The 121,896-nt window shown below is 38.7% G+C and overlaps 4 protein-coding genes across 9 annotated transcripts; 2 read left to right on the forward strand and 2 right to left on the reverse strand.

The window, feature by feature from the left end:
- The first annotated feature begins 4,208 nt into the window (after positions 1-4,208).
- CITED2 (Cbp/p300 interacting transactivator with ED-rich tail 2) lies at positions 4,209-7,643 on the forward strand. 6 transcript variants are annotated; one of them, XM_026666190.2, is made up of 2 exons: positions 4,209-5,062; positions 5,694-7,643. In XM_026666190.2, exon 2 carries the CDS (start codon positions 5,701-5,703, stop codon positions 6,415-6,417), a length of 717 nt encoding a protein of 238 aa, XP_026521975.1. In that variant the 5' UTR covers positions 4,209-5,062; positions 5,694-5,700; the 3' UTR covers positions 6,418-7,643. The 6 variants fall into 6 exon arrangements, with proteins under 6 accessions (XP_026521975.1, XP_026521974.1, XP_087826867.1 ...); XM_026666189.2 differs by having other exon boundaries at positions 4,701-5,171; XM_087970741.1 differs by lacking the exon at positions 4,209-5,062 and adding an exon at positions 5,096-5,118.
- Positions 7,644-22,908: 15,265 nt separating this feature from the next.
- TXLNB (taxilin beta) lies at positions 22,909-51,483 on the forward strand. Its single transcript, XM_026666188.2, has 10 exons — positions 22,909-22,978; positions 31,483-31,921; positions 32,542-32,633; positions 36,401-36,571; positions 38,037-38,231; positions 39,519-39,638; positions 43,713-43,787; positions 45,188-45,280; positions 48,435-48,530; positions 49,315-51,483. Exons 2-10 carry the CDS (start codon positions 31,492-31,494, stop codon positions 49,852-49,854), a joined length of 1,812 nt encoding a protein of 603 aa, XP_026521973.1. The 5' UTR covers positions 22,909-22,978; positions 31,483-31,491; the 3' UTR covers positions 49,855-51,483.
- A 9,912-nt stretch (positions 51,484-61,395) lies between these two features.
- HECA (HECA ribonucleoprotein granule regulator) lies at positions 61,396-97,964 on the reverse strand. The gene is made up of 4 exons (XM_026666187.2): positions 97,416-97,964; positions 77,488-78,528; positions 65,435-65,589; positions 61,396-64,332 (listed from the first exon to the last, which is right to left on the reverse strand). Exons 1-4 carry the CDS (start codon positions 97,645-97,647, stop codon positions 64,168-64,170), a joined length of 1,593 nt encoding a protein of 530 aa, XP_026521972.1. The 5' UTR covers positions 97,648-97,964; the 3' UTR covers positions 61,396-64,167.
- A 14,051-nt stretch (positions 97,965-112,015) lies between these two features.
- ABRACL (ABRA C-terminal like) lies at positions 112,016-118,976 on the reverse strand. The gene is made up of 3 exons (XM_026666185.2): positions 118,801-118,976; positions 115,707-115,773; positions 112,016-113,883 (listed from the first exon to the last, which is right to left on the reverse strand). The coding sequence occupies exons 2-3, from the start codon at positions 115,765-115,767 to the stop codon at positions 113,699-113,701; spliced, it is 246 nt and encodes an 81-aa protein (XP_026521970.1). The 5' UTR covers positions 115,768-115,773; positions 118,801-118,976; the 3' UTR covers positions 112,016-113,698.
- Positions 118,977-121,896: the final 2,920 nt, after the last annotated feature.

The raw sequence follows: 121,896 nt of genomic DNA on the forward strand, positions 1-121,896 counted from the left end.
TATTATATCAGATCAATTGAGCTGTCTTAATGAAAGCTAAAATTTTGCTATTGCAGCCCAAAGTGCTAGAAGCAGTTCTGAGCCTATTGGTAGATTTTTAGATTTATACTACAAGTATAGTAGTACAAGGCACATAATAATACATTTGGTAATTTGATAAACAGAAAGTACAAATTGATTGAAATGCTCACCCTCATCCCCATAAGTACTTTTCTATTTATTATTAATAACAAGTTTGCTTAGTAAATAGATTGAATCCACCTTTCTATGTCAATAAATGAATAAAATCTTTAAGTAATGATCATAAAAGTACATAACCATAACAACATTGGCCAAACTGAAGAAAAATAATAATTCCTGAAGTCGTGACTTCTATTTTTCTTAAATTTATTCAATAGAAAAGATGGAAATCTGCCTCACAGTTTCTTCAAAGTGTTCTTTGCTGTCAAAGAGGCTTCTGTTCTTCTCAGTTCTCCTTGGCAACCTTAAGGATTTATTTCGCTGTGTTTTTTTTGGTGGTGTCTTAGAACTTACTTTACTGTTGAAGGCAGTGGAGCAGGGCATTTGCAAGAGAGAAGGTCAAAAAAGTCAAGATGGCAGCTGGGACTACACAAAGCCCTGTGCTTTTTTAAAGTGTCTCACTTGTGAGGCACAGATTAAAAGGGTCAGTGTTTCCATTGAACATTCCTAGCCATCTTTTTGACATTTCTGATCCAAACCATGGATGCTTTTGAGGTGGAAGTGGTATTGCTGTTGTTTTCTGTCACACGACATTTCATCACTTTTTCTGAAGGTCCACCTTTTCCAACCTGCAAAAGCTCAGTTGGAAGAGTCCTTGTGACATCACAGTCTATCCATGAAAGTCTCACTAAAATTGTCTCTTTCTTCAAAAGAAGTTCCAAAAATAATTTTTCTTGAATGGCAACTGACAGGAAAAAAATATATGCAGGTATTTTTCTGCACTGCATTAAAACAAAATCTTTAAAATTATGGCATACAGACTCTTTCTTGACATATCTTGCTGAAGTTTATCTTCTCCACAAAAATCAAACTATGATTCAAATCCAAAGAACAAGTACTTCCTATTGCCCAAGGAAGTGAAGAAATAAGATATTTTTACAATGGCAAACCTGAATCAGAACCAGCATTAAATTCTTTAAAACTGTGCATTTAATTATAGTCTACCTTCCCCCTTTTCATATGAAACTACTCTCAGAATGATTTGCTTTAGAATATAAGAATTCTTTAAGAAAACAACTACAGTATCATGCAACTGATAAGATAATAATACACTTCAAAATAATAAGTGAAGATTTCATTTTGTGAATTCTCCTAACTCAAAATTACTCCACTGGCTTGAAGTGAGCAGATATAGTATGACAGAAATATAAGATTTATTGCACCATTGAAACTCTAGCCTGCATCTCTACTCCACATGCTTCATTGCAAAATTTTTGTTTGGTTGCATTGCAACCAGCTCTGCATCATCTTATGAGTTTTATTGGGTGTTTGGGAGCGATTCTGTTAGCCACCCAAATCATCCCTAAATTAAAGAAACTGATCAAGGCATTGACAACACCAAAAGTTGTATTAATAGAAAACTCCCCTAGAGAAATGAGAAAATTGTTTTGGCTATCCAGAGGCTGCTGGCACACCAGCCTAATTATCTATCTGTCCATAGATTAGCCATCATAACCAAATCTAATAAAGTACTGTTCTGTCAGTATCAAGACAGGCATATTTTTTCTTCCAGATAATTGTCATCATAACCAAAACAAATTAACAATTGACATTAATCCATATGGAACCAAATATCAAAAAAGAGTAGAAACATTTGCCATAAGCCATGAAGTGATGAGATACACCAGGTAATAAGTGTATCAATACTACCAAGTCCATTTACAGTATGAGAGCCAGTTTGGTCTAGTGGTTAATGCACCAAACTACAAAGTATAAGACTATAAGTTCAAGACCTGCTTTATCCTCGAAAGTCAGCTGGATAATCTTAGGCCAGTTACTTTTTTTCAGCCCAAGTCACAACAGGTGTTGTTGTGAGGAAAATAGGACGAGAAAGGTATGTTGGGTATGTTCGCCACTTTGAGTTAGCAGTATTTGTAAAAATAATAAAGGCTGGTAATAAACAAATAAATGTAGTCCATTTCCTCACTATAATGTATTGTGTCTTCTGGCATCACCAACCATCAAGCACTGTGGTAATATAAAGTCTGTTTTCATCACTTTAGTACAGCAATGGTTGAACAACGTTACAAAATACAATAAGCTATTATGAAGTAGTGACCTCAGTTACCTGAAGATTAGCATCAATATCACTCCATAAAATCAAGGAATTTGAAAGCCAGAAGTTTCAGGATGACTGCCCTCCTTTATAGCAGTAAAATACACTAAATAAATATTTGGCATCTTTTCATGCTCACTAATAATTCTCACCAACTTTATCTCAATTATTGTCAATTCCTCCAAATGAAAAACCTTGTCATCTTGTTTCTCTAATTCTATTTGAAGCTCCATTCTTAAACCAGCACATTTTAACCATGCTCTTCCACTGTCTCTTCTTAACTCAGTGCTCCATGTGACTTAGAAATAGGCCTCCCCAAATTCTGGGGAATTTCCATTTTCTGTTCTATGTGGGGTCCTGCTCAACTCACAGTTCCTATTTAACCAGTCACTATCAAAAGAGCTTTCAGTTGTGCCCTTTCCTGAATCAGGAGCCTTTGCTCACTGTTGTGAGGCAAAGTAATCAGAGCCTGTGTTGGACCCTGTGAATTAATTTTGTTGAAATATTTGTATTGGGCCCATATTGATTTCTTTTTTAAAAAAAATCTTGTGATGCTGATTGTCTATTTATTTTGTACTTTTGTTCTCTTTTTTTTCTTTGCTTTTTTTGAATTGCTGTTAGCTGTTCAGAATCACTTATTTGAAACCAGCGGCCATATAAATTGAATGAATGAATAAATAAATCTAAGCGAAGAGTATTTGCAGAGCTATTATGGGAATGGTTGTACATTCTGAAATTGTACTTATATAAATATTAACAGCAGCAGCTGTCCTTCAATATATCTGTAACTACCAGTTGGGAGAAGACAGCAGCAGTTACCTCTTATAGCTTATAGATCCTGTATTAAGCAAGAAGTTGGACTAGATAACCTCCAACATACCCTCCAGTGCTCAGCTCTGATCCGAGTTCCAGAGGTGGTATTCAGCAGGTTCTGACCAGTTCTGGAGAACTGATAGCGGAAATTTTGAGTAGGAACTGGCAAATACCACCTCTGACTGGCCCCACACCCATCTATTTTCTGCTTCCCGAGTCCCAGCTGATTGGCTGGGTCCTTTTTTGTTGCCCTGAAAAGGAGAACGGAGCTGGAAAGCAGGTTAGTGGGGTGGGGAAGGGAATGGGATTTTGCCGTATCCTTCCCCTGCCACGCCCACAGAACCGGTAGTAAAAAAAAAAATGAATCCTACTACTGCCTAATTCCCACAGTTGTTGTCCCTGATGGTGGGAGAGCCATACTGAAGTTACCCCGTCCATCTGGGAACCGTAGCAATGCTGTCTAATCCCGATTCTCTGAGACGCCATGAATTCCTCAGTTTTGCTGTTTAGGATGATGGGAGCTGATATCCAAGCAGGATAACCGGGTGTATAACTGTGCACCTCCTGTGATCGGGGGTCCCTAGGAAAAGTTCCATAAGGGGTCTGCTAACACCACCCTGCCTTCCCCGCCATTTGCGAGGCTACCCCGGGGACGGGCAGCTCTGTCATCCCGGCACTACCGGCTGTTTATGGACTCCGTTAGCAAGCCTCCAAGAGGGCGCGCGGATGAAGGAGACCCGTAGGAGAGGGACGCGCTTTATTTACAGAGCCATTATTGCCTTGCCTGCTTTCCCAGCAGTAGCAACTTGCTTGCTGACTATAGTAGCAAGACGCTGGCTTAAACCCGGGGCCACCCACCCCGAGCCGAGGCAAGTGGATTGTGCAGACGGTTTATGAAAAGGAATGGCGGGGGGGGAGTGTCAGGCAGGCAAGGCAGCAAGGACCCCCGTCCGTCGACCGCGGCGTTTATTTTGCGGAGCAGAGACGCCTGCGTGTGAACGCCAAAGCCACCAGGAGAGGTTAAAAAAAACCAACAACAAAAAAAAAAAAACCCTGCAAAATGTCCACGGCAAAGCCACTTCGAAAGCGGCAAATGTCACTTCGAAAGCGCGGATCGGATCCTGCGTGCCCCGGCGGGACACGCGCCTCCACCAAGGCTAGAGCCCAGCCGAAGAGTCCGAAGCGAAGTTGGGGCTCTTCGGGCAAGGGGACCCGGCCTTTGGGGGGTCCCCTCATGGCACCCCAGGAGCTTCCAAGGAGCCTCGCCAAGTCTGGAGAAAGAAGGAGCAAGAGGGGAAAAGAAACAAACGGCCGTGTTGAGTAGCTGGGAGGGGGGGGGCAGGGAAGCAGCAACAGTGCCTAATGGTGAGAGATAAACGAGTGATGGGCCTGATGGCTCAATTCGAAGCAAAAAGGGCCGTTTGCCGGCTGACGGTGAAGCCCGTGTTTTCCTTGCTCGGCGCCCGATCCAGCCTCCTAAGCGCTCGGAAGCCCTTCGCGTCCGCGCGGATCTGAGGCCCTCGCCGGTGGCACACGTGGCCCGGAGCCCGCGAGAACAACGGGGAAGGGCGGGGGGGAGGCCGCTTTTGGATTCCTTCCAGTTCCGCCTGGCTTGTTTTCCTTGCTTTGCTCCAGGTTTTACTTCTGGTTGCCTGCGAGAGGCTTTTCGCTCCTCCCTTTTGAAATCCTATATTAGCTGTGGCCAAAGCAGGGTAAGGAACACAGCTCATTGTTGGCAAGGGCTGATGAGAAAGTCGCCGAGCAAGGGAAGCCGCGGCTTCGAGCCTGTATGCCCAGCAGCCAGCAGAATTAATCGCCCACCGCCGCCACCCTCCACCCGGTCAAGCACACAGGAGGAACTGGACCGTCGCCTGCTCTATGCTGGGCGCTTTCTGCTGACTGGGTCCAGCAGCGCGTTGGGAGCGAAGGAAGAAAGCGAACCGAGAGCGTGAGGTGAGCGGTGGGCTTTCCCGCGCTCCCTGCACGAAGCTCCGGACCGAGGACTGGAGGCACGGGAAGGCATGCCCGAGGCGGGGGAGGGAAGAGGCTTCCGCGGGAGCTGGTAATCCACTTGTTCTTATATAACAAGCGGTCCTGGCGGACTTTTAATTCCCAAAGTTGCAGACAAGGAGAGCGGGAAGGTCGGACAGCGCTCGCTCTCCCCCTCGGTGGTTCTTATGTAAGGTTTTTCCGCGACGACACGCGTGGATTTGTTTGCATTAGCGGTTACGTCCGTGGACAAGCTTTGGTTTGCCGACCTTTAAAAGGGGACGAGTGATAAATGGAGCGAGAGCGGGAAAAGAAAAGGGAGCCGGGGAAGCGCCTAGGTGTGCGCGAGTTGGAGCGGAGGGGAAGGGCGGCTGCTGCCAGCCGGCGATGGTGCCCAAGGCGCCTTCCCTGCTTGCCAGTGCCGGTGAATTGGGCGGAATCTTTCTGGAAGGAGAAAAGGACTGACTGGGCTGGACGGGGGGGCGGCGACTTCCTCGGCAGAGATAGTGAGGAGAGAGCGTCAGGGGCGGGCGGGCGGGCGTGCAGGCAGTATAAATGTTGATTCCCTTTCTCTGTAAATATTAACTTTCTAAAGGCTGGAAATGGCAGAGCACATGATGGCCATGAACCACGGGCGCTTCCCGGATGGAACCAGTGGGCTTCACCACCACCCGGCTCATCGCATGGGACTGGGACCCTTTCCAACCCATCACCACCAGCAGCAGCAGCCTCACGCCTTCAGTGCCTTGATGAGTGACCATCTCCATTACGGAGGAGGAAATATGAACACAAACAGTGGGATCAGGCATGCCATGGGGCCAGGGAATGTGAACGGGGGACACCCTGCTGGCAGCATGCCGCCGACAGCGAGGTTTAGCAATTCCCAGTTCATGGCACCGACGGTGGCCCCTCAGGGCGGGCCCTTAACAGCCAGCATGCAGTTGCAGAAGCTGAACAACCAGTACTTCAGTCATCATCCTTACCCTCACAACCACTACATGCCGGATTTACTTCCTGCCAACCATCAGCTTAACGGAGCAACCCAGCATTTTCGGGACTGCAACCCCAAGCACAGCAGCAGTGGGGCTGGCGGGGGCAACGGCAGCGTGCCCGCTTCTGTGCCCCACGTCCCTGCAGCAATGCTGCCTCCCAATGTCATTGACACAGACTTCATCGACGAGGAGGTCCTGATGTCCTTAGTCATAGAAATGGGCTTGGATCGCATCAAGGAGCTTCCCGAGCTTTGGCTGGGACAGAATGAATTTGATTTCATGACAGACTTCGTTTGCAAACAGCAGTCTAGCAGAGTGAGCTGTTGAGTTTCGTGCAAAACAAAGGACCTTTTTTTTCCATATGTATGAATGAAAACATTCCCTCTAGAGACAGTATTTCAAAGGCTTGTAGGAACCTGGGAAGCAGAATAAAATATAAGCTTGTATAATTTTTCTTATTTTCTGTTTGCTACCACAACTTCTTTATTTTTAAGCTTGGCCACCCATTTTTGTCCCCCTAACCTATAATAATTTTTAACTGTACCCATCTTTCATATCCGTCAGTGTTTCTCTCTTTTGTCTGTTTAATTTCTTCTCTTCCTGGCAGTTCTTTCAGTGACTAGATGCAAACATTGGCAAAATAATCTTGTGGATATTCTGTAAGTTACAGTTTCAAATGAGTAGAACTGCATTCAGATTCTGAGTTTTAAAAAAAAAAGATTTTAAAAAATGTGTTAACTTCAGGATAGATTCCTGCGCAAATACTGCCCTCTTCCTTAGTTTTGAACTATGCGTTGGAGTGATGCTAATTTTTAGTCTGCTAAACTGGAAGCTTAGCAAATGTGGGCCAAACCTTCCCTCTTCAGGAAAAATAATACTGTTACTTAAACTCTGCTGACTGTTCCTCTCCCCCATCTGTACAGACAAAAAGATAGTGTGAATGGAATGGCGGTGGGAGGGGACTTTGCTGGCTTTTATTTTCAACAACTTTTTATTTTGGTAATGTGCTTACATGGTTTATTCAATACGTAGGGGGAAAGAACTACTGTGTTGAAAGCTTTTGGGGAAATTTGACAGTATTTTTGTACATTTTTTTTTTCTGAGAACATACTTGTTAATTTATTTTAAGTTGCCAGTGTCCATAAAAAAGTTAAAGGCTTTAACTTTTTCCTAGGTATAGTTCCCACTTCTTTTTTCTAAACTTATTTTTCTTGCCTACCCCTTCAATTGCCCCCTCCAAATATTTAGTACATATGACCCTTTTTAACTTGTTGAGCTGTTGGGTTGTGTGAACATTCTGAAGGAGTATTTACTTGACACCATTGTGTGCTATATGTCATGATCAGTGCAGAAGGTAAAAGGATTTAAATCTAATTATGACATCACAGTCTCATAAGTAACATTGTAACATGCCTGTGTGATTTTATCAAAAGTGGAATTTGCCAAGAGGCAACAACTTGTGATTTGCCAACTTGCTATAAATGTAGTTGTCCAGAATTATGATGCATAAAGTATTTATTCTATTTATCTATTAAACTTTAATTTTATAAATACTCTCACAAGTATTCTCAATAAGACTTTGTTCTTCATGCACGTGTATTTCTTACTATGTTAAAGGGCTTCATAAAATAAGCATGTGGTAGCTTTTGTTCCATCTTTCTTGCATCAAGATAAAAGTGCTCTTAGCCATTTTTTGTTTGAAAAGCCTACGTTGCACTAAAATCATAAGTTTTCATTACAGAGGGACGAAAAGCAGAACACATATTGGTGAAAAATGTTTTGTTAAACAAAATTGAATGGTCTAAAGCTTGGATAAAGATACTAAAAGATTAATTTATGTATTTTCTCATGGAGATAGTAAAATATTTAAATCAGTAATATATTTTATTTCACTTTCTCTTGGTGGGAAAATGTGTTCCCTACTTGCTGTGAACAGTACAAGATAAGGCATTCAACATGTTTAACAAAGCTGCAGCAGTTAAACACTGACCTGATATCTCACTTTCAAAATTATTTTTTAGGTGTTGGGCAGGCATTTACAGATCTCCCTCTTATACTGAAACAACTTCAAAGAGCAAGTGTCAATTATCATCCTCTAATATTTCTAACCAGAATATAAGGCAGCCTGAAAGTATATCAATTGCTATATTAAATTTCACTAAATTATGTGTACACTAGGGTTTATATCAAGCTGAGATACATTATCTGGTGAAACATTTCAAACTGCTTCCCTGAATTTAGATGTATTTAGTGGATTCCCCAAAAGCAACATTTTTCATCATGCTTTCTTTATCTTCTTCCTACAATATGGACCCTGGGCTTGTCTCTTATCCAGAACAATGTTTTGTGTAATGTCACAGAAATGCTGCTTTGTACCCATTAGAATGAGATAAATTGCTCTTGGATGATGGATGACTAGCAGCAAGCTTTGAGACAGGGAACTGCATTTGACAGCATTTTCATGCCTTATATTCTTTGATGTTAATACTACAATCATTTCAAAACATTCCTATTGTGTATCAACAAAACAAGGAATATGGTGTCAAGGACAATTGAGCAAGAAAGCAGTATTTTGAGTCACATGTAGTTGGCTTTGCATTTGCTGCTAACTGCATTATTACGTTAGGATTTGTTACCTTTGTGTATAGCATATTATGTAGCATACACAGCAAAATTGGAGAAGCATTGAAATTTTGCAGTGAATTTATTTTAAGATGATATCAGTAATCTGCAGCAGTAGCTAAACCTTTACATAGGTCAGATTTGGGTTTTGGCTTATTTGTTCAGGAAAACTGCATCTCTGAAGATGTCCAAGAGATTGTAGATCTATAATTATCTGGTTAATTTATTGAACAATGTTGGAATTCAGTTAGCTTTCTAACTAGCTGAAGTACTTTTGAAATAGTACTTATGAAATAATCAGCTTTGGGATGGCATTACATATATGTTGTACAAAGTGGTTCAAAATTCTTGAGTTTAGTAATAACTTTTTTGCTAAATAAAATATTTTCATTTTAGTTGTTCCATAAATAGGAACAAAATAAGTATATTTTGGACAACAAAGGCCCCTTTTTCCATTAAATTGCACAAAATGTTCCAATCAATGGCAGATGCTACCAAGAGAAAAATACTGGTGTCAGCTTCAGGTTTCGTTGAGTTTATATTAATTTATTGAGAGTGCCCCATGTCTTCCCCACTTACTAACCCCTACAGGTGTTTAGATATGTCCTATTATCCAAAGCAATTGTTCTGTCCTAGAAAAACTTGAAATACATTCCCAGAGATTCCATTTCATAACAGTCCTCAGTCACTGTAACATCAATCATTAACTATTCTATATAAAGTTGCTAATCAACATTCTGAAATCCTCTTTGACCTACTCACTTATTTTGAATGAAATTGGAACATAATCAGACTGGCAGTCTCAAATGTCCCAACTTTTTGAAAGGGGAAAAAAGAAATCCCGATCTGACATGCTGCATCCATAACACCTGCCATAAGTGTATTCTAAAAGTTAGAAAACACTTGGCCCAAGTTAATCAGTGATAATATGAGCAGGGACTAGTTTATTAGCAATTGCCAGGCTGTTTTGCAAACAAGGCTGGGAAAAGGGTGCTGGTATTGCATTCTTTCTTAGGTTGCTTGTAGCATAGGAAACCTGACCCCTGTATTTTGGCTCTTTTTCAAAAAGTTCTAATATGGTACATGAGCTGTGCTGTTCTTTAAGCCATGACCATAAATAGACACAGTGCTTTATTTGCAATGGAGATCAGTGATAAGCCTCCCTGCGCAGAAGCCGCACAAAAGGCACTTGTTAGAAAAATAAATGCTGATTAATAAAACAACGTCACTCTCTTGCGGTTGGAGAAAAAACAACAGGCAGGAGCCATTCCTCCCCCACCCCCCCCAACCCCGCAGGCTGAGAAAGACATCACATGGCAGTGAGAGGTCTGGTTAGAACAGCTCCTCGCAGCTGTTTTATGAGGTGCTCAAGAGAGACAGACGAAGAATAAGTTGACATCTATTGTGCATTTTATACTCTGAATGTCTTTTGTAACGGCAATAGCCCGCTCTGGCGCATAAATTGATGTGGGCAGGAAAGGCCGGGTCTGTTAGAGACAAATATTTAATCCCCTAATCTGTCATGGGTGGCCGGCTCTAAAAGGTAAACACTGCTTGTGAGTGGATGTGTTAGATGCTGGTGCCATCTTGTGGAATGCAGACCGAAAAAAATGAGTGTTTCCCTCCGGTCCTTCACATATTCTTGGGAAAGAGTTTTACATGCAGGTGGGCTATAGTATATTGTAAGAAGGGCTGCTCCTATTAACCATTAAGTAAAACAGACATATGCTTAGGGCACCAAGGGTAGGGAAGCCCCATTGAGATCTTTCCTCTAGCTGTCACGCCCTTTAACTCTTTTCATTGCCGCACTTGGCTTTAATTTTCAATAAACGTTTCTATTAGCATTTTCCTTCATAATGGTTTTATTAAACGTCACATAAAAAGTGTTGAAGGTTTGCACCTTTTTGTGCCCCTACATATAAGTAAATAATATGCTTGTATTGCTTGCTGCTATTTTGTGTTAAAACAGTTTTTTTTTTAATTAAAAAAAAAAACCCCAAACCCCAATGTTTAATTTAGTAATGGAGTCCAGCTAGGGAGGTAGCTTGGGAGATAAGTAAATTTTTAATCTGTCATTTCACCTTTAGCAGTAATTGAGTCTTCGTGTATTGTCAATTAAGCAATGTAAGAGCCATTGTTGGATTGTATTTAGGGCATCAATTGGCCTTAATCTGGCCCAGGGAAGGAGGGAGGGTGATGTAACATTCTGATGAAAAAGAAGTATGATATTGATTATTATATCTAGTTGAATTCACTATTTCTAAACACTGCTTTAATTTTTTCCAAGAAAGAATCTCCATTGTGATGCCTACTCGGGAACTGCTTTTACAGAAACTTCTTCCTTCATAAATGGCAAGTCTTAATTAAAATGTGCATGTTCATAATAACACTTTGACAAATCCAAGATTTGTTAAAGTGGGCCTTCCCTCAAGAAGGAAGAGAATGGTGCTTGTGGAATACCTGTTAAAAACAACTTTGTTTCCAATAGATTTTGTAAAGGATATAAAAATGAGAAGTTCTGAATGTGTGATGCACATTATTTGGTAATATTTCGGGGGAAATTTATGTAGAAGGAAAAGAAAGAAGTGAAAGAAAATAGAGTGAAAATGGAACAAGTGCAGAGAGTATGAGCCCTGTGTCAACAAGTATTAGAGGATACATTTTTCAACAGAACAAAGATAAAGTGGACTTAAGGATAGGAGATATATAAGCTGCTTTGGTGTGTTACAGAATATCACAAAAGTAAGTGGATTTAACTAGAATGAAAGACAGAAGGATAGAATGAAGTGAAAAACCTGTGGATGAGTGAAAAAATCATATATTGGAATTATATTTGAAAACCATGAGGAGGAAAACAAATTTTATGTTTACATTTATATTTATTTATATTTATATGGCTGCCCATCACATCCTATTCCTAGAAATAGTTGCAATTAATATGTCAAAGAGAACAAGCAAGAGACGTTTGCTCTATTTTTCCCTTCCCGTCTAAGTCTGTAACCATCAGATGCTTTTCCTGACCCTTCCTTCTGTCTGAGGACAGCTTCCATTTTCATTCTGTCTTTGGATCTGGCAAAACTACCCTTGGTCAATCTTTGTCACCTCTCCCTCTTCCTGATAAGAACAGCAAAAAGGAGGGTAATCCCATTTCCTTTCCTTTTTTTATCCGCAAGATTTTTCCATAATTTCCTCAGCTGTGCAAGGGAGCCTCTTTCACGTTCTGTGGTCTTCAAAAAACTGCCACCGTATCCCTCAGAGCCAGAATTGCTGACTGGTGATTCTGACTTGGGAGGGCATCACAAATTTTATTTCATCTGCCACCTCTTAGATAGAAAACCTGTTCTCTGTCTGTCTGTCTGTCTGTCTGTCTGTCTTTATCTATCTATCTTTCCATATTTATCTATTTATCTTTCCATCTACCTATATCTATCTTCTATCATTTATCAATTATCATCTATCTTCTATCTATATCTATCTATATCTATCAATCATCTATCTTTCTATCAGTCTATCATCATGAAACCGTATCAAAGAGGGCACTGCTGAAGACATAACCCTTTTGTAAAAATACTGAGCTTTTAAAATGGCCTGCTATGTGACATAAAAGTTAAATGACAAATTCTCAGTTTCCTTATGTAGCCTGAGGAAAAAGTGATTTTTTTTTCCCCCATTGCAAAGAAGTGCCTTGAAAAAAAAGAAGGTGTGGCACCTGCAACAGCTTCAGCTCACACACAGAGCGGGAAGGCTGCAGTGGCTCACCTGAAATAAGGAATGGCTGTACTTTTCTTGTGCTGAAAAGAATGGCATTTAAAAAAAAATAAAAAGGCCTAAAGGTGCTAGCTGTCTGCCGGTCCTGTGCAGCTATTTCTTTACGTGTCAGCAAACACTGCTATTTTTTTTTCCCCCTGACCCAGTTCTAAAGAGCTCGCTGGTTAATGAAACAAAAGAAGGCTATTCTGGTAAGGAGCTCTAATGTGGCCAGAAATTTAGCCGTGGGCTTTATGCCACTCTCTTAGCATGCTGCCTCTCTGCCAATATTCTCAGCAGGTATTCCAGACACATTTCATTCCATCACAGGGTCCCTGCTAGGCAACACAGTGTCAGGGTTGTTTGACCTGATGGCAGCATTGTAGCCAAGTGCTGCTCTTTCCTTTTTTCCTGCAGGTAGGAATGGCAGCCGTTTCACCCCATATAACAGAAAGCAAAACACCTGCAAATACAGACACTGCTATGTGCACAGAATCTGCTGCTGATATCTTGTCTTTTTACTTCCACTGGTTCAATATCACTTGCTTTTTTTTTATCCTGTGGGAACATTTGGAATGTGGAGGGCCGCAGTGGCTCACGTGGTAAGACGCTGGACTTGCACACCGCTGAAGTTGGCAGCTCAGCGGTTCGATTCCCATGAGCAAATAAACCATGCAGGGACAAGAAAGGAGCCGTCCTCGAATGCCTACCAGCATTCAGGTGTCCCGCGGGTAAAGATAACACCACCCGAAAAAATTCCTTTCACAGAGGCAGCCAGCCACCTCGGTGATCCCTGGCTAACACGTGCCATACACTACATACATACATGCATGCATACACACATACATACATACATACTGTGGAGAAATATGTTTTTCAATCCCCCCCCCATTGCCAATACACACAGATATACACACCCAAACACACGTAAGAAATCAACTCAAACCCAAAGAAGCAAATGGATTAGAAACATGCTAATATCACCAAGATGCAAAGATATGGATTCAAGACACAGGTTCATAGAGTTCCTCATGACCTTTACCAAGGAATGCTGTGACAATTTTCTGCATTGTCAACATTCCATAGTTTGTCTCTACAAAATCTGATTCTCTTGACTTCATGCTGTAAAGGCCAAGGAGATTAAATTTATCTTTTCTTCCTCAAAATACAGCTCAAAACATAGTCTCAAAGGTACTTTTCCAAAAGGCAACTGGACTTTCTTAGTTTTTTCTTTGAAAACTTTTCGCTCCTCATCCAAGAACCTTCTTTAGTTCTGTTCAGCTCCTTGGATGAGAGAAGTGAGACAGTTTCAAAAAAAGTAAGAAAACCAAGAAAGTCTAGTTGCCTTTTGAAAAACCATCTTTGGACAACCATGACCTGGATGATTGAGAATCTCCATAGACAACTCAAAACATAAATTATTCTACACAATAGCTTATTTGGTCTGGTTTTCTTCTTTATTGATTAGCTCTGGAGACCTTGAGAAGAGGGCTTCAATGGGTAGCTGTTTTTATTTTCTAGCTGAATTGTTATCAAAAATATTGATTTAGATAAGAAAAAGGGTCTACGAATTAGATAAGAAAGTGGGTCTACTAACTACTAAAATCAAGAAACCTCTATGCTCAAGTATACTTCAGATATTCTTTCTATAATAAACTCTAATGATCTGAACTCAAAACCCTCCTCAAGCAGATAGAATCGATCTAGCTTAATTAAAACTGATTTTATCCATTTTATTTGGAATTATTGATGAATGATTATTTTCCAGTTGTTATTTTTCTTGTCTTGCTATTGTTCCCAAATATAATTGTTTTTGTACCTAGATGAATATATTTGTATATTTAGAGGCAGATGAAAATGGTGTGGGGGAAGGAGAGATTTGGGTACAAATATGCAAATATATCTTATATCAATATATAGTTGAATGAGGAGAGGGCAGAAAAACCCAAACCAGCCATGTCATGGCTCTGAGCATCTAGGTTAGAGTCCCAGCAAAATTTATTTTTCATATTATTATTTTTGTGTGTATATGCACGCATACATGTATATGTAAAGACAGTTACATAGCAAGCCTAAGAAAACTATTTTAAGCATACTTTAGGTGCTGTGTTTGACTCTAAGTTAGATCCAGATCCCTGGAAACAAAGATCAACTCTTCTGCACAAACAGAGTTGAAGCCACAGTTACAATTAACATGCTGAGACCTGGAACATCTGTAAATATCAGCATTTTGTGTTTAAACTGCAAGACAACCAGCTCAGGATTTATTTTGTTGCTTTTAAAGTTAAGTTTAAAATCAAACTTGATTGCAGGAAATACAACTTCAGCAACAGAGTGATCAATGTCTGGAACACTCTACCTGACTATGTGGTTTCTTCCCCAAGCCCCAAAAACTTTAACCTTAGACTGTCTACTATTGACCTCACCCCTTTCCTAAGAGGTCTGTAGGGGCCATGCATAAGCGCACCAACGTGCCTACCATCCCTGTCCTATTGTTTCTTTTATTTTTCTTATATGTATCCATTTCATGTATTCATAACTATATTTATTCTTATACCTATTATCTTGTAAGTGATTGACAAATCAAATTAAATAAATAAATAAAACAAAAGTCTTCTCATACACATTATAAATGATCAAACAGTGCTTAAATGATCATGTATACTGTTTAACAATAAGTAAACTACTTAGAATTTTTGGCATACTAAGTCCAAAATGGGTTTGGAGTTTACTTTCAGTCTGCATGGTTCAAATAAAATAGATACAATCTTGCATACTAAATTAAAAGCCATTGATGTAACTATAGAAGTGTTGCAGTAACCTACTAGCAGCCACTAGATGTAGCTGGCATTCTGGATAATTTGGATGTATAGTTATAAACTGATTTCTATTATAATCACGTAGGGTTTTTAAAAATGTTATTTGTAATCCAATTTCAGATGTGCAGTTTCGTTGACATGCATCTATGAAATGCAGTCATGCAATTTTTAATGACTCTCTTCTCAGGTTTTAAAATTGGATGGATGGCCAGAAAGATTTGCAATTGCACTTTTAACCCTAATTTCCTTTTACATTTGGGTTTTATTTTTAGGGAAGGGAGGGACTTTAAATAGCTTTAAAATTAGACATTTTTGCTGCTTTTTAAAATGTTTTAAAATTTTATTGCAAGTGTTCAGGATTCCAAGGTTGTAAAGGGAAAAAAGAGAAGCACTGTAAACAGGACAGCCGCAAAAACAGACAGCACAACAATATCAGTAGCTGTCATTATTTTATGACTGTGAATTTTCACCAAAATCTCCCTTGCTGATTCCTCAAAGGAAGATGTCTGCTGCAGGTCATCCTCATCATTTTTCACTGAAACCTCAAAGAGCTTCATAAAAGACTTACTTAGCTTGGTGAACCAAAATGAAGCCATGATGCTGACTTTAGGAGATACAATACAAAAATAGCCATGGGGATATTTTGCAAAAATAACATAAGGTACTATCATCGTTTGTCTGCAGGATTGGAGGGTTTGGTTTAATTTGGTTGAAATCTAGCTGGAGATAACCAGAGCACCAGCAGGATACAAAAGATGCCTGGGTTTATATTGTGTTGGGAAGGACATGAACTGAAAAGAGCCATCTTGAAACAGGCCAACACTCACATAGTCTGCCATTTCATCAAGTTACATTCCAGAAGTTTACCAGCTGCCTTCTACTGTTGTGCCTCAGCACCAGGCATGTTGCTGGGTTTAAAGAAGTAGTATTGAAATAATAGACATTAATATAGTGGAATTCTCTATTCATTTCCCTGGTGTCCTTTTAAACTTATTTAATATAGTAGCCATCATCACACCACAATATGTTCTACCTTTGATTTTTGTAAGGGAGGACAATATCCTTTTATTGGTCCAAAACCTCACCATTTTTAATTTTATCATGAAAGTGGAAGAAAAACTTTGCATTGTCCATATTTTACATACACATAATTGTATATATCTGTATCATATGTTTCCTTTCACTTTAAGCTAAAAAAGCCCCTAATGGTATAATTTTTCCTTTAAAATTATCACAACAGGTACCAACAGGGGTGAAATTCTACAGATTTGCACCTATTTGCTAGAACAGGTTAACATTCTAAGCAGTTTGGAGAACTGGTTGTTAGAAGAAATTACTGGCCTAATCCTGTAAAGAAGGCAGGAAGGAAACATTCTGGTGTTGCTTACAGAAACTGCCTCTCCGTTAACCCTTATTACATTCTTGGCAGGACTAGACTTCCTGCCTCAGGAACCTCTTTGGAATTTTTTTCCCTTCCTTTGCTGGTACTTTGCTTGTGTGGAATGACCATTCAAAGTTACAATGGCACTGAAAAAAGTGACTTGTGACCATTTTTCACACTAATGACTGTTGCAGCATCCCCACAGTTATGAGAGGCCAGGCGAGGAGATGCATGCCTCGATGTGAGTAATGTTGAGTTGGCCACACCCAGTCAGTCACATGACCACCAAGCCATGCCTACCAACTTAGCCATGGCCACAGAACCGGTTGTTAAAAAATTTGAATCCCATCCCTGGGTACCAACAAAATAAACATTAGATTTTGTTATATTACTTTGTAGTGTGGGGAAAGGCTTGCTTTCATAGAAAAGCTTATTAAAATGATTTATTAACTGTACAGAATCAAAACTAGTGTATGCCTAATTTTGATATGAAGGAACAGCAGGGCATCTTACATGAAAGAAGGTATAAAAGCATAAAATTGAAAAAAGGGAGAAAGGGAAAGAAGGAAAGAGAAAGAAAGAGGGAGGGAGGGAGGAAAGATGGAAGGGACTGCTTTCTTCAGTTTTAAAACCTTATAGCAAAATCACCCTAAAAATTCAAATTGCTTGTTTGTATCTGTAGGCTGGATCATAGCTATCCCACTTTTTTGAGACTATATTTTAGACTAGGCGTGGACAATTAATTTTCCCAAGAGGCCACATGAGAAATTGGGACTATTATGGAGGGCTGAACCAATAGGGCTGTGAAGATGGGTAGGCATTCATATACGCATATATGTAAACTGGGAAAAAATAAATCTTCAAAATAAAAGATTAGATAGGGACAGCCAAATATGAACCAGGAACAGAAAATGCTCAGGAATGTTTTAAATTATACCAAACAATGCTTTGGTAGAAACTCTACTGTGTTTTTTTAATTTTGTAGGCAAGAATGACATAGTAACTTTGTAAGGAATATATTACACGAAATTTTGTGGGCAAATGCTTTACAGTCAATGAACATGAATTGTACCTTCCTGTACTATTGTACTATTGAACTGTACTATTGAAGCCTGCTAAATTATTCCAATGGTCATTGTCAAAGTCAATACAATTTTCATGCTACTACTTAGTTCTGGATAATAAATTGGGCCTTGATCATACAAGGGTTAGCTATCCCTTTTACCTAACTTGGCCTTATCACTATAAAACTAAGCAAGAAGATACTTTTTGGCAGAGGATGATAGTTTACAAAGGGTGCTGTATGTAGAATGTAGAATACTTTATTGGCCAAGTGTGATTGGACGCACAAGGAATTTGTCTTGGTGTAAATACTCTCAGTATACATAAAGAAAAGGTACATTAGTTAAGAATGAAGAATCATAACATACAACACTTAATGATAGTCATAGGGTACAATCAACAACCAAATCATACTAGGAAACAGTCAATATAAATCGTAAGGATACAAGCGACAAAGTTACAGTCCTACATTCACAAGTGGGAGGGGATGGGTGATAAGGAGTGATGAGAAGATTAACAGTAATAGTAGTGTACACTTTGTAAATAGTTGAACAGTGTTGAGGGAATTATTTGTTTAGCAGAGTGACGGCTTTCAGGAAAACACTGCCATGCAGCCTAGCTTGAACCCTTGCATTCCTTTCCTATCCTTTAAGGGCAGGAAAGAAAGATTCACTTTGTAACAGTGGGCATACTTGGAATTTTAAGAGAAGCTATTGACACCCACAACAAATGGCTATCATTGGAAAGATATTTTTCTTCAATGTAGCTGCTATGGTGGGTGTAGCCAATTACAACATGTCCATCTTCCAGAAGGCTGGCCAATGAGAATATATTTTATTCTATTCTATTCTATTCTATTCTATTCTATTCTATTCTATTTATTTATTCATTCGTTCATTTGTCAAGTGATTATAAGATAACAGGTATAAGTATAAACATAGTTATGAATACATGAAATGGATACATATAAAAAAAATAAAAAGAAACAATAGGACAGGGACGGTAAGCATGTTATAGCATCCACATAGTCAACCCCCTTCCTTCCTATTTATCTGGTGGCTGCACAACCTCTAGATGGCAGCCAAGAGATACAACAAAGTTACAGATCCAATCTGGTACAACAAACTCTAACCTTTTGCTGCCATCTAGTGGTTGATAGGTCAAATAGGTTGGCCTACAGTGTCAAGAATTTTTTTTAAAAAAAGAACAAGTGGTCAGTGATACAAGAAAGGAAAAATTGTGGCATATGGTCAGAGCATTGAGCATACCAGCTGGACAAAACTTTTCACATAGTAGATGAGTTTGGGTTGGACTGGAAGTTCAGCCCAGAGAACCACCAGTCCTGGCCATTAGAATGCAGTATGTTAAAGCTGTACAGACAGTAGTATAATGTGGATCTGTTCTGAGTACATACTGGTAGTAAAGATACAATGGAGGATCAGTAAGATTTTGTACATCATATTTTGCTGCTGGCTCTGGGACAAAGGGTATTATGTTAAAGAGCTGTGTGTTGTGGCCTCAGTTTACCATAGTGTGGAGAGAGGGGATGGAGACAGACAGGCACATCAACCGAAAACTGTCCCTATCTTCAAAAAAGGTGAGGAGGAAGAACCAGCAAGCTACAGACGAGTTACTCTGACATAGACAAGTGGAAAATTCTAGAACAGATTATAAGGAACTCAATCTATAAGGGCACTGAACATAATAAAAATAATCAGATAAGTCAGCATTTGTCAAAAACAAATATTTCAGACTAATCTTATCCATTTTTGATCATGTAACTTCCTTAACAGATTTTGGAAAACCCTAGATATAACATCTTCAAACTACAGCAAACTATTTCACAAAATACCCTGTGATATCTATATAAGCTAGCTATATGGTTGGCTCTGAAGCTGTACTCAAAGAGTGCTTGCTCACAATGGTTGGTTCCTCGTTAAATTGAAGTGATGCAGCAAACATTGTGCTGCAAGAACCAGTCCTATATTCTTCAGTATGTTCATTAACATTTCAGAATGCAAGATTTAGAACAATGGACTAACGTTATAGAAAGGAAGAATTTAATTTAATGTTAGCAAAATTAAAACTCACAGTAAAAAATAATTTGACAGTGAATCAGGTTATTCAGAAAGACATCGTTCATTGGATGTGCTCAATTAGAGTTTTCGTTCTGTTACCTGGGCCCTTCCAACTCATTGAATTTATGATTAAATAAAGAGTCAGCAAACAACACTGAAGCTTATGTCACTTTAAATGTATTATGGTTTAATCTTAAATGGACCACAATGAATTTCAACTGTCAATGAAATGTGTAACAATATTTCTACGAATTCTTTTTTTCTAATGGAATTCTTTCTGAACTACATTTCCTTTGCCTAGTCTATATATCTGTCTCTAATTTATAAAACTTTAAGAAGGCATTACTCATTTCTATGGGCTTACAACAAGATCATTCTCTGTGGAAAATTTCCATACCTTTTTTTCTGTAAATATTTCAAGCCATGTGTTAGAAAAGTAACATCTCTTGTATTGCCTTATTTTTACAAATGCTTAGTGATTCTTGTCATATTCTTTTCAAGAAAACTTACAAATATTGGATACTGTTTTTATGGATAGCCTCTGAAAATACCATTTTCTGAGTGAAATATATTGCGCCTAGAATTACTTTTATTAAGTCAAATCAACGTGTGCAAGGTTTTAAGATTATAAGGACCATTTATTATAAGGGGAGGGGGAGGGGAGGAGATAAAGACTTTTAGTAGCATGCATGAATATTGGGGACACTTGGCAGAAAAGCTTGGAAGAAACAAATTTCTATTTGATAGACCAGGTATCTGTCAGTGCAGCCCAACTGATGGAAACTTGTTTTAGCAGTTGTAGAATGCATGGTAGCTTATCTTCAAAACAAACCTATGAGAGAAGTTAGCCTCTTTGCCTAAAGCAAAGGTAGACAACTATGACACTTTTATAACCTGTGGACTTCAACTCCCAACATTCCTGAGCCAGAATACTGGCTCAGGAATTCTGGGAGTTGAAGTTCACAAATCATACAGGGGCCATAGTTGTCCACCCCCGACCTAAAGATAGTCAGGGAAGTTCTTATCTGAGGAGATTTAAAAGGATCTTCTCAATTCTACTCTAATATTCTAACCACAATTATCCATCATTTTTTCCTAACAAAGTTGCAGTAACAATACATTTTATCTAATCGAGAAAAGCATTTCTGAGGGTTTGTGGCATTTCTTTGACTTGTACTTCACTTTTTGTATGTTTAATGTGATAACACCTCAGTTTAATGGGCCATTTTGGGGGAAAGAATTCATTAAATCTGAATTTAAGAAATAAATATCATTTGCATAATTGCACAGTTGACATGTTTATCTCATTTGTGTAATGGAAAAGACATTAAAAAAATCAAGTAGTAATTATGACAGAAATGGCTTAAATTATATCAAATGTCCTGACAAACTCTGTGGATGAGGTCTGAAGGCACATTTTGTCCATTAAATGGGAATCCATTAAATTGAAGTATCACAATAATGTCAGGGAGATGAAGAAACGGCTTCCAGCCTTTTTTATTGCACTGTGGCGCCATGTACACTACATCAACATATCCACTAATGGCACATTAGAAACCCGATGAACATACCAATGCACGCTTCTTTTCGAGAACATGCAAATGTAGCTGGGTTTTTTATTTTTTAAGTGAAGACAGAAGATTGACCTTAAATGATCAAGTGAATAAGAAAAGGTATTGCATCTTTTCTTGCTGTATTTAAAATGCTCACTCCAGATGGTCTTCCCTTCTTGAGCATTTATGGCATATTACAAGAATAAATGCGCTAATGGAAGTTGGGAAGGAAGAAGGTCATGGAGATTAGAAACAAGATAAGGAAACATGCAGGGTAGAACTTTTGGAATTCCTTCAATTGTTCACTAACAATAGCCATAGGAGGAGTTGGTATTTTTTTATAGTACAATGAAGTAACATATCTCTGTGTGCATTTTACTCCTAAGAACAAATGAAGATGCATGCATGTGTATTGTTCATGTGTTGTGTGAGAGGAGGGGGTAGGTATATATCAGAGGCGGTATTTAGCAGGTTCTGACCAGTTCTGGAGAACCGATAGCGGAAATTTTGAGTAGTTTGAAGAACCGGCAAACACCACCTCTGACTGGCCCTGACCCCATCTATTCTCTGCCTCCCGAGTCCCAGCTGATGGGCTGGGTCTTCTTTTGTTGCCCTGCACAGGAGAACAGAGCTGGAAAGCAGGTTAGTGGGGTGGGGAGGGAATGGAGATTTTTTTCAGGAACCTTCCCCCAGGAGTGGGGAGGGAATGGGGATTTTACAGTATCCTTCCCCTGCCACGTCCACCAAGCCATGCCCACCAAGCCATGCCATCCACCAAGCCACACCCACAGAACCAGTAGTAAAAAAAATTGAATCCTATCACTGGTATATACATGTTACTTGGATCTCTGAGGATCTATTCAGGATGGTAAAATTCATGAAGAACAGCCCATCTTCTAAGGCAGGGGTGTCAAACTGGCAGCCCATGGGCCAGATGCATCACCCACAGGCCACGCCCACCCCAGCTCTGCAGAGGGGAAAAAACATCATGATACATCACATACCAGCAACGAGACACTGAAAGTTTGAAACCCATGTTCTAAGGCATAATTCCCCATTGGTTGACTTTCCATAACACATTGAACCACAAACTAGCCAACCATATTTTAGCTGAACAGATTCTGCAATTCTGATTCTGTGTGGTCAATTTAAAGTTCATTATGTTGTGCAGACCCTGAAAATTCAATTCATTACAAACCATGATTACCATATATTAATCACAAGCAAACCTCTTGTCTGGACAACAATCTCAGTATTTCCATAAGCTGTACTATAGGAAAAGAAAAGAAAGAAAAAACAAACAAACAGGAGCCAGTTATAGACGAGAGTCTTGTCCTCAAAGTGCAAAAAAAGCTTTTTGGTTAGTAACATTTTTTTTCTGTGTAGTGTGATAAGGTGCACCTGCTGAAATTCCTCCTGCATTTTGTGCAGCTGCTGAAACCCAATTGAGCGCTCTCTTCATTTTGGCATGTGGGATTGGAAGATTGTTTTCAAACTTGGGTGTGTATTTGCTGGATGTCATTTACTCCTCTTTCTCCTCCTTCTTTCCTTCTATGTAGTCAGAGTCTTCCTCTGGGGCTTTCTCTTATCATTTTCTTCATCTTTATTTCTTGTTTTGTCCTCTAGGTAAGTTGTTTGTTTGTTTGTTTGTGGTGAGAAAAGGAGGCTATGGGATGGTCTTTTTATTACACATTAACATTTTCTATACTTTAAATACTTAGCAGATAAAAGCATGGGAGTCCATGTGAAAGTTTACCAGCCTTGATGAAATTTTCAACAAGAAAGTAAAGTTAATATTTTAGGAGAAACGAGGTTTAAAGTAGAATGCAAAGGTCATTTGTATGTAATATGAAAACCATGTTATTGACAAGGACATTTGAATCATTATCATGATTAACTTAAAGTATGAGTAGTGGTATGTTTCTGAAATGGTATTTTTACTGCAACTGAAATGTTTTGAATTTGTTATAAATATATTGTGTTCAGTGGGTGTTTTCTAACAGCTTTTGAAATAAACTATGATAGTTCAAAGAATTGATAGAAAACGGATTTTTCATGTTTGAGAACAAGCAGTAACAAAGGCTGGATCTTGTGTCTGTCTCTCCCCGCAAACACACACACAATACTCTTGGTAATGCTTCCATTTTAATTGGTACCAGCTAACTAATGTAATATACTGATTGCCTGGAGAATAAGCCCAATTTCATCTCACTTGAGTTTGCTTCTAAGTAGATACAACTTTTCAAATATTTGGTGTGTGTTTTGTAAATGTAAATAATAAAGACAGTCTCCAGCGTGATCCCTAACATCCTTTCTTGGTTAGGCTGAAAATAGCTTGTGAGTTTAGAGCAGGTGTTGTGTCTCTTTCTAAGAGATCTACTGAGTGGAAGGGAATGGAGAGCCAAGATCTAAAAATAGGCAAACTCTTAAACTGTCTCAGTGTGAAAAAGTCCTTGTGACAAGGAGAAGGACATTTTGTAAAAAAAAATATATGTCTACTATAAAGAGGAAGAAAACATATTAAGATGTTTACTTAATAAATATAAAAATGATATTAAGGCAACTTGTTGATGAGGTGTTCAGTAACTATTAACAGGAAGTATTGATGGAGTAACAATATAATAGAAAAAAGAATCACTGAACTTAGAATAACTTTTCTAAAAAGTTCTTAAACAGGAGTTGCTTTAGTAGTAAACAAAATTCAGCTGTATCACCCTGAAAAGCACACCAAGAACATGTGAATAACACTTTAGTCCAAAAGCATATAGGGTATGTTAACATCATACTAAGATCAATAAACAGATGCATGAACTAAAGCTGAACATTTTATTTTTTTTACATTTTATTTCATAGTATTATTTTCTTCCTGTTCCAGAAAGCATTTAAAAATAGTTTAAAATCACTAACTGGCTATTAACTTTGTGTTCATATTCATGACAAGACCCTGTTTAATTGGCATTGTTATATGCAATCTATATGGTGCTACTTCAGGATATTCCTTAGTACATGTACCCTGCCTTTTCTTAATAATGGTCAAACCAGGGGATGAGTTGGCTTCATACATTATGCTAAGCCATGATGTGATTTGTTTAGTGAAGTAACCATTTGATACAGTAAACCATGCATATATATGAAACAATAGTTCTTTTTGTGATTGTGATTACCTTCTGTTTTATCAAACATGAAACCATAAGGAAAACTAGGCATGGTTTCTACAATTTTCCTAACAAAAACTCACAACTGGCCTCTCTTGTGCAAAAAAAGATCTCCAACTTCCTTCCTTTGATATGCATTATCCAAAATAGAACTCTTCAGAACTCTAAAACCGATACATACAAGATCACAAAAGGTGTATCATTGCAGTTCTTTGGAAAACAATTAGATGCTTGTTCAATACAAAACCAAAATATGTGAAGAAACTCACTTCCTATTTTTAGCCATTGTACTTCATGCTGTTCAGATAACTTAAACTGGAGAACTCAGTGTACTGTAAATACAACCTGTGTTATACCTCCAATGCTCCATGAAGGTTTCTTGCCCCCAAAATCCACAATACAATAGTGGGTGGATATGTATTAAGTATATATAGACACACACATGTTGTGGCTCCAGGCTTGGATTCAGCTCCTGTTGCTGATATGAGTTCAAGTGAGGAGGACATGGCAGAAAAATATGAGCCGGCAGGGCTCAGTGATGGGAATAGTAACCAGGATGAGGAGATGGATGTGACAAAGGAAGACAGACCTGATGTATTAGAATTGTCAGGACCTTTGACCTCCTCTGGTTCCTTATCTGATCAACAGCCGGGAATGGCTGACAGGGAAGTTTTGAGAGAGTCTTCTAGTGGAGATGAGAACTTGGAAAACTTGTGGTTAAATGTAAGGAACAGAAGACGATTAAGGAGGCAAACCCAGTTAGAACGAAGGAGGAGGGTGAGTCAATAATTAAGGAAATTAGCACGTTGCCTTAATGAGTATAAAAGGACACAGCTGGGCTGGAAAAATTTGCCAGGAACAAAGTGACTTATTGCGTGAAGACAATACAGCAGAAGCTCTGAGGCTTGAGATTTTTTGCCAGGACTGGTTTGCCGAACAGAGCAAAGATTGTTACTGTGGATTGTAATTTATGACAGACGTTATCTTGTGAGACTTCTTTCTGTTTGATTTACTTTTGAAAACGGCTGCTTTCTGTTTTGCTCGCTTGAATTTTGAAGGGGAGTCATAACACACATATATACATACGTACCCATATTTCTGTACAGAAAATTGCTATTCTGTTCAATGAGTTTTCTGTCTTATTCAGACATTATATAGTTAATTCGGTGTTACTCTGGATGAGACACAACTCCAGCAATGCCTTTTTCCTAATACTCAATGCAATAGAATTCTGAAAAAGATTTCAAACCAGGGTAATTATTGCCAAGTAATTTTTTTATACTAAGCTGTAATATGTCTATATAAAAATGATAGACCAGATAATATGAGAAGTATTCATTTCATGTCCATCTTCATTTTACAACTCACACAATGGGAAATGATAACTAATTGGCCAAATCTAGTTTAGTCACTCATGTTCAATGCAGTGTCCAGAGGAAAGGGCATAAGCAGGCAATCAAACCCCTTCTTTCACCTTATCCTTCTGCTTTAATGCTGCTTCTCTGAGCTACCTGAAACCACTAGCATTCAGAGTTTCTACTGATTGGAATTTCCATTTTCACTGAACATAACCTAGGGAACTACTACTGTGGTACATATGCAGAAAAGAATTTGTTTCCCTGGAATACACAGATTTTGTAACAATTTCCCGATGGGTCATTGATTTAGTTTGAGAAAGCATGCAGACAGCAAAATTAAAATTGCCACCAGCTTCTATTTTCCTAGGCAGAGTGAAAATCTGCTGCAATTGGCTTCATCACAGAAAGTGTCAGATTAGTTCTTTATTTAAGACAGTGCAAGTTGCAACACATAATCTTTGGACCAGAATCACATTTCAAAGTCTTTACAGAATTCATTAATACAATATACACATGTTTATAATTCAAATATATTAGAGTATCCAAATTCACTTCTGTTATGAAACAGGTTTGAACTGTTTTAATTCTCTGACTACTGAAGCCCAAACCCTGACAGATTGCCTCCTAGTGAGAAATTGCTACTTTTTTAGAATAGAAAAGTAATAAAATTTATTTTAAAAAAAGAAATTGCTACTTAATAGGATGAGAAGAGATGTGATTTGCTGCAGATGCTAGACTATTATGCAATTGCCACGACCCATATAACAGATTAACAAAGTTGGAAGGGACCTTGTAGGTCATCTAGTCCAACCCCTGCCCAAACAGGAGACCTTACACCATTTCTTACAGATGGCAGTCCAGTCTCTTCTTGAAAGCTTCCAGTGGTGAAGCTCCCACAACTTCCGAAGGCAAGTTGATTCATTGATTGATTGCTCTCATTGTCAGAAAGTTTCTTCTTAGTTCCAAGTTGAATCTCTCCTTGTTCAGTTTCCATCCATTATTCCTTGTCTGGCCTTCAAGCGTTTTGGAAAATAGCTTTATCCCCTTCCTCTCTGTGGCAGCCCTCAATATTGGAAGACTGCTATCATGTCTCCCCTGGTCCTTCTCTTCTCTTCACTAGACTAGCCATGCCCAGGTCCTGCAACCATTGATTGTATGTTTTAGCCTCCAATCCCCGAACTATCCTGGTTGCTCTTCTCTGCACTCTTTCTATAGTCTCAATGTCTTTAGTATAATGTGGTGAATCTTCTGGGACATATATGGTTACAGAGAGGACACCGATCCAATGATGTACTTCAGTGCAAGGCATTTTTATTGTCAGCAATAAGAAGTACCAAAAAAAAAGGCAAAATGTACAGGTTTAAAGTAATTTTAAAGTAAAGTGTTTTAAAATCAATAACAAAAAAAGGAAAAAAGGTGGAACTGTTGTGAGACAAGAGCGGCCACGCTGGTGTTCTTTTAAAACTATGTGATTAGGACAGAGTAATCTATTTCTGATTACATTCAACAACAGGAAAGAATAATTTAAGCAATTGTATGGCAGAGTATTCTGTGCTTTCTTTAAAGACATCAGACATGCTGTTAGCTGAATTCCCACTGAGCATACCCAGCCGAGGTGCTAGGGGGCATAATATGAGAGTGTGATCTGGAATGTGTTGGAGTTAATGACTCTTGAGGAAATAAGCAGGGTTGTTAGCTTGGTCACCTGTTTGTTGCACCCAGGCTATTCTTGACTTGTTTAAGGTCATCTATCATGGGGTACAAATGATGGCCTCTTTGAGAGAGGGATGATGCTGAAGGCCTTGAAAGAGGCTGTGGTGGACTTCCGGTTTGCAAGCTTGCGGCGGCGGCAGGATTCGCGACCGCGCGATCCCTGCTGCGTTCACCATCAAGGTTCCCCCGATCCATTTGGATCTGGGGGATATAGCTTCCCGTAGAGGCAGCTGAAGACAGGGGATCCGGCAAAGGGTTTGGGTGTGCAAACCCCTCCCAGCCGGCTAAACCCCTTTTCCTGAGGCGGAGGAACGGCAGTCAGCAATGGCCGCCACAAAGAAAGCTGCAGCCGGATAAGCAGGTGCAGGAGGGAGAAAGCTGGAAGAAAAGTGAAAGTTGCTTCTAACTGGGACAAGACGGGAGAAAGTGACCTGGAACCTTGAAGGCTGCTAAGTATATTGTTCCTTGTGAGAGTTACAAGCTGCGAATACTCTAAAGGGGAAAGTTTTTTCTTTGTTCTACTCTCCTTCCTAAAGTGACAGTGGAAAAAAAAAACCTTTTTGGCTGTGAGTGGGAAGGGAGAATGAAAAAAATTAGAGCAAAATTTGAAAATAAGGAGAAGATTGCCTAGAATTGCAAAGATTTGTTAAACATTAAAAAACTTCCAAAAAATATATTTGAAAAGGATTTGTGATTACTTTAACCCCAGAAAGAGAAAGTGAAGAAGAAGAAGGTATCTAAAAGAAATAGTCTGTTTGGATTGTTTGGTGATTTTGGAACCTTTGGAAATTACTTCTGATTAAATCATCTGGGTGGTTGTTTGGAAAAACTTTTTCTCTACACAATGGCATCATCTATGGATGGATTGAAACTTATATATCAAAAATATGAAAGAGAAAAACAAGAAGGGGAAGATGGTCTTGGCACTATTTTTCAATACTTAGAAATGGCGGTTTATACTTATGTGAAGCAGAATGAGGATGATGGGGACAAAGAAGAAGAAGAAGCCATCTTTGATGAACAAATGACTTTGATTGGAGAAGGGAAAAAGCAAGAGAAAAAGGAAAAAAGGACTTTAAGATCTGGAAAAACAGCCCAAAAAGAGAAGAATAAGGTGAAAATGGGACATTATGTTAAGAAACAACAGAAAGGGGGAAAGCAGAATAAAAGGGAGGTGGAGAGACAAGGGGTTAAAGAGGACAAGGAGAAGAAGAAGCAAGAGAGAAAGGAAGGGATGAGAAGTCCTAATGGTGGGGAGCAAGATGTTAAGAAGCAAAAGTTTTTTAGAGATAATGGATAAATCTTATTGTTAAAGGGATTCTAGAAAGGTACATAAGACTGCATTTTTATACTTGTATTTAGAAGTAATCATAGAAAATTAGAAATAATATGTAACTTAAAATGTGATAAAATATTTAACATAAATTAGTGAAATTTTTGGTTAAGAAAAGGGAGTACTGTAACGAAACATGATTTAAGATTGTGATGGGGGGGGTAATAATCTTTGGAAAGCATAAGTGTTCCCACAAAGGCATGATATTTAATTGAAATGGATAAAATGTTTAAGATATAAATGATTGTTAATATTAATGATTAGAATATGGTATACTAGTGAATTTTTGTGTGAAATGAGTTTTGAAGTAGAAGGAGGAGGAACATTTTAATGAAATATTGAGCTATAATATGTGATGTGGGGGGGGGGGAATAATTATGGAAAATAGGGCTCCCATAAAAGTATGTGATTTAATTGAAAAGCAATGAGTTAAACGTTTAAGATATGAATGAATATCAATACTCATGAATAGATTTGTATTATTTTTGATAATATAGTATAATTTTAGAATGTACCAGACAGAATCCCAATGTATGTCATGTGTTCTATATTAAGTATTATAAATATAGGGGAAAGAGATAAAGGCATCATACTCCATATAGTGTACAGGAGAAGTATTTCTTCTTTTTTTAAAGAAGAAAAATAAATGGTTGGCTGGAGTAGAACAGACAAAGAATAATAAATATTATGATACGAATTGAGAGGAGATAAATAAAATAAAATAAAATTGAGAAAATTTAAAGGAGAGGAGAAGTCATATAGAAAATTGGAAATGTTAATAAGATATGAAATGGTATGTAAAATGAATATGAATTTGAATTTGTGTCTGTACCAAGAGTTTTAACCCGGTACTAAGCAACTTTCAGAAAAGAGATTTTGTATGCTTTTATGTTTTGTGTTTATGTGTATTTATGTATTGTTTGTCTTGAAAATAAAACTTGTTTAAAAAAAAGAAAAAGAAAGAGGCTGTGGTATACCCCACCCACAAAAGGTCCAATTATTCTAGATGAGTATCATCCTGTCTCCAACCTTTCCTTTTTAGGGAAGATTGTTGGCATTTTTCCAGGTGAGGCTAGAATTTCAGAGGATCCTAGAGGAAGCAGATTATCTGGATTAAGTTTAGTCAAGGCTCAGGATGGATTTTATATGATGACTTATGGCAGAGTCAAGATGAAGATGATGTATCAGCAGCTTTCAATACCACTGACCATGGTGTCCTCCTGAACCAAGTGTGAGGGTAATTTTCTTCCATATGTGGTCGTGTGGCCAGCATGGCTATATGCCAAAGATGTACAAAATGTTGTTAACTTCCCACCAAAGTGATAGCAATAGCACTTAGACTTGTATATTGCTCCATAGTGCTTTATAGCCCCATCTAAGAATAGAATCAGTCATATTGTCCCCCAAAATCTGGCTCCTCATTTTACCCACCTTGGAAGGATGGAAGGCTGAGTCAACTTTGAGCCGGTCAGAATCAAGCTGCTGGTAGTTGGCAGAATTAGCTTCCAATACTGCATTCTACCTATTGGCAACTGGCATGTATTTATGATGATTGCAGTGTCCTGAGATCATGTGATCACCTTTTGCGACCTTCTGACAAAGGTACCTATTAATCTACTCACATGTGTATGCTTTCGAACTGCTAAGTGGACAGGAGTTGAGGGAAGGAACAGGAGCTCATCCTGTTGTGCTCCCATTTCAATTATGTTCACACAATGTTCATGCTGAGTAGGAATTCAAGTGCAGCCCATGTGCAAGCTACCTAGTTAGACAAGGCTGTGATAAGATTATATCTGTTGGGATCTTGGATAAGAACATTTCATCTTTTCATTGTGATGTTATAGTTTATTACTAGCTCAATCCCCTTGCTTTGCTACGAAACTATGTGACCAGGCTTAGTTTTTTGGGGAGGAAAATAAGGGGAAAAATATTGTGTCTCTGTCTAATAGCATCCATTGGTATTCATCTGGCTAGCATCCTGTTGGTGTGTGAGAGGGTTGAGAGCTGTTTGGAAACTGAAGTAGTATGTGCTGTGTGAGCAAGAAGGAGACAGCAAGGAGCCTGGCCGTGGCTTAGCTCAACTGTTCTGTGCTAAAGCTGGCTGCTGCTGTGAAACTGAAACTCCTCTGCTTGTGTTTTGCATTTGGATTTCTTTTCAGGTGGGGAGGAGGAATAGAATTCCTTAGCATCAGAGAGTGTTAATAATAATATACGAAATGCTAATGTTCTGATGGTCATTTCAAAAAATCCTTTCTTAGTGAGTACCTAGAAGCCAAGAGGAACATAGATGCCAAATGTCAAGTTTGTAGGCTTTATGGTTCTGGAGATTTTGTGATGATGCATGAGTGGTATTTCGCTTTTATATAGAGAGAGATTTATTACTGAGATTGTACACTGCTATTACCTTAGAAGATGGAAAATACTGGAAATACCTAAATAAACCTGTATATAAATCAGTTTTCTATTGCCATCTGTGAAAAGCAAACTAAAACTGTCTACTTCTGCATCAGTTGTTTTGCCTCTTGCAATCTTCCAGGTGTTTGTTTAAAACTGAGCTCTCTTTGCTGTCAGGTATCCAGCATGGACCATGACCAAAGCACCAGTGGCCAGCCTGAACAGCAACAATCATCTTCCGCAAACAACTCTGAAGATCTGCCTTCTCAGAATGGCTTCGGGAGAGCAAGCGAGACACTGTTTCCTCAGTCCGCTGAGAACACAGCCCAGGCTCAGCCTGAAATAAATCTCTGTGATATATCTGAGGAGCTGAGCCAACAGCTGGAGGACATTATTAAAACCTATGGGTCAGCTGCCTGTTTGGTGGAGGAAGGGAATACAAAAGCAACAGATGGAGCTGAGAAAGGAGAATCGTTCAGTCCCGAAGATGGCGACTATGAGGATGGCCATGATGAGGCTGAAAAAGAACAGGTCCCTTTGGGGGATGCCTCCGGATTGAAGGAGGCCAGTATTCCGAAAGAACAAAAACTGGAAAAGAAAATCCTGAAAGGATTAGGCAAGTAGTTATTTGGGTAACTTAAATGTGAGTCATTGCTTGTATCAGGAAAAACATTACACATTTTTGATAGTTTCACAGTTGTCAAATACCATCTATACACCAATTTGTAAAAACTTTCTCTTAAAATTATTCCACAAAGTGAATTTAATGTTGATGGAATTCTATTCCAAAGAGACAAAAGGACTTTCCCCAACCCTTTCATGTAGATGTTGATCTGCATACGGAACAAGATAAAATTATATGCAACGTGATTTGTTAGTGACAAGGACATTGAATAGTAGTCCCTGCACTATCTTGTGACCAAGCCCTAATCCTAAAAGCCAGAATCGCTGCAACAGGATTGGAAAATAGAGCCCAACCCTAAGGGACATCCTGGAAATATAATATTATTAACATCTAGCTTTCTGTATTCTTTGAGCTTGTCATCTTACAAAATGTAATTATTTTAAATTGATGGGTAGGCATTTTATGCATCACCTTCCTGATCTTTTAAAATACAGAAGCAATAAAACCAAATTAGTCACAGTTTTCAGATTAAAATATATTCATACAATCTTAATTTTGTCTGATGCATTATCACTTTGATCATGGCCTCTTATCCCATTTTCCTGATTCAGGAAAAGAGGCTACCCTGCTGATACAACATCTGACCAAGCTGAATACATCAGAAGAGAAATTGGAGCTCTTATTTAAGAAGTATGCTGAACTGGTTAGTATGAGGATCCAGGGTAGAGGGGGGAAAAACTGTTTTATTTTATTTATTTTGTCAAGCAATTATAAGATAACAGGTATAAGTATAAACATAGTTATGAATATATGAAATGGATACATCTAAGAAAAATAAATAAATAAATAAAAGAAACAATAGGACAGGGACGGTAGGCACGTTGGTGTGCTTATGCACGCCCCCTATATGTTTAAAAACATGTCTTATGTAGTGCAAAATGACCAGTTTGCAACCTGGAAGCAGATACAGTATCTTTTTAAGATCCCTGATAAAGCATTGAAAGTGCCATCTTAAATCTGGGGAAGGGAAGATTCCGCCACTCATTTGCCTGCCTTACTTATACTGTATAAGACACACAAGTTTCATCAGTCATGCTATTGACAGGACAAGCAGAGGTATAGGGAGTCCACAAGAGGAGATTTAGCTATATTTCATCTGTTCATTCCATTGGAGACCCTTAAGGTACTCAATATTGGCTTTATATATGTATAATAAAGCATCTAACCAAGTATAATAAACTGGGACCTTTCTTCCCAGACATTTAATCATAGCACAAAAATGGCCTGGCAAATTCTATGCTAGTCTCATTATTGTCTTTATCCAGTGGTGGGATTCAAATAATTTAACAAGGTCAGGTTGACCCAAGGTCAGGTTGGCTGTCATAGGAGGCGTGTCCCAAATTACCCATCCCACTCCCTGCTATCAGAGTGGATCCTGGGTGCTGCGCTGTATTGCAATGGAGCAATGGGCAATGGAGCAGCAGGCACAAGGGAAGGAGGAGGAGCAGGGAGAAGAAAGAGGGAAAGCAGCCTTCTCCTTCCCTCACGCCGGCCGCTCTGTTGCTCATTTCTCCATTGCAGCACAGTGCCCAGGATCCACTTTGATGGGTGGCGGTGGTAATTTAACAACCGGTTTGCCCAAATCAATGCGAACTGGATGAATCTCACCACTGTCTTTATCTGAATCCCTGTCCATAACTGAGGAACTTTAAGTTATCCCCATGGAAGTCAAGATTTAGACTTGGCATGGGACAGAAATTGCAGCAGTAATTCTTGTAAATGGCTAGGATGAAGGAACTCCAATCATCCTTGTCCTACTGGACTTCTCAACCACCTTTGATCACAATATTCTGGATTAGCTGGAAGGAGAAGCTCTGGAGGACAACCACACTGGAATGCTCTTTCATAAGGAAGTGATTCCAATCAGTGACCTTGGGGGAAGAGAGGTCAGACCTTGAACACTACAGTATGGAGTTCCTGGGTCTTGACTTCCTCCTTCATTCTTTTAATATATCTGAATCTAGTCTGTTAAATCACACATTGCTTCATTCATTTTATTGACTGTTTCCTAGTATGATTTGATTGCTTATTGTACCCTATGACTATATTCTATATACTACATACCCTATGACTATATAACCCTATGACTATTATTTAGTGTTATACCTTATGATTCTTGATGAATATATCTTTTCTTTTTATGTACCCTGAGAGCATTTGCACCAAGACAAATTCCTTGTGTGTCCAATTCCACACGTGGCCAATAAAGAATTTTGTTCTATTCTAGAGGGAGGCATCATGAATATTTACATCAATAAGTACATATCTCCATCTGAAACAAATGGGGGTCTACTCCCAAGTATTTGAAGTCTGTCAGCATAGTCAGTGAGGGAGATGACCTTGACAGAAATATTCAAAAAATATTACTTAGGCAAAGAGAGATGAAACATTATTTAACCTTGGAGGCAAGATTATTTTTGGAAATAACTTGAGGAAAATAGCTCCATGATTCACTGGGGTATAAGAAGAACAAGTGACCTTCAAGATTCTGTTATTGTAACTTACCTCAATAAATTGTAGTTGTGGTTTTTCTACAGAGTCCATTTCCAGAGCCACCTACCTAGTGGGCTGACTAACAAGCCTGGAAGGAGAGAAACAGGCTCAGATTCAACCCAAGAAAAATAAAGTGGTTGTTAAATTAGAAGCCAAAAGATTGTATTAACTTTAATTCTAGACAAGATTATTTTTTTCTTGAAGGAACAGATCCACAGTCTAGACAGTTATTTGGAGTCATAGTTCCTACTGGAAGAGACCATGATCAAAAATATTTTTTCTCAGTTTTGGTTACTGCACTGGTTGTGGCCATTCTTGGAATGGGGGCCCTGAATACAATTACTTGTTGCCTCTCACCTCGATTACCTTAATTCATATTACATGGGGCTGCCCTTGACGAATATCCAGAATCTTCAGCTGCTACAGAATGGACTTGCCTGTGTGATAAGAGGGCAGACCCATTAGTCCCATGTTGATCTGGCAGCTCCCTGGCAGTTTGTTTTTGAGTATATTTCTAGGGTCAATCATCATCATTACCTATTTTAAGTAGAGTCTACTCATCTGATGCATGCAAGTAAAGAGTATCTTCCAAGGGGTTCCATCTATGGAGATTTCTTAAAAAAGGAGATTTGGAAGGAGGTCATCCATTCAGCTATTCCCTTCTACGGAAAGCTTGCCTTTAAAGGAAAAAGACATGCCTTCCCTTGTGATCTTCTGAAAGCTTGTTGAGCTCTATATATCTCAGAATGTTTTAGACTGCAATAATACTACCATGGCATATTCATTGTGTTGTGTCATATGCAGGGCTACAAAATTTTAGACCCAAATTTTGTTGCTCTACATATGACAGAGCCCCATGAATATGCTATGGTAGAATTACTGCAGTGTGATGCAGTCATTCTTTTTTATTATTGTTGTTACGAAAAATTGCTGGCTTGTAGACTGTTAATTAGTCAGCTTGATAAAAGTATTGGAGGAGGAGAATCATGATAGTCCATGATAATTAAAAAAACACCTCAATCTTGTGGTACCTTTTCCAACTAACAATCTTATTAAGTGCTTTTGGCATTTTTATTTCATGTATTTATTCAATTTCTATAGCCACCAATCTCAATTCGATTGACTGAGTGGCAAACAATAAGGAAAACTATAAAACATTAAAACAGTTATATTTTTATTATAAATTTCTTGTTATATATCATCTATATAAAATCCAAGCATGATTGGACACACAAATTCTTTTGATCACACTTGGCCAATAAAGAATTCAATTCTGTTCTGTTCTATCCTATCCTAAATGTTGGTTGAATATTATTATATGCTTTGCAATAAAATGTGCTAGGTGGAAAAGGTATTACCAGATTTCTGAATAAAGGAGATGTAAAAGTCTTCATAAATAAATGCATTCTCAGCCATCTATTCCGTCTCCCATCACTCAGCCAGCATTTTGAACACACCCTCTTCCAGGTACCAAACTGAATTGCACATCACTTAATTTTACTTTGAATGGAGTATATGGAAATAATAGTTTGGAAATGGAATAATTAATTGAAGCACTGATAACATTTGGTGCAGAATCAGGAATAAAATGGAGACATGAATTGGGGTGATCGTTACCCAACCCTTGCTTTCTCATTTAATTTTGGTGTGAATGAAACCAAACCAAACTTTTTGGGTATATTTTTTCTATTCACCCCGTGTCCACTGCCTTTGCAAATTAGAAAAATCTATTTTTTTAGGTTATTTGGAAGAAAAGTAGTTTTTTCCTTCTACGAAATTTAAATAAATTCCAGTTAGGATTCCAAATATTCATGTTACTTGCAGGGGGGTGGGAATCATGTCTATTAAATGCCTAAGAATGGCCTTGTCCCAAGTTCTCTTGTTTTGCTTATTTATTCTTGCCCACATACTTTTCAGCTGGAAGAACATCGTTCTGAACAAAAAAAGTTGAAGAATCTGCAGAAAAAACAGGCCCAGCTCATGAAGGAGAAAGACCAATTACAGAGTGAACACAGCAGAGCCATTCTAGCCCGGAGCAAATTGGAGAGCCTTTGTAGGGAACTCCAAAGACACAACAAAACCCTGAAGGTAATGAGAAGAGAAGATCTTTAGGAGAGGTCAGAAGGAAAAGTTAAGTTCACTTGGTATCCTTAGTTGGTTCACAATAGATTGGTAAGGATCTTTCAGTCTTAAATATTGAACATTAGTAGCAACGAAATAGTTTCCTGCTTCTGACTAGACTCTACTCTGGAAAGAATTGAAACCTGCTCCTGTATTGTGCCTAATTTAATTTTGTCTCCTGGATTCCCACTTTTATCTAAAATAACTGAAACCTGATTTACATATATATATATAACCCAGATTTATTCCATTGGTATCTCCAGTGGCAACGCATGGAAACTGGTGCTGTGTTATAATGCTTTTCTTCAATTTTATGTGTATCAGCAAAGTGTGAGGTATATGAGTGGACACGTTTGGGTGATCTCAGTACAGCTAAAACAATATCAATTCCTCAAGAAACCCATAAAATAGTCAATAATGCAACTAAAGAAATTGGTCCCTGTCTCATCTAATACATCACCACTACTGCTCCTTCCAGCTTTAAGATGCCAAAAGTAATGCAAATACATGTTCCTGGATGCAGAAACGGCCTACATCTGATGTAAGTTAATGTAAAACTAATTAAAGCAGCATCCTAAAGTCCAATGAGTATACATACCATCAGTATGACAATTCTTAATCATCCTTGGATGATCTCAAAAAACTAAGGCTGGAGCTAGCTGATATTTGGTTGGAAAGGATCCAGGAAATCATAGGATCGTAAGTTACGCAGAGAAGATTTTCCCAAAAAAAAATCTTGGAGAAAGGCAATTGCAAATAATTTCCAGAAGGACTACATAAAACTATAAAATTTCCATACTTAGCTTGAATAATACTACCTTACTTTAATCGTAGAAATCTGGTGTTTTCTTATGCAGACTTGAACCCTGCAAATCAAGGAGAGAACCAACCTAGAATTAATTTCCTGACTGTTAGAACAATTAATCAGTAGAACAACTTGAGTCCAGAAGTTGTGGGTGCTCCATCACTGGAGGTTTTTAAGAAGAGATGGACAACCATTTGTCTGAACTGATATAGAACAGTGGTTCTCAACCTGTGGTCCACGGTCCCCTGGGGGAGGGGCATGATGTCATTACAGGAGGTCCGCAAAGGCTTGAAGAAACATTATGGTTTAAATCTTGAGTTAAATCTTGGGGGGATCCATGGTCCATGGCCACAAAAGATATTTAAAGGAGGGTCTGTGGTGAAGAAAAGGTTGAGAATTACAGGTATAGAGCAGGGGGTTGGACCAGAAGACCTCCAAGTTCCCTTCCAACTCTGTTATTCTGCTATAAGAAACCAAAGGCCATTTGCTCATTACCACTGGGATAATACTATAATAGTACAATACTATTGGGATCACAGTCGGTGAAGGGGAATAGATATCTCTTTCTACTTCTTTCTGGATGAGGCTGCAATGATGGAGAAGGGTGACCCAATTGTTGCATTACAGGAGGAGACCCTTCAGCGAGCAAGAGAAGAAGAAGAAAAGAGGAAGGAGATCACGAATCATTTCCAGAGCACGCTGAACGATATCCAGGCACAGATTGAGCAGCAAAGTGAGAGGAACATGAAGTTGTGCCAGGAAAATACTGAGCTGGCTGAGAAACTGAAAAGCATCATTGATCAGTATGAAGTCAGAGAAGAGGTAAGAGCAATGTGACAAGTCATTCTTGTTTAGCAACTGCCTCGAACAGCAACTGTTTGCAGTTACATCCAGGATTTAAAAAGTAACTCTGTGACCAATTGTTGCATTTATGATCTTCAGAGGTCTGTAAAGTAAAAGAAAACTGAAGTAATATCATAAGTACAATCACATTTTCATTTAGTGACCACTTCACTGAACGACCAAGTGACTGGTTACAATTATGGTTGCTATATGAGGACTCCCTGCACTCTCTAGGAGGTTTCCCCAAAGTTGAGAGTTATACCCTAGCCTTATGGCACTGGAGTAATAACTAATCATCCTTCTGTCCCAGACTGTATATGTTACAGGAATTTTGCAAATTATGCAAAATTATTCAAAACTCATAAGGGATTTATTCCCCTTGCATTTTCTAGCTACACTAAATCTAAGCAGTCTAAGCTATACTTTGGACTTCTTGGGGTTTTGCCTATCATCTCTTTTTGTGCATTGTGCCTTGATGATGAGTTCTTGAGAGAGGTCTTGTTATTGTTTGGGGATTTTTTTTCTTCAACTCCTCCCTAAAGAATACAGCTATTATTGTAGTTTTGTGATGCGTTCCTCTCTTCACTATGGCTAACATGCCATAGAACTTGTATTCCAGTCTCAATACTCATCATTTAATCATTCCTTTTTGTCTTTATTTAAACAACTAATTATTTATTCAGCAACACTGAGGGTCAGTAATTAATTGAAGCCCATGAGGTGTTGTTTTATTGCTGATTGAATTTGCCTCCATTATAAGCTTTTGTTCTTTGATGTTTATTTTGGTATTGTGCTTTTTATATAATGTTAGTCACCTTGAATTGCTATGGTAAAATGTGCAGCCATATAAATTGAATTAATAAATATATCCAGTAAAATAAACATGTTTGGAATACTACAAATGAATTTCAGCAGCTATAAAGAAATTACTATGCATACACTAAGAAAATTATATTTACTTGATCTTGTGTAGCTTGTAATTTCACAGTTGTTTTTATAAGGGATACGTGATATCTTTAAATAATTTAAAAATCTAAATAACCTCTTTCCAACAAGCAGAAGTTGAAATAACTTTGCAACACTTCTGCTATTTTACATATGTTGTTAACAGTGCAATTATGTAATTGCCTACTCAAAAATAATTCCCAATGAGACTTATAGCATTCCCAAGTTCATAGAGAGACTGCAGTCTTAAACATGTATTCTAGCATTCCCCCCATCTCTGTATCTCTCTCTCACACACACACTCTTTTTATTTCCTTCCAGCATCTTGATAAAATATTTAAGCACAGGGAACTTCAGCAGAAACTGGTAGATGCCAAGTTGGAACAGTCACAAGAGGTCATGAAGGAAGCTGAAGACAGGCATCAGCGAGAAAAGGAATATGTATTCATTTTTTCTTTAGTTGTTTATATATAGTTCGTGTTCACCTCTGAAATGTTGCTTATTTGTTTTATATCATGCCCTTTATTGTTTACAACTCAAGTTGGGGTATATAATATTCCTGTCTTCTATTTTCTCCACAACATCAGCTTTTTGAGGTTGGACTGAGATAGAACAACTGGCCCCAAGTTGCCCAAATGCTTGAGGCCTAGAATTGATGGCCTCACACACACACACACACCCATACACCTATACTCTGATAGACAGGACTTGTCGGAAAGAATGGCAGACTGGCAGATAGGACTATTACTATGTTAACAAACTAGAACTGGAGATATGCAACTGCATCCTCATGGCAGCTCAAACAGTAACTTTTTAGCTCTTCTTGTCATCAGAGGCAGGAGTGCACCACTTTGAATCTTTAGGAGCCAGAATTACACAGGACTTCCATTCCATTCCAGGGTATATTCACCCTCCCTTTATTTTTATTTTTTAAAAAAAGGTAGAAGTATCTGCTGGTTTCAGGAAGCAATGAACTCATTTGTCATAATGACATTTGACATTTCCCCTTAGGAGCTCCAGGTGTAGCTATTGTCCGCTAATTTTCTGTCTCTGGAATACTGTGACTACTATTAGTTGAGTTAATATATGATCTATCTGGAGACTGCTTAACTTCATAACTGAGTAATAATTTGAACCCATATTCTTCCTATCCAATCTACTATTGGCTGTCCTCATTTAAGATGATCAATGACCATTTGAAGTTATGGTGCTGAACCATTATATGATACTTGTGATAGGTCCTTGTACTTAGAGCAAGTAGATCCACTGATAAAGTGCCTATTTTTAGATTAAAACATTTCAGTAGGTCATGATTCAAAAATTCATTTGAATGTTTAACAGATTTTGCAATAGTATCTACAGCATAATATATTCTTTGAGGCATACCGAATGAGGAAAAAACTGATCATTAGATTTTATATCTGACCAAAATGCTTTTGCTTTGAAATTGCTTAAACTTGCATTTTGCATTACCAGCAGAATAACCCTGCTACCTCCTGCTGGCCTTAATGTTTATTTGCTGCTTCTTGGCATGCAATCCCAACCAGCTTAATTCTCCTATAATTTAAAATAATTTTTAAAAGTATTGATCCTATTCAAAGCATATGTAATGCAATGCTCAAAATTTAAATATCCTTTAACCCAAACTTCGGTAAATATTGTTCAGTTGAAAAAATTCCTTTTCCACATTTGTTTCAAAAGTTGTTTCCTAGATCTCTCTTGCATATAAACTATTTTAATTTCTCATTGCTGTCAACTAAAAAGATACTAAAAAGATTTGTATGGGGGTGGATTTGTTGAAGTCCTGACAATTGTGATTATGTGATACACTCCAAGAAGTAGGTGAAGACAAAATAAAAAAAGAAGAAGATTCAATACAAAAATTAAATTTGATTTTATTTGCATTCATTTTATTTACATTAAATTAAGAGCATATTACTTAAATGTAGTTAATAATGAACCACTTCCATGAATATAATTTCCTTCAATTCAGATGAAAACTTACAATCTAATGTAAACTTTTTGGAGGGACTTTGGGAGAGGCAGCCAATAGTTTTAAGGCCCATAAATCAAAATGGATCAACTCGCCATAGCCAATTCGCTGCAGCCAACTTGCCACAGACAACTTGTTGCAGGACAACTTGTCATGGGGTTCACTTAGTTGCTTTTATTTTTGCTGACTACATTTTCGTCAACATTATTTTATCTCTTGTATTAAAGGAAATCATTCCCATGACTACCAGCTTTTGCAATGCTTTGATGAATAATAAAAATAACTAATCCCACGTTGAATTGTCCCGTGGCAAGTTGGCCCATGGCAAGTTGGCCATGGCAAGTTGTCCCACAGTGATTGTGGCTGTAGTTAAGTAGGGTGTTGGTGAGTCAGTCGTGGCGAGTTGGCCTAGTCATTAGATTAGTGCAATGCACTCTACATGAAGCTCCTCTTTTAAGACTATTTGGAAACCTCCGTTGATACAGAATGCAGTTGTGTGGTCAGTTGTGTGTTCTCCTAGGGCAGCACATTACACTTCTGCTCTGCAAGCTGCACCGGTTGCCAGTTTACTTCAAGGTCCAATTCAAAGTGCTTCATAGCATTAGAGCAGGTTACATGAAGGACCATCTCTGCCCATTAGATCATGGAGAAAAGGCATAGTCAGTGGTGGCTTTCAAAAAAATTTACTACCAGTTCTGTGGGCGTGGCTTGGTGGGCATGGCTTGGTGGGCGTGGCAGGGGAAGGATATTGTAAAATCTCCATTCCCTCCCCACTGCTGGGGGAAGGTTACTGCAAAATCCCATTCCCTCCCCACCCCATGAACCTGCTTTCCAGCTCCGTTCTCCTGTGCAGGGCAACAAAAGAAGACCCAGCCGATCAGCTGGGGCTCGAGAGGCAGAGAAGAGATGGGGGCGGGGGCAGTCAGAGGTAGTATTTGCCGGTGCTCTAAACTACTCAAAATCTCTGCTACTGGTTCTCCAGAACTGGTCAGAACTTGCTGAATACCACCTCTGCATACAGTGGGTATGGAACTAGGGAACTACGTTTGATCAATCCTAGGAGTCGTGCCTTCTCTGCTATAGCACCTGCTTTACAGAATATCCTTCCTCCTGAACTTAGATTGGCCCCATCCCTTTTGATTTTTTTGAACAGCCCTCCAGATTTGGTTATGCTGCCAAGCCTGGGGCTGCTAGAGAATCAACTATTTGTCTCAGTAACTACATTGTTGAGGGAGGCCACTTTTATCCTCTCTTCTACTAAACAGAATGCTATGTTTAGGTGTGGGTTTTTTTTGTATGTTATTTATTACTGTGAATTTTTTAGATTTTTATCTGCTATTATATTGGCTGTTTTGTGCTACCCAAAGTACCCTTTGGTGAGATGGGCAGCTATATAAATTTGATTAATAAATAAAAAATTAAATAATATTAACCCTTCTTTATTTCTAGAAGCAAACAAGAACAACCAACTGCATTCAGGAATTGTATATTCTTTACGAGTTTGCTTTCCCTTCCTTCATATTTTATTAATAAAAGCACCCCAGTTTCAGCAGAGAACTTTTCTGATTTGGAAGATAACTCCAGGCTAATACAACCCACCTTTAAAAATAAATGCTTATTGAAAATATTGCTTTGAACAGTTGCTTTTATTACAAGTATCTCCCAGATTTGTCTTGTAAATTAGATATGTCAAGTTGAGCTATAGAGTAGAGAGGGCAAAATAAAACTCATTAATGAGCCAGAACAGATTACACATAGAAGCAGTTTCTGCCTCATCTGTTCTATTGGGTTATGGCAGGTAAAAACTAATTCCAGTTGAAATAGGAGGCTATGCTGTTCCGGCAAAAGGTTAAGCGTTTTCAAAATGCAGATAATTTGCAGGATTAAGAATTAAGTCTGAAATTTAGACCTCAGAATAATTAGTATTTGTCACCTCACATTCACTAACAGTAGTTCATTCTGCTTTGCTATCACCATCACCACGCTACATGGATTTTATTTCAATCTTTATTTCCCACCAAAGCAAGGAGGATTTAAAAGGACAAAGTTCAGAAAACCTCATGAAAAGCCATATGAGCATTTCACTTAGATTTATAGTACTTATTTTAAAAAATGTTGCCCAGAGGTGAAGACGCTCATCTCCCACTTGGAAGGTCGAGAGTTCAATCCTAGGCAGTGACAGATGTTTATCTATCAGAACATAAAGTTTAAATATCTGATGAGAACTTGGCATAGGTGTTAGGAAGGGCATCCGGCCAGTAAACGCTTGGCTCCATTCAGTTGCCTGATAAAAAGGGATTACAGGGCCATAAAAAAAAAAAAATAAAAACTACCATACTATGTTACTAGAACAAAAAGATTTGTTTAAGAAAGTAATTTCATATGTGTTGTGGATTCCACTTGTTTCATTAGATACTTATCAAACATGCAATATTTTATAATAGCAAAGATTTGCAAAGTTTTTTTAAAATTTAAATTACTTGATCTTTCAAATGTTGTATGCATTCTTAAATCCCAAATAGCTACTCAACCAAGCTGCAGAATGGAAACTACAGGCAAAAATGCTGAAGGAACAAGAGACCGTTCTCCGGGCTCAGGTAAAATAAGGCCCTTGTTTCCATTATGTACTTTTTCCAACTGGTCGTGTTCAATATTTTAGATGTGTAAAAGTGGATAAAACATAGCTAACCTTATTTATGTTCAAACCCATCTGGGTAGTATGCATTAGAGTAAATCCTTACAAAATATTAGAAGGGACCAGTCCATACCTTTTACAGGAAACTTTCAACTAGAGTTTAGGATATTGCAGCCTAATTAACCTGGAATTGAGAAAAATTGGGGAAATTTGGCTTCTTATTTTTGTTTTTCTTCCCATCTATTCCTTTTTATTTTAAGAATATTTTCTCTTTAGAAAAGATTTAAAGCCAGTATACATTCATATCTAGAATGAATTCATGAAATTCAGCAAATGCTAGATATTTGCCATACATTTTTATTATTAAGGAATATATTAAATATATGGAATCAATAACAAATTTGATGCCAACCTATGCTAGATCAGGTACAACAGCTGAGGTCAAAGAGGAATTGAAATTATGCAATATTATAAACCATCAAGGATAGTTGGGTATTTGAAACTGGATTTTGTCCAAGGTAGGAAAAACAGTGAAAACAAAAATATTTTGTCTTTAATTACACATTATTTCCCAAACTTCATATAGCTAAATCAATGGGATTGTCTACATCTGTTTAACATTTAGGGACATCTTAAGGACTAGCAATTTGCAATTTTGAATATTAGAAATAGTGAAATTGTTAAGGAATTATTTTTTTATGCCATGTTGATCATGTAAGACAGAGGTGTCAAACTCACGGCGTCATGCTGTCACACAACTTTTTTCCCCTTTGCTAAAATGGGTGGGAGTAGCCAGCGTGTTTTGCATCTAGCTGCGGGCCGTGAGTTTGACACCCCTGATGTAAGACATCGGATTCCTTTATCCCAATTCTAGCACCCTCTCTTACCTGAGTCAGCAGGGCAGGGACAGGCAACCTATGTACTCCAGTTTATTGCTGAAGTGCAAGTAGCCTGGAGAGACATTCTAGGAGCTGAATTGTGAGGAATTCTGGGAATTAAAGTTTAGTAAATGCATCTGAAATGCCTACAAGCTGCCATAATTACCTAAGTCTTCGGAAGGGAAAACTTTCTTTAATGAATCTCCTTAATATAACTTCCTTTAAGGATCCAAGCCCAATTCTCCCACTCCTTACTTATACCCCATCCCCATTTTTCAGGAACATCTTGATTTTCCAGACGGCTTTGAATATAGCAGAGGATGGAAATTTCTTCTTCTACAAACTATTTTAAGATACCTTAAATTCCAAGCTAAAAGTTTCATCTTACTATATTTCTGCAATCTTTTGAATTGAACTGAATTGAGTGCTATTATTGTGCAATGGTGGGTGTGATTGACCACACTTTTTTCCCCTTTGAATGCAGCTGACTCTCTATTCTGAACGTTTCGAAGAATTTCAGAAAACGCTAACAAAAAGCAATGAAGTGTTTGCCAACTTCAAGCAAGAAATGGACAAGGTGGGTTACACATTGTATTTCAAGCCTAGGCTGTTCCAAGTTGCATTTCAACCCCAGGCTGTTCAATGTCTTTCAGGTTGATTTCGTTTGGTTTTCAAGACTTTCCAACATTTTTTTTATTTATAAAGCTATAATTTCTTTATTGATAATCTAAGGATCTGCTAGAACTTAGATTGCTCTATCGTGTTTCCAGATATTTATTTAGATCAGTTCATTTATTTAGCTTTTGTTGTATGAAATCTTGAGTTTTAGTTGGTTGGTTTCTTCAGTCAGTAAAGAATATAAAGTAGGGCTGGAGCTTTCAGGGTTTTAGAAACCACTAAAAAATAGATTGTTCAGTCATGTGTAGACTAGGAGTAACTATTATGTTGTTTATGGCGTTTTCCAACCCTTCCATTGATCCTTCAGAGTTCGCCAATGTCACGGCCCTGAAATACAGTGACAATTGAGGGCACAATTTTCTTCATGTTTTAGAAAGGAATGTTTATTTTTAAAAGGCCCTGTCAGGATAGAAACAAAGTTTTGTCCTAGCCATTTCTGATGATATCAGTGTAGTACAATTCTCAAAACTTGGAGTTTGCGGCATAATATGAAAATGTCCATGTTAGAGCCATAAAAGGTTCATGTTGTAAACATTAAGACTATTTGTATTGCTATGATTTATTTGCAAAACATGGGACTCTGAAATTATTAGCCATAATAAAATGAAGATCACAGCATTAGCCATAATACAAACTGTATTTATAAACACAGCTCTCTATTTTGTCCTAATGCCATCCTTTTAGCTCTCTTGCTTTGTTATCTTCTTGTAAGCATTTTCATTTAGAGAAATGGAAAGACTGTGAAGTTCTTGGTTATCATGGTTTGTGAAACTGTGATAGAAACCCTACTGCTAGGGGCCACAGACCATGTTTTTAAAAGCTCAGGAAAGAGTGATCAGATGATAGAATCATTAATTCATTTGATTACATTTATAACAATCCAGAATGTTGTTAGTGGAATTGAATGAAATGATATTAAATTGAAGAACAGATTCTTATGAAAAATGTTCCATGATGATCTCAGCCCTACAAACTATTTAATAAGCTGATAATAGGCATGCTGTCAGGATTCCAGCAGTGGCCCTAATTAAATCATAAGTTTCAAGCCAAGCTTCAAAAACTCCAGAGGATTTATTAGGAGCTGACATGTCGGTATGACCTGTGTGTAGCCGATTCTGAGACATGTAATTCATGGTCACACTTGACCCTGGTTTTCCCCCACCCCTCAGGGTGTATCATAATTCATATTCTCCAATGAAACACCTCCATAGCCAAGAGTCAAGCATGTTCTCCAATTTGAGATTTGCGCGGCAGAAACTCCAGTCGCTTAGTTATAATTTTTGCAAGATATGAATGGAATGCACTTTCGATTCCAAACTGCTGCACTGCTCTTTCAAACTCCTTCCCCACCTCCTTTCTGTTGGCAACTATAAAACAGGCATAGAAATGCTTTATGAGTTGACATGTTTTCAGTTTATTCACTGTTTGGAATTATCCACAAAATCTCCACTAAGCTGTCATTGTATTATTCATTTATTTATTTAAAAAAATGGAAAAATATATATAAACTAATGATGCTATTGCAACAGCATTCTATGAGATCACCTACTTCTGCTAGCCTAACAGGAAAAAAAAATCAAGTGTTATATCTGTATTCATATGCTTATGCTTTGTAATATTACATATAGGTTGATATTTACCCTGATGATCTCCACAAAGGGAAAAAAGAGCAAAGAGATCAACTTTATAGTACTTCGGCAACTGCATGGTCATGTGTATTTATTATGCACCTTTCATTTTCCCAATAAATATTTTTAACATGTCTAACATGGATTCATAAATCTTTGCACAACATTTGAACCATCCTATCTTCATAATGTGACAAGTGATCACAGAAGTCAAAATGAGAACGAATGTTAGGGATGGCATCAAAACTCATTCACATACTTTTTGGATATGAAAGCATAGATTTGAATCCTAAAGTACAATCCCATGAAGAAAGCAGCAAAATTCATTTGCATAGTTTTTGGATATGAAATAAAATATGAATGTGGGAAAGTGTTTCCTACCATTCCTTCTCTCATCACTGTAGAAAAAGCATTTCTGCAACATGTGAGATCTTCCTGAACAAACAGCTTAAGGTGACCCCTTTATTCAAGCTCTCATGCATTTGCTTCCAACTGTTGTAGACTGATAATTTACATTATTTTAATGAATTAGTTTTCTGGTGGTGGTTCATGTTTTGTTTTTCAGAATAAATGGTTTTGTTGTAGACCATTTTGTGACCCTTAGATGAAGTTATAGAAATGTAAAAAAATGTAATTATGATATAAGGGAATACGGGGGATGGGTGGGGAGTGCTGACCAGTTTGGGTGATTTTCCCCTTCCCTGTAGGGCAGGTTCTCCTACACCCCAGCCTATATTTTCAGGATGGGAAGTCATGCAATCTTCCTTAAAATTTGGTGCAGTGCAGGTTGCTAGATGGGATGGTCAGTTACTTCCAGGAATAGCAAGAAAATTGTTGAAAGAATTATAGATAGGAATGAGAAATCATGAAACAAGCATATAGAAGCAAGGAAAGAGAATAAAAATATGACTATTTATAGAGCTTAGCTTTTGGTGGGCAGAGTAATTTCTGAAATATTCCCCATGTCTAATATTTTTTTCAGTCCAATCACTCAAATGGGGAATATGTAATAGAATCTCAATATATCCACCAACATCTTAACATTTTTCTGTTCCCTGTTCATGGTTGATATGTCTACCTACACATGAAGTGGGTCTCTCTATTGATAAAGTAGTATCTGCCAGTAGAATGTCTAACTCCCTTTATGTGTTTCCCAGTCTTAGACAATTGGAAAATACTATATCAAACCTAAGTAGCATATGGAGAGAGAAAGGAAGCTTAGTCACATGAATAAATACAATCATATATCTTGGACTAGTCTCTTTGAGAGCAATAATTGATCTACGGATCTAGGATTCTCATGCAAAATCCATTAAATTAATATGGAGGTTGTGTGAGAGTTTAATTAGGTTATACAGCCCATTTAGAAAAAGTCAAATTTAAAGTTTCCTGCTGTGTCTAGATTTTAATTTTTTTTTTGTACAGATGACAAAGAAAATGAAAAAACTAGAAAAGGATACAGCCACATGGAAAGCAAGGTTTGAGAACTGTAACAAAGCTTTACTGGACATGATTGAAGAGGTACAAATTTTTTTAAAAAATCAGTTGCATATAAAAGCCATATAATCTTGTTCATTAAAATGTTCTTTAACAATGGAGCTGTGACGTCACTATTACTGGAAAGATTTCCAACACTGTTCATACTTACTTGTCTGCTTAGTGAGTTAATAAATGAAGTAACAGAATAGAGTTATGTAAGCTCTTGTTGCATGTGGGAAATAAAACGACAAAATTAAAGAAATGTGAAATTTGGAGTCACACTTTAATTCAGAGGCAATCTAGCTGTCAGCATGCATGGTCAGCTGGAGCACTTAGTGGCCACTGGATAACATTTGCACAATCCAATTATCCCACTTACATTTTTCACTGAGCAAGTTAGGCAGAATATTAAAAAAAAAAAAAAGACTTTTAACATGATTTAAATGCAATAGAATGACTTGGGCTGGCTTCATGCATTGCAGAAGTGAAAGGCTAACAGTAATATGCTATAATTTGTAATTTCCCAATTTCCTCTTTCACACACACCCTTTCGCATCCTGCCAGCTAAAATTAGATCTCTAAGAAGTCTTAGTTGGCTTTGTAGATTTGCATATATTGAATGTAAAATCTCGGGGCATAAAAGGTCCAGAATACCACAAAATTTGCAGAAATGGCAAGCGAATGGTAGGATTTTGGGATTACCTTTTAAGTAGTATTTGAACAAGCAAATAAAAAAGGAGAGATTTGTCTGGCCATTTAGATTCTCTTCTGTCGTCTATCAGCTTTTTCAGCCTTCAAATGTTTTGGTTTTTTTACCCTATCACAGAAAGCCATGAGGGCCAAGGAATACGAATGCTTTGTAGTGAAAATTCAAAGACTAGAAAATCTTTGCAGAGCTCTGCAGGAAGAACGGAGCGTATTGTATAAAAAGATAAAAGAAGCACAATTCCCTGAAGAGAACAAAGAAGAAGAGGCAGAAGAAGAGGAGGAAGAAGAACAGCAAGCTGGAATGGAGGATAGTCTGGAGAATACGACTACAGTTACAAGTCAGGCTACTGATGAGCCATCTGCCACCAGTGAAATTATCCCAAAAGATTTGGCTGCAGCTTTCATGGTAACTCATGTGAATATGGCTGTGATCCCAACCAATGAAGAAAAAGTAGAAGTACACAATCCCAAAGTGTGTGATCCAATTTGTCCTCCTGAGATGATATTGGCTTCTTGCAAGCCACAAAGCAACCAGGATTGCTGTATTGATCCAACATCCATGCCCAAAGCAGAGGAACCAGAGGGGGACACAGTAAAACTTGATCCAGATCATCCAGTGTTGAACCTCTCAAATACTGACATGGAAGATGTTGATTAGCATGATATGATGCATTTCCCCCCAAAATGACATTCTCCAACCCTTTTTCCGAAACATTTCTGTTTTTCATAATAAGACGGCTTTACAAGTGTTTTCAAACCTGCTTCAATTTCATAGAATACACGCTGTTGTATCCCATGATTACTGGTAGTGTTTGAATTTGCTTTATTTCTCATTCAGGTAAAGCCAAGAGCTTCTCTATCATTTAGTAGAAATTATTAAATTAAATTAAATTAAAAATTAAGAGTTGTCATTTCCACTGGATTTTTTAAAAAATGGATAAGTCCCCCTATGGAAGCCTACTCTCAAAATGCTCCAAATAAACTCAATAAATAAATAGTTGGGAAAGGGAGGAACTAAGTGTGCTTGAGACAGGAAAAGCTCGCAAGCCTTTGGGATACAATTAAAATGAATTAAAAGTAGTAAAATATAATGCCAGAGAAGCAAGCCCTAAACTACTGATTATATATGTCAGAATGATTCAGTCACTATTTCTGTTTTGTTATTTTCAAACAAATTTGCTTAGTTAAATTGAGTTTAAATCTTTGATTTCATTCCCTTTAAATTTGTCAATCTTACTTATTTGATCTGTTCAGGGAGTGGGATACCAAATAATAAATAATCTCTATCAGCAATCTATTAAGTGGTGAAGTATAAACCAAAACAATCATGTGGAATATAAACCAAAACAATCATAGGATTGCTGAGAATAGGGTTCATGTATTATGTAAATTAGTAAGGCTAGAATTTAAAGTTCAAACATTTGAGGCTTAGATCGGATATCATTAAAAAGAGATATTTTCAAATATTTGTGCTGCTAAAGCCTGAACTCCTTTTTACTACTTCTAGTACTTCAAACATAAGGCACCTTGACCTAATTACCTAACAGTAATTCGCCTTATAATTTTCTGCTACTTTCATCATAGTTCAGTCTTTGGGAATGTTCTGGATTTCTGAAAACAAATGCTTTTGTTTTAAATGTATATGCCTTAAGTTGGGTCTTGTATGAAGTGATCTGTCATAAGCTTTCTGATATAGAATGTCGGTGTTCTTAACGCTGATCCATGTCCAAGTTTAGAATAGCTGTATTTACATTTAAGATTACATCTTTAGTCATAAAATCTGACTTGAAAATTAAACTAAATTTGGAAATCTTTCAAGATCCAGTACCATAACAGGTAAGCCTCAAACCTGGGAGTGGCACTTAATTTTTGCTTTCAAAAATTAGCTGTTCCTTTTGCAATCAATTCTTTTGGTGTTATAAAATATGCAAAATTGCACACCTCTATTCCTATATTCTACCCCAACAGCCCCCTAACTTCTTGGCACCAGGCGACCGATTTCATGGAAGACAATTTTTTCATGGACTGGAGGTGGAGATGGAAATGATTTCGATTTCACTCGCTCGCCTGCCACCCACCTCCAGTTGTGCAGGCCAGTTCCTAACCAGCCATGGACAGGTACTGGTCCACGGCTCGAGGTTCTGCATTCATATTTTATATTACAAATAATGCATCTGTCTTACTTTTAAAATTGTCATTATTAAAACATGTATGACCACAATCTAGTACCTGAGTTTGTCATTCTAGCCTAACAATGCCCTGAATTAAACAATGATTCAGTATGTTAGCTAGACTATATGATTTTATGCCTATCAATTGAATTCACACATTTTTTTTAAACACTGGATCTCATCTGAGGAATTCTAGCCTAGTTTCAATATTAAGATTTTCATTTATAACCTCCTTAGTATTTTAAAAGTTGCCTTAATAGTTTCTATTTGCTTGGGTTTTTTTCCTGTTTTTTACTAGACAAAAGCTCACATTTCTACAAAAGCTGTCAGATGTGAATATTTTTATTGGGACTATAAACATAAATTTGAATTAGGCCTAATAATAATCAGATTCTTCAAAACAGTTGAGAAATATCTCAGTAATATGAAGAACCATCTGAAAAATAGTTGATAATATTTGTCTGATATCATCTAGCTATACTTTACCACCTGTATTGAAGAGATTCAAATTAGGAATGATTCCAGAACCAATTTCACAGTAGGAATCTCTCAGCATTAGACATTAGAAAATCTATTTGAAGGTCTCTATACTATTACATTGTACTGTATAATTTGTTGTGATTGCACTTTGGAGAGTGGGAGAGCAGGTTGGTCTCCAAACCAATTTAAAAATACTAGAAATGACTACAAAGGCAAAACAGAAAAAAGTGTTACATGTAAGAGCAATAACACCAGGCCTTTGATCCCATAGCCCTACCCAAACAGGCAGAGTCTGTAAGACAAGCCAATATCTTTTGAAAACCCCTAACAGATCCAAATTAATAGTTAGATGTTTCTAGAGTCTATTACAAATAGGATTCTGGCTACAAAATGATTATTTTGAAGTATCCTGCTTGAGTGGTTCACTTCATGGTTATCTCATATTATTTTCATATTATTCCTTGTGGAAACATACATACAATCAATGTACTTGAAAGCAGTGAACAGACAGAATAAGGGTTTCCACTTACTCAACTTTTCTGACTTTTTAAAGCTATAAATACTAAAAGGCTGGTGCACACATAGCTTTAATTCAGCAGCAACTCACAACTTTATCCATTGTACTTACAGATCAAAAATTTCAAGCAGCCAAAAAAAGCTTGTGCCAGAACTGGTAATCACGATTATTTCAGTTTCTACATGACATCAGCAACTAAATGAACTTTGTTGTTTTATGTAACTATAAGGGGTTGGGATGTTTAAGATATAGGTAGTACTCGACTTGCAAACGGTCACTTAGTCACCATTCAAAGTTACAACAGACCCCAAAAAGGGGTTCAAAGGGTTCTGACATCTGTCCCATCATGTGCATTTTGGACATTCAGCCCATAAATGCACCAGCCTGCATTTATGACTGTTTGCTACATCCAGTGGTCACGTGACTGCAATTTACACTTTTGGTTTAGCTTAACAATCATGTGTTTGCTTCATAATCACTATTGAAGACCACCCCAAAAGTCATAAAATCTGGTGGTCATATGGTGACCTGCTTTACAACTGAAATTTCAGGCTCAATTAGTTATAAATCAAGGACTACCTGTTAACTTGTTTATAAATGTTTTAGAAAATAATGTAAAATTTGCTATTACTATGGAAACTCTGGAAGCCTTAGGTATATGATACAAATGGGTAACAGCTGATCAAAAGGGACTGCTGGATAGTATTTTAGATTGTTATCCTAGGAAGTTGGAAAGGAATGAAAGGTGTACAGAAGAACTCTGACAACAGATTCAGCTTTCCATTTAAATCCAGACCGGTTTCCTGAATAATTTTATGCAATCAAGAGTTTCACACTCATTTCCTTCCAGCATCAGCATTCATGCTTATACGTGCAGTTTTCTTTTAAAAATGGCCCAATATTAATGTAGAATCAGGGGTGGGATTCTACCAGTTCGCACCTATTTGCTAGAACTGGTTGTTAACATTCTAAGCAGTTCGGAGAACCAGTTGTTTGAAGAAATTACTGGCCTAATCCTGTAAGGAAGGCAGGAAGGAAACATTCTGGTGTTCCTTACAGAAACTGCCTCTCTGTTAACCCTTACTATATTCTTGGCAGGACTAGACTTCCTGTCACAGGAACTTTTCTGGAGTTTTTTTTCCTTCCTTTGCTGGTACTTTGCTTGTGTGGAGTGACCATTCAAAGTTACAATGGCACTGAAAAACGTGACTTATGATCATTTTTCACACAACTGTTGCAGCATCCCCACATTCATGAGGCCAGGCAAGGAGATGTGTGCCTCGATGTGAGTGATATTGAGTTGGCCACGCCCAGTCAACATGACCACCAAGCCATGTCCACCTAGTCACATGACCAAGCCACACCCACCAACTAAGCCACATCCACAGAATCAGTTGTTAAAAAATTTGAATCCCACCTTTGTGTAGAATGCCTCTTTATACAGACGTGTCTGTATTTATTTTGAATCCCTGATATAGAAATCAACGAAGATTATTCCTCCATATTGCTATTACCTTGCTTTCAGGAACTAGTGGCCCAAATGTCTGCTCTCACACCAAAACAGTGAACCCTATTTCAAGAAGGAAGCAACTTTCACAGTCTTGTAATCTGAATCTCGGAAGCCAAGTGATGTCTCATTTGTTTTTTGAGGGGGTGAGGAGTTCAGCAAAAAATTAAGTGGTACATTCAAACCCTAATGTCAGTCTTTCTCTGTAAGAGCCTGTTCTCAATTTTGGGACAATACATTCTTCACTGCTTCATGTTCACATTTAGATATAGTGACAGAGATCAGAATGGATTTCACTGAAATGCTCCTAACAGATGTATCTAGATGGTATATTATCCTTTAGTGCAGAAAGGGATCCAAAACAGTCTCACTGAACAGAAATATATCCTGGGATTAATACCATGCATTAAAGACATTCTACCAAATGAGACTTTGGCATAGACATCAGATTTAATTTTTAATGTGAAACTGATATGGACGACCAGATTGCAGATATCTATCAGTAAACCCTTTATATTATTGGTGACTAAAATGGGCTCCCCAGACATACAGACTGGCATCCATGGTCAGCACTAACCTGTCCGGTTCCTTGAACAAGAGCCCCATGGAAAACACCTCAGATGACCCCCATCAAAAAGATTTAAGGACCAATGGAGTTAATCTGACCTGAAAGAGGAACAACTCCTACCTGTCTTCTGATAAGGTAGAAGAAACCATTGGAGCGACCTGGCATGGAATCTAACCCATGGCACTATATTAATGCATGATATCATTTTCCCCAGGAGCTTGGAAAGCGTAGCCAGGGGCACTCTAGGGTTAGATTTTATATAGCCAGTTAACTGATACTCTCCTGACATTCCTGGGACAAGGACACCTTGGAGGAAAAAGTATCTAATACAGCTCCCAGATGGAGTAAGGAATTGGTGGGAGTAAAGTGGCTTTTTTGGCCTCTTTGACAGAGAAGCCGTGCTCTTGGAGAACTTGAATGGTGATATCCATATCTTCTGCTGCCCTAGATGGGGAAGATGACTGGACCAGTATATCATCTAGGTAACACTGGACTCTTACTGGGATTGCCCTAATAACAGCTGGCAAGGTTGCCACCAGCTTAGTAAATGATCTGGGGGCTGAAGAAAGGTCAAGGGGCAAGGTCCTGTATTGGAAGTGTCCCCCATTATAACAGAATCCGAGGAGCTGCTGATGGGTATAGAATAGAATCTCTAGAATAGAATGTAGCATCTGCATTTTAAGGCGCCTGAATGGGATAAACGCATTCAGAAATGTTAGGTTGAGAATAGCTTGCCAACCCCCCCCCCCCCAGGCCTTGGGGACAACAAAAAGCCAAGAATAAAACCCACATCCCTGTTGTTCAGAGACTGGTTGAATGGTCGTTATATCAACTAGGTGTTGAATGCCCGATTCCATAAGGGCCCTTTTTTTAATTGTCCCACGAGATGGGGCACAGCAGGAAATTTCCTGGGGATGATGACAGAAATTCTAGTTGTAACCCTGACCTTACTGTATTGAGTACCCAGGCGTCCGTCGTTGACTCCTCCCAATTGGATGAGAAGAAGGCCAAATGACCTCTGATGGGAAGAACGAGGGATTATTTAGAGCGATGGAATGACCCCTTCCCCCACGAAAGGGCCATTTACCCGCAGTTTGTTGTTGTCTGCCTGGTATGTCAGGGCGTTGCTCTTGGCACTGGGAATACACTCTCTGCGGCCTGGAGAAGTAATTTTGGGCCTAAATGGAGGTGGCAGGTAAGGGGCAGGATGGAAGTCTGCCCTCCAGCCTGGCGAGGTAGGAACTTTTCCTTTGACTCTCGTTTTGACAATGAATGGATCGAGAGCATCATCAAACAGCTTCTCACTGGTGCTGGGGCCTGAAGCCAGCTTCCACTTGCGTGAGGCTTTGTTGCCAAATTCGTAACCATAGCAGTCACCTTCCTGCCACAGACAAAGCCATGGCCCTGGAGGAGAACTGGTGAAAGTTAGGGTGGTGTCCCCATGAATTCCGCTGCTGCTATAATCTTATTGACATCTTGATGCGATCTCAAATCTGATGGAGATATGCAGTCTTGTAGCTGGTGCAGCCAACAGATAGAGGACCTGTGAAAAATGATGCAACAGTCGAGGCCCGGAGAGCTGAAGCAGAGGCCTGGTGGTTACATTTTAATGTCTGCTCGGCACGTTTGTCCCCTGCCTAAAGTACATCCTCGGGCTCAGTTGGAGTGCCCAAGGAGAAGGAAGCCATGACTGGAGCGTCTACAGAAGGAACTGTAAGAGCAGCAGCGAGGGAAGGGCCCACATTGTAGAACTGCCCGTCATATGAAGATGGGTAGGGGCTTGCGGCAGGAAAGGCGAATTAATTCCGATCAGATCCAGAAAAAACTGGGTGATGGAAGGACCTTTCAGTGGACTGTGTTTCTGAGAAAGAGGGAATCCCTGGACCCCTACTATACCACCTGAGGTTCGGGAGCAGCCTTCTCTGGGGACACTGGGCAGTAACCAATGCCTTGTGGAGGAGAGGCTTGGATAAAGCCGGTTTGTGGCTGACGGGGGCTGATCGGGTAGCAGATCTTCCACTTTCTCAGAGGTTGGGGTCCCAGATTTCTCCCTCCTCCCGTTCAGGAGAGTGGCTACGTTCCAGTGGTTCTGTATAGTCTCCCTGCTCTAGCGACCCCCCATCCTGATTGAGCAGAAGGGGCTTTGTGGGTGAAGCAGTTCCCTCTGGGGGATCTGGCTTGTAGTAGACCAGCAAAGGGGGTCTGGGCCCTGTTTGAGGGTCAAAAAATTCATAGCAGCCCTTCTGCTAGGCCCTGTCTGATGGCAATGGACACTACATCTTGGATGTGGTTGGGTCTGCCACCAAGTGATGGATCTGAGGGGCGAAGGCCTGCAGCGGGGGAGAAGGAAACCTCGAGTTTAGGTTGAGAACACCTTGGGCCATGGAGGGCCAAGCTGAAGAGAGGTCCCAAGAGGCTTGTTTAAATATTGGGTCCTGATCTGCTTAACAACTAGAGGATTGGCTGGTTGGGAAGCCTGTTGTAGTTGACCCCTCATTTGCTCAATAGTTTCATTGAACTGCCTTTCTAAGGCTGCATGCCTTTGTTTCTCTGCCTTTAATTCGGCCTGGGATGTTTTCTTAGGGCCCAAAGCTTTGGCCCTAATATTGGCCGCCACCTCCCTTTGAACAGACTGGGAGCGTTGTCTCCTTCTCTTTCTTTTGCCAGCTTGGCGGCCTTGAGAGATCAGGCCTGAAGGCTCTGTGTGGGCCTTGTCTTTATCCATAATATGCATAAACAGACACAAAGGTGCTGGAAGCGATCCTCACTATGTGTTGTCTATGCAATAGCCTGAATAGGAGCTTAAGAATAGTGGAAGCTGGCCTTTGTGGGATGATGCCACCTAAAATGACTGCTCGCTACTTTCTTTAGAAGAAGCAGCTTTCAAAATGGCCACTCACCACATGCAGTTGAAGAAGAAGCTTCCAAATTGGCCACTCGCAAGAGCTACAGGCTATGCAGTGGTTAAATTGCTCCTTAGGCTGTAAACAGCCCTGAATGGTGAAATTGGCAATAAAGTGAAAATTTACGATCAGCTGAGAGGCATGCCAGATGCAATCTTGATCTTTACAATTGTGGAGGCCTAAATCGCTGAGGGAAGACTGTGGGGGAGGATCAAGGGTTACTCCCTATTTACAGTCTCCCTCAGTTGAAGAAAATGTTGAATCCTCGTTGCAGGAGAGTTGATGCCAATGTTGAAGATAGCTTTCGTTTTTGCGAACTAAACTGCTTTCAGAGACACCAGCCTATGGTCATTGAAAGAAGCTGAGTCAACACTGGGGGGAAACTCCCACAGGCAGTCCTTTTTATACAAGACAGTCTCAGCTTGATGATGTCATCAGAAGGAGTCTAACCCATCCTGGGCTCTCGCAGCAGCATTTAGGAGAAAGGATCATAAGCTCTCCCTGAAAAGGACAAACCCATTCTACAAATTAATGCATATGCAGATATGGTGTCAGAAACAACACAGCAATCTATGGTTGCATCCTAGAAAGTCACAAAGATGTAATCTGGTGAAGCAAACCTTGATTCCTTTAATTTTGGTGTGCACACTTTTAAGAATTTGTCATTAAATCTCAACCACGTTTTGCGGTGACTATAAGAGCTTTCTTATTGCTGTTGCCAGAAGCATATATATTCATTTTATTGGCTATGTGCTTCAGAATTAGCCACAGCATCAACCGCAGAAATCATGAAAGATTGTTTTATTCATGAGATGGAGTGCCTGAAACAATCAAGACTCTTGAATCTTGTCACATCAGAGAATCAGAATCAAAAGTAGCCATTCAGTTCAACCCTGTTCAATGCAAAAATGCAAATTAAAGCATACACCCAAGATACAATGCTGCCACTTGAATACATTCGGCCCACCCCTTTTCAGGGTTCTATTGTTAAATTTTCCTTCTATCACTCTGAAAAAACTGGGGGGGGGGAGACCTAGCCTCTTTTGGGTGAAACATTAACCAGTTATTTAAAAAGTGATGAATGCTTTCAAATGCTTCTTTTTCTTTCACAAGGCTAAATATATTCAGCTCTTTCAGTTGTTCTTCAGAGATCAGAGATGAGCCAGAGCTCCATTAGCAAAGGATGATAGAAGGACTGGGCAAGACCTGTTGTGAGACTTATTTCATACCTATTGTCTTGGCTGATTGGCTTACTGAATGACCAGGTGGTAATTTCAGATGTTGTATAATTCATTGCTCGAGTTCTTGTGTGACTTAAACTAAGTTTGCTGGCTGGGGAATTCTGGGAGTTGAACTCCACAAGTCTTCAAAAGTTGCCACGGTTGGACATTTCTGCTCTAAAGCCTACCATTGTTCTGAAACTCACCAACACTGCAAAGGTCTCTCAGGCCTTCTGACATAATGTGAATTTGGGCTGACAAAGCCACTCTGGATTCTACTTGGTGCTGAATCTTATCTTAAAGTAAAAACAGGGCCCTGCATTTTCATGATGACAACAGACACTGAAATGACCCTCATGTTATTTCTGTTATGATCTTACTTTAAAAATACTTCTGCAGGATGCTTTGTACAGGCCTCCTACACACAACGGTGTGAACCTTTATCTGGACTACTTTAAAACAGCCACAAACATAATCCACCACAATTTATTATTTTAATACAGATAAATCACAACCCCAAACTTAACACCACAAAAATGGCATCATAAACAATTGTTTTAAAGTTTATCAACATTCATTTGCTATGTACATATTTCCCCCCTGCAAAAGTGCAATCCAAAACTTTTTTTTTCCTTTTGAGGAAAAAAGGCTTTTACTGACAAATGCAAATAGGGCAAGCTGGATACCTCACAACAATTTGCCCTTGCATACCTCGTACAATTAAATCAGAAGAAAATAAAATTTGCTACATGTCTTCCTATCAAAAGAGCACACTGACAGAATCACCTGTTGCCTCAAAATCTGGTTTTTAGTAATTCACTCACTTAAAATGATCAAATAAGCACCATAGTCGTATTAGTCTCAGGTGCACTTAATGTTTTTAAATGGAGTTAAAATATATGTTAGTTTGTGATCAAAGACACTATTCTGCTGGTTTTTTAGGAACACGTTTTCCTTTCTCTTCACGAAGGGCGGGAAAATGCAGAATTAACATTTAATATCTTCATTTTGTTATTTGTATGTGGAGGTGTGGTTACCCATATTGGAACAATTTTCTGCCACAATGTTAGCATCGTGTTATCAAATACAAACGCCACGGTGAATAAAAAGTTTTATAAAGTTTGGAAAAGATGATGTGAACACAGCAAAAGAATTTAACATGGTCTTCCAATGTTTAAGAAGAAAAACAGTTTAGAGATATAATACAGACATTATGGTGGTGACTGCGGAAAGAAATTTCTGCCAGATGCATTACAGGATATATCTCTTGTTGCACACCTTGGCAAAGTGAAATGGCTATATATGACTATTGTATCTTTTCTTTTATGTACGCTGAGTGCATATGCAGCAAGACAACTTCCTTGTGTGTCCAATCACCCTTGGCCAGTAAAGAATTCTATTCTATTCTATTCTACACATGGAGATGATAAATGGCAGTTTCTAAAACAACTGTGGAAACTTAGAAAAAAGATGCAGCTGTGCAACTGCTTTAACATTTCAAAGAAAGCTGCCCTGTTTACTGTCTAGTACACTGTGAAGCTCTACTTTCAACTGATTTGTCAGCCCCAATTTATGTGATACAGCATTATATGCAATCATCAAGAAGGTCAAATTAATTCAAATTCATATATATCAAGAACCGTTATTTTGGGGAGGTACTGATGATGCTAACCCACAATAGATAATCTATACACTATAGATATCAATCTTATATCAGGTTGGTTTTAGGAAATTTTTAATATGCTTTTTTTAATTAAAAAAAGAAATGCATTTATTTTTAAGATTCATATTAGCATGTAAACAGCCCAGAAATGATTTTCGCTAATGAAAGTATCCTTTTTTGTGCAATTCATCCAATTTACTTCCTACTCTCTCAATGTCTTGATCCTGTATTATTTAAGATTAATTGCAATTCTGCAAATTCCCTTTTTAAATGGCCAGACCCACAACATGCATTTGTGGAGACATAATTTGAGCAGATGCTAAAATATAACCAACACATCCCATAGAACTCAATTTTCATACTGCCAGCTTCAATGAATACATGAAGCCCCCTAGGAGCAATTTTCCTCAATACTGAAGGATGCCAAATATCTGCAGGGGGAGCGTGCATAAGAAAGCACACTCCCTCTCTCCCTCCCTCCTTTTTCTAAACTGCAAACATAGTATTTATTTGCCTGATATTTTTCTTGATATCTGTGATTTTGGATTTTGATTACTATGCTGCTAGTCTGCTTAAATTTTGAATGAGCAAGTTGATGAATACTACCTTTGAAGCTAAAAAAACTTGATGGCTATGGATATGAGGTTTCCTGGGCAATTCACACTGAGTGAAGTAGAGAGGAGTAGTGATAGCCCCTATGAAACTTGTTACCGAGTAATGCCTGACATATTTAACATTGTGTTCTATGCATGCAGGTTGTGGGTAATGCATGCACATAAATATGAGTTCACGGCCTCTATCATTCCTGTATAATTTAATGTCAATCAAATATATCAATTAGGAAGGAACTCTATGCCTCAGGCAGTGACAAATATACAACTGCCAATGTTCAAATCTTTACATGGTGATGAGAAAGAGGAACATGATTTATAATCCAAATCAAATGCTAAATTGTACACGGCATGCAAATTAGAAAATAAACACTATCAGAAAGACCTCAATAGAAAAATCCAATTGAATTGAAAAGTAAAATACCTCACTACTATTCCCCTGTCTTGAATAAGTACAATAATGTTAACAATGAATGCTTTTGGAAATTAGAATCCAAATATTTCAAACAGTTTGACAGTCTTGCAGGGCTGAAAGAAACATAGTTCATCAGACCACGTATTATTGGATATCCATTTTATTATACTTTTGAAGCATGTGTGTCTTTTCATTCATGCCTGCCATGATCCCAATGCAGCATTTTCCTTTCAATAGATTATTGTTGCTATACAATGTTTATTATCCAGTACAAAATTTGGAGTGATTAGATCCACCAAAACTCTACAGAGCTTACACACACTAGAATAATCATCCCACAAATAACACTCTTCAGTTGGTCTGAAACTAGTATTCCCAAATCTGCGAGTTACAGACCCAACAATTGAAACAAAACAGAGAAAACTGCACTTTAAAAAATGTAATTATTTCTCTGTACATCTTTTTTTTCAGGGCTACTTGATGGAGCTTGCATCATGTTGAACAACTGCTAATCTTCCCCTCCCCCCCATCTAAATTACTTCTTCCCCCAGAGCTGTTTTGAGCTAAGTAGCCTAGAAAGATCATCCAAATTATAACTGAATGTTACTGTTGCTACATTTCACAACTCTGGAAAAGGAAATAAGTTTATACTGCCCACTGCCCACACTGACCCATCACATCATTGCAATAGACTCCAAATTATCACATGCAATATTCATAAAAACCTAAAATAAAATTATATTGCAAAATCTTATTACAAATTTCTGATGTGACAGCTCATTTGCTCCTTAGTGCTGATCTACATTAATTACATTTACCTGCTCATCTTTGGAAATAATGTTATAATTATAGTTCAATAAAACATTCCATTTTCAAGTAGATCATTTGTTTCTAATGTTGAACAATTTGTGCTGAAAAACCAAATAATACTACCAAATTTCAAAAGACTGAGCATTCACTTTTAACAAAAAATTTGCACATGTACAGACAAAGTAATTACAATACTGATAAAAGAACAACAAAATAATTATTTTGTTCTTAAATTTCTTAGGTTTTGTTTTTGTATCTCTGAGGAGTACAAAAAAGAATCATTTCAATTATTTCACTTTTAATTTATCATAAATTAAAAGTTTTAAAAATTAAGTAAAAGTGCCATTTCAAAATAGGTTCCAAAAAGTGGGTTTATCCTGTTTTAATACAACTTAATTCAAGCTAGGATTCAAAAGACATAAAGTGAATTCCACAAGTCATGGGGCACAAAGCACCTCACATGATAACATGTATCCAAAACAGCAGGGAGGTTCAAAATATTGAGGTCTATTGTTCAACAAGATAGCGTAAGCTACTACTTTAGCAGCTGTTTTGTACCTGAACCCTTTGTATGAACCTTAAATATGCTAAAGTCTTTTAATTGATTCCTTGTCTGTTTATACAGACAGACAACATAATCTGCACACATAATCTTGGAAGTATTTCTGCAGATATGTTTCCAGATGATATGTGAACAACTAATAAAAACTGTTCTATAAACACTATTCAGTTTTAGAGAACACTTTTGAAATACTGTAAAGAAATTATTAAATATTTCAACCTATATGAAAATTAATTCACAGGAAGGCACACTAATCTATCATCCTTCATTTAGTTTGAACATTGTTTACTATAACTGTATCAAGAGACAAGGGTTAATCACAATGAAAAAAATCTGCAACGTAAACTGCAGATACCTCTTGATAACAGATTTTGTAATGAATTTTGCAGTACTACCAAACACTCTAAGGTGACTTTAAAAATGCTTGAAAAAAGCTGAAATAAAACAACTTATTAAAATTGCAAGCTTGTTAGCTTGTTGGGGTTTTTTGTAGAAATTTCCCTGACTGTTTGAATTACAGTGTGAAACAGTATGATCTGTCAGTGAGAGTAACTATGATTATCAAATATATATCCCAGGAAGACACTATGCAAAAATAAAACAGTTTTAAACAGTGCATTTTCTGACATAGTATTACATTCATTTGTCAATGGTTAAGTTTACCTCAACAGAGTCTCAAACTGTATTAACCAGCACTACTAATATTATCAAGTCATGATTTTGCTCCCAAGAATGATGAAAATTCAACAAAGGAACAAAATACAAAGATAATCATTGAACAGAGGTACGTACACACAAGGAAAATGTCTTTGAAAAGCTGGCTGTACAACAACCAAGCATCCTTTCTTAGTTTATCTAGTACAGATAGGATCTGCATACAAACGTGAAGTCTGTGGATTAACATTAAGCAATGGAAAGGTTATGACAATTTGTGATCCTGTGGCACACCTCCCCTCCCTCTTCCATATGTTATATTAGGCCTTGAAATATATTAGAGTGCATGGGAAAAGGCAATAGTAATGGGAGTGCTGCTTAGCATGGAACCACTTTCACCCTTCATCTGGGCAGACTTAGAATTTACTTTCTTCTACACGTTTATGAAATTCTGTTCATCTCTCCAACCTACAACTTCTCCATATCTTGGAGTCACTGTTTTCATTTAATAAAGGGAACAAATAGAATGGAATTTTCTCTCCAACCTGGGTGAATATAGACAACTTCCCAGATGTGTTGGAACATCTTTTTTTGAATACCCAGGCATTGTGATCCCAACACATCTGGAAAAGAATTAGAATAATATGATAGAGAGAGAAAAAAGATGGCGCTGTATCTCCAGCCTTCACTGAAATCATGGCAACAGGACCTCTGTCTGAATGACACACATCTACACAGGAACACATGTACACAATCACGCAAAGCTGCTGTACTTTCATTTCAATTAGAAAAAAAGCCCCCCTCCTCTTCACAGAGCAGATCTTATAAAAGATATGTAAAATAAATGGAACAATACTCATAAAATAGCTATTACTATGGCAAAGCTTTTGTCAATAAGCCTCCAGAACTTTAAATGAGGAAAATGGCTTCACAAAATGATAGTCCAAATTTCCACAGTGTGGACACTGCTGAACGTTGCTGTATTCTGAGAAATACTGCATCCCAATACGTACATCTATAACAGGTTTCCCACAGTGTTTACAGTTCAGCCGAGCCTGTAATAGAGAGAGAGAGACAGAGAAAAAGAGAACAGAATTTCAAAAATCTCATAATTGGCTGCCACTGTCCACCAAACTCTATCATGTGTCTGTTTTATTCTTACTGAATACGCCTTGTGATTATAGCCTGATGGGCTAATTCCTACTATAGCTTGTACTTGGGAAAGCTTGCCTGAATAATAAAATGCATAACATCAATCTCTTGTGTCTGTAGAATCAGCTATTAATGTGTTTTCATAGATTAAAAAAAATGAATCAGTTACCTAGAGAGGATTGCATTTTACAATGCCTACATTGTATGAATAGATTTCTCTAGGTGTATCAGACAATAATGGAAGGCAAGGATTAAATCTAGGAGGATTTGATTCTTTTGATTCATTTTATCTTAACACCCGGCCAATATGACCCCGAAGTATTGATATTGTTCCTCTAGGAGGGCATTTTCAGGAGATGAAACAGCATTGAACCACCAGGCTTCATCTTGATCTCAATGCACATTGAGATAATTACAGCGCTATCTTCTCTATGTGTACATGCAATTCCACACTACATGTTCTTTAATGAAGATGCACAGGACAGAGACAACGAACACATAAATTCTGCAGTGCTCCGATAGACACGTGGGCCTCTCATTATTATCATTGTGACTGGGAACCAGTACTGAAAGAAGGGTATTGTTGGAAAACGTTCAGCCAGGGTAGGGCGAAGGCTCAAGCAGAGAATTAGCTTTCAATCATTGCACAGCTAGAAGACATCCAGGTCTGACTCCTTTCCCCTGCCCAAGTCCCACAGAGCCTTATCTATTTGTTCTCAAAGGAAGGCAAGCAATCTAGGGAGATTCCTGTATTATAGGCAGAATAGAATAAAGTAGTTAGACTGAACTCTATCCATGTGGATCTATATGCTTGTGCCTGACCGGTACTGCTGGCAGTGCACTTATGAGCTACATGCTTTTGGAAGAGAAGCAGCATCCACCAGAGAGTCATGTATGTATCCTCATTCATGAAATAGTGTCTAGACAGCTATCACTATATCCCGGAGGCTTGCCAAGACCGTGGAACATAATTTACTAAAATATGAACTCTTTCATAATACTAACCTGACAACAAGGAGAGGCTGCTAGAATGTCATAAGTATACATGGTTCCCAGCTGATGCCAGCTTCCATCCCACCGAGATTTGCACTTTATGCAGATAATTTTATGAACTCCTTCTAAACAGTCTACACAAACAGCATATAGGTGCATAAGCCTTCCTGTGGAGAGAAATTTGTAAAAACAGATGATTATCAAATGTATCACAGAATTAACACATTAACAGAATTGGGAATGGCATTTTTATCAGAAAATGCAAGAAATGAAGCATGCATACAGCAAACATTATGTTTCAAGCCATCTTCTGTCCAAATACCATTAACGGGGAAAGTCTATATTATTCAAAATTACATTCCTAACTTCAAATGCAAATTATTCTTTCATTACTTGTTTAATCTAATGCTAACAGTCAACAGGTATTAGTTAGTTTCTAAATAGAGGGTTTTTGGTGTTTAGGTTGTAAAATTTTGCCTTTAAAAATTCAGATTTTTAATTAAACTACAAATCAACTGTACTAAAACTAACACATGATCAGTATGAAAAGCTCATTTGTCACATCAGAATGAACAAGACAAGCATTCCAATTTTCAGTTTAACTAAGAAGCTTCACAATTAACTTTAGAGAATTACTATTGTATTACATACTTACTCTCAGCTGCATATCATATGCTTCAGAGAGGTGGGTGGGCTCTATGTTATTGTAAATTCATAATAGATTTTTGCTTCATATGCAAAGCAAAAGTAGAACCCACAAGTTAATTAGGTATCTCCATACATTTAATTTCCAGTTATTATTTCATAAACATCTACAGTATTTGTATATGTAAATAAAAGTCATATATGATCATCCTTTTGTGGCAAAAGAATACATCACACAAACTCTTTATGCAGAGAAGGGGCGTTGGTCCTACCTGAACGCTTCTTCTCAGGGAGCTGAAGGGAGAATCCAGGATGGGTAGTCTCTAGTCTCATAGCTCTGCAGACCGAGTTGAAAAACTGAGGACACACCCCCTGGTAACAGTCACCAGTTCTTTTTTTTTTTTTTAAGAAATTTTATTGATTTTTTAAAAACAAACATAAACAAACAAAACATAAATCATAAAAAACATAAAACATATTTTTTGAAAGCAGCTTGATCCCGGGTTACATCTCTTCGTACAGACACAAATTCAGATTCATGTTCATTTTATATACCATTCCATATCTTATTACCATTCTACATTTTCTATATAGCTTCTCCCCCTTTCAATTTTCTTAATTTTATTTTATTTATTTCATCTCAATTCAGATCATTATACTTATATTCTTTGTCTGTCCTGTTTCCAGCTGTCTATTATCTTTTCTCCTCTCAGCAAAATTTCTCCTGTAATCACTGATTGGAGTATGACGCCTTTATATCTTTCCCCTAAATTTATAACACTTAGTATAATACATAACTTCCATTCAGATTCTGCTTAGTACATTCTAAAGTTACACACTATATTTTAAAAAGAGAAAAAATTATAAATATATAATATAATTAAAACAACAATCCATACCAATTCAAATCTATTGTTAATATTAGTATTCATTTAAATCTTAAACATTTTACACATTACTTTTCAAATAAGTATCATACTTCTATGGGAACACTTATAAACTTTCCATAGTTACTTCCCCCCACTTCACTCATATTTTAAAACATCATTAAAATGTTCCCATTCCTTCCTAGTTCAATTCTCTCATTTATTTCATTTCATTTATTTTGTTCACAAAAGTTTCACTGAATTACAGAGTATTTTATCCCACTTTTTAATCATATGTTGTTTCCAATTTTCTAACATTATTTCTAATACAAATATAACAATACAATCTTATGTACCTTTGCAGAATCACTTTTTCAGTTAAATTTTTACCCATTATCTCTAAATAAGTCCTGTTTCTTTACATCTTGCTCCACACCTTTGTAGCTTCTCTTCCCTTCCTTCCTCCCTTGCTTCTTCTCTCTGTCCTTTTTACCCCCTTGTCTCTCCGCCTCCATTTCCCTCTTCTGTGTTCCCATTTTCTGTTGCTTTCTAACATTATATCCACTTTTCATCTTATTTTTCCCTTTTTTGGTTGTTTTTTTTGGGTCTTAAAGTCTCCATTCTCTTTCCCCCCCTTTCCCCCTTCTTCCCTAAGTAAAGTTACTTGTTCATCACAGATGGCTTCTTCTTTGTCCCAATTTTCTTGTTGCGCAGTCTTTTCTTGTAGTTTCTCATAGGTACAAATCGCCATTTCTAAGAATTGAAAAACGGAGCCAAGAGAGCTCTTCCCTTCTTGTTCTTCTTCTTTATATTTTTTAAATTCCATTTTCAGTTCATCCACAAGTAATGCCATTGTAAAAAAAAAATTCAAACAACCACCCAAGTGTTTTTAGTCAATCAAATATAATTTCCAAAAGTCCCAAAGTCACCAAGCAATCCAAATACACACAAGTGTTTCTTTTAACACTTTCTTCTTTTTTCACTTTCTCTTCCTGGGGTTACTATTTAGTTACAAAGTTCCAGTTAAGATGTATCTTTTAGAAGTCTTGTTAGAATTTAATCAGATTCTTTTAAATTCCAGGCAGTCTCCTCCTTCCAAATCCTACTCTTATTCTTTTCCTCTCCCTTCCCACTTACAGCAAAAAAAAAAAAAAAAAAAATTATATTCAGAAATCCTTATTGTCCCCTTGACATTTAATTATCCAGTTTAATTACCTCTTGATGCCAAAGCGGGTTTTTCCAATTTCTCATTCATCTCTGTTCGCTGTCAATGTAAGGAAGGAGAGTGAAAGAAAAAAAACTTTCCTTTTCACTTTCATTCGCTGCTTCCGAATCTTCTTTGGGAGCGATATATCTTTTTTAAAGTTTAAATTCCAGGATACCTTGGTTGTTGCTTCTTATCCCGGTCAGCCAAAACTTTCACTTCTTAACTTCCTCCTGCACTTTCGTTTCCGGATGAGTGCTTCTTTGAGGCGGCCATTTCTGACCGCTGCTCATTCGCCTTCGGGAAAGGGAGTTTAGCCAGCTGGAGAGGAAAGATGCGGCTTTCCTCGACCCTGCTGGAATCTCCCCCCTCTTTGCCACCTCTACGGGGTGGCTTAGCCCCGAAGCCAGACTGGCTTGGGACGCTCCAGCAGCGAGCCCAGGCAGAAACCGCACACGATTGCGGATTCCTGCCTGCCGCCAAAACCCTGCAAACTGGAACTCCCAACAGTCACCAGTTCTGAATGACGTCAAAGCGAATCCAGCTGCTCCTCATCCAGATAGCCTATTTGATACTGCGAGAAAAAAAACATTTCCTCCCTACTCCGACCAGACAGAATAGAGTGGGACTGGATTCTCCCTTCGGCGCCCCGAGAAGAAGCGTTCAGGTAGGACCAACGCCCCTTCTCCACTGAGCCGAAGGGAGAATCCAGGATGGGACATACCAAAGCTGGCTGATGGCTGTCCTATGGGAGGGAACTGGATTGGTCGGAGGTCCCCACTTCTACATGAACGCCCTGCAGGACTCGTCTTCCAAAGGACACCTCTGCTGAGGCAAAGGAGTCAATTTTATAATGTCTTATGAATGGGGTCACAGATGACCAAATCACAGCTCTACAAAAGTCCAGAACCGAAGCCTGCACTGCCCAGGCTGCAGTGGTCGCTGCACTCCTGGTTGAGTGCGCAGTTATTCTCCTGGGCACAGGAAGAGCCAGTAACTCATAGGCCTTCGCAATACAGGCTCGAAGCCAGCGACCCACGGTAGATTGCCTCTGATGCCCTCTAGTGGCAAAGGGTGGTCTATCGGCCTGAAATGAGGATCTTTGGAAGAAGAGCCTACTTTGACGGGGAAAGCTTGCTCCAGCTTCCCCCTGTTTAAAGGAGGGCTTTCTCTAGTAGGGTGGAGACCTGTAATCAAAACACCTCCCCTGGGAGGGCAGGATCTTTCACTTGTCCCTGGTTTTCATCAAAAAAAGGGATACAGGGCCTTTCCAAAAAGCCTCTCTCCCTTGAAGGGAGCAAACGCCAGCTTCCATTTGTTTCTGGCATCCATCTGCCAATTTCTTAGCCAGATGAGCCTACGTGCTGTTACAGATGAGGCCATGGCTCTGGAAGAAGTTTTGGCTGACATGAGGGTGGCATTAGCTGTCGATTGAACTGAGGCTATTATCTTATTTAAGTCCTGATGCACCCTGAGGTCCTCAGGTAGGATTCTACCCTGCAGCTGCCGCAGCCACCCATTAAATAAGGTAGACTCAGACCCACTGGGGCAAGTGTACCCCCCAGTGGGACTCCCACTGCTTTTTAATCACATTCATAAACATCTGGGGCACAGGTACAGCGTACACCACAGATGCTTTCTCAGTGAATAGGTAATCTTCCTGATCCTCCCCCTTTGGGGGAAGATCCCGGGTGACCTTGTCCCTTTTTTTAAGATGAGCCATGCTCTTAGCCTTAACCAGTAGTCTTGGAGAGAGCCAGCTGGAAAAGGTGCTTAAAGGAGGGGGGACCTGCTACCTCCAAAAAGCTGTCTCTGGAAGGAGGTCCCTCTCAGAAACATAAGACTGGCTTCTTTCCGAAGGGGATTCAGAACTATTTCTGAAGTAGATCGGCTGTTCTGCAGAAGCCTGCCCCTGCCCCTGAGGAATGCCTCTGTTGGTGTCTAAACCAGGCAGCCGGCACAGCTGGTTGACTTAAGCCTGAAATTCTTGTCTAATTGTTTGGGAGATCCAGGCTCTCATGAAGGATGGCATCTCTTGCCTGTGGGTCTCCTCAGGCCGCAACCCAGCCACTATAGGGTAAAGGTGGCTTTTTTATTTTCAGGTGCAGGTCTGGTTCTGCTGGAGGCTTGGCTTCCAGGTGCAGCAATCAAAAATCCTTGTGGTGGCTCAGAATTATTATGAGTGGCTTTTGTCTTGATTTGGAGGATTCCCTGCAAATCCTGAGTACTTGAGCCACCAGGATATCAGGCAGTCAAATATTGTCTATCTGCCAATTGGTTTTGCTGCCTGCCATCTTGTGGGAGCAGAGGAGAGATGGCTCTGTTTTCAGCCATCTTGGAGTCTCTCACCACCTTATCAAACTCCTTATCTAGGGCTTTTTGTCTATGCCTGGCCTGCCTATCCTCTGCCCTAGAGGGTCTTTTAGGGACTAGGGTCCTAGCTCTGATCCTAGCTGCTGCCTCCAGCCCAGCAGACCTGGACTTAGTTGATCCCCTTGCAGCTCTCTCCCTACTTTGCTAAGGAGCTGATAACTCTTGGCCAGCTCCCCTGGTGGCCATTTTGAGCCTGCCAAAAATAATTGTCACTGACAGGGAGACAGAAAAGGAAAAAAGGGGCAAAAGAAAAATAAAAACAAAATTTATTTGATCTAAAGCTGTCTGCTTTGGTCACAGCAGCTGTCCACCATTGCAGGTGCGACCCAGAAGTGGTGAGCTCAGCACAGCTCTGCAATTTAAGGCAAGAGTCAAAGCAAAAATGAAAAAAAATGGCTGGCTCTTTAAAATTGCTACAAGCCCTGACAGATCAGAGGCTTGCAAGCCAGTGCTGGCTGCACAGCAATCAATTTGGCAGTCTCAAGCGTCTCACAGCTGCCACAGTGCTCTGGTGACTGGGCAGGGGGTCAGGATTCAATCCAGATGGCCAGTACCCCCCCAAGGGACAATCATGGAAACGAACTGCAGAATTGTCCTGAAACGTCTGAAATGGCTGCCAATGCTGAAAAGGGGTAGAAGCGCCTCGCAGTTTCCGCGGCTAACACAGATCAATAAGAACGGACCGGGAGAAAGTGAGTTGAATAAGACACTGACTCCCGCCCCCCCAGCCCAGGCCACATGGGCTCTCAGGGGCACCTCCAACCAAATTTACAATCACAATTCCAAAAACCAGTCTACCAGCAAAGAATTTTTTTTTAAAGGCAGTCCCCCACCCCCACACACCAAAAAAAAAACACCACGAAAAACAAAAGTGCTGTCAAACCTGCTCTAAGCCTCTCGAAGAAAAAAACTCAATCCAGGGGGGTGAAGATTCTTCTACAATCTGAACTATTCAGAGCCCTTAAAGAGTGGTCTGAACACGCTGAGACCGAGTGAAGAACTGGGGACTGTTACCAGGGGGTGTGTCCTCAGTTTTTCAACTCGGTCTGCAGAGCTATGAGACTAGAAACTACCCATCCATCCTGGATTCTCCCTTCGGCTTAGTGGAGAAGAAGTCAGGAAAAACAGATTCTTCTCAACAGGAACTGTAGGCTTTTTTAAACCACAAATTCTCTGCTATAACTCAGTTTCAGGAAAGAGTTCAAACTGCTACATGAATACATTTGCGCACTCTGCATAAATATAGAAAAGATTCCAGTGTGAAAACAGGAAGGTAGAATTATTCCTATAGCAATTGTGCTTAACTCATAATATACAAAATGGAAAAACAAACTTCCTACAGTATGTATTTGTTTAGGAGAAGCTCCCCATTTCATGCAGTTTTCACCTGGAAAAATATTAGAAAATGTGAAATAACTGTCTCATCAGAGATGGAACTAGTTAGCCCAATTTAGGTACTTATCTGGATCTTATATGGTGCTAATCCATACCGTAGTTTGTTTAGTTACTATTGGACTAAATCACAGTTCACAGCTTATGTCAAATTTTACAAACCAACTGGATTAATAAAACACACAAATGTACAGATGTGTTGTATGTTTGGTTTGGTTTTAGCTTAATATTGTGTGAGCCCAAAAACATTATTCTAATCTTGATAGGGTGGCTAAGAACAAACGCATTATTCTTTCCTCTCATTTATAAATCATCTCATCCATTTTTAACTTACAATAATTATGTATATTAAGTAAGCAATAGTAAATACTAATCTCCAAGCTATTTCAAAACTCTTTAAACTTTTTATTCCTTAACCCAGTTTATTCTCCACCAAATTTCATGTGACATCCAAATCAAGGGAACTATAGAAATTACCAAGTATGGAATGGAAGCAGGAATTGCATGGAAGGACAATGCAAAGTGAGCCTATAGTATTTCTGTATTCTTTGAACTATGATTTGTAAGTACCTGGTAGGGGAATTAGATATCACTTTCCTCTGCCCAACAACTGGGATCATCTACCTGTATAAACATTTAGCATGACTATATTCCAGTCCTTCTTCTATTCCCCCCTCTGAAGCTTTTACTTCTTTCCCTGCTCGGTAAGATGAGAAACAAGTTTACAGACTCCTCTCCCCCCCACCTTATTTGTATACATACAAATGTATATACTTATAAATTTATGTATAGGTGATCCTCAACTTACAACAGTTCATTTAGTGACCGTCCAAAGTTACCAAGGCACTGAAAAAGTGACTTATGACATTTTTCACACTTATAACTATTGTGGTATCCCCACGATCACGTGATTTACATTTGGATGCTTGACTCACATTTATGACGTTTGCAGTGTCCCAGGGGTCATATGATCATTCTTTTGTGTCCTTCCCCCTTCAATGGGAAAGCCAGATTTACTTAACAACTGTGTTACTAATTTAACAACTGCAGTGATTCACTTAATAAATGTGGCAAGAAAAGTTGTAAAATGGAGCAAAACTCACTTAGCGAATTTCTCACAGCAACAGAAATTTTGGGCTCAATTTTGGTCGTAAGTCGAGGACTACCACTATTCGTATATAATTAAGCATTTGTAATTATTTTGGGAAATTTCCTCAGGCCTCATTATTTTGCTTTTAGATTAAATTTTCCAGGTTTAAAAGTGATCAGAATGGCTTCTTTAAATTCATACTAAGAAATGATAGGGCTGCCAGATCCTGATAGCAAATGGTCAGACTACCCACTAGGGTAACGTTCCAATTCTACTTCCCAGAATTTTGTAGTTCAGTTCCGATAGCATTATATTATGCTCAAATGGGAATTTTTAAAGGACTCTTTAGGAATGTGCATTTGGGAATTAAAGCCTATAAATACCCAGAAGCCCTAATATCTATAATTAAGCAACCTCAGGGTGGTAAAATGAAACACAGGAAATACAGGAAATCCCTGATTTACAATCTTTCATTTCACAACCATTCAATGTTACAATGGCACTGAAAAAAAATGACTTATGACTTGCCTTCACACTTCTAACCACTGCAACATCCCAATGGTCACATGATCAAAATGTGGGTGTTTTGCATCACACATGTATTTGACCATTGCAATATCTGAGTGCCATTAGATCACCATTTGCGATGTTCCCAGCTGCAGTTAATGGAGGAAGCCACTTTTACTTAGCAATCATATGATTCATTTAATAACTGCTATGAGTCACTTAATAACTGTGGCACAAAAGGTCACAAAATTGGGTGCAACTGACTTAAGAGCTGCCTTATTTACCGACAGAAATTCTGGTACAAATAAGTCAAGGATTCTCTGTAAAAACAACTGCTGCTGCTGCTGTTTATAATGTCTATCTTTCAAATAGTCAAAAAGGCGTTTTTAATAAATATACAATATCACTAACTTGGTTTTAACCAATGTAATACTATAAAAACTGTGCAAGAGTTGATATGGTTCTACTGGTAACTACCTAAGTATCAAAACAGCTCATACAGTTGCCAGAACTAAAAGTGTAATTTCAGTTGTTGAAAAGAGCTTGTGGAAATGAATTGCACAAACGTAATTAAATTCTGGCCTGAACATTTCCACAAGAATAATTTATGCACTATCAGAATAACACAATTGGATTATGTAATCTTGACTGTTTGGGACATTTTAAGGAAAACTCTAAGCAGGCTATATGATTCACTGAAAATTCTGCAATAGTCTTTTAAAAATACAATCACATGAAGAAATGCAAAACACAATGTTTTGATTCCAATACACTGGCTATTGCTAATCAACAGCTGATAACCAGAAGATATGTGAACACAATGCACCTTATTTGCATATTTGCACATTATTTGTAGTCATTATATACCTCAGCAATGAAACAAGTGCAATCATGCCAGCATTTTTCACACTCTATGACTATGCTTTGTTTTTAAGGGTTTTTTTCTGACTTTTCTTTTAAAAATACTGCTTCTAGGCTACAAAATAGGCTTATTTTAGAACTCAGCATTTGTTTTGATGATTTATTATCAATGCAGAACAAAACATACATTAAGCCTTATACACTTAAATAGCCAATTATGCAATTTGGGCTACAATCCATATTATTACTGTTCTAGTTATCCAAGAGCAGTAGACAAAATAAACCTTTAAAACTACTAAGTAAAAAAGAGTAACAATGCAGACATCAATCACAGAAAACTCTAAATTAATTAAAATACAGTCTTTTAAAAACGAAGTTCATTTGAAAAATAAATTTCAAAGATAGTATCAGTGGTGCATTTTGAAAATTGTTACCACCGGTTCGGTGGGCGTGGCTTGGTGGGCGCGCTTTGCATGCGTGTGCACACTTTGCTCAGGCGCAGAGGCGTTTTGACTCGCCTCCTGCAATCCTGCACTCTCCCTGTCACTTCAGCAGCTGCCGCGCGGCACTTGCTGTGCCACGGAAAGCAGCTGGGCTTCAAAAGCAGGACCTAAAGGTTAGTATGGGAGCCCGGGTGGGTGGGTGGGCCCAACACGGAGCGTCGGAAGAACTGGTTCGGTCTCCGCTGCTCATCGCCACTACCAGCTCGGCAGAACCGAGCCAAACCGGTAGAATAACACCACTGGATAGTATGGTCCTGGAAGTATTACTATGACTGACTACGATGGGCAAATACAGAGAAGATGTACATATGCTAAATTCTAATGTGTATGATTTGGGGCCTATTGACATACATGAGTAGTCTTAGCCACAAGAGTTTGCAAACCATCAATGCAAAGGATGAGCTATCTCAATGTTGTGGGACTCTGTATGTTGCAAAGTAAGAAAGGCTAGGTTTTGGAAGAGGATCTGCATTTCTAAATTATGTCTAAATTGTGTAGGCATAGTTTTGTTTTTTACTACCTTAAAATAGTAAATTATGTTTTCAGTTTTCAGCAATCATGCTCAATGCAGATAGCAAAAGTGGGATTTGAAATTGAACTCTCTTGATTTATGGCTTATCAGGCAATCAGCTCATTCAATGTGAACCCACCATCAATCTTGCCTCATTTATCTTCTGGTGGGTTGCGTTGGCCTCTAGATTCGCATTAAAAGAAATAGTCACGACAGACCATATTTTCCTCCCATATTAGAAAACCCAAACTCTAAGTTATGTTTAATGTTAATTTTAGGTAGCAGAAATAAGCCACTATTGTAAATTACAATGTTAGGTTGGCTTGTTTCCATTCATTTCAAATTTATCATTAAAATCAAATTTTTATTTATTTTATCAATTTAATTTTATTATTAATTTTAATGACCTAATTTATGCAGCCGTTCTCTTAATTATTCTCATCTAATCCTTTTCTTCCTCTAAGCCCAGAAGATACCAACAATCTTATAGAGGTTTCTAATCATAATTTGTCTTTCTAGCCTGATTGCTTTTGTCTTTGCAAATTTCTTATCAGAAAACTTCCTAACAGCAAGCTTCAAAAAGTAATATTACAGTTCTGAAGCTGCAACCATTCATTTAGTGACCATTCAGTGACCGGCACTGAAAAAAGTTAGTTATAACCGGTCTTCACACTTATGACTGTCGCAGCATCTGAATGGTTATGTGATCAAAATTCGGTCACTTGACAAGTGGCATGCATTTATGACAGTTGCACTGTTCCAGGGTCATGTGATCACCATTTGTAACCTTCCCAGCCAACTTCCAACAAAGTCAATAGAGGAAACCAAACTTGCTTAATCTGTGTGAATTTGTTTAGTGAATATCATTCACTAAACAAATGCAGTGATTTGCATAATAACTGGCAAAAAGGGTCATAAAATGAGACAAAACTCACTTAGCAGTTGTCTAGTAGGCAACAGAAAATTTGGGCTCAATTACGGTCCTAAGTCAAAGATTACCTATATATTATAGGTAGTCCTCAATTTATGATCACAAGTGGAACCTAAATTTCTGTTGCAAGGTCTCTATTAAGTGAGTCATGATCAATTTTAATGACTTTTTTTGCCACGGTTGTTAAGTGAACCACTTCAGTTGTTAAGTGAATCACATGGGCTTCCGCCCTTGACTCTGCTTGTCAGAAGTTGCTGGAAAAGTTGTAAATGGCAATCATATGACACACACACCAACACCCTGCAACTGTCGTAAATATATGCCACTTTGCCAAGTGCCCAAATTTTGATCACATGATACTGCCACAGCCATAAGTGCAAGTTGTAAGTCACTTTTTTCAGCACTGTTGTAATTTTGAACAACCATTGAACAAATTGTTATAAATCAAGGACTACCTGTATCCAAACACATTAACCTAAAATCTAAAATATGCTTCTTGTAAGCAAATGCAAAGGCAGATAATTTAGAATACTGAAGAAATACAAAATTGTTCCACCAGCAATTCTTTTTCTGTCTAAGTTCCAAGTATATATCTGTAAATATAAGCACACTGTGGATCAGAAAGACATGGAGCAGCTGCCAAAAAGAAAACAAAACAAATTTAATTAATCAAGGAGAGAAGCAACCTAGAACTAAGGAGAAAATTCCTGACAGTTAGAACAATTAATCAGTGGAATGAATGTTTCCAGAGCAGGGAGTTGGACTAGGAGACCTTCCAATTCTAATTATCTACAGCCTTTTTTTTTACACAATTTCTCTGCTAGACACATATTCTTTGCTAAAAGTATATTTCTTCTGCCAAGTTATTTTGAAACAGAAGAGACAGTTAAAATTTTATTAAACTTTTATTATGGTCTATTGTACTAGCCTTCATCAATCTGAGCATCTTCACGTTGTATGAATACTTCCACATTTTTCAGCAATAACCTTGCTGGTTGGGGATTCAAGAAACTGAATTCCAGACATTTAGGAATAATGCACAAGATGGAAAAGGCTAATGTAGACCGTCTTCTAAAAATGCAAGATATTAATAAAAATTATAGACTTTAGTTATGCCATTTAAGAAATAGCCAATAAATTTAATAAATACATAAACAAAACAAAAATAAAAGCAACCTGTACCTTGAAGGTGACAGGGAACATCATACTCAATTTCATCATGTCTTGATGGGCTAAGAAACAACGTTCCATCCACCAGTGGAAACTGTTCAAATACAGGCAATGCTCTATGGCATAACGCACAGTTGACAACATTTCGATGACTGGCACTGAGTGCTGCAAGAATGAATTTACGTAAATCTTCTCCTTGACCCACTTGGGCATCATCCTCCATACGGACATGGAAAGTGTTCAATTTATGTCTAGGTATGTGAGTAAGGAGTTCAGATAAATCAAGCCTTCTCAAAAATTGTACTGGAGCATCAAAATGTCCTGATCTGTGTACTTGTAACCCAGATGTCCCATAATCAAAGTGAGCATTTCTAAACAAACCACTATTGGCCATATTCTTTCTATGAGGTTCTAAATGAATGGCATTCTTCAAAAATTCTCCTAAGTATCGTGAAGAGCGGGGGCCACTGAAATGGGTGGGGGCCAGAACAGAATAACCTGCAGGGGGGGACTGTCCAGGAGAACCACAGGGAGAACGGACTGCATAGCTACCACCAGCAGTGCCTTTCTCTTGAGAGTTTTGCCTGTCCATTGAATGCCGTCGTTGGAGATCATGGTTTAAACCTTTCTGTGGTTTGTTAGCAGACCTGCACTTTTTAAGATCTTCTGAAGACTCAGATGTTGATCTTCCACTGCTTTTTTCGGACCCTGATTTTTTCTTCTTTTCATCTTGCATTCGTTTTACTTGGTACCAATCCGTGTCTTTTTTTAAATGGCCTTGCCCACATCGACATGAACAAAAACGGAAGGCAAGATCATATCCTTTCTTGGTCCACATATTTTGCCGACACTGTTTCTCGTTCCAACTCCTTGCTCTTCCGATGCAATTAAATTGAGCCAAAATGCTGCTCTCCCATTCGTAAAAACACTGAAGATGCATCCAAGTGCTGTAGGGACAATGCTCATTGTTGCAAACAACTTTCTGGTAGTCATCTTTTTCTAGGTCAACAGGCCGTCCAAAGCTACACAACAGTGGTGTAGCACAAGGTGCTTCTGTGGAATGCAGAAGAGATAAGACAGATGAGCTGTACGATTCAAAATTAATTACTTGCAATCTTTATTTTAGGTTTTTTTACTATATAAGAGAGATATGCTAAACTACAATCCAGGTACTCTAAGCACATACGTAGTTCTATGTACATTTAAACCAGGGGTGTCCAACCTTGGCAACTTTAAGACTTGTGGACTTCAACTCCCAGAATTCCTCAGCCAGCTGGCTGAGGAATTCTGGGAGTTGAAGTCCACAAGTCTTAAAGTTGCCAAGGTTGGACACCCTGATTTAAACTATGCTGTGAACTGAGATTCCATATATCAAATGAGCACAGTAAGCCTAATGGATTGACCTTTTATTTTATTGTTCACAACACTTAAGAGCTGCAGAAAGCACCAAGGCATATCATTCAGTAAATTTTGTTTAAAACACTGAGTTTGAATTTATGACATCTGTTTACTTGTTTAGTTTATTCCTTATAAAATTAGATATCTTACTATAATGTTTTCAGAAAATATCAAAATTAGAATACATTTCAAACTGTTTTTATTTAATAGCAATAAAGTATTTAACATATTGTTGCCTAGATATGTGTTTTTAAGATGTTAGTATAGACCTGAACTTATTTCTGGTAATTGTAAGTTTGTAGTGTTTTTCAGCATTAAGCCAAAAATTAGCTATATATGACATTAATTTAATATTAATATTGTATACTATTAAGAAGTTATTAAATTAGGTTTTGATGTGTATGAGTCAAAGAACATTAATATGTATTTATTTAAGGCAAGTCTGCCAACATATAAACATCTTTCAAAACTGTATTTCTTTAAAAAATTGTATTCCAGAGTCAAAAATTAAAATGGTCTTTGATATATTTGAAGAACTTGAATAACTGTTATTGTTGAGAAATACACCTTTTGATTAACGAAGATTTCTATCTCCAAAATCTTAGTAGGCTAACTTTCAGGAATTTAAACCTTCTGATATGGTAAAAGAGATATTTTAGAGAGAATGATACAAATTAGGCTATATATAGGACTAAATATTTAGCCCTAATATTTGGAAGCATAACCAATTCTCCCAAACTCCAAAACAAGAACACAACTCTTGAAATCCCACAACCACCATTTTAAGAGAACACACATTTCTGGTAACAATATGTGACAACCAGAGCAATAAAATGAGAATCCATGTATACTTGGAATGATTTGATTGAAAAACCCATATTTTCTTTTTTCATATTTAATTGCTAGTGAATTCCATAACATACAGTCCTCAACTTACAACAGTTCATTTGGTGACCATTCAAAGTTACAACGGAACTGAAAAAAGTGACTTATGACCATTTTTCACAGTTACAACTTTTGCAGCATCCCCATGGTCCCGTGATCAAAATTCAGATGCTTGGCAACTGCTTCATATTTATGACCGTTGCTGTGTCCCAAGATCATGTGACCTTTTGCGACCTTCTGACAAGCAAAGTCAATAGTGAAGCCAGATTCACTTTACAATCAGGTTACTAACTTACCAACTGCAGTGATTCACTTAACAACTGAGGCAAGGAAGGTCGTAAAATGGGCAAAATTCACTTAACAAATGTCTCACTTTAACAACAGAAATTTTGGGCTCAATTGTCATAAGTCGAGGACTATTTGTAATTCCCACGAATAATCGCCTACCCAAATTATTGTGAGGCATGTGAATCTAAAGTAATAATAAATCGTATTTTCATACATTTTCATCTAGAAATAAAAGATGACCCTCTCCACACTGAAACAGGCATTAATAAACATATTTTAAAAATAGTGGTGCAAAATAGTGGTACTTGATAATGACTGGAATACCGAGAGAGACTAGACTATTATATTATCATCTCATTTATATATTATGTTTAGAATAGAATTTTATATTAAGATCAAATGATACTGACCCACACTGCAGTTGTTTAAGTTAATCAAAGTCAACTGCCATCAGGGAAGTCAACCAAGCAACATAAAATTATTATTTCATATTCCCATACATTAACCCTCTGAGCCAATGTAAAACAATGATCAAATGAAGAACATTAAACTCTACAATGAGTTTTTTCTTCCAAAATACCATTTTGGACAACCATTCTCCAATTTGAAGCAATAAATGCTCTACATTTCATTTAGCAGCTACACATATAAAATTGGTCTGTAATTAAATGGACAATTATTATTCTTTTTATTAAAAATTAGAAGAATACAATACTTGTATTTTATCCTTTGGAAAGGTAGTCAGATGAATTAAGGTATTTAAAATCCTTAGAATGATTAAAATCTGCCATTCAGAATTAACATATGTAGCCAGACAACTGGCCTACTTTAATGATTAAAATTAATTGCTTGTAAAATAAGCTATCCCATTTTTAGAATTAACTGGTTCTCATCTGCTCTCTCATGCAAAAAATATTCACAAAAAGAAATATACAATGTACAAGATTCCTCTCTTCCAACAAAACAGTAAAAACGGGAACGAAAAAAAGAAAAACAGTATGGAAATGTGGAAGGGAGAAAGTAGTTCCACGGGAAGGAAAAAGAAAAGGATGGAAACTGAATTAAGATAAGGAGCAGGGAAGAGGTAAATAAACAGAGAAGAGGAGAAAAACAGAAATCCTAGATCCAGCATATGAACATGTAATAAACTAGATAATTCAAACAACCAATCGAGAAAACCAATCAGCTTCTCAGAATTTAAATACAGCACCGAATGAACAGCCAACCACGCAACCAACTGACCAAACTGGCACTCAAGACATATATAATAAGCTAAAGAGGAATAGGACAAGACTTCTACAAAACTCCCGCTAATGATGTTACCTAGCCTGGTAACAAAACGTTCAGGAATTAAATGGCAAGTTCGGAGAGCAAACCACTGCCAAAATCTAAAACCCAAACTACAAGTATTTTCTATTATTTCAAATGGAAACCCTGCTTAGACATTACAGACACATTTCTACAGGCAGGAAATCTTCAACGATTCACACTTTCTGTCCATTCCTGCTACTTTTTTTATCTTATCACAAATCTATGGAACACTTCAATATCAGCACAATAACAAACTTTCTCTTGGGGGCTTAGTAATAGGAGTTATTAACATGTTTCTTTGGAGAGAGAAAAAAAAACCCTAAAGTGAAGAGTTAGTGCTTCCAATATCCATTATCAGTAGGAATATCTGGCCTGAAGAAATAAACTAAAAGAAATAAATATCCTCATTTCAAATGGCATGCTTCCTTTTTTCTTATTCAGACACTTTTTTTAAACTCCAGGAGTATTTGCATATCATCAGAAGGTTCCTCAATTGTTGGCAGTACAATCAGGCAACTGGTGAATGGGCGTTGGTAGAAGTTACCGTGAACACCCTTTCTATCTATGCTGCAAGAGAGCTCAGGATGGGTTGACTCCTTCCTATGATGTCATAGCTGAGTCTGTACTCAGATATAAAAGCCAAACCCCGGGAGAGACCCCAGCTTTGGCGAAGATACTTGACAGACTGAAAGGTGTCTCTGAAAGCCCAAAATAAATACAGAAATATGTCTTACCCTCTCCGGACGAATCAAGGGAGGGGCTGGGCTCTCTCACACCATAGATAGAAAGGGCATTCACGGTAACTTCTACCAACGCCCATTCTCCTCCATGCTGCATCGAGAGCCCAGGATGGGACATACCAAAGCTTGCATGTCCATGGGCAGGTCCTCGTCTAGCTCATCACACCGACTGTGGAACCACTCGTTTAAGCACCCGTCTGCCGAAGGCTGCAGTCGCCAAGGCAAAAGCATCCAGATGGTAGTGTCTGATGAAAGGAGACGGGGATGTCCACGTGGCCGCACGACAAATCTCCTCCAAGGATGCTTGGGTCGCCCAGGTAGCAGAAGTGGCCGCGCTTCTGGTAGAGTGCGCCATCAGACCTCGGGGAACTGGAAGGGCCACAGCTTTGTAGGCCTGCTCAATACAAGACCTGACCCACCTGCTAATAGTAGAAGAGGCTTTGTGCCCCAAGTGAGAAGGGAAAAAGGAAACAAACATGGCTTCTGACTTCCTGAAGGAGGAAGTACGCTTAATGTATATTCTAAGAGCCCTTCTTACATCTAGCGTGTGCCACTGCCGCTCTAAGTCATGGTGTGGGAGAGGACAGAAGTCAGGCAAAACAATGTCCTGGGACCTGTGAAACCAGGTGTTAACCTTCGGAATAAATGAGGGGTCCAGACGAAGAACAACCCTATCATCGTGAAAAGAACAAAGGTCCTGTCTGATGGAAAGAGCAGAAATGATGGCAACAAGGAACACTACCTTCAGAGTCAGGAAACGGAGAAACACTGTTCTAAGGGGTTCAAAGGGAGGGCTTTGTAAGGGCATTAAGGACCAAATGAAGGTCCCAGGAAGGATACCTGTGAACCACCGGAAGGTGCAGGTTGGAAGCCCCTTTCAAAAACCTCCTGACTGAAGTGTGATGGGATAAGGAAGGAAGCGAACCCCATGAAAGGATTGAGGAGAGGGCCGCAACCTGCCTGCGTAAGGTGTTGGGGGCCAAACCTTTTTCCAGCCCATGCTGAAGGAAGCTAAGAACTTCTGCCAACTGGGCTGAAGCAGGAGAAAGACCCTCCCTGAGGCACCATCGGGAAAAAGCCTTCCAGGTGGTATCATAGATGTGCCTTGTAGAAAGTTTGCGAGAAGCCAGGATAGTGAGGATGACCCTCTCGGGAAGATCAGCCTCCTCTAGCCGCTGCCGCTCAAATGCCACACGGTCAGCTTGAACCACTGGGGCTCTGGGTGGAGCAGGGCCCCCTGGTGAAGGGAGATTAGATGAGCAGGGATCCTCCAAGGAGAAGCCACCGATAGGTTGACCAGGTCCGCAAACCAGGGCCTCCTTGGCCAATAGGGTGCCAGGAGGAGCTCCGCACGTTCCTCCAACCTCTTCCGAATTACTGCCGGAATGATAAGAAGCGGGGAAAAGACATAGAGGAGACCCTTGGGCCATCTGCACCGAAGAGCATTGGTCCCCTCCGCTCCCTGGCAAGGAAACCTGGTGAAGAATCTGGTGACTTGGGCGTTTTGAGGAGTGGAGAAAAGATCCACCTCCGGTGTTCCGAATCTGAAGGAAAGATCCCTGAATAGACATGGAGGAATGGACCATTCTGCCTGGTCTACTAGGCTCCTGCTGAGCCAGTCGGCCTGGGAGTTGCCGACCCCGGAGATGTGGTCCGCCGAAATCGATAACAGGTGTTTCTCTGTCCATAACCCCAACCATAGAGCCTCTCTCATGAGGGCTTTGGACCTCGTCCCCCCTTGCCGGTTGACATGAGCCTTTGCGGCCATGTTGTCCGTAAGGACTAGAACATGAGAGCCGGTCACTAATTGCCTGAAATGCTTGAGAGCCAGAGAAATGGCTCTGAGCTCTAGCCAATTTATGGGAAGGGTCTGTTCGGATCTGGACCAAACGCCCTGAGCTATCAGGCCCTGCATATGGGAACCCCAACCCAGGAGGCTGGCATCGGTGGTTATCACTAGCCTGTCTGGGTCCCTGAACAGGAGTCCCCTCCAGATAGATGGGGAATGCCACCAATTGAGAGATCTTCGGATTTGTAGCGGGAGTGAGTCCTTGATGGATGAGTGGCTGGTTCCTGCTCGTTGGTAGGGAAGCAGGAACCATTGGAGGGCTCGGGAGTGGAGCCGAGCCCACGGGACGATGCCAATACAGAAACCATCTCCTCCAGAAGTTTGGACAGCAGCGACAGAGGGACAATTTGATGTTGCTGGATCTGGCTGATGATCTCTGCAAGGCTCTTTCCACGAGTTGGGGACAGGAAAACCTGGCACAACATGGTATTGAGAGAGCTGGCTCTTTTTGGTGTTGATGGAAAATCCGTGGCTCTGGAGACATGACAGGGTAATTTGCAGATCCCGATGGGTTGCAAGGATGGAAGAGGAAAGAATCAAAATGTCGTCCAAGTAGCATTGGATCCTCACTGGAATAGAACGCAGAGATGCCACCAATTCTGCCAGAACCTTTGTGAAGACCCTTGGAGCCGATGAGTGGCCGAAGGGAAGTGCTCAATACTGGTAATGGGTATTCTGAAAACAGAAACGGAGAAACTGGCGATGATGAGGCCAAATTGGGATGTGGAGGTAAGCCTCAGTGAGATCAATGGAAGAGAGGAGGTCGCCCTCCCGAACGCTCTCTAAAATAGAATGCAGAGTCTGCATTTTAAATCGCCTGTATTTGACAAATTGGTTGAGAAATTTTAGATCCACCCCCCTGAGGCTTTGGGAGCGATGAAAAGGCAAGAGTAAAGTCCATGTCCCCGTTGAGACGGGGGAACAGGTTGAATAGCCCTGACTTCAAGAAGGTGCTGAATGGCCTGATTCATGAGGGCTTGCCTGGAAATGTCCCGAGACACAGGACAGATCAAAAAAATTTGGGGGGGGGGTGGGATTAGGAAGTCCAATTGTAACCCTGACCTAGTAGTGCTAAGCGTCTGTCATTGATTCCTCCCATTTGGAGGCAAAGAAGGCTAGGTGACCTCCGATGGGTGAGGAGAATGAGGGATTACTTAGAGCGATGGAAGGAATGACCCCCTTCTCCCTGAAAGGGCCGTTTACCAGTAGAAGGTTGTTGCCTGCCAGATGTTTCCGCCCGTTGGTCTTGGCATTGGGAGTATGGCCTGTGAGAGCGGGGGAAGCGAGATGAGGTCTCCGCTCGGAAGGCAGGAGGGTGATAAGGAGCAGGGCGATAGTCGGCTTTCTTCCCAGAGGAAGAGAGAATTTTACGTTTATCTCTGGTTTCGATGAGATATGGTTCCAGAGCATTGCCAAAAAGCTTATCGCCTGCGAATGGAACTGAAGCCAGATTCCATTTTTGGCGTGACTCCGCCTGCCAATTTCAGAGCCCTAAAAGTCTTCTTGCTACTACAGAAGATGCCATGGCCTTGGATGCAAATTTGGAGGAATTAAGAGTGGTATCCGCAGTGAATTCCGCCGCTGCAATAATCTTATTAAGGTCTTGGTGAGACCGAAGGTCAGAAGCAGGCAATCTATTCTAGAGTTGGCGCAGCCACCGTATGGATGCCCTGGTGAAGAAGGATGCTGCTGTTTAAGCTCGAACAGCCCAAGCAGCAGCCTGGTGATTGCACTTGTGGGTCTGTTTGGAATGTTTATCATCCGGTTTCAGGATATCTTCTGGCTCCGTGGGAGTGCCAGAAGATGAGAACGAGGCCAGAACCGGAATGTCAACAGAAGGCACTGCCAGGGCATTGTCCAGAGCTGCGCTGACATTGTAGAAACGCTTATCTAGAGAAGATGGGCAAGGACCTGCCGAAGGAGAAGCGCACTGTTCCTTGACCATGTCCAGGAACAAAATGGGAGAAGGCAAAACCTCTGCATTCACTACATGCAGAAGAGGCTTGGAGAAGAGCGAATCCCCTTGGCTGAGGGGATTTCCTTGTGGCTCGGGAGCCACTTCCTCTGGTGACAGCTTGGCAGTGACCAAGGCCTTGCTGAGTAATGGTCTGAAGAGAGTAGGTTTGAAGACCAATGCAGAGGATGTCTGCTCTGAGCGAGAATCCTCTTCCTCTGAAAGATTTTGGTCAAAAATCTCACCCTCTTCACACTCTAAATGAGAAGAGTAACTGTGTTCAAATGGTGAAGGCCTTCCTTCCTCATCAACCTCCTCCCATTCTGGTAGAGAAGAATGGACCCTGAGGTCCTGAGGCCTATGTAAATCAGGATGATGAGGCAAGGAACTTATAGATTGAGAAGGGAGAAGGGCCTGAACCCTTTCCAGAGGTTGAAGAATTTGCTTGAAGCCTTCAGCCAATCCCTGCCTAATGGCTGATGAGACTACATCTTGGATATCCTTGGTCTATGCTCAAAGGTAGAGGCAGAAGGCCGAAGGCCCGCTGCGTGGGAGTGAAGGTGGCTTCAGGCCTAGATTGAGGAGAGGTTCGAGGCCTGGAGGGAGCGGGAGGAGCATAGGGCACAGAAGCCTGTTGGAAATAAGGCCCAGATCTGCTTAAATCCTGAGGATCTGACTGTACAGCAAGAGCCTCAGGAGACAAGGATGGAGGATGGAAAGGCTCATAGACAACTTCTCCTCCCCTGGGAGGGCTTGGTTGGGGCCCACGAGTATCACCTGAAACATGCTGTAGTTGCACTCCCTTCTGTTGAATAGTTCTGTTGAACTGCCTCTCTAGAGCTGCATGTCTGCGCTTCTCTGCCCTCAATTCAGCCTGATTTGCCTTCTTAGGGGCTAGAGCCTTAGCTTTGATTTTAGCAGCCACCTCCCTCTGGACTGATTGGGTGTGTTGCCTACGTCTTTTTCTCCTATTGGGCTTAAGAGACTGTTCCACTGGGGGGGGGGAGCTCTGCCTGAGCCTTATCTTGCTCCATTTATAAAATAAAGGCTCTTGAGTTGGAAAGAAGCTGTTTAGAAATTTTTCTATTAAGCCCCTTAGGGTATAAATGCCCCCCCGGCTTACAAAATGGCCGCTCACCTCGTGGTGGAAGGCTTGAATCCAAGATGGCCACTGACTACAGGAAAACAGGCCCCCAGACTGAAGAATCGCCCTGAGCGAAGTCAGAAAGAGAAAAACACAGCAACCAGCTACACGATCAGCTGGCTGGAGCTCTTATCAGTTTGCCGATCGTGTTTATGATCGCTCCAAACTGCAGGCGTGGGGGAGGTCTGCAGACGCTGCCCAGCTTGCCTGCACAGAGCTCTGTGACGCTGCTCCCAACATTGCAAGGCTCTCCTGAAAGAGCAGCTGCCCAGATCCCTGGGAGCTGCTTGAAGAGAGGAAAAAAGTACTGAAGATCGCTGGTGATTGCTATCTAACAGAACGCTTTCAGAGACACAGCTACTGACTGAAAGGAGCTGAGTCAAAAGCTGGGGTCTCTCCCGGGGGCTGGCTTTTATATCTTAGTACAGACTCAGCTATGACATCATAGGACAGAGTCAACCCATCCTGGGCTCTCGATGCAGCATGGAGGAGAATTGGGCACTTGCTGGTTCCCTTGAAGAGGTTTCTAAATCTTCTACCCACAATCCTATTGCAAAGGACTCATGGAGAGGGGCTGCCTCTCTTTATATTTCAGTTAGATCTCTCTGTCCTGGTTTACTTAACAAGTAGCAAATGAAAATCCACCTGCCATCATTATCTTTAGACAGTGTCACTGATCCATTAAGACTTATGCAAGTTTTATTATATATCCAGGTTAAAGCACTAGAACAGAAGTTTCCAAACTTGGCAACTTTAAGACTTCTGGACTTCAACTCTGGCTGGAGAATTCTGGGAGTTGAAGTCCACAAGTCTTAAAGTTGCCAAGTTTGGGGACTCCTGAACTAGAGGGAAATTTAAAGAGTACACAAAAAAGCATAAGTAAAAAACAAAAAATGACTTCTACAGAATAAATAAATGAACATCATGTTTTTGACTTGTTTAATTGGGTTCTCTTTATCTGGTTTTAGGATTTGTGTGAGCAACACATCATGTTTTGGTCCTATATATGTAGAAATATTCAAAAGAGTTCACAAACTTTTAAGAAATGCTGTAATTACAGTATAAAGTCATTCCAGTTGCAGCATACTGTTGAAAGAAAAAAAGGCAAGTTTTACAAGCTAACTGACATGTGAGAATTAATGGAACTTTTGTCCAACATATTTTGAGGGCTGCAGGATAAGAATCTTCTTTAAATGTTCAGTTTGCAACTATTAATTGACCATCAACACAAACTTTCAAACAAATGCAATAGCTCATGTTCAATTCTACAAATTGTCACTTTATTTGTTTTGTTTATTCATCATAGCTGCCCAACTCAAAATTAAGTGATTTTGGTGGCATATAATAAAGTTAAAAACAAAATATACAAATTAATATTAACATAATTAATATTAAAAGTATTAAATTATAGATGGCTTAAAAACTGCAATAATTGTTAAAATCAGTTGGAATTATATTCCTAAAATTTACTAAAGGACAGCAACTATTACCCGGTAGTAGCCTGCTTGTCTCTTAGTCTCCAGCCCTTGTTTCTCTATAATCTGTAATTATATAGAGTACAACAGCAAAATCCCATTTCACTAATACGTTAAATTTGACAAACCAATATCAAAAATTCTCCACTTTATTACCTGGACAGGAACAGAAGCAGAGTCTCATTACAGATGGACTTCATTTGTTTATCCCCTATGAAAAACTAGCCATCTATCTGATAAACAACACGGCTTATGATCACACTCAATTTATGATCCATGAATAATCACAAAGCAGGAAATGAATGTTAAAGAAAAACATTGAACTGCAGCAAAATGAAAGGGAAAAGATTTAAAAAGTAGCCCAGCCAATCACCACAAAAAGAGAAGCTACTAGATATTCAGAGACTTGTAACACAACTCACTTCTGAAAAGTAACATTTGGGAACATGCAGCTCTGGTAACCAACAGAAACTCAGTCAAATCTATGTATACCTATCACTCACTAAAACACAAAATTCCCACAAAAATGGCAAATGAATAATAATGACTATAAGTATAATTAAGTAAAATGCATTACAGAACTTAACACAGCAAAGTTTTGGTAATATACTGGTTTTTTTTTTCCTTCATAACACTGTTGTTATAGCCAAGCCTACTTCAACCAGCCTAGCTTCATTATATCACTCAGTAAAAATGGGCTGGAACTTGCCTTAAAGTCTGAAAGAAAATTAGATATCCATGAAAGGATAATTAATCTGAAAATGTTTAAATTAGAAGAGTTCACAAACAGCTTATTAAAACAACTCTTTAAAAGAAATTATAGGTAGTTCTTGAGTTATGACAATTAGAACCAGAATCTCAGTTGTTGAATGAAGTAGCTGAGACATCACATGATCACTTTGCTTAACAACTGCAATCCCGGCATTCAAGATTAGAGTCATTAAGCAATCTCGTGAGTTATTAAACTGATAAGAGTCCCAGGGTAAGGACACAGGTGTCACATGGGGATTGGAGAAGGTGCTGAGAAGCCCAGCCCAGGCTGCACATGAAATGGGAGAGGAATGCAAAGCCATAACTTCTTCTTAAAGCCTTAGCCTCAACCTGGTCTTGCAGTGTGTGCTCAGCAGCAGAGGCACCGAGGCTAGGCCTGAAGTAAAGAGCTGGGGTCTTCAACAGTCTCAGCCAGCTGCCACTGACCCCAGACCTCAGCTTCAGCCCTGGCACTGCTGAAAAATGCTGCCAAATTCCCCGTACCTGATCTTCCCTCCCCCATCTAGGGTGACCAATATAGAGGCACTTGGTGGCAATGTAGAGGATGGGCTTGGAGTAGAGGCCTGGGAATTTCAGCAGTCTCAGCCACTGCCCCCGCCCCCAGAGCCAAATATTTTTGTCTGCGTGCCTCTCCCATTTTCAGGGAGAATTAAAACTTTTCTTCTCTCTATTCTCTGCCACTGGTACAGAACCTGTATTTCTTCAAATGTTTCTGAATTGTGTCATCCTTCCACAATCTAGCCAATGATCAGAAGTAATGCGAGTTCTAGCTCAACATTTGCAAGACATTATTTCTTCTCTTTTGCTAAGTGATTAGTCATCAAACCATTTAAAAGCTGCTCAACCTCTTTGTCTTTTTCTCCATATAATTTTATATAATTCCCAAAGAAAACCAATGAAAGAATACATGTTGACACTGAAGCTCTCATACCAGAACAGGCCTGAAGAATTCAACTTACACACATCCACTTACCAGTACTACCCAGTCAGGAGTAGGACTGGGAAAATTCTACAACTAACAACATTAGACTTCTGCTTTCCTTATAAATCAAATGCTATCACATACTAGGTCCCTTCGCTAATATTCAAACCTAGATAACTGTACTGCTCAGATCTAGGTTCTTCAAACAGAAGAATGGGACCACTACAGCTTCTTGTGGACCATAAGTTCTAAGTTCTTAGTTCTGTTCAGTCATTTAAATTTCCTTGTGTGTCAGCTCTAGACATCAAAATGAATTCTTCCTCTACTATAATCTCTTTCTATTTCCTATATTGGGTCCTGAAAACAAACAAAACATCAAGACTTCATGGATTTCCTCTTATCAAATGACAAGTTTCAAATTTGAACACAATATAAAATGGCACTAACAGCCCTTGTCAGTGTCCTAAACAGAGTAGAGATGCAACCAGCTCTGCCCCATAGACCTCTTTATGGCTTTTGATTCCATCCTTCTAGTCCAGACTAGCTACAGGAAATTACTGTTAGCCCTTCAAGACAGGTTGGAGTAGGAATCCAATGGCATGTAGGTCAGTACTACATTTGTTATAAAGCAGGGGTCCCCAAACTTGGCAACTTTTAAGACTCGTGGAAGCCAAGTTTGGAGACCTCTGTTATAAAGTTACAGTAACAGAGTCTTGTTAATCTGAATCAAGGGTCTTCAAACTTGGCAAGTTTAAGACTTGTGGACTTCAACTCCCAGAATTCCTGAGCTAACATGACTGGAGGAGAAATTCTGGGAGTTGAAGTCTACAAGTCTTAAAGCTGTCAAGTTTGAAGACCCCTGGACTCTGAATGCATTCCCACACGCTTTATCTTTGTGAGAACTAGGAGTATCTTTGTCCAAGACATTTACTCAAATTACATTCCTGCACCAGACTCACATATTTTTTATCTGACTATTATCTTGGCAGTGGCTCTTCCTCTTGTCCGTCAAGGCCATTCTCTCTACTGTTTACAGTAGACAGCTCAGTGTTATGGCAGACCTCCTTTCTGCACAGCCAGTTCCACTGGGTGTTTGTGAGGGGAGAGGAACCAATCCCAAAGCCCATGATTGAGAAGTGAGTCAGAGCTTGAAACTTTGACTGGCAGGGGAGGTCTTTCATTGGATCAGGATCAGGTAACATCAATATGTTGATGATATTGAATTATATATCTTGACTTCTAACTAGCCAAGAATTGTTGTCAAGCTCTGGCCCCACAGCTATTAGGTCTGAATGGTGGCAAATAGCCTCAGATTAAATCCTGTGGGTACTCAGTGGATACTGAGGGTACTCAGTCTTCCCAGTTCGGATCCACTTGACCCTGAACACACTGCCCTGCTTGGGACTAGTGCATAATCAGGGCATCTTCCTGGATTCTCAACTCCTGTTTGAGGAATAGCTGCTAGGTGTAGCTAAAGACACCTTTGCATAGGTTCAACTTTTGTCCCAATTGTGCTTATTTCTGGATTGAGAGCCCTCCCCCTTAGGGTGAGTCATGCTTTGGTCACCTCAACAGTGGACTGTTGCAATAAGCTTTAGACAGGACTGTCCTTTAGGATCACTCAGAAGCTACAAGAAGTTAGCACAAACACTGATGGATAACCTTTGCTATGCCAATGTAAGGTAGCTGCTAGAAGCTGCACAGTTTGCCAGATGGCTTCTGGGTACAATTCAAGGTGCTGGTTATTACTTATAGTCCTGCTTGGCACAGGGCCTAGCAATTTGGAGGACCATGTGCTTTCTGCACTGTCACCATCCTATGTATATTCTAACATACTCAGCTTGTTTTGGATCCCATCAATTAAACAATGCCATCTAATGGGAGCAAGAAAGTAGAACTTCTCTGTGATAGCACCTACTCTTTAGAATAGCATCCACCCAGAGATTACCTTGGCTATGTTTAAAATCTTGGTTTTCTCTTAAGACCTTGGTTTAGGAGTTAGGTAGGCCATCTTTGAATCAGTTGTAATATGATAAGAAGTTATACTGTCCTTCAGATAATGGTTGTTTTTATACAATGTTGTTTCTTTTAATTTGTGAAACTACCCAGTCTCATTTTGGAATTCAGCAGACTAAACATTCAACAAAGAAACAAACAAACAACAAATGCATCTAAGGTGACATAGATGTAATTCAGCTGCTACACTAACCACTCTTTATGCACCATATCAAAATTTAGGTTGCCAAATGTATACACTGGCAATGCACAATTTAGGGTAGTTGTATCTTCAGTCTTTGACTTTCCTTACCTCAACTTCACAAATTCATTCTCATCCTCACAAGTTATTAGGCAATTCTGTGCACCATCTAAATACAATGTATTCTCACTTAATTTAATCTACTGTATCTTTTTTTTTTCTGGAGAAGAATGTACTTTTTGCACAAACATCAAACAGATAAGCAACAGAATGCTTGTGTTCTGGTGTTAAGTCACATTTGGTAGGCAGGCGATGCTACTTTTCAAATTGAGCCAATAATTAAAATGTATATTTAAATTAATTAAAACAATAGTGTATCGGTATGTATCGGCATATTCCACATGTATTGGCAACAGACTTATATTTATGACATTTGTAGTGTCCCAGGGTCATGTGATCGCTTTTTGTAACCTTCTGACAAGTAAAGTCAATTGGAGAAGTCAGATTCACATAACAACTATGTTACTAACTTAACAACTACAGTCATTCACTTAACAACTTTGGCAAGAAAGGTCATAAAATGGGACAAAGCTTACTTAACAAATGTATCACTTAACAGAAATTTGGGGCTCAATTGCAGTCATAAATCAAGGACTGGCTGTGTATCCCACTTATTTTCACATATACTACAAGCCCATCTACAGACAAACTCTTACATTTTTAACTGAAAAAAGTGCCACTTGTGGATTATCTAATTATGAAATTAAAATTTATGAAAATTCCAAATAATCCTTATCCTCAGGTGGCACATTTTCATGGCATTTTGGTCAACTTATTTGTGGATAGGTTTAGATGCAAGTATATAACAGTAATAATTTTCTTCTTCAATCAGGCAAACAATTTCAAAACCAGTAGCTACTTTTGGAGGGGTTCTGGCTAGCCAGTCAAAGCCTTTGTGGGCACAATATATGGCATGTTGCTAGAAAACCATTCCACTGTTGGACTTAATGTCTACAACAGCTTTCCAAGTCTATTTTCCAAAGGCTGGAAATGTAATTCAACCAACTTCCTGTTCTCTATGATATATTTCAGGAAATGTGTAAGTTACTTCTGAAATGCCAAGGTCAATCTGTACCAAGAAAAAGCACATTACAAAGCTGAATCACTCCACTTTGCACAAGTACAGTATATTGTTCTGATTTCAATATCTTGAAATTAGCAATAAATCTTAAATCTATCTTAACAGTAACATAAACCAATTTTTGCACATGGGGTTACATGCTATACTGTTCATGCCTAGATGATGGTCTCACCCATTTGCATATTGCCAGAGTTACATAAATCAACACTTACATAACCTGGGAATTGCCATTATACTAACGTTTGTGATGAAAATGCGTATCAATTTTCATAATAAAATCAAACAACATAAAGAACACTGAAAGCATATTTTTTATGTAATTTATACAGTCAAATATTGTGGGTCCAGGTTATTTCATCAAAAAGACAAGCAAACTTTACTTATTTGGATATTTTCAGTTTTGCAATATTGTGAAATAATTCTGATGAAAGAATTAGCAAGTCTTCACATGTTCACTTCACTACAACATATCTCCAAGAACTAATTTGAACATGTTGGTGCAGCCATTTCAAAGGGCTGTCCTACTTTTGAACCATATGCAAATATTTAGTTGACATGCCTGTGTATGCTTCAAAAATTATTTTGAGCAAGTTTTTGTAATGGACATTCCTGTTAATTAAAGCCCATGTCATTTTCTTTCAGATATGCAATTCAAAAAGAAGTAAAAGTAATGCAATTCAAAAAGAAGAAGCATACAAAGCTCTATTAGATGACACACTGTACAAGCTTTTCATATGCAAGGAAGCTTATGGAAAAGTGGGTTGGGTAGGGAAAATTAAGAGATTATAATCAGCCTAAATAATAGGATTATACAATATGCTGATAGCTGCACATATAAATTACATTTAAGCTAATAAAACACAAAATTATAATTTCCAAGTAAAGAAATTAAATTATACTATTGTATAACTTCATTCACCACAAGCTACCTCAGGGACAAGTTATGAGTTTTTAGAACTATGTTCACTTAAATGCAAAAAAGTTGAAAATTAAATATTATTCTTAAAAAAATATACTGTACATCTTCCAATAAATTCCTCGGTTTAAGAAACATTGATCTACAATATATTCTTACAGAAATCACAAGAAATACATTTCATGAAAAGTTAAATATTTGGGACAGCAACATTAAGCAAAATAATAAAACTGATTTATCACACTGGTCTCATCAGTTAAATAGATTTATGTATTGAAGCTTTTATTTCAAGTATTTCAAGAATACTTGCTACGTATTCTTACTCACAACTCTCAATTAAACAATATCTAATTTATAGTCACTTTGATCCAGTACCAATCACCTTCCCACTAATCAGGTTCTAGATCTACACCCAGGACATATTTCTCCATCTCCTACAAATTTTTTAAAATACAAGTCTGTTCCAGAAAAATATAGTAATTTCCTTGACGTTCTGAATCATGGTCTTTGAGATCAAGATATCTGGAAAAACAAATGGATTCGATTTCCTAATTTGTTTTTAATATGTTTCCGTTTCAAATATTTTTATGACAGTATTCTACATGTATTTTGTCTATTGTAAAAAATAGCAGCTTCTTGCAGAATGCAATCTGGAATTCCAGGATTCCACCAAGTCTGCAAGGGTCACACAAGTATTTTGATGACTTTCGTGTATCTTCCAAAGCCATATTGGCCCCATTTCAATATATTTCTGCTATAAAAATTACTCAAAAAATTAAACAGAAAAAGTTTCGGTTATATCAAAGCTGTTACAATAACATTTCAGACTAAAAGAGTTTAACCACAGTAACTACCGACAAAAACTGCTTGAGGATTAGCCAAGAATTCCTGATTTCCCCCGATTGTAAAAGATTTAACAGTATATACAGATTTAATATTTTTACAGCCTCTTTTTATGTTTTTGTCGGTTAACAAATAAGGTGCCAATGTCTGGGAATATATCCTTACTAAGATATAAAAATAGTTATCCATACATTATTAGACCTCATCCAAATGTGCTGAACATCAGCATGTGTCCTAAATTTAGTACAAAATATCAGATTGCTATATTTCATCACCAGCAGGCATTGTGCTGGAAGCTATTCCTAGGAGATTGCAGAATTTAAATTTTGTTTTGCTATGAACAGGAGACTGTATTTTCAGATGCATCTCCTCTATTTCACTGTCATGCGCACATATTATTACAAATTCCTCAGAGATCATTATTTGCCCAAGTATTTGCAGCGTTTTGCACATTCCAGCAAGGACTAGCAATCAATAAAATAAGAATTTAAATAAGCAATAAATAAATAAAATAAGAATTCTCCGATGAAAATTTTCTGATAACAATTTTCAAACACAAAAAGCAAAACAAAAAAGCTTGTTCTTGTGTTCTTATAACACCAACACGCAAAACTAACCTGGCAGCTATCAAAAGAAAGTAGGGAAATGTTTCACACATGCCATTTTTAAAAAATATTGGGTACTGTGCTTACATTCTGAGTTTAAAGAGAAAAAGATCACTGGGAAGCTAAAGCATGTGAAAGGTTCGTAAAATGATTAAGAGGTGTGTGTCCCCCCCCCCCACCTTTCTCTAACTTAGTTCAGTGGAGAGAGTGAAGAGCAGGAAGGGCAATTTTTTTGTTTCACTTTATTTTAAGTTGTAGGCAGGTTGATAAGAGTGAGATGACGGCACAGCTGCAGCTAAGCTCTGCTACCCTGCAAACCATCCTGTGGCAAATATAGAAGTCTGTCATCAGCAGTCTGTTCTGTCTTTTTAAAAAAATAGAAACATCTAGCCATTATAACTCTGATATCTGAATAAAGCTGAGAGGCCGCAGACACTAAGCTCACAATTGCGAAACACTAAGGACTGCTCAGCATGCACGTGGGAAGACAGCAATTGCAGAAAGATTGGAGGCGGGTGTCAATGAGGGAAACATTACAAGCCATGCACGTGAACAAGACCCATCTCTTCATAGTAGTAATGAAGACAGGCTTGAACATATGATACTTCCTACTCAGCTGAGTCCGAGTACTGAGACTCCAACTTTACCAGAGCATATTTTCAATCAAAACATGCCGGCCGTGTGAAACCGAAAGTAAGAGAGACATACTTTAGCGGGGGGCCGGGAGGGGGACGACTTCCTTGCCTTTTTCCCCGCACCTTTGATTGGGGTCACTTTTATGTAAAGTATGCCACAGCATGGGCTTTTTCTCGTCCGGCCCATCTTTAAAACTGTCATTCTGAAGGAGACACGTCTCTACTTAACCTCACCGGTTCGCTTTTTGGGCACGAAATGAGAGGGCATAAAAGAGTTTTCAGTTCCCCAAGAAATTACCTTATTGCGGGGGCGGAGAAAGACAGGAGAAAATCCGTCAGAAGGTACAAAACAAACAAAACAAAACCCACACGCTCTCCTTAGACCGAAAATGCAACGTCTGGGGTGGGGTGGGGGGGACGGATGCATCCCGTCTTTGCGACCACCACGTCCCCGCACAACCCTTGGAGGGGTCGAGAGAGCGGGGAAGGGGCACGTGGGCCGGGCAAGCGGGCTCTTTTCAGCCCGGCTAAGCGTTCGAACTTCTCACTCCCGAGACCCGGTGGCAGGCCGCGCGCCCGTGCGGGCTGGCGGTGCAACTCAAGCCAAGAAAGCGAAGGGCCGCGCTTTCCTTTGGCTCATCTACATGCTGGCCCGCTCCGCTTCTCCCATCCAAGGGCTGCTGCGCCATCGAAGGCCCGGCAGCTCTGCCACTCGCAGGGGCGCCTCCGGCTCTGCCCATCCGGTAAAGCAGGGAAGAAAACAAAAAACAAAAAGAAGAGCCAGCGAGTGAAGTTTGGTGGCTGCACGCCGCACGCTTGCTTTCTCGCTCGCTCTCTTCCTCCATCTCCGTCCCGTAGGTTCCTACCGTTTTTGGAGTCGCTCGAAGCCGAGCCCGTCGCCGCCGTCGCTCCCCCGGAGCTTCCTCCTCCACCTCCTGCAGCCGCCACGGGCCCGCTTGCTCCGACCGCAGCCACGGCGGCCAGGACTCCTCCGGCGCCCGCAGCTCCCGTTGCGGCCAGGGCTCCATTTTCCTGCTCGTCCCCGCTGCTGTTGGCGCGCTTGTTCTTCTTGCCCTTGTTACTCTTCTGGTTCGGCATCGCCAAGGGAGGAGGAGGAGGAGCGGGTCGCAGCGGGAAGGCTGAGGAGGAGGTGGCGGAGGCTCTTAGTGGCAGTGCTGCTGCTTCTGGTGCTGCTGCTGCTGCTACCCCCGCCTATTGCAGCTCCATTGTCAGGCGGAGCAGCACACTCGTCCTTCGCTCACGCACCGCGGCCCTGTCGCATGCACGCACGCTCACACTCACACACACACACTCACTCACATGCGCGGGCGCGCGTCCACAGACGCCTCGCCGCGGAAGAAATGCAAGCCAGGGGAAAGGCGTGTCTCGCTTGTTTTGATTCTGCTGCTCCCTCGGCAATGCTGGGCTCCCCGCCCGCTTCCTCCTCCACCCTCACCCCTCCTTCTCTCTCTCTCTCGCCTGCCAGGCCTTGGCGACAGTGCTAAGCAAAGAGCAAGTGAAAGGAAGGGAGGAGGAAGGCGCGGCTCAGAGGCTGGACTTGCGACAGCAATTGAGGAGGCGCTTAAGCTTCTCTTCGGACTTAGGAAAGCCGCCTTTCCGCTCTCGGAGTTTATTGTTTACAACGGCGATTGGATTTCCTCCAGATGTCTACAGGGGCCAGGCCCGGGCATAAAAAGAAAAAAATAGAAGGGAAGGGATCTTGGGTAGAAACTCCTAAATCCGATTTAGCGGCTAATCTCTCAGAGTGGACGTTTCCTTTCCCTCGCCGCGACATGAGGTGAAGCGCGTTGGGTTAGGCCGGAAGGTGAGTGCAGTTCGACCAGATCTGTGTACTGTGTTGTGCGAGTGAGAGGCAGGTAAGCGCTGGTCATACTCGATGCAAGTTCAGACTAGAAGAATTCCTTTGGAGTTCCACCCCAAAATGTTTTGCCAAGGGAAACGAGCCAGTAAATGGAAAGGAAGACCATGGCGAAAAGATAGAAACAGAAACATGGACTATAATCCAGTGGAGTATTAATTAAATCACTTTGAAATAGAACGTGCATAGGAGTTAAGGATTGAAAGTATATTTTCCAATTGATAGATTACTGTATATTATTATAATGACTATTATTATGATTATTATGCTATGTGATTACAGCCTTACTTGGAAATTGATCTTAAATGTGCATCTATTAACAGCCCCAGATTTCAACCTGTCATGCTATTTGGTGATGGTTTAGCAGTTGTGGGTTGGGTTGGGGAGAAAGTAATTACCAAGCCTGTTTCTTCATGCAAAGAATGAATTAAAATGTTTTTCTACAATAAAGCACAATCTTTATAAGACCTGACTTGAATTTGGCCCTTTTGAAAAAGAGCTGCAGGCTTGGCCATAAAATAACAATTTTGTCCTGGCCCTATTTCTCAATATTTCAATATGGCCTTGAAATTTCAATAACTTCAATAAATTTCAATAATTTCAATAAATTTCAATAATTTCACATAACTTCGTTATGTGTTTAAATCTTTCCAGACATGCAGTGTTGAGTTGTGTTTTGTATTTCCTTTTAAAAGAAAACACTGTGGTTAGATTGGCATTCTTCCAATCCAATATACATGTAGTCCTTGACTTACATCAATCACTTAGAGACAGTTCAAAGTTATGGTGGACCCCAGAAAAAGTTACTTTGGATCCAGATTCAAAGTTCCAATAATCACCTCCCCCACAATAACATGACCGTATTTTGGGTAGTCAAAAATTTGACTCATGTTTACGGCATTTGCAGCATCCTGCTATCACATGTCCATGATTTAAAACATTTTTGCAAGAAACTAGCATTTATTTCCAGTTTTTAGCACACACAAAAAAGGCCCATAGAAACCAATGGGTTCACTAAATGACTGCAACATTCACTTAATAACCGCTGCAAAAAAGATAATAAAATCTGATATGGTCATGGGATAACTTACAACTGTAGTTGAGAATTCAGTTACAATCATAAATCAAGGATTGCCTGTATAGTAAGCTGATATTTCAGTATTCAATGAGTGGGTACAGTTCATCAGCTCTTCTGCCAGCAGCTATGAAGTCTTGTATATCACTTTGTGGTTCAAACTAAAATATCTGTCTACCTACCTGCCTACCTATCCAAGGCGAGGAGGTGCAGTGGTTAGAATGCAGTACTACAGGCTACTTCTGCTGACTGACTGCACTTTGACAGTTTGAATCTCACCAGGCTCAAGGTTGACTCAGCCTTTCATCCTTCCGAGTTGGGTAAAATGAGGACCCAGATTGTTGGAGGGGAATATGCTGACTCTGTAAACCGCTTAGAGAGGGCTGTAAAAGCACTGTGAAGCGGTATATAAGTCTAAGTGCTATTGCTATCTATCCTCTATCTCCCTACTGAAGTACCTATGTATTTATCAAGTTTACATAGCTGCCCATCTCCCACAAAGATATTGGATGGTGTACAAAAAACAAAACCAAATAAATTATGTGGAAGCAGATTAAAAAACAAACATAAAGAAAAACAACATCTCAAAGGGGTAATGCATCTATAACATGTGATGTAACCAAAATATGTATCTGAATGCAGGGCAGCAGCCCACAATGTTGAATAAACCATCTGTTTCTGATGTCTAATTAGAGAATAAGTTTATACAAGAGCTTCAAATCCTTTGGCTAGTTTTACAAACCTTAATCTTTTGCTTTTCATCAAGCAATTTCAGTTCAGACTGGGAACTTTGTTGTTATTATTTGACAAACTTGGTAGGAAATCTGTTTGCTATAATCTGTTTTTATAGTTAAATTGAGATTCATTTATGGATGTACATGGTCAGTTTCCAAAACTTATCAGGATATATATCTACTTCATTTCATACCTGCTCCTACAGGCAGTCCTTGACTTACAACCATTCATTTAGCAACCATTTGAAATTACAATGGCACTGAAGAAAGAGATTTACAACAGGTTCCACACTTAAAACCATCCCAGCATCCTGATAACCACTTGGTCAAAATTTGGGCACTTGGAAACTGGCATGTATTTATGATGGTTCATGTGATCATTATTTGCAACCTTCCCCGCTCATTTCCAACAAGCTAACTCAATAGGAGAAGGTGGATTTGTTTAACAATTGCACTGATTCACATGACAATCTTGGCAAAAAAATCTTTGTAAAATTGGGTACGACTCACTTAACAACACCATGCTTAGTGATGGAAATTCTGGTCTCAATTGTGGTTATAAGTAGAGGACTATCTGTATTTGTATCTGTATTTTCACACTGAAACTTCAAGAAAAGTTGCTTGTCGGAAGGGGAAAGTTCTAGTTGCTCATGCAATAAATTAAGACCAGAGTAACTTTTGGTACGTTCACATATTGTCAGAAGTATGCCAAAATTCTGTACATATCATCAACAGGTGCAATCATTTAGAATGCAATAAAAACCTAGCCCCGTTAAGTTTTGTGCAGTTTATTCCCAGATATAAGAATGAAAATTTCACATACAAATATGTGATATATTTAATTTGGGGTGGCTTTTTTCTCAGATAAAAATCATATTTCATGTTAGGAGTCATAAGATTATTAAGTAATTAACCAATCTCTTAATTAACTCTTATTTCCACAATGGAAGTCATTCTTGATGTGACCTGAGACAATTTCTTAAAGATTTCTTGAGCCATATTCCCAACCTCTTTGCAGTTTCTTGGTCTAGTTAGTACATATGCAATGAAGAGGTATTTAATATTATGGCAGGTTTACATTCTTTTATCTATCTATCTAATTCAACTTTTTAAAAGCTCACTGGTTTGCTTAAAAACTAGAAGACATCTTATTATTGTAGCATTTAAAACACACACACACACACACATATTAAAGTTCTCCATTCTGACAGTTCACATAAGAATCACATTAAATATTTTCGCTGATATAATTTTCAATCCTATTATATGTAGTCCTCATTTACCAACCACAACTAGTTGTTAAGCAAAACACTTATCATCTTACTTCAACTTCCTTTGCTTTACAGATCTACAAAGTTTGTAAATGCTAATATTGGTCATAAAGTTATTTTTTAATCACTGTCATATGTCTGAATGGGCACTAAATGAAACAGTGAGATAGCTAAACAAGACCAAAGAAAGTATTTTCTGCAATGTTTATTGGAATAGGAGAAAACAATAATTTCAAAGTACACGAAAAAAGGAAGTGAAAATTTCAAGGCAGACTTTGCTATCTGAAAAGAAGCAGAATGGCATTACAATTCATTCAAGCACTACTTTGTTGCTGTTGTAGGCAACTGATGAAGGGAGCATTTGTTGAATTTGACTGGTAATCACATTCTCGACCTCTTAATGTAGATGTATACCAGGGGTGGGATTCAAAATTTTTAACAACCGGTTCTGTGGGCATGGCTTAGTTGGTGGGCGTGGCTTGGTCATGTGACTGGGTGGACATGGCTTGGTGTTCATGTTATTGGCAAGCTGTGGCCAAAGCATTGTGATACTGACAGTAGAGGCTGTAAACCACGGATATCAGATTCAATCGCGTCACAATATATATTGTGACGCTTTTTGCATTTGTCGAGCCGGGTTGGGCATGGCCTATGTGTGACACATCAGGCCTGCAGGCCGCCAGTTTGACACCCCTGCTGTAGACCCATTCCTTATTTACTTACTCAGTTCCATTTCCAACAACCAGGTCATTAAGCAAAATAGTTGCTAAGTGAATACCTGACAAAGAGAGAGAGATACTGGGAAGATTCTTAGGTTACTACCATCTCATTCAGATGATGTCTTCCATCAGTTGCTCCAGTATTACTTTCACTCTAAAATGTGTTGTGGTCAAGCATACAAACTTAGTTGTAAATGTATGCATTGGTCAGAAAGTGAGTTTTTTATTACAATTGTATTTGCAAATAGTCGCTAAGTGAGATAGTCGCTAAACAAGGAATGGGTGTGTTGTGTTTCATTGCTTTTGTATACAGAGTTTAAATTCTTTATACTATATAATAACAACAGAAATTGTTATTGCTGTTTCTGTAATAGTTATAATTTTTACAGGAAGAGGTTACTAGACCGATGCCCAAACTTCCTCCTTTCTCATCCAGGCTTGGCACCACCATAACACAGGATCTAATGTGAATGCTAAAAATATAATAACAATACTAATACCAAATGTTAAGCAATCGTTTATTTTGTCTCTCTAAGAATATGACAGTAACTACTTCAGAATATATGTCAAAGGAAGAATAGCAAATAAAACTCTTTATCAATTGTTGTTTTTTAATCCAGGTTGCCTTGAAGAGTTCTTGAAAATAAAAAATTGGCATGATTTTGTATATCTTCATTTGGCCTAATATTGCCTGTGTGGATTTTAATTTGTTTCTTATCACCACCAGAGGTCTATGCTGTTCAGGAGCCATGTTACAATTTTTTTCCCTAAGATATAGTGACAGGAAGAAAAAGTAAACTTGCCTTTGCTGAAAGAAATTGATGGAGCATAGAGAGACTTATTTTAATGTTAAATAAATAATCAAGCAAGCTCTCATCCATTTGTGGTCCAAAAGAAATGTTCTAAGTCATAATTCTTTTGGATCACAGATGGATAGAAGCTTGCTTGATTATTTATTTAATATGAAATAATTTGTATGGTTGCACACCCAAATATTGCAACTTAGCTAGCTGACAACAGGAAACAAGCAGGGTAAAAAAGTTAACAACTAATAATAATAGGCAACCTGGCTCTCAATTGTACTCTTCCCAATGGGAACTTACCCATCCCAGTTCCAAGGTTATTTCCACAGGAAATAACCATTTTTTAAAGGTTTTTCTAAAGGCCAATAAGTCAGGGCCAATTGAATTTCAGCGGCTTGGTGTGGAGGGGCACTCCAGAGGCCACAAATCAAAAAGGTACTACTGTACACCTTACGGTATGGTATTGTTTAAAAGAAGAGTTCATGTTAGTAAACTATGTTTTGCAAATCACAAAGATTGGATTCCCAAATTACAATAAGCAAAACCCAAAAACCATACTATACGTACCACAGTTTGCAAATCCAGAGTTATTTATATCCTAATTCCATTTTCTAACCCAAATCCCTTCTATTCAGAGGTTTCTTTCTGCAACACTTGGGACTGCTCCAAATTTCTAGATCTGGGGAGAACTACCATTAAGCTTTTGGATGAAATTATTCTGATTCTTCCAAAGATACCTTTGCAAGAGAAAATGATCATTGTGTTATGATAAAGTAACATAGGCTTACTTTATTTTTTACCGGATACTAAAACCAGGGCAATTATGTCCCATTTCAGGAACTCAAAGAAATTAGGAGTTGGCATTGTGCTTAAACATTGTTATGTGCCTTACCTTGTAGAGTACCATTATTCATTTTCTCTTACATGCTACTTTTACCCTCTCAGGTTTTTTTTTTACCTAATGTTAGCGCAGAAAGCTTCCAAAATGCCATTATAATGAAGCTTATAAACATATAGCTCTGAAGGATTATATCCTGAAATCAGGAAAGTCTGTTTTATCTCTTTATATGTTGTTTGTACTGTATTAATTATTATTTTTAATTCAAAGGATATTTCTGCTGTTCTGAATATCATGTGACCTAAATATTTTAATCAGTAGGATTATTTATGCATTACAGCTCTTATACTCTTCATTAGTCTTTAAAATGATTTACTATGTTTCAATCTTTTACAACAAACCTATGATTTTCCTCTGCAATTGTGCTGCTATAGTGCTGTATGCAAGTCCACACATGGGTTTCCTCCTCTAGAATTAAGCACTGTTGTTCATTCAGAATAACACTCTGTGATTCAACACAAGACGTACATAATTCTCCCTAATCCTATGAAGAATTGGAAGAAAAAAGTTCTAGAACAACCTGTAAAAATCCCTTCAAACTGATTATTTGGGAAATGCTTACATATTTAGGAGGCTCCAGTCAAAGCTTTGTATCTGTTGCTAAGTAATTTCTTAAATATTTATATTAAAAGATCACAATAGGGATCTGTACATAGATAGGGGTGAGGAGTGAAATTTTCATGCATATATAAAGGAGACTTAAGTCTTTTTCTCCCTAATCCTATGAATTTTATTTATCTATATTAATAGGGTGATGGGAATTTGTACTGATTGAAAAGCCTTTGTCTTTTCTATTTGGTTTTCTTTGTTCAACAGGTGATCCATCTCCTGAATGGAAATTGGTTAGTTTATATGAATTTATGTTCTGCCCAGCTCCCTAAACTCAAAGAAGTTTACAATAAAATTAAAAGCCTATGCTTGTGTGTGTAATAGCTTTGTATATAAAGATGTGCGAGAGAGTATATATATATATATATATATATATATATATATATATATATATATATATATATATATATACACACACACACACATACATACATACATACATACATGTATATTAAATGTCAGAGCAATAAAAATAACAGTCCAATACCACACAGTCATAATACTAAATGTCCACTGCCAGATGCCTGGTGCCACAGAACTGTCTCTGTGAAAAGCAAATAAAGAGAGTACCTGGTAGACCTCTTGAGGGTAAAGTGTTCCATAGCAGGAGCCACTTTTTAAAAAAAATAAAATAAAATCTGCCTTTGAAGCCTTATGCCTTTGATCTCTTGACCAGGCAGGACTGTAAGGACCCCCGTCCCTTCTTGTTTGCAGAAGCTAGTCAGATCCCCTTGGAAAAGATGGACCATAACGAATCCCAGAGCCAAGCCATAAGGCCCTAGAGCAAGGGTCTCCAAACCTGGCAACTTTGAGACTTGTAGAGTTGTAATTGCAGGAATGTTCCAATCTCGAATGGCAAACCTCAGATAAAGGATGTTTCCAAGCAAATACAACTCAGGCAAACAAAGTCACTAATCTATGGATAAAGGAGGATTAGAGAGGGGAAGTAAACATATGTTAGACTTAACTAGAGATAATAAATTGTATGGATTACTGTACTAAACAGTAACGAAAGTTAAGCAGTAACCAAAGTTAACCAATGATGGAGGATAACTAAAAATGTATATAAATGCAAGACTATACTCCAATAAAGATCATCATGATTCAGTTGTTCATGATCAAACAACTCGACTGCCTCGTCATTACAACAGAGACTTGTGGACTTCAACTCCCAGAATTCTCCAGCCAGCTGGAGAATTCTGGGAGTTGAAGTCCACAAGTCTTAAAGTTGCCAAGTTTGGAGACCTCTGCCCTAGAGTTAAAACCAATTGTAACATCTCATTCCTTGAATCAGATGTTTATTTGGTAGTTAATGCAACAACTAAAAACTTGATACTATATTCAGAGCTAGCTTTAAGCTAAGGCAGAGGGGGCACTAGCCTTAGGTGCCCAAACTTAGGCACCGTCCTGCTGAATCATTCTAAAAATGCAAATCAGTACAAGGTGGCACCTCAGTCAGTGTAGCCTGGGGTTCCATATACCCTTGAGCAAGCACTGGTTGTATTGCAGTTGTTACTCTCATCTATTATTATTTTGAAAATTTTATTTGGGTTTTCACAAAAACAAAATACAAATAAAACATCTTTTTTGAAAATAGCATGGTCCCAGGTTATCACTTCTTCATACAGACACAAAACTCAATTTCATGCTCATTTTTATATTCTATTCCATATCTTATTACCATTTTATATTTTCTACATAGTTTTTCCCCTCTTTTAATTTTCTCAACTTTGTTTTAATTATCTCATCTCAATTCAAATCATTATATTTATACTTTGTCCTGTTTCAATTTCACATTATCTTTTTTTATTAAGCAAATTTTTCCCTGTAGTTACCATGACACCGTTATATCCTTTAATTTTATCCATTCAAACTCTTATTTAAGCTTCAATGTATACCTTTAAGATTATAGCATTCAATATAATACATAACTTCAAATCCAGTTCTGCTTGGTACATTCTTAAAATAGAGACTATATTCTTAAAACGAAAAAATTATATATATATATAAATATATATATATATATATATATATGTAAATAAAACACACATTCCATTCCAATTCAATTCTATCATTAATATGCATTAAAATCTTAACATCTTTAACATTTCTTTTCAATTAAATATCATACTTCCTTGGGAACACTTATAAACTTTCCATAGTTAATTCTTTTTTTCCATATTTCTCACTTATATTTTTATAAATCATTACTAATAATTAAAAATGTTCCCTTTTAATTCTCTCAATCATTTTAATTCATTTATTTATTAACAAACATCCCACTACATTACAGTAAATATTTTATCCATCATCATATTTTCTAAAATTATTTCTATTTGTAATATAACAATGCTATTTTATGTATCTTTGTAGAATCCCTTTTGCAATTAAATTTTCACCCATTATCTCTAAACAAGCTTATGGTTACAATCCTTATATCTTTTCTCTGTTTCTCCATTTCTTGTTTCTGTTTTTTACAACTTCCTTGCCTTCTTCCCCCTCTTCTTCTTCCTCCCTTTTTACCCCTCCTCTCTCTACTTCTAACTCTCTCATCTGTAATCCCCTCTTCTTCTGTTGCTTTCTAATATACTTATTTTTCAAATTGTTCTTCTTTTTGGTTGTTTTTTCTAGTCTTAAACCTTTCATTCTCTTTCCCCCCTTTTCTTTTTTCCTCCCACTTAAAATTATTTGATAATTAAAGATGGCTTCTTCTTTGTCCCAATCTTCTTGTTCTGCAAGCGTTTCTTGTTGCTTCTCATAGTTCCAGATCTCCATTTCTAAGAATAGAAACACGAAGCCAAAAGAACTTCTCCCTTCTTGTGCATCTTCTTTCCATTTTTTAAGTTCCGTTTTCAGTTCTTTTAAGAGTGATACCATTTTAAAAACTTTTAAACAACCACCCGGTTAATTTTAGTCATCTAGATGCAAAAACCAAAAATCACCAAATAATCCAAATAATCCAAGGCTGTTTCTACTTGCTTCTTTTTTCCACTTTCTCTTCCTGGGGTTCTATTATTTTGTTACCAAGTTTCAATTAAAATGTATCTTTGAGGAATCTTGTTAAAATTTCACTGTAAGTTCCTTTTAATTACAGTTCCATTCCTTAATTCCAGGCAGTTTCCTCATTTTTCCAGATCCTACCCTTTTATTCTTTTTTTTTCTCCTTTCCTGCTTTTAAAAACTTTTAAATGTCCAGAAATCTTTATTATCCCTTTGACTTTTATTTTCAGCTTAGATGCCTATTAATGTCAAAGTAGATTTTTTTTCAATTTCTTGCTTAAGTCTCTTAGCAATCAGTATAAGGAAGGGAAGAAAAAAAACCTAATCCTTTCCCTTCTCTCTCTCCTTCGCAGCTTCAAAATTTTCTTTGGGAACAATGTTGTTAAGTTTAAATTCCAGGGTACCTTATTTGTTGCTTTTGCTGTTTGACCCGGTCAACCAAAATTTTCTGTTATCTTCCTCCTGCACATTCTTTTCCGGTTGAGTTCTTCTTTGTGGTGGCCATTTCTGACCACCGCTACAACCGCCTTCGGGAAAGGGAGTAATGGCCAGCTGGGGAGGAGAGATGTGGCTCTCCTCAACCCTGCAGGCAGTCTCCCCACTCTTCACCACCTCTACGGGGTGGCTTAGCCCCAAAACCAGCCAGCTCGGGGCGCTCCAGCGGCGAGCATGGATCAAAGCCTCAGAGAGACGAGGTTTCAGTCTGTCGCCGAAGAAGCTCAAACCGGAAGTCCATTGTTACTCTCATCTATTAATAGCCTCCTTTTCTATCAACTTCAGGTTCTGATAAGGCTTCAGAAGCAGCCCCATTTGCAGCATATCACTTTGTTCTACATGTGTGATGAGGGCCAATGCTGGCAGATATATGTAGTTTGTGTGGACAAGACTTCTCCAGAATCCTTAAATTGTCAGTTTTTCTTATGGTATTTTAATGCTAAAAATTGCCTGGAAAACACAGCTCTTGGTTGCAATTCTGGGCTTTGATTTGTTTTCCAACTCATTGCTGAAATATTTGCTGAATTATTTTTCAGAGTATCAGATGAAAATGTCCCAAACGTGCTTTTTCAAGAGGAACTGGACTTTCTAGTTTTTCTTTGAAGACATTTTGCTTCTCATCCAAGAAGCTTCTTCAGCTGTGACTGGATACTGGGAAATAGAAGGATTTATATTCCCTGCAGGCAGCTAGTCATTTGCATTCTTTTAGGGAGTTGTTGAGGCCACTGGAGGTTTATCTATGTCCTCAGGATCACGTGAGTAGTGCAAATGGAGCCTTCTTGGAACTGGAGATAGATGATATTGTATCTCTCCCCCTCTCTTGAGAGAGGGCTGCTCAATTTTGATATAGATGGCGTCCTTCACACACACCCCCCTTTCAAACCAATGGTCCTCTCTGTCCAAAATGTGGATTTTGCTGTCTTCAAAAAAGTGGCCTTTGTCTTTTAAATGCAGATGGACTGCTGAATCTTGTCTTGATGAGTTTGTTGTGCCATGTGTTTATGAAGTGGTTGTTTTGTTTTCCCAATGTACAGATCTACACAAGTCTCACTGCATTGTACTGCATATACCACGTTGCTCAGTTTGTGTTTTGGTGTTTTATCCTTGGGGTGGTGGACAAGCTTCTCTATGTTTTTGAATTTAAAGTGTGTACATATGTTGGCTGACGATCCTCCTGAGCTTTTCATATATTCCTGCAAAGCAAAATGTCTTCATATATTCCTTAGAAGCAAAACGTCCAAAGAGAAACAAGGAAGTCCAGTTGCCTCTTGAAAAAGCACTTTTGAGACAACCATGACCTGGATGACTGAGAATCTCCTTAGACAACTAGATGAGAATGGATTTCCACACAAGTTGTAATTTTGGTTTAACTTGTAAACCCAGCCAGTTTTGCTTAATTTGATAAGCTGTGATTGATAAAAATTGGGCTGTAAATTCATCCAGATTTATTAAAAAGTTAAGTAACTTTGACTATACTACCTTATTAATTTAATCAGAAACGTTGCTGTTATTTGCAAGTGGAGAAAAGAGGGCAGTCTGTATTTTGGATCAAGATGGGGACCAAGGGCTAACCTCCTTTCCAGTATGTTATATTAGCTTAACTCACTAATAATGCAAATGTTAAAAATGTGAATAGGCTCACTTTGGAAATGTTTTTACCTACCATCTGTACAGATAATCCTTGACTTACAACCAGTCATTTAATGCCTGTTGACCTGTGACAATCTTGGAAAGGGTGCTTTACGGGCCCTAAGCAATTCCAGACAGTTGTAAAATATCACCACCTTCCTCTCCCTTTGATCACATGATCATAGTTTGAACATTTGGCAACTGGCTCACATTTACAACTGGTTGAAGCATCCTGCAGTCACAGGATTGCAATTTGCAGTGTTTTTAGCCAGTTTCCAATTGTTTTTTTTTTTTTTGGGGGGCTGGTTTCCAGCGGAATGGATTCACACTTATAACCTCGTGATTTACTTAAGCATCACCACAAAACGACTTGTAAAATTAGGTGCAGTCATATGGCTGCCTTAACTTACAACCATCATAACATACGACTGAAATTGTGGTTCAAATTGTCTACCTGTATATATCTTTACTAATGACACCACTAGTACTGAATTATTTCTATTTCAATGAGATTCTTCAGTTCTTCTTTATAGAAAACCTGATAGGCTTTGATGTAATATATTGAGCAGTTTAACTCTGTTTAGGTATAATAGATGCTGCTGCCTGCTTTATGAGAAGGAATCAAGGAAGGAAATCTATAAGAAACATCATAGAGCATGACTTTATACACAGCATGACAATGTACAGTAATTGTAAAATAAAGTTCTTTCATTGCCTACAATAGATGAGATTCCTTCACATCTACTATTGCATAAATAATAAGGTAAAGGGGCATTTGTATCATTTGAGGAAATGACTAAGGCACTTTTCAATTAAAAGTTAGCTCAGCTTATCTGATCTTCATTATGTCGTGATTCCAGCCTCCTAGTAGCCTAAAGTGCATAAAACTGGAAAGAGAAAGTCACAGTATGTCTCACTCAGAAGATGTTCTGATTAGGAAAGCAGGGTTCTATATGCAGGCAGGTTTATCATTTGGTGACTGCAACCCAGAATATTGGTTTGAATGTAACCTAGTGTACCTATATACCATATATAATAGTTATTAGAAGTAAAATACCCTAGCCAGCTCATACTACGGTACGTATTGAACAGTAGTGGGATTCAATTTTTTTTACTACCAGTTCTGTGAGCATGGCTTGGTGGGTGTGGCAGGGGAAGGATACTATAAGATCTCCAGTCAGAGGTGGTATTTGCCAGTTCTCTGAACCACTCAAAATTTACACTACTGGTTCTCCAGAACTGGTCAGAACCTGCTGAATACCACCTCTGATGTTGAAAGCTTTCTTGAATGTGTGTGCCAGTTAATGACTGTCTAAATTTATATTGTTACAGATTATTATATTTGGTTCTTAAGTCTAAATAGCTGTTTGTTTGTTAGAATTATATCCAACATTTGTGTCAGGCCCTCAAGGCAGCACAACAATACTCCCATTTTTCCACAAAACAACTGCTCTTTGAAGTGTGTTGGGCTCAGAGAAAATCACATTATGTATCCCAGTAAACTTCCTTGACTAAGGATAGAATCTGGGTCTTCCCTACACTAAACCAATATTTGAGCTCCTACATTATAAACCTCTCAAGTAATATACAGCAGTGCTGTGGTTCAATTCATGTTTCACATTAATCCATAATTAAATTTATAGAATTTTGTTCATTTGGGTTTTTTTCCTCTGTTTTCTAAAGTAAAATTGCAATCACCATAAATCATAAGAAAACGTATATACTGTACAATTATTTTAAAGAATGAGAAATGATAAGATCTTAAAATTTTAGAAGTGTGTCCTTTGAACATAAACTTTAATAAAAAATCTTTAATCTTTAAACCTCTAGCATTTTAGTCAGCCAGGTGTCAACTCAAAGACTTGAGTTTCCATAGGAAATTATCTTGTTTTGAAATCAGACGCTAATATTTGTTCTGATGCACTGCTTGTTTATCGGCTTTATTTATCCAGAATTCACACTGTAAACTTCCAAAAAGTTTCCAGCTATTTTAAGACATATTGAAAGCTTTAATTGCTTCTCTTTCATGGTAACTAATGTCCTTAATCTTGAATCATAAGTTTAATAAGATCACTAACATAGAATGCATTAAACAAATATGTAAATCATTCCAGAGATGAAAATACTGTACCAAATTCCTTCATAAGCATCAAAGCAAAATTTCTTATTAAGTACCATTGCTTTCCCATGCTCCACCATCACCATAACAAACTCTGTTTTCTTTTTCTTGAATGCTTCAATTTTGATGATGTTAATACAAGTGTGTACAGAATTGGCAAAAAGAATCCTTACAAAATAAGAATTCCAGTGCTCAGGTGAGCTACTCTGGACTTCAAGAAACAAACCACACCAGCGAGAATTGGAAATATTTTATTGTAAATACCAAAAATATGTATTTTTGAGACCAAATTTTCCCAGTGTACATGAAATGTTTATTTAATTAAAGGCATATTTTTCACGGAATGAAATGGCTAAAAATAACTCCCAGATTTTTATTTATTGATGAAGTATTTTACTTTGAATCCCCTTAGGGACTTCCAAGGAAGACTAGCTAGCCACTGAATCAATTAGACACAAAAGGATCATGCAAAGAATAGAATACAATGCATAGAATAAGAAGCGCTAAAAGACAAAATGTTTTATGACACCATTGTTGCCATTTAATTCTCAAGTATTTTGGGTAGGAGTGGAGAGGGGTGGGAAAAAGAATTGGTGATTTTCTAGTTTCCTAGATGAATTATAGTAATGAAAAGTGCACTTCAATCATCTTGTAAAAAACTAAAAGAATGGACCTCTGTGAGATAGATTTGTACAATTCTACCAACTTTGCATGTTCATGTCCTCTATGAGGCAATCTTCCTGTTCTTCTCTTTTTATGTCATAATCTATCTTTCAAGTGTTCAGTCCCTGATGCCTGCCAGAAAAGGTTCAGATGAGCATTTCAAACATCCTGTTCAATTTTTTTTTTTCAAACCAAATAGAAAAGGAATGAACTTGCCTTAACAGTAGTTTGGATAATATTTAATGCTTTCTGAAGTGATGTACACAGTTTGTTTAAGGTACACCCATTCCCCAGAAGGGCATCATCATCAAGTAATGAACCTTATAGAGAAACTAGAATCTGAGGAATAGAAGGACTGTCCTCCCACTTCTCTTTCTAACTTCACCCTGAGAAAAGGAATATTATAGGAGTTAGACACAAATGGTCTTTTGAGATTCTCAAATTTGTGGGAGGTGAAACTGGATGGACAAACAGCAAGACTCCCATTTAGCAATGAAATATTGCCAAAGAAAATATCAAAATATCTTTTTGAGTATTTCCTCAGAATTTAATTTATGTCTGATTTGCCGATTGCTGGAGAAATGTTTGTAACAATAAAAGACAAAACACTTTGCCTTGGTCACTTTGTAACCAACTAAGTGAAAAATAACATGCTAATGACACATTTTTCTTAACATTATTTTTTTCTTTGAAATGATTTCCATAACATTATCTCCTTCATTAATGAGAATACACTAAAAATGCAAAATAATTCCTCTGTCTGCCATTGCTTTTATAACTTTACACAGTTCCTCTGAAGTATCACAGTTCAGAAAGTGTCACATGAGAAATCTATGTTTCAAGCATTGTATAAAGACCATATCAAATATTCAGTTTCAGATGAAACTACCAGCTTGAATGCTGCATTTGGCCAGAATAATTTTCATTCTTGCAGAGAAATCACCGAATCCCCACAAACTCATCTTTGGAAGTTTGTAGCAGGGTTCATAGGTTGTTAATATTGCTAATTTTTAAGGAATTCTCAAAGTTTAACAACATTTCAGACAAGTGAGAATGTAATTCCCAAATTCCACCCACCCCAAAAAAGCCCAACAACCTATGTGGCAAGAGTTTCAGAAAAGAATTTGTTAAAAGGCCTTCAAAGAATTTTTATATATAATTCTATAAAGATAAACAGGAAGATACGCTTTCAATCAAATGCACCTTGATCTGAGTTACATATACTTAATGAAAATGCCATTTGTTAGGAAAGCAACTAATCCTGCAATAACAAGATATCAACATTGTCATGAACTCCTTGCAAAAGAAGTTCACCAGGATAACTAAGTATCTTTCGTCGTTTTGCAGCTTTCAGGGTTCCCACTAAAGCCTCAAAAAGGTTGGCACATTTCTCATCCGCAAACAGTACTCCAAACTTCACACTCAATGTCCCATCAGGATCTGGACAAAAGAAAGCACGAGGATAAAATGACATATTAACATTCTAGCTCCCAATAAGTCCTTGGACCTGGAGATTGTCAAGGTTTCTAATTTGATTTAATAAGGTTATTGTATCCGTAGCCAAATTCATCACAATGTAAATGTGAAAATACAACCACTACGTTAACTTCTAAACAAAACATGCACTCGGAGGCACAAATCAGTAAAAATTATTAAATCTAAATCCATCAGATCAAATTGTAAACTATATCAAGTGAGTAATCTCATTATTTTAGATTTGCTGACACTGCTGAAGAAAGTATCAAGAAAAACACATTTTAACATTTCTTAATCCTCCATTTTTACATTTTTAATTACTGAAAACTGCTTTGTGACTATATACTGAATAATAATCATATGAAAATCTGGTATCCTTTAGGCTGAAAGTAACTCAAGGTAGTCATGATTAATACTGACTGGCTTCATATTAGCCATGGTTGAATAAAGCACAACTAGATGGGTTTGCCTACATGTTAATTTATAAACATATTTTATAAATCGCAATTTGCATGCTATACTAAGCTAAAAGCAACAAAAATAACCCTTATTTTTTAACCTATTGTGATTAATGAACATCAATATCACCTGAAATTAAAAGTCAATGAGGAAAAAAATAAGATTGCATTTAAATGCCCTTTCCAAAAAGGCACACTAGTATAGTGAATTTACAAACCGCTACTTAGGCTGTTGATTAAAACCTAAACTTACACTACCAATTTAAACTGGAACCAACATGCACATAAGAATTCAGTTTTATTTTAAAAGCAGGAAAATTATGAAAAAATTCTAGTGACTTAACTGGGAATCAAATATAGTTTTGGTCTGTTACATAAATTGTGACCTAATTAATATACAATGAGTAAACAAATATAACATGATAATTCAACCTAGACATCATGTCTCACTGTTGCCAAGCTTCCACAAGCGAGTAGGCATACCTTCAGAAGGGATTGTTGTTTTCCATTAAATGATTGTTTTATGTCACAAGCTTGCATTAGTAGCTATGAAACTTGGCACCAGTTTTCAGAAGCACAGGGGGCCCTTGAAAGAAAGTTGTCAGTCTCGTTATTCTGTATAATGCTATTAGAACTAGAGATGCATGCTGTTGGCTTAAATAGTCTAGGGGTTCCCATGCTGTTATTATCTATTTACTAATCAATATTTATATCCTGTTGGTGTTGGAGAAGTCCTCTGGATTTGAATAGCTAAGAACAAACTGATCATCAAACGAATCAACTCAGGCTTCTCATGGGTTTCAAATTATCCCACTTAGATACATTATGTGAAGACATAGCTCTCTAGAGAAGTCTATAATATTGGGAAAGATAGAAATAAAGACAGAAAGAGGATGGCTTAAAGTGGTCATAAATGCACCACTGAAAGACCAAAAGAACCTGATTGGGAACAGGAGAAGATATAGTCACTAAGAATTGACATCAACTTGATTGCGCATAAACAATACTTTATATTCTGTAACAAACTTGCTTGAAGTAAAAGCCTTAACCACTTCCTTTAATGTTTGAACTGTTGCCAGAAGTTTACTGAACTCTATTGATTTTTATCCAGTCTACTCCATGTTTTAAGAACAAAATCTTGTATCTTTATATCTTACTTTTCAAAATGGTGTTTTCTCTGCAGGTTTTCCTACATTGCAGAGTTTTCCCAGAACGGTGCCTTCCGGAAATATTAGACCAATATATATTGAAAATTATGTCAGTTATATTCTACCACATTTGGAGTCTATTAATTTTATATTCCTTCTACAGCCATTTCGTCATACTTACTTTTGGTCCCCAGCCGCCGAATTTCTTCAACTAACAGGTTGATTTCATGTTCAACATTCATTGTAACCTACAAATAAATTATTGCCTTATAAATTTGTTCCTGTTTTCTTTCATATTTATAACAAGTACTGAGATTTTAAAAGAAGTTTCATGTGCACTTAGGGACACAATGAATGCATGTTGGGGAGGGGTCCTTTTTATCAGTTCACATTCTCAAAGAGACAGTTACCTTCCTTATTAAGTGGCTTATGTATTTGGAAGTCAGATACATCGTTGCACATTCTGCAAAGGAAAGTCTTAAAATGCACGTGGTACCTGTAAAGCATTTACTCGTGTTAAACATTCTAGCATTTTAAATGCCTTTATATTGCAAAATAATTGCATAACAATTATTTAAAGTACTACATTTCTCTGACAAGCACATGGTCCAGCATTTAAGGTGATTCTTCCCTTTCACCTTCTTAAATGGAATTTGAATAAAAAAAAAATCCTTGTCTGCCTCTTTTGCTGTTTGCAGACCAAATCCAAGATTATTTTTCTACTTTAAAGTACAACTCATTTGGAAAAAAGAACTACCTTTTTATATAATACACTAAATTACCAGAATTTCAACAAAATTTCACCATGACTAAATGAAAGCACAACTTAAAAGTTGCCACTCCTTTTAACTAGCTTTCTTCAACAGACTTCTACAGTAGTCCTCAATCTAAAACTACAATCAGCCCCAGAATTTCAGTTGCTTTGCAGTTGTTAAAGTGAGTCATGCCTGATTTTATGACCTTTTTGCCATGTTAAGCAAATCACTGCAGTTGTAAATGAAGAATGCAGTCAGTATACTAATCTGGCTTTCCTCATTGACTATGATTGTCGGAAGCCAGCTGGGAAGGTTGCAAGCAGCAAACACATGACCTTGGGATGCTGGATCCATTGTAAATAATGACAGTTGCCAAGCACTCTAATTTTGATCATGTACAATAATGGGAAGGCTATAAAGTTCATAAGTACAAATTGTAACTTTATTTTTTTCACTGCTGTTGTAACTTCCAATGGTTGCTAACAGTTTTGTAAACCTATTAATAAAGCCCATCTCAAAAGTGGTATAGTATCATAAACAAATTGGTATCTACCGTAGCATCCAGACTCTGCCAAAGTACCACCTCTTCAAAATCTTTGTATATCAAACAGCATTGCAAGATAATGTTCCATTTATATAAACTAGTTCAAGCAAATAGGGATTTTTTATTTTGCTAACCAATGGCAGTTTCCTGACAGACTACACAAAATCTGTGCAGAGATCCACCCACATAGGAGAACTGCTGCATAGTTATCTTCAGAAAATGTCAATATTCAGTTAATCAGAAAAAAATGCAGACTCCACCTGGGTTTTGGCTGTCAGTCTAAACAGGGAGGTCTTCCGACTTGACAGCTTGTGGACTTCAACTCCCAGAATTCCTCCTCCAGTCATGTTACTCAGGAATTCTGGGAGCTGAAGTCCACAAATCTTAAACTTGCCAAGTTTGAAGACCCTTGGTCTAACACATCTCTCCTACAAGTCTTTTCACTAAAACCACAAGAAGCTGTCTTTAAAAAAAATGAGGTCCCAACATTGACATTTTATATGCATGTCTAATGAGAAGTTCATTAAGTTTGATGGGAGTTACACCTAAGAAACTTGTATGACTGCAGCCCAGGCAGGCAAGCTCCTATAGTTCCATACAAAGTATGGGAAGTTATTACCACAGTGAACAAACATGTTTCACTTCAAACAGCAGAGATGAGGAAGGAAGTGATAATTACTTAAGTGTGCATATTATTTCAAATGTTAAGGGAATGTTTTTTGTTCAAGTGTAACTGAATCCTGACTTAAGATGCTTCCTTCTCCCAAATGAATATGAATGGCAAGCAAGGATATGTGAGTGCCTAATTAATTTTCAATAGTGTTTTACATTTATTACAGGAGAGAAAGGAATCTGAGACTTTTCATTGGCTTCATGGCTTAGGAATATATTCATTTTTTTAATTCTTTTGTTTGCAACTAGGATTAGAAGAGCATGATGAGTAATTTCCTCTCTGGTGCAACACACATCCTAATTTGGTCACATGTGTGTTTGTGTGTGAGGCAATTTTCTAGGTAAGGTTTCACAAGTGATTTGCCATTGCCTGCTTCCTAGGGCTGAGAGGGAATGACTGGCCCAAGGGCACCCAGTTGGCTTCATGTCCGAGGCAGGACTAAAACTGGTCTTCAAGCCTGATGCTTTAACGGCTCTATGGCTCCAATGTGGTCCAGGGAAGCTTCGGTATTCAGCTAATGAAAGCTTTCAGCAAGTTGAAGGTCTTTCTCTGCCATCTTTCTCGCTGTTACGTTCCCTTCCTCGACAGAACAGCTTTCCACCTGTTCCTGTGCGCTCCTCGGGTTTCCCGCGTTCAGAGGCGGGCAGAGAAGGCAGGCGAGGGAAGCGCAACTTGCCAAAGGAGGGGAGCGCGAACCGTTTTGCGTTAAAGGCGACTGGCGGGGCTAAGAAAGGGAAAGGGCGCAGGTACAACGGCCGGGCAAACAATGGGATAAATAACCCGATTTCCCACCCCCACCCCTCCCCAAACAAGCCTGCTTCTCCGGAAGCAAGCCTCTTCGTCTCGATAAGGGCTCCCGTCCCAGCTGTAAGCAATACTAGGGCTGCAGGCAGCCCTCCCGCTGGCCAATTGCGCAAAGCAGAATATCAGCCGCGCCCGCCTGGGATAAACCCCCTTCGCCCACCAGCAATCGCCGGCGAGAAGCGTTCTCGGACCCGAGGACTCCCCCCACCTCCAAGGTGCGTTCTCCTGCCCTTTCCATCCGCGTGGAGGATCACATGGCGCCGGCGCGGAAGTGCCGGCTGCCGCCACCTCGCCTTCCCTCCGCCCTGACAAAGAGCCTCGGCTCAAACCCCGGCTCGGAAACAAGAGCTCCACGAAGCGGACTTTGAACTCCGCGGCTCCCCGCAGTCCGCTGCACGGAGGGAGGCGGGGGGCACCCTGCGATTTTTGCCCTGCCGTCCTCCTGCGCGTCGGTCGCCTGACTGCGGATGCCCTCTCCAGCTCACCTCCATAGACTTACCTCCAGAGAAGCGAAGGAGCGGCGTTCAAAGCAAAGGGTGGCTCGGAAAGAGTGTCAGGAGGAGGAAATCTGTGACCAACCTTCCCCCCTCCCCCCGCTCGAGACTGAAAGTGAGCGGAAGGAGAGGTGCCGCCCACACGCCTGTAGCAAACGCTTCTGGGGAGGCCAGGGGTTAAGATCGAGGCTTGGTTAAACCGATGTCACCTGAAAATAAGCTCCGTTTGCCAAGTGGGAAAACGCCAATGATTAGAACAGGGCTAGGTCACACCTGTGTGCTCATGACCTGATGCAGCCTCGTTAAGTGACTTGCAGGTGTCAGTCAACCTCTCCTAGATCAGAAAAGATGGCAGAAGGTTGAAATCGCCTCGTTGTAATATTTGTTAACCAGCCACCTCCCTGGAGTCCTTAAACGATAAACATTCATGAGTCTGATGGAGTTCTTTTGCCCCAGCATCAGGACTGCAGCCATTGAACATATATGTCTTTCCATAGGGTTTTTAAAAGCAGGCTACCATAATTAGCTCCTATTTTGCCAGTTTATATTCTGTCTAGTAAGGGGGACGGCAAATAGGGTACAGTAATGTCCTAACAGTTCACTGCAGGATGTATTAAGGTCCAGTAATTGGATTTCAGTCACTTCTCAAGATATGAGCGGGGTGGGGATGAGTTTTACAAATGTTTAGAGCAGTAAATTTATCTACCTGTCAAAACCATTGCATTTAGGTGCTGCTCTTGCGAATTTTGTGAGACCTAGTTGTCTGACCATTGCAGAAAAAAACCCCAATTGACAGGTTAACTTTACTTAGTCTACACATTCTCAAGTAACCATGGTGCTGCTTTAGCGATAGCAGATAAAACCAGAATCTCTCTAGAGGCATTTGTTGACCTATATGATACTGTGTCTGAAAGGCAAGCTGATAATTAGAGCAGCCCCACTACAGCTAGAGGAAGCAATATTGCAGAACACAAACTTTCAAAAACAGCTTACATCCCATGGGTCTGAAAGCGATGTGCAGGTTGTTTAAAAGAAACCTGATCACATTTTTCTTTAGTTATGCTGCTGCTGCTGCTTTTCTCCTGTGGTCATGTTAGTTAAGTAGCACAAACTGGAACAGCCATGGAAGAAAATCAACTGACTGGAAAGGTAGCATGCACACAGCAGTCAAAAGTTGCTGGACACATTTCAGTTCTTGCCACTTCATCATAGTGGTTGCTTGACCAAGAGCCAGATCATGCCTTCAGCATGGTTTTTATAGAGGGAAGGTGGAAAATATATCTCCAATAGAATGAAAACCCCAAAGATAAAAGGATATACCTCCTTAAAAAGCAACTAGCGAGGCAATGGCACCTTAACATTATAGAGATATGATGGCTGTATCCTAAGATTCCTTCACGATACAGGTAGTTCTCAATTTACAATCATTTATTTAGTGACCCTCTGAAACTATCACAGTACTGAAAAAATGACTTGTGAGTTTTTATACTTTTATACTGCAGCACCCCCAAGGTTATGTAATCAAAATTGAGATGCTTGGCAACTGGCATGTATTTGTATGCAGTGATCATGTGATCACCTTTTACAACCTACAAGCAAAATCAATGACAAAGCCAGATTCTCTTAAATGTTACTAATCTTAACTGGGTCTTTCTGCTCATAGACTAAGCACTTTAACCACTATAAAACACTAAGTATGTGTGTGTGTAGAGGGGGGGAGGGAGAAGGAGAGGGTATGCGTGTAAGCTGGGAAGGTTGGGAATGGTAATCACATAACTGAGGCTCTGCAACTGCTGTATGTTCAAGGACAGGTCATTTTTTTTTAGCATGGTTGTACCTTTAATTACTAAAGGAATGGTCCAGAGGTGATATTCAGCCAGTTCTGGAGAACTAGTAGTGAAATTTTGAGTAGTTGGAAGAACTGGTAAATACCACCTTTGGTTGGCCTTGCCCCCATCTATTCCTGCCTCCTGAGTCCCAGCTGATTGGGTGGGTCTTCTTTTGTTGCCCTGCACAGGAGAATGGAGCTAGAAAGCAGGTCAGTGGGGTGAGAAGGAGTGGGGATTTTACAGTATCCTTCTCCTGGAGTGGGGTGGAAATGGAGATTTTGCAGTATTCTGCCCCTGCCACACCCACCAAGCCACACCACACCCACCTAGCCATGCCTACAGAACCGGTAGTAAAAAAAATTGCATACAGTCAAGGACTACCTGTGGTGCATAAATGGTTCCTAATTTAAATTAAACTCTAAAGAAGGAATGATGTGTAATATTAGTAAGAAGCATAAAGTGTCTTAGGAACTGTTATCATATACAGAACCAAGTCTGTATATGTTTTTGCTGGAATCTTAAGCAGAGTTGAGGTGGAGAGTGAAAAGGCTTGAATTGCTGATAGGGTGGAACCAGTTGAAAGGAACTTTTCTTTTTAACTGCTCAAGATTCCTCTACAACCTGGTAGGAATATAAGCTTTAACAATGTTTAATAGAAAACCACCTGGAAGAAAAAAAGTCAAAATTAATTTCATTAATGAGAGTTGTGAGGCATTATAAATTTAAGTTATTATATCCACAACATAAAATCACAGCTTCCAGTTCTTTAGCTGGTGTTGACTTTCATTCACTGATTCATCAGCTTGACTGGGCATGCCTCACCAGCAACTGGAAGAAAATAGTGAAGATCGGCTGAGGTGGTGAAGAACGGGCAGCAAAATGGCATAAGTAGAGGGAAGGTGGGAACTACAAAGCCCTTGTTATAAGTGCAGGCAGGCTGCCAAGTAAGCACATTTTGACCACATGATGTAGGGGTACAGCAGTAGCCATAACTTAACCATACACTTTGTTCATCATTGTAACGTCAGTCTGAAGAAAGGATCATAAATCAAATACCTGTACATGATATCTCCAAACAAAATTAAATTGACCAGGCAAATGTCACTATATACTAATGTCCAATGCCTAATACAAATTGCAGCATTTGTATGATGACACTATCATGCATGCCATCAATGGCCTCCCTTGTACTGGTTCATATATCTCCCTATCTAAGGTGAGGTTTTGCAGGTTGGATTCTATGGAATCCTAGGTTCCATGAGAAGTTAAATG

The sequence above is a fragment of the Notechis scutatus genome, chromosome 1, assembly GCF_049901735.1.
Source record: "Notechis scutatus isolate UNSWTSFEM ecotype Mainland chromosome 1, rNotScu1.2, whole genome shotgun sequence".
Lineage (NCBI taxonomy): Eukaryota > Metazoa > Chordata > Lepidosauria > Squamata > Elapidae > Notechis > Notechis scutatus.

Excerpts from the sequence above, each read along its gene's own strand:
- ABRACL (XM_026666185.2), bottom strand. The coding sequence starts at position 115,767 with ATGAATGTTGAACATGAAATCAACCTGTTAGTTGAAGAAATTCGGCGG. Across the intron at positions 113,884-115,706 it reads TCGGCGGCTGGGGACCAAAA|ATCCTGATGGGACATTGAGT; the intron begins GTAAGTATGACG and ends TCTTTTGTCCAG.
- HECA (XM_026666187.2), bottom strand. The coding sequence starts at position 97,647 with ATGCCGAACCAGAAGAGTAACAAGGGCAAGAAGAACAAGCGCGCCAAC. Across the intron at positions 78,529-97,415 it reads TTCGAGCGACTCCAAAAACG|AAGCACCTTGTGCTACACCA; the intron begins GTAGGAACCTAC and ends TGCATTCCACAG. Across the intron at positions 65,590-77,487 it reads TGTTCCCTGTCACCTTCAAG|GAAGGCTTATGCACCTATAT; the intron begins GTACAGGTTGCT and ends TTCTCTCCACAG.
- CITED2 (XM_026666189.2), top strand. The coding sequence starts at position 5,131 with ATGCCCGAGGCGGGGGAGGGAAGAGGCTTCCGCGGGAGCTG. Across the intron at positions 5,172-5,693 it reads AGAGGCTTCCGCGGGAGCTG|GCTGGAAATGGCAGAGCACA; the intron begins GTAATCCACTTG and ends AACTTTCTAAAG.
- TXLNB (XM_026666188.2), top strand. The coding sequence starts at position 31,492 with ATGGACCATGACCAAAGCACCAGTGGCCAGCCTGAACAGCAACAATCA. Across the intron at positions 36,572-38,036 it reads GACACAACAAAACCCTGAAG|GAGGAGACCCTTCAGCGAGC; the intron begins GTAATGAGAAGA and ends GTTGCATTACAG. Across the intron at positions 48,531-49,314 it reads TACTGGACATGATTGAAGAG|AAAGCCATGAGGGCCAAGGA; the intron begins GTACAAATTTTT and ends ACCCTATCACAG.